At 42.0% G+C, this 138,227-nt stretch overlaps 1 protein-coding gene across 2 annotated transcripts; it reads right to left on the bottom strand.

Moving 5' to 3' along the window:
- Nucleotides 1-28,640: 28,640 nt before the first annotated feature.
- CDH5 (cadherin 5) lies at nt 28,641-79,651 on the bottom strand. 2 transcript variants are annotated; one of them, XM_034788365.1, is made up of 12 exons: nt 79,451-79,651; nt 52,023-52,224; nt 45,540-45,828; nt 45,333-45,449; nt 41,729-41,896; nt 41,062-41,249; nt 37,172-37,425; nt 36,251-36,393; nt 34,443-34,567; nt 33,004-33,112; nt 32,471-32,716; nt 28,641-31,334 (listed from the first exon to the last, which is right to left on the bottom strand). In XM_034788365.1, the coding sequence occupies exons 2-12, from the start codon at nt 52,209-52,211 to the stop codon at nt 30,841-30,843; spliced, it is 2,322 nt and encodes a 773-aa protein (XP_034644256.1). In that variant the 5' UTR covers nt 52,212-52,224; nt 79,451-79,651; the 3' UTR covers nt 28,641-30,840. The 2 variants fall into 2 exon arrangements, with proteins under 2 accessions (XP_034644256.1, XP_034644257.1); XM_034788366.1 differs by lacking the exon at nt 79,451-79,651 and adding an exon at nt 63,540-63,646.
- Between the last annotated feature and the right edge of the window lie 58,576 nt (nt 79,652-138,227).

Raw genomic sequence — 138,227 nt, 5'->3', positions numbered from 1 at the left:
CAGCCGGGCGATTAGAAGAGACCAGCGGGAAGCGCTGTGCATCCGGGAGGCTTTGAAAGCAAAGTTCCTGAGTGAGCAGGGTAACCTGTGACTTTCTAATTTTGTGTACAGAGAAGCCTTCACCCCACTTCCAACACACGTTTCAAAATAAAAATAGTTCTACTTTGTTAAAGCACACCGTTTTCTTTAATACTGTTTTCGCGGGAATTTTTTAAAACTGGGACGCAGACTGTGGTGCGGAGCGGGTGTAGTGTAGTCGCGCGAATGCAGCTTCTAAACTCAAGGACTGACAGGCTCCGCTGCGGTGGGATGGTTCTTTCAACGGAGCCTGTCACCCCTCCTGATACGGACTGTGTGTATGGGGGGTCTATGTGAGTTTGTGGCAGGGGTGGGACGGTTACAGATCCCCTGCTGTGTGGCTCTGTGATCCTGCCTAAGGACCGCCGCTTAAGATCTCTAACTGCCCTCCCCTGACACAAAGTCACAGAGCAACCCACCCCCCACCACATAACATGAAAAGAACCTCCCAGACTAACCAGGGTAAGTAGTCACTGCATCACTGCACTATGTATGTGCCCTGCTGCTGTGCCTGCCCCCTACTATGTACCCTGCCAAAGGTGACTGTCCTGTCCAATTACCAACCCCCTTTCCCCCCCCTCCTCCAAAAGAACATGATGGAAACAGTAGTTAACAGAAACATATTTTTTATTATCAACTACACATGGGACTGGGAAGTGAAACTTGGACGGGGGCTTGTGTCAGGCGGGAAGGAAAGAACTTGTCAAACTTTGGGGAATGAGAGCCTTCTGCTGCTCGAGCTCTCTGCAGGGGTGGAGTGAGAGTTAGCAGGGACTCTGCCGCCTCTCCTTCTGTGCACTTTGGGTGAAGGGAGTATGGGACTTGGTGGCGGGGGAGGGCGGTTAGAGATGGACTGCAGCGGGGCTCTGTCCTCCTGCCTCCGTTCCTGCAGAACATCCACAAGGCGCCGGAGCGTGTCCGTTTGCTCCCTCAGTAGTCCAAGCAGGGTTTGAGTCGCCTGCTGGTCTTCCTGACGCCACCTCTCCTCCCGATCCATGTTGGCTTGGTGCATTTGGGACAAGTTCTCCCGCCACTGGGTCTGCTGTGCTGCCTGGGCTCGGGAGCAGGCTATAAGCTCTGAGAACATGTCCTCCCGTGTCCTCTTCTTCTTATGCCTAATCCTCCCTAGCCTCTGGGAGTGTGATGACAGGCTAGGTTGTGAGACAGTCGCAGATGGGGCTGTGGGAATGGGAAAAAGGGAGTGAATTCCTCAGAAAGATAAATGTAGTTGTGAACAAAGAACATAGTCTTTCTCTGTGAACAGGACCATGCACAGCACCTATCACATGCGCACTCAGCACAAGGTCGAATTCTCGGCCTTCGCATTCAGTGTCTGGGGTTTTGCAGAGCACTTTTGAGAACCCTGTCAGGACAACGGAATTGCTCTTGCACGCAGACATGGTAAGCCGTAGATTCGTGGCAGCTTAAAACTTTAATATTAGCAATGGCCTCATTTCACATTGAAATCAATGTCGGTCCCTGCTGCCAGCAATCCGGCAAGCAGGAAGTCTGCTCCTGTCCCACACCCTCGCGGCTGTCCCCGGGAACGATCCCTTTCGGCTGACCCTCTCCCGCCTCCACCGCGTGGCTGCAAACCAGCGGTTACAGTTCTGTAAAGGAACGGTAAAGCAGTCCCAACACTAACATTCCCCTACCTCATTCAAAGCAGGTCATCATGAGCGACATCACCCTCATGAGGATCTCTGAGAGCGACAGACAGAGAATGCTCCGGGAAAGCCTTCAAAGACCAGGGCCGTATGCCGCCATGCTGTGCCAAGCAATGATTCCAGAGTACTTGCTAGTCTCGTGGCGCGGCAACGTGTCCTACTACGGAGGACCCAATAAGGCCGCTCTCCCCAAGAACCTAATGCAGCGGATTTCAAATTACCTGCAGGAGAGCTTCCTTGAGATGTCCCAGGAGGATTTCTGCTCCATCCCCGGACATATAGACCGCATCTTACTGTAGCTGCAGTAGCAGGGACTAAACAGTAGAGCGGCTTGGGCAGGACAATCATGCAAAACCGGACATTGCTAGATTTTTTTCAAATAGTTGCACTGCCCATGACTGAACCGTTAAGTTAATCAAACTAATCATGAGAAACCCATTTTTTAAATTGTTAATAATCATGTTCTGTTACAAATAAATGTTTAGATGTTTACAACACTTACTGGATGATCCTTCACCAGATTCTGTGTCTGGGGTAACGGCTGGGGAGGGTTGGTAGGGGATCTCTGTAAGGGTGATGAAGAGATCCTGGCTGTCGGGGAAATCAGCGTTGTGAGCGCTGTCGACTGCCTCGTCCTCCTCATCTCCTTCCTCATCTTCCCCGTCCGCTAACATGTCCGAGGATCCGGCCGTGGACACTATCCCATCCTCAGAGTCCACAGTCAGTGGTGGGGTAGTGGTGGCGGCCGCACCGAGGATGGAATGCAGTGCCTCGTAGAAACGGGATGTCTGGGGATGGGATCCGGAGCGTCCGTTTGCCTCTTTGGTCTTCTGGTAGCCTTGCCTCAGCTCCTTGATTTTCACGCGGCACTGCGTTACATCCCGGCTGTATCCTCTCTCTGCCATGTCTTTAGAGATCTTCTCATAGATCTTTGCATTCCGTCTTTTGGATCGCAGCTCGGAAAGCACGGACTCATCGCCCCACACAGCGATGAGATCCAAGACTTCCCGATCAGTCCATGCTGGGGCCCTCTTTCTATTCTGAGATTGCACTGCCATCAGTGCTGGAGAGCTCTGCATCGTTGCCAGTGCTGCTGAGCTCGCCACGATGTCCAGACAGGAAATGAGATTCAAACTGGCCAGACAGGAAAAGGAATTCAAATTCAAATTTTCCCGGGGCTTTTCCTGTGTGGCAGTTCAGAACATCCGAGCTCTTACTGCTGTCCAGAGCGTCAACAGAGTGGTGCACTGTGGGATAGCTCCTGGAGCTATTAGCGTCGATTTCCATCCACACCTAGCCTAATTCGACATGGCCATGTCGAATTTAGCGCTACTCCCCTCGTCGGGGAGGAGTACAGAAGTCGAATTAAAGAGACCTCTATGTCGAACTAAATACCTTCGCGGTGTGGACGGGTGCAGGGTTAATTCGATGTAACGGCGCTAACTTCGACATAAACGCCTAGTGTAGACCAGGCCTTAAAGATGATCTGCAGAGGATAATCACTGAATTTGTGATTATTTTTAAAGCTCCAACAAGCATCTCAGTTGAATTAAACCTGCAAAGAACAGGTACGCTGCTGCAAGAAACCTGAGGTTAGCAGGGCTGGACTTACACCCTAGGCACAGCATCTTCAGTGCCCCCTTTGCCTACAGCTGACCTTCGTGTTTTCCATAAAAAATGAAACTTTTAACATGTAGGTGCCCCTAGAATGCTGGTGCCCCTAGACATGTGCCTAGTATGCCTAACTGGAAATCCGGCCCTGGAGGTTAGGGGGAAGGACCTGGGTTATGTATTTGTTTTGTGGTGAATTGTTTTGATTTGGAGAAATAAAACTTAACCCTGAGGTGGAAGGACTGAAATGTTGCTGCTGCTGGGAGTGTGAATTGTTCCTCGGGCTGGTGAGCTGACCTGGCATAAAGTGCTTTATTGTACACAAATCAATGTAAATAAATTAGATAAGAATAAAATCTCACCATATGGAATTTACATGTAGATCACCTCAGTCAGTGTTCATAGATTCATAGACTTTACGGTCAGAAGGGACCACTATGATCAAATAGTCTGACCTCCTGCACATTGCAGATCACAAACTGTCACCCACCCACTCCTGACCCTTCACCTCTAGTTCATAGAATATCAGGGTTGGAAGGGACCTCAGGAGGTCATCTAGTCCAACTCCCTGCTCAAAGCAGGACCAATCCCCAACTAAATCAAGATTATCTTGATTACATTTCAGTGCCTCTTGTTAAGTTGTTATGGGTCCCACACAAGTTGACCCGTCTGTCAGTGTCACAAATTCCCAAATTTTGAAGCTCTCTAGTTTACAATTTGGGTTAAGATCAGGATTATTTACAAAGGAGAAACCCATACTTTTGCCAGTGGGTTTCACAAATATTTCACAGAGGAATGGTGAGACTCAGAAATCTTGGGTTCCTGCCCAGGTTCCATAGGAGAGTTTTTTCTAACAAGCACAGACTCTACTGCTCGTTCCCCTGACCCTTGATCTCCTACTGTGTCATCCACTGGACTCTCCCTGTCCAGTGCCTGCCCCTTCCCCTCCAGCTCCCCAGCTCTTTTTCCCAGTCCCATTTTCCTTACCTAGCCCGTCTCAATTGCCACTCCTTGGGCTTCTCATTCCAGTCCCAGTCTCCTTGCCTAGCCAGTCTTAGTCTCCTTCTCCAGGCTCACTGTCTGAGTCCCAGTCTCCCCCCAAATCACTGTGTGTCTCCCCCTCCTCCAACCACTCCCCATCTCCTTGCCCACCCAGCCCCAATTTCTCCCCCTCCCAGTTCCTCATCCGATCTGTCCGCTCCCACCATATTGTTTCCCAGTCACTTTCACAAGGTTCCTCATCCAATCTCAGTCACTCCCACACACCTTCCGTGCCTCCTTGTAATTGATGGTACGCAAGGCTGAATGGCATCTCCCTCACTTTTCCATCACTTTAGGGGCTCTGCAGTGATTACCCAAGATGCAAAGTGAATTAAAAAAAAAAAACCTGCCCAATTTTGAACCTTAGACTATCACAAATGTCAAGTCCTAACTTCGTTTTTGCTGGAGGACTTGGATGGCTGAGGTCACTCAAGGCAATTGCCATTGTGGGTGTTCAGTACTTCTGAAAATCAGTTCCTAACTGTCTCAAGTTATGCACCCAAAAATTATGCACCCAAAATGATGAATTCTTTTTTTTATTATTATTATTATTATTTTAAATTAGGTTCCAGAAGTTTAGCTGTTTGTTTGTGTACACAAATCAAGTATTTGGATGTCTACGTTGTCATTCCTGCCCAAGTTGTCTGTTTGTAAATTGAAAGTCTGGGTTATGCCCCATTCGCATCTGGCTTGTAGTGTGTTGTGTTTTTATAAAGAAATATTTCTAGAGCTCTCTGCCACTATTTGCAATGTAATCTGTCACTTAACAGGCAAGGTTCCTTCCAGTCAGTGCGGGGGGGCGGGCACAGGTTTGTATTGCGATTCTGTTGCCACTGCCATCTGCTGTTTTCCAGTTGTAACTTCTGCAACACAGTTTAAAGGATCACATTCAGCCCTGGCTTAAATGAATAACTCCCGTTGAAGTCCGTAGCATTGTAGTCACTTATGCCAGGGCTGAATTTGGCCCCAAATAAGTCAGAAAAAGGCCTAGAATGGCATTTTCCTATGCAACATATTGCTGCCTTTTTAAATTGTCTGACTGGCAATAGCCAAGATTTTTATTACTTTTAGTACAAGGGAAGGTCCATATTGAGACCCAGATAACCTTGAAGTTTGTTGTTGGTTCCAAAATGAAGCTTTGTAGATTGGGCATTGCAGAGCCCCTACAGCCAGGGGAAAGCGAGGGAGATGCCATTCAGCCTTGTGTGCCATCAACACTGACGACAGATGATCTACCTGTAGATGGTGAGATTTTATTCATATCTATTTATTCTGAATTGTATACAGGTGAGGTAGTGAATACTGGTGGGCCAGTTCACTGGCCAGGGCATCAAACCACACTGCCACAAGCAGCAGGATTTCAGTTCCTTCTCCTCAGGGTTGAGATTTATTTCTCCAAATCAAAACGGTGCAGTGTAAGCCAACTGGATAAATCAGGTCCCTTCCCCCAGCTTGGGGTCTTCTGAAGCTCTTATCCTGAAATGGCTCCTTGTTGGCCTTTTATCTAAGGACCAGTTGGCTTGCATGCTATCACCTGATCTGTGGCCTCACTCATCTCCTGGGAGGTAGCTAATTTCATCACAGGTGCAGCTATGTCCACCTCACCCTGTGGTTCCAGCCCACCCTGTGACGGGCACCTATCTTGTGCTCTAGCTACTGTTTTAGTTTTGGATGATTCTGTTTTCAATGAGTGGATCCCACAACAATCTCTCAAAGAGCAACAAAACCCCCTGTGACCCTACATCCCATATTCTTCATAGAGATATTACAATATGATTATGGCATAACTATGATGTATTTTATGCAAGATGGGTCATGTGAGATATCATTGAAAAGGTTATGATTTACTGAATATGATTATCCTATTTATACGCATGTATCATTTTGGTATTTGAAGTTAGGAATATTGTCTATGCATCTATTACAAATGTGTTTACACCTGGGGAATGCCCTCTAGGCAGAATGCATTCAGTCTAGATGGCTGGCTGGGAAGGGCCATTAGGGAGAACAATAGGTCTTAGAAGAAGCTAATCTCCTGCCGGGGAGCCTTCCTGAGGACACTACAAATAGTCTCCGAGTCATGGCTGCTGTGACCTTACAGGAACATGTAACCAAGTCACCTGGTACTGGACTCCATCATGGAATATCAGTGTTTTTCCACTGGCTGGGCATGGAACCAAGCTGGGAGACAAAGAGTTCCTACCATATGCAAAAGCAGTGTTTCTCAAACTGGGATCGCTGCTTGTGTAGGGAAAGCCCCTGGCGGGCCGGGCCAGTTTGTTTACCTGCCCCGTCCGCAGGTCCGGCCAATGGCAGCTCCTACTTGCTGCGGTTCGCTGCTCCGGGCCAATGGGAGCTGCTGGAAGTGGCGCGGGCCGAGGGACTTACTACTCACCGCTTCCAGCAGCTCCCATTGGCCTGCAGTGGCGAACCATGGCCAGTGGGAGCCGCGATCAACCGGACCTGTGGATAGGGCAGGTAAACAAACCGGCCTGGCCCACCAGGGGCTTTTCCTACACAAGCGGCGACCCCAGTTTGAGAAACACTGTGCAAAAGCTATTTAAGGCAGGGGAGTGACATCATCGTGGTTCTTCGCTGACTCCCCGCCCAAAGGAGACTCTTGGAAACACCTGAAGAAGAAGGACTGGACTGGGGGAGAAGGGTTGGACCCAGGGATTCTAGAGAGATTTCTAGCCTGTGAAAGGAATACCTGGGGTTTTTAAGCTGCAAGCAAGGGCAGCTGGCCCCTTAAGAATCCCTGCAAGCAGCTTAAATAATCATTTAGAGTGAGAATTTGCTACTTAAATCCAATCTCTTTAGTATATTAAGCTTAGATTGTGCTTTTGTTTGTTTGCTAGGTAACCTGCTTTGATCTGTTTGCTATCCCTTATAATCACTTAAAATCCATCATTGGTAGTTAATAAATTTGTTTTTGCTTCATCACAAACCAGTGTGTGGAAATCATAACTGGGGGCAGAAAGTGTGTATATTCCCCTCCACATTGAGGGAGGGGGTGAATTTCACGAGCTTACGCTGTACAGTTCTCTGTGCAGCACAAGACGGTATAATTTTGGGTTTATCCTCCAGAGGGGGTGTGTTCATTTGAATACTGGGTAGTTCCTTAGCTGAAGCCTTCCCATGCAGAGCTGATCACGGCATCTGTATGTTTTTGCAGCTGCAAGTGTCCCTACCTCTATGTGTGCTGGTGAAGGTTCAGACTGGAGCCTGGGAGTGGGCTTGGCAGGCTGGTCACAGCAGTACAGCATAAAAGGAATCTAGGCTGGTGGGTCAGGTGGGCTCAGTGGTACCCCAGTTCCAGGGGACAACCCGGGGGGAACGCATCACACCCCCATAGCTACCTCTCCCCCACTCCCCTCCTCAAAGACCCAAATCTTTCAAGCACTTCAGCCCTCCCCCAAGACACCAAGAACTTAATGGGCCTGAAAGGCCCCAACTTTAGGCTATTTCAGATCAAGTGTGATAGTGAGTTCCAGTGCTGAAGTGTCTTAACAAAAAATGCCCTATCAATCGCCCCCCTTATTTTTCAATTAGACAGGGCTAGCTCTTCCACTGACTGCAGCTACTGCAGTATCAGGGGGGTTTCCTGTAGGAGGGGTGTTGCGGGCCATTTAGGGATTTATAGGTCAGAATCAAAACTCCACTTAGAAGCCAATAGACTCATTATGTACACTGCTTACTATTTGTAGACCAGGACCCTATTATTAGGTGCTGTACAAACACAGGATACTCAGCAAACAGACTGCAGCATTCGCTGGGAGCATCAGTTTATAAACCCATGGGTGGCATCTATATGGGAAAATTTCCGCTCCATCATTAATAGCACTGGTGGAAGCAGAGCTCAGAAGTTTTTTAGCATTATATTGTCTAACTGTGCTTACAGCCATGGGGAGCTGTGACAGTGGTGAATTAGGGCTACTAATTTTCCTAGTGTCAACAAGGCCATTTATAGTGCATTGCAGTAGTCTAATATTGAGGTAATCAAGGCATGGATCATAGGATCAAGTTCTATAGCCAAAAGAAATAGTCATAACTCATGACTGATTTAAGAGGCAGATAGAACACAGGTGGATTTCTAGCTTCCAGGTTTGTATTTGCTGTGCTGCCAAGGAGAATAAAATGTTACTTGTCTTGTAAACACAGCAGACTTGATTTCTAAATCACTGAGAGGATAAAGCGGGAGACTTACAATGTCATTTTGACTTAGTCAGTTTCCTGACTACAACTACCCTTTCAAGTGGAAGGACAACATGGCTCTGATCTGTCATGATGTGACATATTACCTTGAGACACACCAACAAGACATTTTCATGATAATGGTCCAGAGAAAAGCCAGCATCACCCTTTGAAGGGGTGTGTTTTTATTTATTTATTTATTTATTTAAACTCTTGTGTTGGTAGAATAGGACAAAGTGAACATTTGCAGCTGTCAAAGCCAACTGATGATCATGTGCATCTGGTCTGGAAAGCTTTGATACGAAGATTGCTGACATATGAACCATCACATTTATGTCTATGGAAGAAGTGTTGCTGAGAAAGCAGCAAGGTTTGAAGGGAGGTGGAGGGTTGGGGAAACATGAGAAACATGCAGTCCTTGTTGTATCTGCATATGAAGGGACAGGATTCCTCTGTGGAGGGAAAGAAAGTTTTGCCAATAACCATGTCAGCAAGGTAACCACAGCTAGTGTTTATCTGTTCTTCAGTCCAAAAGAAGCATTTGTGCCAGGTTCTGACCTTTTCGTAGTAAGATGTGGAACTAGAAAAGTAGGACACAAACAATCCACACATATCCATCTTTTTACTGTGCATGTATACGGTGGGCTGCTAGAGCCTGAGTGTAGAGGCAGTCCACAGCTGCAGTACTTCAGGGGAAGTTCCAGGAGGCCTTCATGAACTGCTTGGTGTGGTGGGGGAGCTTACCCATTACTTTTATTCTTTTACAGAGTGCAGCATCCCTCTCCCCATGCATGCCAGTCCTGTTTTTGGGGCCCACTACACCATGTGCCCTAATGGAGTATTGAGGGTGCTTGGAACATATAATGTTTCTGCAGGACATACATACATATGTGTGCAGGTACATACGACCTCACTGCAGTCCTAGACAACTTATACATCTATATTTATCACTGAAGTTACTAATGTTTATTCTCAAAATACAATCCTTTAAGAGACTAAATTAACATTTTTCCCCAATAAAAACAGCTATAGAACATACATTATTTAACACATGGCCTTTGATGGTGTTTAGTTTGGAGATCTACCCATCTTTGGTTGTAATTGCATATTTGCTTTACCAGTGGGAGCCTCATAAATGGATTTCGAAGCCTTGCTGAGGACAGTGTTATTGCACTGTGTCTGTATTACTTTCAAAATCACTTTGTTTCAGGCAATGTGAACTGACAACAAAATGAAAATGTGTCCCACCCTATTAGGGTATTTTGTACATTATCTTTCTTTCTTCAACTGCAGCTTGATTACAGAAGTATATCACATGATTGGCCCTGTGCAGAGGCTGCCCTTAATAGAAATCAATTGCCGTGTGTATTCAAATTATTACAGATGTAAGCCCTATGGCCAGAAGCTCCAGAGAGAAAGAACTCCCTACTTCCCCTATTGATGAATAGGGAAAAGTGCTGCTATAGAGAGCTTCATTTGCATAGATCTACCCACAATTCCATAGTGACACCTGGGAGGTCACCATAACTTGTCATGAAATTGGATTTTGGGCATAGTGGCTCCTAGAAAGGCTTAAGAGAAGAAAAGAGGTATTACTTTGTAGCAAAGAGCTTGTTTTCAAGTAGCTTGGCTCTATCAATGGAGCTAAGTGCTCTTGACTCCCTTCCTATGGGGACTTCACTGTAGAAAAGGATGCAGAGAACAGCAGTGGAGCAGATTCTGGTGTGGCTCCTCCTTACCTTGCATCTTAATAAAGTTGAATCACTAAATGGAGAGACGGACGATGATGTCTCCCTTAAGGTAGGAGACAGACCTGCAAAGAAATCCTTGAACTATTGCTACTTGCTGATCCTTGCTGTGAGTGGGGTTTGGCGCATGGGTGAGGTGATGTGGTCAAGGGACTACTATCTGCAGGACATTTTCACTGTCAGGTGGGAAGGCAGAGGAGTGTTTTACTTTTTATTTGTAGACGTTCTGTTGTTGTGTTTCCCAAGTTTGACCATTCCCTTTCCCCTAATAATGACTTCTTGTTTGTGGACAGTTTCAGAGTGTTGATGAGTGGGTGTTTAATTTTCCCAGGTTCCTGGGGGTGGGTTTGAGACACTTTAGTTACTTCTCAAGAGGGACCCTAGATATATTGAATCATTTTTCTGCTATTAACCACCTGGCAGAAGGGTTGTACAGTACAAGGAAAGCACATAGAGAAACCTTATAGGGTCTGGTTTCAGGAAGAAACTCTCCTTGGGTACGCACTTGTAAGATGAAACACCTAAGCAAAGACATACTAATTTAGATTGAATGGCAAGCCTCTGTGTCTAGGCTGGAAGTCAAATATCCACAAACAGAAGAAAAGGTCAATGGGATTGTGCTATCTGCGTGGGTGTTAGCTGGAACAGTAGAAAAAAGGCATTAGAATGAGTGCAGTGGAGGGAATGGGACCAGGTGCTGCAGTATTTTCCAGGTAGCAGGCCTTGCCTGGTAGCTGTGCAGTGAGACTGTCCCTATTACAGCGAGAACTATTATAGACTGGGTTTAATGTCTTGCCTAGCAGAGCAGCTTACAGTAGTATCACTATAATTAAGCTTGCATCAACATTTCCATCATAAATGTAGCTTTAGGGATTTATAACACTCTTTAACTATTCCCTCTGGGCTATAACGTGCCATGCAGTGACTTCACCTAAGTGCAAAGAGTCTAACACCCAAACTGGGCTCTCACTTACTCTGGTGGGGCCCCATTAAAATCAGAGGGGTTGAACAGATGTAACTGAGCAAAATTTGGTCCAAAGGATTTTGGACTCTGCTGAAATTGGCAACCCACCATGTGGTATGCAGCCGCACCACCCTGGGGCAGACTGAATCACAATTCATGGGGAGGGACTACCTTATTTCACCCCTTCTCATGGAACAAATGGGGATGGAGTGGAGCCAGGGCTCCTCCCTTTCTGTCTCCTCCCCTACTCACTCTCCTCTCCATGGCAAGACTTAGCTTGAGCAGCTATGAGCCCTTATTCCTCTCTCTGGCTAATTGCTGTGCTGCCTAAGGAACAGGGCAGAAGCAGATTGTGACTGTGAGTCACAGAGTCTGGTTCCTGCTTTCCTCCTCCCCGCCTTTGCTCCAGGAGGGATGTTATCTCTTCCAGCCCCTTTGCTGATGCAGATTACTTCCCCCATGGCATAGGCTCACTTGTGGTAGCCAGCACCTTGGGGGTGGGTAGAAACAAGGCTACATCCAATTCCTGCTCACCTGCACAGGAGGGGGGGGCCGCAGTGGGCAGGTAGGGCCAGAGGAGGGCAGAACTTTGGTTCTGTGACCCCCGCTCCGCACCAGCTAGCAAAGGGGCTGTAGCAAATTACTCCCTCATAGGAGCAAACGAAGAAGTAGACTCTACAACCACAATTCTCCCCAATTTCTTCATACGCAGGGTATTGAACAAAGATTCAGTCAAACCCTTAATGAACACAGGGCTTTCTGTTTGGGCTGTGAGGAGACCTCAGGACGATGAGTTTCCCCTAATATCTCTGTCTCTCTAAGGTATCACATTAGTTGCAGGTGAAACTCTTTTACACAGTTTAGAAATGCAAGGAAGCCTTCCTGGGCTGTGAAGATATTTAATGTTCCGTGTTATTTCTGAGGGGCAGTGAGATGCACAGCTCAGGGTTTGAATTTCCCTTCAGGAACACTGTCTGAATGTGTCTGGAGATAGACATTCTCCTCTCTTGGTATGAGTTAATACATATATTTTAGAAGAAAATACAATATTCACTCAGGATCCTTATCTGGCAGAAGCCTGGAGACTTAAACTGAAGAGGACAGCAGTTAGGGAACTGGGAGCTATTGATGAGCTGGCTTTAAGAGTGTTAATATGTAGAACTCCCTCTTTTCCTGAGGCATCGGATCACATCTCTCTAAATCCTGCCTTAAAACCCTTCTTTTCTGTTCAGCTTATGACTGACTCTCTGTATTGTGATATTGTGTATTAAGGACATGTCATAGTAATTCCATTACCAGCCCACACAGTTATAACATACAGAAAACTCCCATTGACTTCAGGGAGGACTACAAGGTCAAGTTCTGTTGCTAGTGAGGATTTCACTGGGCACCTATGGCACAGTATTGAAATAAAAAGCATTGCGTGATCGTGTTGTAATGTAACCCACTGGTGAGTGGGCACAAAGGGAGAGCAGTACCTCGCAATCTGCACAGGATATGTCTGTTACCGCCCCAGCTGGAGAGCTTTGGCTCAAGCTGGAACAGCTCATGCTTTTAACTCTTGAAGTCCCTGCCTCAAGCCAGAGTGTGTTGTCCAACATGTAAACTGTCACAAAGATGAGAGCTTGTGGGGTTCAAACTGCTGTGGGCCTCTGACTCTCATGGCAAGCTTCCTTTTGATCAGAGGAAGTACATAAACCGTGGGTGGGAGGGAGGGTGTGTGTGTGTTTTTTACAGCCTCCTTCTAGGCTGATTCAGGGAGGATATAAGTGTTCTAAACACACACACATTAAAAATGAATCTTTAAAGGTTGATGACTGACGATATGAGGCTGGTACCTTTTAAAACCACTAAAGGAATAACAACAAGAGAGTTGACATAGGTAACAGATTATTTGGAAAAGGAGAAATTACAGTGAGGCCAAACTAATACTGTTGATCTTATGGGTATGCAATGCAGGCACTGAATTTCCGTCACTGCTCATAGCTTAAATTGATGTGAAATGGGTAATTGCCAGGTTTAAAGTTGAAGTTTGAATGAGCACATTCTCTAGAGGTAGAATAAAAAAAGCAATGAACAACAAAACCCAAGTTTACATTAAGCTGAATATGGGTCTCTTTGTAGTTTTCTTGGCGAAGGGAAGCCATTGCACCACCTGTCATGTGACTGCTACGGGTCTGTCCATAAAACTAGAATACCCAATGATTGCCCTGCTCATAGAATGAAATGTATGAGTTAGTCTGTTCTGCGCAGGAACCCTAACCCAGTTTTGTTCATGTAACATTGTATGTGCATGCCCTACTTTATCTTTCTTAAATAACTAACAGGTTAGCTTTAATTTTCAGAAGCACCAAGATGTTCCCTTGCTGAATAATCATGTGATCACTATGCTCCAATCCTTGCCTATGCCTTTTCTACGTGGGAGGGATAGCTCAGTGGTTTGAGCATTGGACTGCTAAACCCAGGGTTGTAAATTCAATCCTTGAGGGATTTTAGGGACCTGGGGCAAAAATCTGTCTGGGGATTTGTCCTGCTTTAAGCAGGGGGTTGGACTAGATGATCTCCTGAGGTACCTTCCAACCCTGAGAGTCTATGATTCTACTTTATCGTCCTCCTTTATAGTGTCACATATATAACATGGGGCCTGACCATCACTTACAATCAGTGTAGTGCTTACTAACACGGCTAGTCCCTTTGACCTCAGTGTGCCTACTCAGGCATGAAGCATTACAGTGGGCTGTAGGTGTTTGCAGGATAGGGTCTTTAGATTGTAAACTCTTTGCAGCTTTCTGTGAAGCCTCTAGTGCGCTATAAAATGTGTTACAAACATTTATTAACCCTCACAATGCTGGTGGGAGATAAGAAAGTATGGTTACCATACATTAGCCTAAAGGTGGCCTCTAATTTAGAGCACCTCCAGTTTTGGTAGCAAAAATTTGCTACTGCTTTTTGAAATGGGGGCCTAAATGACTCACCTGAGGTTGAAGGGGATCAGAGCCAGAGCCAGGATAGGAGCTTGTGAGTGCCAGTCTCCTATTCCTGCATATGGACTGTTCTTCTCTATGTACATACAGTTTATAATGTCACAAACTTTTTTCAAATGATTCCTTCTGCAAATAGGAAATGGAAAACGTGGAGAGCTTTTTATAGGCCCGTTTGATGACTAATCAATGCCATGTCAGGTACCCTTCTGCAAGAGGCTAAATCAGCAGGCAAGTTAGCATCTGCCTGCAGCAGCAGGCGCAGTATATTGTGGGTAAAATGGAAGGAAGTATAAAGAGGAAAATTTTTCCATATGGTCTTTGCTATGGATTGTCTCTTTAACTGATTCCCCTCAGAACACACAGTAAGTAATAAATAAGCAGATGGGATAAATTTTCTGGCTGGATCAGAAGTAGGGCATGTAAAAATGGGTGTATTGGGGACACCTGGCTGCTGATTGTGAACTGTTCTTGCTTTTTGTATGGATCACACATTTGTGACAATGAAATGCTCACCTGCTAATGCTTATTGTGATGATATCTAATTAGATTCTGACCATGCAAATCATTGTTGCTACCACTGTTACATAATTGCAACTAATCTTATACAAAGTGTGATGCATGGCCAGAAAGGGTCAAGTATCCTGCAGGCTAAATAACCCAGAATCAACCTGTAGAGACATGTTAGAAAAGTATGTGAATGGTAATTAGGGCCATTCCATGGTAGATAGGCTAAAACTTTGAAGTGCAAACCTGTATTGTTAGAGAATAGGAGGTGATACTAATTGTATGTTGTACTTATATCTTGTTTGATGTTAGCCATGTAAACAGACAGCTCCTGTCTGTCACTAGAGCTATAACCTATGAACTAATTCTGAAAGAACTCTTTGCAACTACAAAGCTCACCATCTCTACTATGAATCTGAATCTCAAGAATTGTACTCATGTCTATATGTATACTGATCTTTTAACCAATAGACTCTCTCTTTTCTTTTTTAATAAAGTTTAGTTACTAAGAATTGGCTGTAAGCGTGTATTTGGGTAAAATCTAGAATATTCATTAGCCTGGGATTGGTAGAATTTTTTTATATGATGAATAAGATTTTCAGTAATCCTCATCATATTTGAATTGGGTGTCTGGGTGGAGGCCTGAGGCTGGGTTGCTTTAAGTGAACTGTGGTGTTGGCTTCTGGATAACCGGTGAGGTATTATAGAAGCTGTTTTGTGCTGGCTTGATAAATCTGAGTATTGGAATATCCACCAGCTTTAGGGATTGTCTGCCCCATTCTTTGCAGTACATCCTAATTGAGTGACCTCAGTTGGCTTTCCTGGGACTCTGGACACACTTATATTCATAGTAATTATATTAATTATAGAATATTAAATTCATAATATTTATATTCATAGTAATTCCTCCAGAACTTGTCCAATGCTTTTGACCCCTGATCTTAGGTTTTGGATATTCTGTCATTTCTCCATAGGAGGGAATTTGTGACGATAGCTTTGCTAAGATAAGAGACCTCTTTAATGAAGTAAAAACTGTGGAATTATGGGAGATTTTAATTTCCCAGATATAAATTGGAGGATAAGTGCTATTAATAATAGTAGGGCTCAGATTTTCCTGGATGTGATAGCTGACAGATTTCTTCACCAAATAGTTGCACCTCTTGTAGGTTATGAACCTACAAGAGGTGATACCATTTTAGATTTAGTATTGGTGAGTAGTGAGGACCTCACAGAAGAACTGGTTTTAGGGACATCTTTGGTTCAAGTGATCATGAGCTAATTCAGTTTAAACTAAACGGAAGGATAAACAAAAGTAGATCTGCAACTAGGGTTCTTGGTTTAAAAAAGGCAAACTTTAAAATATTAAGGGAATTAGTTAAGCTGAAGAACTCAACGTTCTGAACATGGAGGAGGCTTGGAGTTACTTTAAGCAAAAGTTGCAGAAACTATCTGTAGCCTGCATGCCAAGCAAAGGGAAACAATTCATAGGGAAGGGTTGCAGTCCAAGCTCGATGAGCAAGTATCTCAAACAAATGATTAAGAGAAAGCAGAAAGCCTACAAGGAATGGAAGATGGGATGGATCAGCAAGGAAAGCGACCTCTTGCAGGTCAAAATGTATAAGGGGAAAAAGTGAGAATTAGCAAAAGGCGAGCAGAGCTGGACCTTGCAAGGGAATTAAAACCAATAGTAAAAGGTTATATAGCCATATAAATAAAAAGAAAACAAGGAAAGAGAAAGTTGGACTGCTAAGTATTGAGGATGAGGTGCAGATTAAAGGTAATCTAGGGCATGGCCCAACACCTAACCAAATACTTTGCCTCCCTTTTTAATAAGGGTAGGGTAGTGGCATGGTGACTAATGGATATGAGGATATGGAAGTAGCAACTACTACATTTGAGGTGTAAATCAAACTCAAAAAACTTTATGGGACTAAATTGGGAGGCCTGGATAATCTCCATCCAAGAATATTAAAGGAACCGGCACATGAAATTACAAGACCATTAGCCAGGATTTTTAATGACTTTATAAACTTGGAGGACTGCTAATATAGTACCTATTTTTAAGAAAGGGGAAAAAGGAAACTACAGGCCTGTTTGTTTAACCACAATTGTATGCAATGTCTTGGGCCAAATTTAGAAAAAGAAAGTAGTTAAGGTCATAGAGGTACATAGTAATTGGGATAAAATACAACATGGTTTTACAAAAGGTAGATTGTGCCAGACCAACCTGATCTCCTTCTTTGAGAAGACAACTGATTTTTTAGACAAGGGAAATGCAGTAGATCTAATCTACCTGGATTTCAGTAAGGCATTTTGATACAGTTCCACACGGAAATTATTAGTTACATTGGAGAAGATGGGGATTCATATGAGAATTGAAAGGTGGATAAGGAACTGGTTAAAGGGGAGACTACTATGTGTCGTACTGAAAAGTGAACTGTCAGACTGGAGGGAGGTTACTAATGGAGTTCCTCAGGGATTGTTCTTGGGACCAGTCTTATTTAACATTTTTATTACTGACCTTGGCACAAAAAGTGAGAGTGTGCTAATAAAATTTGCAGATCATAGAATCATAGAATCATAGAATATCAGAGTTGGAAGGGACCTCAAAAGGTCATCTAGTCCAACCCCCTGCTCAAAGCAGGACCAATTCCCAGCTAAATCATCCCAGCCAGGGCTTTGTCAAGCCGGGCCTTAAAAACCTCCAAGGAAGGAGACTCCACCACCTCCCTAGGTAACGCATTCCAGTGTTTCACCACCCTCCTAGTGAAATAGTTTTTCCTGATATCCAACCTGGACCTCCCCCACTGCAACTTGAGACCATTGCTCCTTGTTCTGTCATCTGCCACCACTGAGAACAGCCGAGCTCCATCCTCTTTGGAACCCCCCTTCAGGTAGTTGAAGGCTGCTATCAAATCCCCCCTCATTCTTCTCTTCTGGAGACTAAACAATCCCAGTTCTCTCAGCCTCTCCTCATAAGTCATGTGCTCCAGACCCCTAATCATTTTTGTTGCCCTCCGCTGGACTCTTTCCAATTTTTCCACATCCTTCTTGTAGTGTGGGGCCCAAAACTGGACACAGTATTCCAGATGAGGCCTCACCAATGTCGAATAAAGGGGAACGATCACGTTCCTCGATCTGCTGGCAGATGACAAAAGGTTGGGAGGTATTGCCAATATAGAAGAGGATGGGAATATCATACAAGAAAATCTGGATGACCTTGAAAACTGGAGTAATAGAAATGGAATGAAATTTAATAGTGCAAATTCATGCATTTAAGGACTAACAAAAAGAATTTTTGCTATATGCTGGGGGCGTATGAGTTGGAAGTGACAGAGGAGGAGAAAGACCTGAGTGTATTGGTTGATCACAGGATGACTATGAGCTGCCAATGTGATGCTGACATGAAAAAGGCTAATGTGATCCTAGGATGCATCAGGCAATGTACTTCCAGTAGAGAGAAGGAAGAATTAGTACCATTGTACAAGGCACTGGCAAGACCTTGTTTGGAATACTATGTGCAGTTTTGGTCTCCAATGTTTAAGAAAGATGAATTCAAACTGGAACAGGTGCAGAGAAGGGCTACTAGGATAATCAGAGGATTGGAAAACCTGTCTTATGAGAGGAGACTCAAAGAGCTTGGCTTGTTTAGCCTAACCAAAAGAAGGATGAGAGGAGATACGATTGCTGTCTAAATACATCAGAGGGATAAATACCAGGGAGGGAAAGTGTTATTTAAGTTAAGCATAAAAGTTTAGGTTTAAAATTAGAGGAAGGTTTCTAACCATTAAGAGGAGTGAAGTTCTGGAACAGCCTTCCAAGGGGAGTAGTGGGGGCAAAAAAACCTAACTGGCTTCAAGACTGAGCTTGATAAGTTTACAGAGGGTATAGTATGATGAGACTGCTACCATAGGCGCTGACTCTGGGGGTGCTCCGAGGCTGGAGTACCCAGGGGATAAAATTAGTGGGTGCTCTGCACTCACCGACAGCCAAGCTCCCCCCTCCTCGCCTCCTTCTCCCCCACCCCTGCCCCGAGCGCACTGCATCCCCGCTCCTCCCACTCCCTCCCAGTGCTTCCCAGCCCCCTGCCACCTAACAGCTGTTTGGTGGCACTTAGGACTTTCTGGGAGGGAGGGAGAGGAGCGGGGATGTGGCGTGCTCAGGAGAGGAGGTGGAGAAGAGGCAGGGCAGGGGTGGGGATTTGGGTGGAATTGGAGCAGGAAGGGGACAGGGCTGGGGTGGGAAAAGGCGGGGTGGGGCGAGGCGAGGGTAGTGCAGGGGCAGGAAGAGGCGGGGCCAGGGGTGGGCGAGCACCCACCGGGCAGAGGGGAAGTTGGTGCCTATGCTGCCTACAGTGGCATATAGCTGATCTGTGACTGCTAGTAGCAAATATCCCCAATGGCGGGTGATGGGACACTATATGGGGAGGACAGAGAATTCTTTCCAAGGTGTCTGGCTGGTGAGTCTTGCCCACATACTCTGTGTCTAACTGACCACCATATTTGGGTTTGGGAAGGAATTTTCCCCGGGTCAGATTGGCAGAGATCCTGGGTTGTTTTTTTTATCTTCCTCTGCGACATGGGGCAATGGGTCACTTGCAAGCTAGTGTAAATGGTGGATTCTCTGTAACTTGAATCTTTTAAATCATGATTTGCGGATTTCAGTAACTTAGCCAAAGGTTATGAGTCTGTTATAGGAGTGGGAGGGTGAGGTTCTGTGGCCTACAGTGTGCAGGAGGTCAGACTAGAGGATCATGATGGTCCCTTCTGGCCTTAAAGTCTGAGATGGGCACAGGTAAAATGACTGGACAAGAGCTCTTAGGCACCTCACGGCTCTTTCAGTGGAGGAGGAAATGGAGGCAAGTTCCGCTGTTACACTGGTGGTATTGCTCTTCGGTCAGGGTTTAATTCTCCTCACTGGTGCGAAGCCTATATAAAATAGTAGGTGAGCCCTCACTCAGGCTCTCAGCAGCTGCTGCTACTGCCCTCAGTACAGGTTGGGCCTGCCACCCTTCACTATAATTTGCAGACCTATTGGCTGCAACTTGCATATTGTGTTTCTGCAGAACGAGTTGTCAGGGAGCACTGCGCTGTGACACACGAAAGGACAGAGACCTCCTGTGTGCTATTGATGTGTCCTAGCTCCTCCTCCCACCCCAGATATCAGCACAGTCACAACATTCTAGGTGCAGGGGAGCCTGTTGGAGATCGTGCCATTAGAGCTGGTCAGGTTATTTTTGCAAATTGTGAATTTAGCCTTCTGCTCTGTTTGTGGATTATGCAAAGAGGCTTTGATTTTTTTTATTAAGTAATTTCCTGTTTGTAATTGGGTGGAAAAAACAGTTTAGGCAAACACATTCAGCCTGTGGGTTGTTAGGGAAGGGTTCACTGGGAGTAGTTGCTCTTCATTTTTCACAGTGTTTGATTATGTACATCACACGGGGTTGTTTCTGCTCTCTGTTTGGATGACTTGACGCTTTGAAAATGAGTAACAAATGATGGCTAGTGAGTAGTGCATGCTCCTATTCATGTACAAATACGCTTGTTCGTGTTCAGAGAATAGCCATTCCATAAAATGCATTGGAACAAAAACTGATTGGTGGTTGAGGAAAATAACTAGAAGGCGCATTCTGGATGCACTAGAAAGGAGCACTGTGGGTAGCAGGAAGGTAGGGTGACCAGACAGCAAGTGTGAAAAATCGGGACAGGGGGTGGGAGGGTAATAGGCGCCTATATAAGAAAAAGACCCCAAAATTGGGACTGTCCCTATAAAATTGGGACATCTGGTCACCCTACAGGAAGGCTAGAGACAAGAATTGTGCAGGACTCTTGGAAAGAGATAAGTAGGACATAGACAATTACTGTGGACAAAAAAGGAAAGGGTAGGTTTTCAAGATTTTGTGGAGCCAAACTGGCAAGACTTAGTAGTATATGGACTGTTGTGGTGGGGAGTGAAAGATGACTCAAAAGTTGTGATCCTGAAAGACAGGGAAGGATGACGATTGTTTGATGTTGGGGGGGAGGGGGAAGGAGGGGAAAAGAAAAATAAGCAGTTCAGTTTTTACCATGTAAACCTGGGGTTGGCGATGATCTTGTGCCTTTGGTTTGTTTTTGTTTTTTGGTTAAGGTTTAAATTTAAAAAGGGCCCCTGTGGTGCACTCAAACTTTCCCTCAGACAGTTTTCAATGAATGTGGATAAGAAATATGAAAAACAAAATACCATGATCACAGGAGTTTCCCCACTGCCAGTATCTGGGAAGCTATCGCTAAAAAACACCACCACCCAATTGGGATCAAATGCCGGTTCAGTTTAAAAAGAATAAAAATGTAATGTATTGATTTCAGTGGGATCAAAATTTGATCCTTAATGGTGGGTAGTATTTGATTTGTATTCTCCTTTTCTCCTCCCACTAACCCTGTCTGGAGTTCACATCCCTCCACTCCCTTTCTTCTCCCCCACAGGTATTTTAAAATCTGTTTGGTTTGAGATCATGATTTAGGTTCCTTTTCTGAATCTAACACTTCATTTAATCATTTCAGCTGCCTCCACAAGCCTCGGGTAATACACTCGAGCATGACATAAAAAGTGAGCCTAGCAGGCTATAACAGCATGATGTTTGCTAGCTTGGAAGAGTCTGTGTTCTTCTGAGTTCACTGTCAGGGTATGAAACAGACTGCAGTGTTAACCATTATCTAAATAAAATATCATGTGAGCTATAGTAACAAAACTGCAAAGAGCAGGTGCCCTATGCTGCTGTAGCATGGCCCAATAGCTAGGAGAAAGAGCAGATTTCTGATTGCTTTGTTCTGCACAACATATTTTGAAATGTAATTATGTTTTTCTCCCATGGTATTGCTGGAATTGAGTGCCACCAGGTGTTCATTGATGAGTATGACACAAAAATGCTGATTACATTTAGTGGCCTGTACTGTAACTCCACCAGCTTCATTGGCATTAGATCAAGGTGAATTTGGCTCACTGCCTCATCTTGCTTAACATCTGTAGCATGGAACATATTGCTAGTATTGTGGAGGAGGAGTGGTAGCCACACCATAGTTAAAAATAAAGATCGCTTACCATTATAGCCCCGTTTACAATCCCACAGCCCACCCAACCTCCTTTAAAAAGAAATCAGTCCTGAAATTTTGCATGCTATATCTCATCTTAGGGGTGACTCCCTTGCTGGGAAGTTTTCAGGGAAAAAACAGAATAGGAGATTTAAAGCGATGGGGTCAGACTCATGGCATGATCCCACTCTGGCTTCTTTAGGCCACTCCAGTAGTACAAAGGGAACACTCCGGTTATACCCTCAGTTATACCCTCAGTGTAAGGAGGGTGTCATAAGAGCAGCTGGAATGGTTACATGCTGCCCCCACTTGAAACCTTTAGCGCAGAGGGCGTCAGTGATGTAGGGGACATTGTAGGTCATGGCCAGACCATTCTGGCAGCCAAGAATAGCCAAAAGGGTGAGCCAATTAGTTCATTTTATCATTTAATTGTGTTGTTAATTCACATGTTATTTCATATGTAATCAATGAGTGATGAATAGCTAAGTAGAATAGGATTATAGCAGTAGAAGACTGACAAGTATTTAGGAATGACAAGTGTGTATTAAGGATATAAGTAAGGTAAAGCTGTAATGCAAGGCCTACAGGGGGAGGTCTGTAAGACTTTTTTTGTAGCTACACTAGGCCACAGGCTTACGGGGACTTGATATGGGTGGGTAACCTAACACTGACCCTCTGCCAATAACATAGGGTGACCAGACAGCAAGTGTGAAAAATTGGGGGAAAAGGGTGGGGGGTAATAGAAACCTATATAAGAAAAAGCTCCAAATATTGGGACTGTCCCTATAAAATCAGGACATCTGGTCACCTACAATAAGATCACAAAATTACTGTAAAAGATGTACCAAAAGGTGATACTTCAGAAAAATAGACTGCATGATACCTGATTGTAACATCATGGGAAGTTCTGTTCTGACCCTCTGGAAACAGGTTGACATAAATATTAATAAGATACTAATAAGGAAAAGGGAGAACGAAGAGAACAACCTATGGCAAGTAGGGCACCCCAACATTTATGGGGTGTGGAAGTACAGATAAGGAAAAAGAGCTTGGAACCCTCATGCATAGGAATAAGGTGTTTAGGCATGGTCAGAACAACAATATAATAGAGGTTCCCTGGTTGGGTAAAAATGGGAAGACCCCAGCAGGAACCACCTGACTATTGGTGACCATCTGTTGAGAGATCCACCAGACTCTAATATCTTTAGGGATGTGAGTATGAATACAGCATTGACTATGCCTTGGGTTCTGTCAGGTTGGGTAGATGTGTATGTGAGTATGACGTATAACTTATAATACAAACAAGACTGTTTACTTGTAACTGTGTTCGTAGTCACTGTATTCAGTCTTCATGTGCTCCTAAGAGTCTCCCAGTCTAAGAATAAAGGGTAACTTTTGATTTGGAAACTGTAGCAACAGGAGCCGAGCCCATTGTAGGTTAACACAGAATGATGAATTCAATTCAAATAAAGAGGCTACAAGGGTCCCCGGGGGAGCTGCTGTAGCGCGTCTCTCATGACTTTTTGAAACCTGTCCAATTTATCTTGCTTATTTGCTTCCCTCTCCCTCTTTCTGCTTTGCTTCTCCCTCCCTGCTAAACCCAGGGTTGTGAGTTCAATCCTTAAGGGGGCCACTTAGGGGGATCTGGGGCAAAATCAGTACTTGGTCCTGCTAGTGAAGACAGGGGGCTGGACTCAATGATCTTTTGAGGTCCCTTCCAGTTCTATGAGATAGGTTTATCTTCATATATTATATTATTATTTCTGACACAAACCAAAGCTATTCCTTTGTTTCTTCAATATGGTCCAAATAATGAGCAAAGTCCCAGTCTTTGTTTTCTGTATGTTGGATCATAAACTGGTCGTTGAATAAAGAAAACATAATGGAGCTGATGCTGTAGCCCTATTTATAACACCACCAAATTCTGTTCACATTTACTTTGATGTAGATCCAGAGTAATTCCCTTGATGTTAGCATAGTTGCTCTGGATTTATGCATGTGTAACTGAGAACAGCATTTGAAATGAAATCTGTAAAGCACCTTGAGGTACTTCCGGATAAAAGGTACTGTATAAATTGAGGGGTTATCATCACTAGCAGGTGCTCTTCTTGGGAAGGAAGGTTTTCTTAGGCTTTTCTTCTTGGCAAGGCAGGATCATAACAAAAGCTTTAGATCTCTGAAATTTGACAGTGAATTCGCCTGTCCATGTGTCTATGATTCAACACAAGATCAATGCTGTGTGCGCTCTCTGACTTGAAGCTGTAACTCTATGCATCATGAACACACAAGAAGAGACTATAACACAAGTTATTGTTAGCACCTCAAAGCCTGGTCCTGACAAAGTGGCCTATAATATTTTTTTGTTTTGCTTTGTGCATGGCAGATGTTAGATGGGGCAGTTTTATTTGTCCCTCTAAAAAGATTCAACTAAGGCATTAAAAAGTCAGAAGCAATCCAGTTAGCCCTTTTCTCTCTCAGACTTCAGATCTCCTCCTATACGCTGGGTTTAAATTGCTGTTTGGGTTATTTTTAGAGCTAAATTTAAATAGGCTGACGCAGGTTGGTCATACATTCATACGTTCTACTTGTTGAACTACAGCATGCATTGTTTGGATGTTGATTTATAAATAGTACATAATTGCAAGTGTAACCCACATCTGGTCTTGCCCTCTTGTAGTGGCTGGGCCATGTACAGAGATCAAGAAGCCCGTTACAGTGTTGGATGACAGAGCTAGGTCTTCTAGCTCAGGCAGTAGAGGATTGTGCTTTAAGACCCAGAAGTCCTGGTTTGATCCCTGTTGCCAATGATCTACCCAGAGACTTGTACTACAGCATTAGAATGATGAAAGCTGGAGTTTGTTTTTGTCAATATCTTGTTTCATTTACATAGCACTCTTGTTGAGCATGATGCTTTGCAGGGGAAGGAGAAGGCAAAGTCCTTGGTCTAAGGAGCTTACAGTCTAAATAGGACAGACATGAACAGCACAAAAGATGACAACAGGCAAGTGAAATGCAGGGGGTAGGAGCAACAGAAAATGGTTGGAGGAAACTGTTCTTAGAAAAATCTTATTTATACAGAATAAATAGAATGACACCATGGCCTAATGGATAAGATATGGATCTAGTGGGCAGGATAGATGGGTTAGGAGGGATAATACATTCCTTTTTTGACATGTCTAATCTGAAGTGGTACAACATTCAGGAAGAGGTTCCTGATTGGCAGGTGGAAATGTGGGATTTTGCGGCAGGGCAAAGATTCAGCACAGATGCAGATTTGATTGTTACAATTTCATCAGTGTCGGATATTAATGCCTGACCCTGAAAGAGATCTGATTGCTTCAGAATGCAGTGACTTGCCTGCTCCCCAACACAAGCTGCAAGTGTCCATCTCCACAGTCCTTTGCTTGCTGCACTGGCTCCCCACACAGAGATCAAAGCTTCCACTTTTTACATTCAAAGTCTTCTGTGGGATTGGCCTGAGCCATTTCAGAGGCTATCTTGATCTCCCACCACGGCGATGATTCACCAGAACAACAACACCCTGTCTTGAGCACGGCAGACAGCTGGCCCATCCTTGGCAGCTGGCCCATCAGTGTGAAACTTCTGAGATGAGAATGAGCCCTGGTGCATTCAGAACAAACTGTAAAACTCACATCTTTGGCCTAAGCCAAAGAAGACAATTCTATTCCACTGGGATGAGGTGGAAAGGAACATAAGGGCCCTGACTTCCCAGTGCCTTGCACCATCATCTACTTCTGCACATTGGGAGTAAAATGCTGTAAAACAAATGGCAGCTTTTTATACTCACTTTGCATAGGTGTAAATAATGTGAATGAAGTGAGGCAGATTTTGGTCTAAAATCTTTTGAAAATATAATCTTGTAAGTCACTCAAATACCATTGATATGCATAACATACATGTGTGGATAGACTGAGGATAGATTTGTGAGCCTTGAAACATCTGTGTGTGTACTGCTAGCCATTCACCAATAGACAGCATTACATAGCATGTGCAAGATGTAAGTGTCAGAAGGGGAAAATATGAGATGGCTTTAGGGAGGGTTCTTGGATCAAAGCACTAAACTCCAAAGGAGACCCTGTTGCTCTTCATGACTCAGGCATCACAACTAGGGCTGACCAGAAAACAACAACCCGTTTGATATAAAATTTCAAGTTTTTGAAATTTGTTTTGGTTGCAATGTGTGGGTGCTCTCCCCCCTCCCCCTCTCTCTAGGTATTCCGTCATGAATCCACAAAACCTTCCAGATGCATTTTTCATTGAGATTGATACATTTCCATTAAACATTTTGGTTTTGATGAAATGACATTTCAGCTCTAATAACAATGTTGACTGGACCCCTTCTAGAATTAATTTGTATTGCTGCCGGGGAGGTAAGAAGAGAATCCATTAACAAGGGGGGAAAAAAAACCAACCCAAGAACAGTTAAATGCTTTTTTTCCTTCTCATTTCTCGTTTTATGTCCTCTTTCCTAGCTTTTATGTGCTTTTATATTTCTCCCTCAGGTTACAATAGCTGTGCTGAATGCTAATAACATAATACTTGATGCGACTACAGGGTTCATTTTTGAATTATTCTTTCCCTTGAATAATGAAAACTCATCTGAACTATTTGGAGTAGTAGCTGGGTCAATTCACCGGATTATTTTGGCATTCAGAGGGGTTCAATAAATGCTGTTATTTGAACAGGTATTCCTTGCTAATTTGTTTAGTAAGGATTTCAAGCATAAATGACTATTTCAAAAAGGATCCCTAATGGGCGGCCATATAAAAATCTTTATTAAATGCATTAGTCCCCTGGCATGACCTATTATTACATAAAAATAATACAATAAAAATTCATGATAGACTAAGAATAAAAGTCAAATGTATGTTTTAATTAAATGAATAACACTTAAAATATTGGGTAAAAGCAAAATTATTGCAGATAGATATTTAATTGATCTTTCTTTGGAAAAATACATTTCATTATAACTTAACTGACATGTATTGTGCTTTTAATGCAATGCATGCTAAATTTGTGTAATCTGAAACTTTTATATTATTCTGCTCCTGACAGCTCTGAAAGAACTGACAGTTTTCATTTGATTTATATTTGTGTAAATGTCAACAGACTGGGCAAGTCTCTTAAAAAAAAGTTTTGGCATGAACTTCCTTTGAGAGTGAACAAAGAAAAAAGATGATAAAGGACTGTTGTCTAAAACACTGAATTTAAGGTTCTTAGACTGTGAGACTTAAGTATTCACAGATGGTTAGTTGCAATTTATAGTGAAATTTAAAACAGTTACTATTAACTTCTGCAAACACAGCTTTCTCTCCCGAGTTGGTCCTTCCCTTTCTGCTATGACTGTCTACTTGTCTGTTGTGTGCTAACCCTTAAATCCAGGGTTAAGGGCAATGTGGGGAAATGACTATCTGTGTTGTTTTGTACAGTGCTATGCACCCCTGCTCAGTCCTTTGCTTCTGGTGTGGCAGGACTAGAAATATTAGGGAGACATCGGGCCATGCCATTGCTGAGGGGTGATGGGGAAGAGTGTTTTGCATTGCTTGAAGGGATGAAGATATTACTAGGGAGTAACGGTGTTCAGTGCAGAGGAAGTTGGGATAGGTGCATTCTGGCTGGCAGTTAAGTCATGCACACATGACATGGGGGATAGGAGTTGGGACTTTCATCTCCAAAATCAAAGCCCCCATCAACTGAAATAAAAATTTCTCCTCTAACTATTGTTAATGCCTCAAACAGTTATGCAAAATTCCCTGTAATCTCAATCAAATTCATATCCCCAGCTATCTGTTAATTACACTGAAAATGACCTCCATTTGGTCATCTAAAATGATCAGGGGACACACTGAACACATTTGATAACTGAGGATGGAACTGGTCTAGTGGTAGCTAATGGAGACTCCCCTTTAGTTCAAACAATAGAAGATTGTGTTTTGGGGTGGGAAGGTCCTGATTCCTGTGCTCCATCCTGCATGTGTGGGATCTGGCTGGTACTATAACCGTATTCTCTGTATATTTGTATCTCCCTCTAGAACCGCATAGATTCTGTAGGCAAACTTTCAAAAGATCTCCACACCCCCAATTGGGGGTGAGCTCTCTTGAAAATCTGGCCCCACGTGACAAGAAAACCGGTGTGTTGCACAGCTCTGATTTGCCTGGAAAAGGGTCTCCGTGAAATCAGATGTCTGAGAAGGGAAGATTCTGTGGGAAGAAGGTCTTAGAGCAGGGGTTCCCAAGCTTCATTGCACTGCGACTCCCTTCTGACAGCAAAAGTTACTATATGACCCCAGGAGGGAGGACTGAAGCCTGAACCTACCCCATCCCTGCCTCCCCGCATGGAGAGGCCAAAGCATCACTCCCCTGGGGGTGGGGGCAAAACCAAAGCCCAAGGGGCTGTAATCTCAGCCCCACTGCCCAAGGTGGAAGCCCTCAGGCTTTGGCCCCAGACAGTAGGGCTTGGGCTTTGGCACCTGGCCCCAGCAAGACTAAGCCAGCCCTGGCGACCCCATTAAAATGGGGTCATGACCCACAGTCTGAGAACCACTGTCTTAGAGTATAGCTTCCCGAGAGCGTGAAAAAAATCATTTTTACACAGAGCTCCTCCATGAACCTATGTCTACTATTCTCTGGGTTTGGTGACTTCCTATTCCCTTCGCTAACAGATTCCAGCATTCTGTTGACTGAATTCACTGCAGCAAGTTCACCCAAAAGCCTATTATTGTCTTATGCATGCAGCTTATTAATTCACAGAGAAATAACACTACATTTGAATTTGGCTTTTATGTAAGTAAAAACAAAACAAGTACAGCAATATTAAAATAAAATATCCAGTGCAAACATCTTTGATGTATAGTAGAGATCAGTACAATGTTCCTTAGAATAATGTTATAACGCAGACTTCAAAACCCCCCACAGTGATTATAGAAAATGTTATCTGGATGTTGTTTACAGAAGACTCTTTAGCTATGGCACTGAATAATTCTATAGCTAATGTTTCCTGTTGAATAGCAACACCTTATTACACGTGAAAATCTTAAAATATAAGTATTAGTAAGAATTCTTTATAACACAATCATCAGTGGAACCTCACTAACTTGCATTGAGGACTGGATTTGCAAATTAATGATTAAATGGACAAACACAATTTAAAAAAAAAAAGTACATTATTTATAAAGGGCCTGATCCAACCACCAATGGGAAGACTCCCAGTGGGCTTGGATCAGGCCCATATTTGGAAAGTGTACTAGAATTTGAATAATTGATGAAAGTGTCCTACTAAATGTTGTATAGTGTATCTTGAAAAAGTAGTGAAATATACTAATAATGAGACCACCCTGAAGATTTAATACCCTTGCTATTAAATATTTGCTGAAAAAGGATGCTATCAGTTATGGGTGGCTTAGTGAAATGCAAATCAGTGAAATTCCACTACACTGGTTTAGAAAAGACGACTTTAATATTTGGATTCGCGGCTATAATATAAAATCCAATCTTAAATCAAGAGATCAGCTAAACTAATTCCTACAGATCCTGCAAAACTGGGTATCTCATTGGCAGGACCCTGCTCCCATTAAAATCAATGGGAGTCTTACATCAGTGGGAGCAGGAGCCAGCCCATTGTCATCACTTGCCTAGATCCTGAAAAACATACATGTTTGTTTGACTTGATGCACTGTGTGCACTGGCATTCAGCTGAATGGGATGACTCCCCGCTGTGCGTGAAGTTAAGTATGTGCATGTGTCTTGCAGGATCAGGGATGTAGTGGAGGTGGCACCCAAAACCTTGCTTATGCTCATGCCTTGGTCTTTCAGACAGACAGTAGAGTACACAGATACAATAGTCTGGTCTGGAAGTCCCCAATACTTTCCTAGGTGGAAAATACCCATTTTACAGTACCTGTTTAAAAACAAAATTCACAGTAATGAGACCCTTCAATTTTTTTTCCTGAAATAGCTGAATACCTTCAACTATGTTAAAAAGAAAACTCCTAGAAAAACCCACACCAGCTTAGCCTGTAATGTTGCAATCCAGTGAGACCTACAGTTCTGGAGCCTTAATATTCCACCTGATCTGCAGGTTTCCTGCCCAGCAGGGTATATTCCATTGAATAGCACCAAGATCCTAGTTAAGAAAGGAAAATATTTTTTTCTGAGGATAAAGAGAGATTTTAATACTCCAGGACTGTGCCAGAAATCCCCACAGTCAAGCTTTTCAAAAATGACCAATTAAAACCACTCTGGTGGTCTTCTAAAAATTCCAAAGAGTTCTGCTATCTTCCTGCAGTAGCCCATTTTTTGGAGTGGAAAGGTAACTAGTGAATTGGGAAGAAGGGAGAAATCATGATTCTCTTTGAATATAATGGAATCATCTTTAATATTAAATGATGATCCTCCCCTTTGCTGCGGAAGCAAAGGCATGGATTATCCATGCAAGATGGTACAGGAGGCAAGGCAGACTTGAGGGGGAGGTGGCTACAGGTGCCTCCATAATATGTTCCTTCCCAGAGTCGCTAGACTCCTCTGTTCTTAATTTCACATTGATAAAAGGGTGTGACACCACATGGAATGGGGAAGAAATTGGGGGCATGCTGCTGTAGGCATCAGCATATATGTATATATGGAAAACTTTCACAGGTGCTGGGCAGTAATGTCTCAAAAGACATGCTCCGTGGAGCCCACCTGTGGGTCCTAGAGAACTAGTGTCAGTGGAGGAGCCAGTGTGCTAGCTGGGCTACCCATGCTGGGGGAATGGGACAAGAACAATGTCATTAATTTAAAAAAAAAAATGATTTCATTGTAATTTTTTCACCCAAAATGCTTTGAGTTTTTGATGTCTAGAATCATCGTTGCAACCTGCGCTGCTTGTGTAAAGATCTGTTGATCCTCCTTTTGCATACTGGTTGCATCTGGGCTTTACTATCTGTCTCTACGGGGAAAAAACTAAACACAATTGCTTTGAACTTAATACACAAAGTCTTCATTTGGCTCCAATCCGTAAAGCTCAGCTAACATTTTAAATCTGGGACCCCAGTCATTTAGAAAGTCATAGTCGATATCTGAATCAGAGGATCCTGACTCCAAAGAACTAAGAGATTCTGCAATGGACTCAGCACCTTCATAGCCATAAATGTGAAGAGTGTCATATGGCAGCAAATCCCCATCATTATCAGCTTCATCCTTCTTCACCTCAATCATAATTTCCATTTCCCCTGTGCCAGAATTTCCTTTTCCTGTTGGCTTCCGGACCTGTGCATACAGGCAGGGCCCAGGCTCCAGGTTCATGCCATTCTTGCGGACAGAGTTGAGCACAGACACATCGTAGCTGGTGGTGTCCATTTCACCACCACCTTCTTCATCATAGGTGACAAGCTGCTCGTGAATCTCTGCCACACTCTTCCTGAGTACAGTCAGCTCTTTCTTGTGCCTCTTTCTCAGAATGATCAGCAACGTGATTACTGCAGAGAAAACATATCCCAGCAATTGTAAATAAAGGCAAATATAGGGAATTGTAGTAAACCAAACTCAGTCTAGTTAAAATTGAACATAATCTGAAGTTCTTTCGCAGGAAAAATGCTATTAAATTCTTTTTTGAATGTTATCTAAAACATTCCTAATGTAGGACTGATGTGTTCACAAAAGGGGCCCGTTTTTGCATTCTATCAATCCGCTTTAATGTTGATTTCTTCATCTCCTTTGAACTTTATTTTTACAGCATCAGACTGTTAGTCCTGGAGCCTGAAGTCCTATATTCACGAACAGAGAACAGGCAACAGCATGCAAACTTTCCCTATGCTGCCCTACCAATATGCCTGAACCCTGCCCTGGAGGGTCTCTCTCTAGCAGAGAGACCATAGTTCATTCTCCATAATCAGCTGGCATTTGACCTCTTTTGCTGAGGCGGACTTATGGGTGTGGCGTTGTGATGTGGACTCTTGTCCACTAGGAACTGAGCTTGGACCATCCAATCATTTAACATCTAGGCTACCAAACAATACCCACTTTCACACTTACCAGTCCATGTTAAACTCAAACTGATGACCTAGAGGTGAACAGCTCCATCACCCAACCAATCCCCACATGTCAGCCAGTTCATGTTAAGTGCTATATTAATATTTTTTTAACATTATGTGTTCTTATGCCACCCAAGTTACAATCCTGGATACCAGCTTTCCATTCACAAAAGCTTCAATATCCATACATCAAGCTGCCTATTGTCACACCACTAATGTATTATGTAATATCATTTCTATTGGTGTCTTATTGCATTGTTACATGTTGTGCCCACATGAATTCAGCCTTTTGAGACAGGGGCCCTATTATTTCTCTGGCTCAGATCTCAGGTACAGTTATATTATGCCTAATGGTGCTAAATAATATTAATACTTGGTGAAATTACAACTGCTCCTTAGTTACAATAAGACAACTATTCTAATAGGCCAAAAAGAAAGTAAATGCAAGAGTTTACTGAATGTGACTGACTCTCTTTAAAATGTTCCTGTCGTCTTGATCCTGGATAAGCACAAAGCTTCAGGTACCTCAGTTAGAAAGAACATGTCAAGAGCGCAGTATGCTTGAAATATCCGATATTTACCAAGGATTGTGAGGATGCAGATAAAAATTGCCACCAGTGCCTGAATGCTAACTCCAACTTGCTTAGCTGCTTCTTCGCAAAAAGTGAATTCTCCTTTCTCATCACACTTGCAGACACTGATGGCAAGTGTGTTTGTGCTGCTTAGCTCTGGCGTGCCATTGTCTGAGATGATGACAGGTAGGTAGTGGATTTTCACCAGCTCACGATTAAACTGTCCATATTTGACGGTGACATTAGCTGTGTTATCTGGAAAAGGTAATGACATCTAATTAAGTGATGGTTCAACCTCTGACTTTCTTTATAGATTATTAATCATCTGACACAATCCCCTGAGGCTAACTGAGCCTTTAAGGAACCCCGCAAATAGTTGGATGGGCATGAACAACACTTTATTTGCTGAAAAAGCCTTAACTTGTTTATAAATTACAATAGCCCACTTGGATCCATCAGAGATTATCTCTGTAGCTTTCACCTTATGTTTCCTGGTGCCTCTCTTTTGCTATCTACTGAAATCTACTGAGGGGATACACTACCGTGATTGTCAACCAATGTGAAGTTGCTATCTTCCGTGGTCAGGGAATATTTGAAGTTAACGCCAGGCAACATTTCATCCTTGTCAGTAGCTGAAATCCTGATTATTACCTATAAAGATTCCAAAGTTCAAATTTCAGGTATGCAGTGCACAGTGGTAAAAACACTCATTATGTAATGCAATAGCTTTGTGCTGGGCCTTTCATGGACCATCTGCAGTAAGAGGTCGTGTGAAGCTGCATCGCTCCAGAGGGAGCCCCCAGAGAGGTGCAGTGCCTCCTATCCTTCTCAGTGCAATAGGAATAATTTGAAGTATAGCCCTCTTCAAAGGACTGCTTCCTTTCCCCATTGCATGACTAGTCAGATCCACTGGCTGGTGTGGAAGGAGAATCAGAAAGATGGGTGTGCCTATTCCCTGCTTACTTTCTATGGAGAGCAACTGGTGCAGAGCCTCTATACTCCCCCACAGTAGCAGGTGCTAAGAGCCAGGTAGCTTGAATCCTGCCACACAAAGAGGAAAGGGCTTCTCTCTCCTACTCCGCTGTGTCGCTGTGTCATGGCTTGTAATTCACCATAAAGAGAATAAACTAATGTTCATTGAAATATCTTAGGTGGAGTTTTTCTAAAGCGCCTAATGGATTTAAGAGCACTAATAACAGTGAATGTCTGACTTCTGCTCCTAAATTCCTTGCTTGCTTTTGAAAATCTCCCCCAAATACCCAAAACACACAATACAGCTACTGCATGTATGGCAGATGAATAATATATATGACATCAATAAATAATATACCAAAAGTATTTCAAAATCAAGTTAAAGGTCAAATACTACCCCTGGGTCTGTACACATAGCTCCCAGGTAGAATCTGTCTTGAAGACTGTAAATTAATGAATATAAATAAAAAAACTTACATGTAAAGGCTGCAGCTGAGGAACCCATGACACCTAAAAATACCAACTCTATTTGTTGGCACACAAATTGGGTGCTGATGAAATTTGCAATCTTAATATTTACTCATGTTTTCTCCTGCCTATTTTACATAGCTCAGGTTTTGCATGTATGAATATTAGGTAGATGAAAATGAATTGCTGGTGATAACTGCCACCTTGTAGGGTTAACTGAACTGTAATGTAATGGCTAATGTGCATACATTCTGCTGACCTTCTGCTTGATGGGAGGGAGAGGGACTGAGGAGAGCGATGCAATGTGTGTGTGTCAAGTGATAGAGGTCTGTATTGTAGCAGCAAAAAGACCGAAGCAGAAAAGTTCTGAGTGCTGACAGCTCGGCGGTCAATGCAGTCATGGAATAGTCACTGGAAGCACACGCAGATCAATATTTAGGATTAGCAAACATAACTCTTATCAAAAGAGTTGTGGTTTAACTTGTGGTTGAAGGTATATGGTTAAGTATAAATGGAAACAACCCTCTCATGTATTACCTACCTTTCCCGGTGCAGCATTTTCACACACTTTGGGCTCATAAGGATAAGCAAATTCTGGAGCGTTGTCATTTTCATCAAGAACATGGATATAAACTTGTGTATGTGATTCTATGTCAGACAGTCTATCTGAAACGATAAACATAAAATAATGGATGATTTATCATTCAATTGGCTACAGACTGAGCCCCATACAGAACTCTTGTCCTGTGCTTTGCGTCATTCATGGAACTTCTTCATAACGAGCATGAATAGTACAACATATCACACTTTGACAAATTTACGCTCATCCTACTTTTACTTATTAGATGTGAATTTAGGCCCAGATTTGTTCCTGCACAGAGATCTGCTAGACAGGGGGTGGAATGGGATGGGGGGGAGCTGGTTATGGCTCCAAGAGTCACTGTGCTGGATTCTGTGTAGGTTATAACAACCTAGGGGCTGCTCTAAACTGTGCCAGCTGTCTATAACCCCAAAGGAATGTATGTCAATTGAAGATTGCCAAAGTGTAACAAGCTTTGGCTATCCCTCCTTCCCACTTGCTCCTTGGCTCTTATGGCAGGACTTAGAGCTGTTGAAGGGTCTGGCCTAGGAAGTGGTTACGATGGCTCTACATACTTCACCTTTTAATGCTCACCAACCAGTGTTCTTGAGTATCATTAAAGTGCCATATTGACAGTTACATTTAGCAAATCCAGTAGGATGTAGGTAATGTGGAATTTTTCCTCTCCATCTCCTTCCCCCTTCAGTTTTACTAGTACTTTGAACTAAGAGGAAATTATTAGAGGTGAAATTGCCTCTGATGGAGGACTGGGACAAGGGCACTTTAGAGTGACGCTATGCAGGGTTGCTGCTGTCCCAGCAGTTGTGCAGTGGGATTCTGCCACCTTGCATGCTTTGGAGGGGGAGCTCTGTGCCCTTCCTGCAATAAGTAGGTGTGAATGACGATGATGTGGCAGGCTCTGGGGATGTCTCTGGGCAAATCCATTTGCCTTAACATCCTGGGGGAATAGTTGCTATTCCAGACTGCTTGTTGAGTGTTAGCCATGCACTGGCTCAAAGGTATATCTAGCTCAACGGTTCTCAAACTCTGGGTCGGGACCCCAAAGTGGGTCATAACCCCATTTTAATGGAGTCACCAGGGCTGGCGTTACCGGACTGAAGCCAAAGCCTGAGCCCCACCACCCAGGGCTGAAGCCGAAGCTCGAGGGCATCAGCCTTGGGCAGCAGGGCTCAAACTTCAGCCATGGGTGGCAGGGCTCAGGCTACAGGACCCCTGCCTGGGCTGAAGCTCTTGGGCTTTGACTTTGCCCCTCCCCCCACCTGGGGCAGGGGACTGGGGCTTTAGCTTTGGCCCCCCCAGCTGGGGTTGTAGGGCTTGGGCAAGCTCAGGCTTTGGTCCTCCCTCTTGGGGTCATGTAGTAATTTTTATTGTCAGAAGGGGGTCGCAATGCAATGAAGTTTGAGAACCCTTGATTAGCTTAAGAGGGAGAGAGAGAGAGAAACAAAATATATTCTGGTTAATGAGCTGAGTGAATTTGCATAATAGTAATAGGCCAAATTCCAAAAAAACGATACTCCGCTCACTTGCTGAAGTAGACATTTGTTGGATTTGAACATTTGGAATGCAAAATCATTCTAAGGCAAACATAGGCACTTTGATCAAAGGGGTGCATTAGCTTGTGTCAAATGTTGGCAGGTGGGTGTTTTGTTTTTTTGGGGCTTTTCTTTCTCTTTTAAATTACGATAATTCAGAAGAAACATACTGATTTTTTTCCCCCTCAATGAAACAGGTTTCTAGTTAACACTTACTGTCTGCCATGATTTCTTGGGCTGCCACGGTTAGGTTATGCCAGGCGCTGGCTTCTCTGTCCAGATGCTTTGAGATGAAGATATCTCCACTATTGGATACTTTGACATAGTCCCCACTAGGGCTGGATCTTCGGAGGGTATATCTGTGTTTTGTTTAAAAAGGATAATCCTCAACAAAACAAGAATAGTAATACAGTGTGTAGGATTTCAGTGATTCATAGCAGAAGGTCTGGAAGTTGTTCAAAGTTGTATGATAAACTGCAGATCTGATCATTTGCATTTACCAGGCGCTTTGGTAACTGTTCTCCTCTAGGACTAACATTTTTAAAAGCTTCAAACACATGGCAAAGAACTATTTTCTTCTCTTCCAGTCCTCCTCACCGGATAGAATTTCCCCCCAAAATTACCTGGGCTATTTATAGAGTAAATAGTCCAATGTAGCTTACGTCAGCTAGAGAACTTTCCCAAATTTGCTGTTATATAAATTTATTTATTTATTTATTACTCCTTTGCTGACTTTAAATTAGTTCACTTTTGTTTTAATTTTGGAGCCTATACATGCCAAGGCAGTAGTTGCAATATAAAAAATTGCAACAATAATTGTACATAAACATGAAGTAAGAGGTACAGAATTGTGCATTTTCACTTGTCTGCTAATCTGTGTAGGAATAATGTGCATGTGCTATCATAGTGACCGTATGTGGTAATTACACGTGCAAATGCCCAGATGCTTAACTTTTGTGCAGTTATTGCTCGTGTGTGTGTGTGTGTGTGTGTGTGTGTGCGTGTGACTGCACATGCAGATCATGCATTTTTGCATATACAGTTCTGAAAATTTGGCCAACTTCCTTATGTCCTTAAAATGTTGAGAGTTTAACAATGTTGTTTGCTAGAGCTAGTTTAGTATCCAGGCTCATTTACCTAATTTTCCGTTTTGCTGCATCAGGATCTACTGCCGAAACTGTGCCAATTGGGTTTTTTGTGAGGTAGTTTTCTTTTACTTCATAAACATAGGATGGTTTAGAGAAGATGGGAGGCTCGTCAACATCAACAACTTCAATGGTAACGGTCGCAATGCTCTTTTGCTCACCGGGCTTGAAGAAACGCATATTAACTGTTGGATCAGTTGCTTCAATGTCAAACTTGTACTCTTTTATTTTTTCATAGTCCAATGGCTAAATGAAAAGAGAAACATTCTCAGTCAGTAGTAAAAATGCTATATATGCAAACTAAAGCACTGTCCTGGAACGTGTGATTTGGAAATGCTAGTATGTTGTAACAGAACTACATTATCAGGGAATCATTTATTCAGTGAATTTCTCCCTTTTTCTGTGCATTTATTACTTGAGCAGCTTATGACTTTTTTCACAAATCTAGTCTTTATTCAAAATTCAGCACATAAACCTTAGTCTGTAATTTTATGTCTACAGTTCTGTGGCTGCAAGCTTCAGTCAGAGCCAGCTATCTCTGACCATAGGCAGGATAGCTAGCCTAGGGTGATCTGACCTAGCTCCTTTCTTTGAAGGTGGGACTGAAATCCACATCTCTGCCCTTGCCAACTACATTTCTCCACATTCATTGAGGGCAGGAGATGGGGCTTTCTTGCCTGAGAGCCAAGACCCTTAACTGTAAACTACAGCCAGCAATCCAGCCAATAGTAGCATGCCCAAGGTCTGTTGGTGCTCTGCCTACCAAACTCGCTGGGCCTCTCAGCCAAACTTCAGTGTATGCAGAGTAGATTGCAGGGTCAGTGATGTGTGAGAGCAATTGAACTCAGGAGAGATTTGGACATTTTGCCACAAGTTTGGTGTGGTGCAATATTATCAGTGCTTTAATGTAGCCAGAAATGCCTAGAAGTCAGCATGTCCAAGAGAAAACAATTTGATCTACAATGAAATAAGAATCTGGTATAGTTTGTTTTTTGCGGGGGGACAGAATTGCTTTTCTGTGTCCTATTAGTACTATACCTTCAAGTGCTGTTTTTTTTTTATTTTTGCTTTTTTAAAAGCTGCATATTTAGGGCAGTAGGAATGCTGCAAATTTCATCTCATGCCTTGCTGTAACTCAAACTCACTGAGGCTATAAAGTATGTATATTCAGGATTCCTACTGAAAAGCTGCTTCGGTTTGGAGGGACAGTTGAGAACCATACTGATAGTTTGAGTGATTAGATGTGGGCCTGAATCAAAAAAGTTTGGATCTGACTTGAACATCGGAGAGAGATTTCACAGCCTACCCAGGATTCAAGAAAATAAAACACCACCTCCAAACAGCTCTGAACGTTGAGATGCTCATAATCTGAGTTGGTATTCTGTCCCAAGCATTCAAAAGCCATGTAACAAGTCATCAGAATCATGAGATTTTGATAAGTAAAACATGTGGGTATATTTCTTTGTGTTCTTATTTTGTTTTTAGGGTTCACATTTTCTTTTTTTCCCTCTTCAACCATAAATGCTAGAAATCTATTTTTTTAATGAAATCTGAGATTCTCCGCAATTACATTACTCTAAGAGCTGGGGCTTTAAGGGAAACACCAACCATCCCTAATTTCACAGGTTGAGTCCATCTCCACCTTGTAGATAGTGTAGGTGTAGACCCAGAGGTGTGCAAACTACGGCCCGTGGGCTACATCCGGCCTACAGGACGGTCCTGCCCGGCCCCTGAGCTCCTGGTTGGGCAGCTAGCCCCCGACCCCTCCGCTGCTCTCCCCCCTCCCCCACACCCGTTCCACCAGCGCTCTGGGTGGTGGGGCTGCACGCTCATGCAGTGTGTTTGGCTCTGGCCAGGAAGTGCAGCTCCAGACATGCTGCTCTGAGTGGCATGGTAAGGGGGCCGGGGCCAGGGGGTTGGATATGGGGCAGGAGGTCCTAGGGGGCAGAGGGGCAGTTGGATGGGGCAGAGGTTGGGGGGGGATGGGGAACAGGGGGATTGGATAGGGGGCGGGGTCAGGGGGCGGGGGTGCGGATAGAGGTCGGGGCAGTCAGGGGACAGGGAGATGGGGGGGGGGTTGGATAGGGGGTTGGGTCCTGGGGGGGTTAGGGGCGGGAGTCCCGGGAGGGGGTGGTCAGGGGACAAGGAGTTGGATGGGTGGAGGGCTCTGAGGGGGGCAGTCAGAGGGCAGAAAGTGGGAGGGGTCGGATAGGGGTCGGGGGCCAGGCTGTTTGGGGGGCACAGCCTTCCCTACCTGGCCCGCCATACGGTTTCGCACCCCAATGTGGCCCTCGGGCCAAAAAGTTTGCCCACCCCTGGTGTAGACAGCAGTGCTTGAGATACCCCGTTATTCCTTATATAATACACTAATCTGAAACATGCTAATTAGATAGTGATAAAGGTGTTAAACTTATGACTGGACATAGTGGCAGAGACAATAGCCTTGAAACTGTTACATAAGCATTGACGTTTTGCCTTGGATGACAGTGCAAACTTATCTCTGAGACATAAACATGGGGACAAATTCATTCTTCTGGAAACTCCACCAATTCCAGTGAAATCGCACCATGGATGACTCTTGTCCATTATGTGCTTCAAACAATGAACTGAGCCTTTAAGTAGTTCAAGTCCTGACTCCTCTTTTCCCCCACCTTCTTGTAGATCATCTGCTAGAGCAGGTGAGAAAGAGCCATGCCTGCTTTGTAATAAGCAGCCTTTTCCCCACTATGGGAGAGGTCTGCAGGGAGTAGGAGATGCTGAGAGACCTGGGGAAGAGCAGCAGTTTGGTGGAGGTGTGCTGGGAATTGCAGTACTAGCGGCTGTGCCTTTAAGGGCATCTGGGTGGGGTATTATGAAGCTCGTGTTATGCTCAGCCAATTGGAAACAGACTCAGAATAAATCACAATAAATCTTGCAAGCACTTGCCACTTTCAGCACTGTGGGATCACTGAACACTACAGGAAGAGGCCATGGACGAGGCTTAGTGACAAGGCCAATGTCACCAGCTCTTATGATTTTTATGAAGTCTGTCTGTGTTTAAGCCCCTGATGCTGAAATAGAGGGATCTGAGAATCTAGGCTTCACTTAAAAATAAAAAAAAAAAAAAAAAAAAAAAGCTTCTAGTCCTGTTGATCACACAGAAAAGCTTGAAAACATGAAGCGAGTATACTCAAACAGCTCAGGAACCAGGAGGCCAATAAAAACTAAACCAAATTTATAATTTAAAGTAGTATCATGATTTGGGGGTGGTGGTGGTCTGAGTCATGATTCTTGGAGTTGGTAGTGTTGCAACTAATGAGGAAATGTCCCTGGGACCAGTGATGCTGGTTTGGGAGCTTGAAGGCAGGTAAGGTTATGGAGAAGGCCCAGGCTCCTGGAGGCCCTACCACAGTACCTGGAGGTAGTATGGAAACCTCCTGTTTGCAGGGGAAGGGATGGGAGAGGCAGTGAACGTTCAGGGAGGCTGTAAAACCTTAGAGAAGGGAGAAGTAAATAGATTAACTGGAAGATTTTGAATTTTTCATTTCATTTGGACTTTGACTCCAGAAGGGGGTCCGGAAAGTCAAAACATTAATATCACTGGCCCACCAAGCTATCCAAATACCTAAGGACAGGAGAAACTAAGACACCAAGCTGAGGGGCGTCTGAGGTGTGCAACCTGACATCTGATCAGGTAAATCTCAGTTATACACTGTGGGAAAATGAGGTTTTTATCCTAGTAATAATACTGAATCAATTCACTTAATATATATCTGTTACCTTGAAACTAAAAAAAAGAATAATTGGATTTTTCTGTTCCATACTGTTTTTAGAGTATAGCTAGCTTAGATATCAATTGTCAACACAACAAACAACACTTTTCTTTGTCACTAGGAATTGTACCTTCTTTGGCTTAATTATTCCTTCATTGGTGAATGCATTTGGTATAATTTCAAAGGTATCTCTATAGTCTCCTCTGACAAAATTGTACTTTGTGTTTCTGTTTTGTGGCTCATCAATGTCTTCTACTTTCAATCTGCCGACGTCACTTCCTACTCGAACGTTTTCAGGGACTTTAAAGTGGAATGATTCTGTTTAAAAAAACAAACACAGCCCCCCCAACACCACACATGAAAGTAAGAATTCTGTTAATTGTTCATCTCAATTTATGTTTAGTAACAAGAACATAATTTCACAGAGAATACTGAGATACTTTGTCTGCAGAGACAAATATTTTTTTTTTAATTTAAAAACAGCATTGATGCTCAAAAATGTCAAGATGCAGTACAGAATGAGCGAGATACCATAGAATGGATTTATTCTGCCCTAGCTGTGCATCATAGCTTCACTGCAAAATTCAGGGACTTTAATCAAACTTATATACAGTGCTGGGTGGGTGGAAGGGAATGAGGAACCGGGAAGGGAGGAAGTTCTGTTCAATTCAAGTGATATTTTAGCGATTTTTATAAAGCAATACATACATCTTGATTGGATAAACTCTGATGAAACCATTTGGTTTCAATCATACCCGTTCATGCCTTTCAAACAAAAAATCACTCTCACAACTTACGCTGTTTAAATCTTGGGAAGTTGTCATTGATGTCAGACAAAGTAATGATGACTGTAGCAGTGCTTGAATCCCCACCGTGAAGCCCTGGAGAATCTTTTGCTTTAACCACAATTTCATATGTAGACTGACTCTCTCTGTCTAAATCAGCTGTGGCTGTAGAAATCACTCCTTTAAAAAACACATTAAAAAGGATCAGTTTGTGACATTACGCTCCATATTTTTCATAGAAATATTATGAGATGAATATGGCATAACTAAGATATATTTTACGCAAGATGGGTCATGTGAGGTATATTGGAAAGGTTATGATTTACTGAATGTGATTATCCAATTTGTATGAATGTATCATTTCTGTATCTGAAGTTAGAAATACTGACTATGTAATAATTACAACTGTGTGTTCACCTGGGGAATGCCCACCAGACAGTATGCAAACAGCCTGGATGGGCCATTAGGAAGGACAATAAGACTTTCAAGATGCTAATCTAGCCTCCTTCCTGAGAAGTTTCCTGGGATGCTGTTTTAACACTGCAGGGTCAGGTGATCATGTCACCTGGTACTGGACATCATTTTGGACTTCTGCTATTTTTCCACTAGAAGGGGTGGGGATCAAACTGGGAAACAAAGAATTCCTGACATGTGTAAATCCTACTTAAGGCTGAGGAATAAGTTCATCTTGGCTCTTCTCCACTGCCTTCCTCCCCAAGAAGGAAGACTGCTGAAGAAATAAAGGAACTAAGCTGGGCAGGGGAGCCCAGGCAAGGAAAGTCAGCCTGTGAAGTGTATACCTGGAGATTTAAGCTGATAGCAGTGCAGTTTACCTTCAAGAAACTCTACAACTTGCATAAAACCTTTAAGGAGAGAAATTACTATTTGTAGCTAATTTCTTTAATGCATTAAGCCTAGTTTGCACATTTGTTTTATTTGCTCAGTAATCTGCTTTAATATGTTTTCTATCCCTTATAATCACTTAAAATCTACCTTTTGAAGTTGTTAAACTTATTTTTTGTTTATTCTAAAACCCAGTTTGTGTGATTCATAACTGGGGGTGGGGGACGCGGATTTCATGAGCTTACGCTGTATAGCTCTCCATACAGCACAAGACAATATCATTTTGAGTTTGGACTCCAGAAGGTGTGTGCACTAGAGTTCCCTGAGCTGAGTCTTTCCACACACAGCTGATTGCAGATTCTGTGTGAATCTACAGTGGGGTGTGTCCCTACATGTGTGTGCGCGCGCAGCTGCAGCAGGACAGGGTGAGGGAGCCTCGGCTGGTGGAACTGGTGGGCTCAGTGGGACCCCAATACATCAGGTGGCACCCTGAAGTGGGGGGGTCCAACCTGCCACACATTTATTCTAGCATATTTCCTTCACGGCAATCTTCTGTTAGATGTCCCTGTGTGTACTTTTGCTGTTGGCTTTAACTAGCATTTTGGCTATTGCTTCTAATGCTGTGGTTAGAAATCTGTTTTCTAGATGATGGAATATTTTGGATGTTTTGTATATCTCCATGCACTATTTGGAATTTTTGAATATTCTGATTATAAATCCACAAACACTGGCTAAATAGTTTATCCTATTATAAATATCCTTTATAGAGGTACTGCAGCTGGAAAAAGTAATGGATCCTTGCATAGTGTACTGCTGGCAATAATGTTACTGGTTTAAACATGTACATCTAATACCTATGTTTATTGTATGATGAATAAATCAGGAAACAAATGTAGAGGCCAGATGGTCAGGTATTTGGGATTAAGGGTAAAGCCCCTGAAAACGTGTACATGTACTCTGTAGAAGCAGTGTTTTATGTGCATCTGAATATAATCAAGCTCATGCACTTCCCCCTATTTCTACTTAGTATGGGAATAATCTGAAGTGTGGCTGGACACAGAGAAAGTTGGAGATCAAGCACATTCATGTGTAACAATAGCTCCCCAAAGATCCGAGAGGGCCTGCAGAGCAAGGTCTCCATTAATTTATTGGAGAAGTCAAGTTTAGTGCTATGTTGCATACGTGTACATCCAGCCAAACTATGGTGCCATGGCTTTGTACGTGAATGCATCTAATGTAACAATGGAAGTCATAAGGCAGTCAACAAATGATGCATCCTTTTTCTTTAGTGACGATCAGTTGACTGTGGGTGGTGAAAAAATGCACACTGTACACTATCTCAAAGGGTGTCCGGAAAAGCTGTCTCACTTCCTTTTAGTTAATCTATAGACAAAACCTCAGCTTGACGCTATTATTTTTATGCATAAATATTCTGGAAAATGGTAAAGTTCATTTACATAATTCAAATAATGTAGTTCTATAGGTTGAATATTTATAGGACCCCTTCTGCTGTACTATATCATCAAAAACGTGACAATTGCAAGAAAGAGAAGAAAACTTATTGGAAAGATTAGTGAATCTATGCCTTGTTATTGGTATGAAGATGTGGGAGATAACTCTTTGCCCCATATAGCAGACAGCATGATGGTAGTCATAAAATAGACAGAGGTAAATACAGTATTTATATATACAAAAAAATAGTTAACTACAATCCTGGGTGGTTTTACGATTCTCCAGGAAGGCAGATAATGACTAAATCAATTGCCAGTACTTAAGGGATGAACCAACTGCTGGAAGTCTACCTCTTATTTCCCCCCCCAGTGAGATGCATAAACTGGATTAGTTAGGTTCAGGGGTCCCAGGACAAAGACACTTTGACACATATAAAAGGATTGCCTCTCTATGAGCTCTGTGGGGGGGAGACGATGAAAGTCAGACTGAAATGGAGGCAGAGGCTGGAGAGGTGCAGACTGTCTCGTCCTGGGCCAAATTTGCACGTTTAGGCAAGTCAAGGTTTACGTGAGATAACAAAAGCCTATATGCATACTGTTTTAAGCTTTTCCCTCCCTGTTATGTTCCTATGAATAAATTATTAATACTTTTGTTTTGAAGAGGCTGTTCTGTGTCTCTGCATTTACCAGCTGATCACAGCTGCCAAAGGGAAGTCTGTAGCAGAGGACTCATGGGTAGTGAATAGGGATACTGTGACATGAGGACCCCATCTAAAAGTGGGGTTATTTTTGGGATTCCATCCTGGGAGAAATACAGGCATGGGCCTGTCACTTAGTGGTACCCATGGAGAGATTGAGTGAAGGGTCTAGGATACAGCCGCATCTTGTCTTATAACAGGTTTAAGAATTTCAGTGATGTACGATGTTTCTGTGCTATCTTGTTCTCATTCCTGGTCAGTGGTATGAATGATATGTCACTCGAAACTGAAGTTGTTGGCTAAATTCAGCTCAAACTCATTTGCAAATTATAGCCTTTAACTATTGTGCCTTCACTGCACCTGCCTTCACCAGGGGGAAATGCACTCCTTTACCCTCCCCCCTCCAGCATTTAGCACACAAATGCCTTTTGGTTTTTCAGTTCACTTTTACATTCCTAAATAATACAGACAGTGTCACCAGAACAAAACATTCTCTGTAAATACATTCTTGCTGATAACTAAATGTCCAACTCATTCTCCGGCATGGCTAGAACGATAAAGGCTTAAACGTGTGACATTTTGTAAAGTATATGGTAAAAGCTGAAAAGTGTGAGTCATGCCTACCAGATTGATCAACTGTGAAATAGCGCTCTCCTTGAATAACTTGGTATATGACTGTGGCATGACCTGCAACCGTTGGGTCATCAGCATCCACTGCTGTCACTTTGGTGACTGAAGTTCCTAGAGAAGGAATTATCAAATGATACATTTACTAAAAATCCCCTCTGTTAAACAGAAACATAAGGAGAAATAAGTAGTCAAAGAACTTGCCTACTGGTGACATTTCTGGGACAGAACCATTGAACACTTTTTGTACAAACACAGGAACATTATCATTAACATCATAGACTTTGATGATAAATCTGGATGGTGGCTCCAGTGATTTGTTGGTTGTTCTATCAATAAAGAGAGCTGTCAGCTCATACTCTGATTTCTTTTCTCGGTCCAGCCTCTCAAATGCATACACATCTCCGGTGTCTTCACGGACTTTAAAGATAGTGTTGGCATATTCCCCCTCAAGAACATATATGGCATTTTTATTCCTTGAACTTGATGTGATCTAGAAAGCATAATTGAGGGAGTTAAAAGTGAGTTTTAAAATCTGAAAACAGAACACTTTCTGAATGACTATGTACATAATATTCATACAGATAAATTCAACAACTAGCTAAAGCCATTACTTTAGTTCAGTGATTCCCATACTAGGGGCGCAACTTGTTCAGGGTAAGCCCTCGGCCTGCACCACTTCCTGCAGCTCCCATTGGCTGAGAACGGCCACTGGAAGCTGCGATTGGCTGAACCTGCGGACGCGGCAGGTAAACAAACCGGCCCGGACCGCCAGGGGCTTACCCTGAACAAGCCGTGCCCCTAGTTTGGGAATCACAGCTTTAGTTCATCTATAAATAATTTGCAATTGCTAGTTTGCACAAATCAAGTATAAATTAGGGAATTCCTGCCTCATTTCCCCTTTAAAGCATAGGCAGTTATCCAATTTGCTATCAGAACTGTGTGTATAAAATCTCACCTAAGTGCACCACCAAACTTTACAGTTGGGTTTTTGAGGCTATTTGATGCCTATATCACCTTTCCACTATCACCTCTTCCTAGCTACTCTTTTCATAAATTCAATCCAACTATTAGCAATATACATTGTCCCACTGAAGATGGCCTAAATTTTCAGACCTAAATCCTGAGACTGGAAACACTCACTAATTTTGTTGTTCCAATAACGTTGTCTTATCCCAAGACTTTCAAAAGTGACTAATAACTTTCTGATTTCCAGAAAGTGCCTAGCCCCTACCCTCTGAAAGTTTGGCTCTCTCTAATACGGTTTCCTAAGCTATTATCTGAAATTACTAGTTAATTTTGAAGATCTGGGTTTAAGTTTCTTGGTTTTAATGCCATTTTTGTAAGCCTTACCCAAATGTCACCTACTTGCTCTGTATCAAAGGGGGAGCCGTGTTAGTCTGGATCTGCAAAAGCAGCCAAGAGTCCTGTGGCACCTTATAGACTAACAGACGTATTGGAGCATGAGCTCTCTTGGGGTGAATACCCACTTCGTCGGAAGCTCATGCTCCAATACGTCTGTTAGTCTATAAAGTGCCACAGGACTCTTTGCTGCTTCTACTTGCTCTGGTTCAACATTTCAACTGAATAAATAAATGGACTTGATGAAACGATTGAGGATTTTTATAATTTCTGTAATGGACATCTTATGCAAACACTTAATTTGGGATTGCTATGATCATCAGGTAAGTGTTCCACTTATCACAGATTTTGAATCATGGGGTCAAATCCTGACTCCAGTGAAGTCAATAGCAAAACGCCCAACAAGGTCAGGATTTCACTCATGGAATCCAGGGCCTCTTGGAGTGGTGGATCATCTGTCACACCCTGGTGGTGGTGGTATTTATTTTATTTTATTCCTTCCTTCCTTCTACTGCTGTTTGGGTTATAGTAGTAACCTCAATGTGCTAGGCACTTTCAAAGCATGTAATAAGATTCAGTAGTTTACAATTTAACAAGATGAATAACATAAGAAGGATGGGGGAAAAGGGATAAAATATACAATCAACTTTTAAAAATACTGAATCCACTCTCCCTACTGGTTCTGTACATTATTATTAACCTGGAGGTAACTTTGATTCTTCTATTTCGACATCTTATCTCCTGATTCCTGAAAGGAGTTTTAAACCACTTAAAATAACATTTATTGTATAAAGATATATGCACTCGATATATTAGCACTCTTATTCCATTTATTGTAGTTGGCTACTCATCAGCAGTCCCTATAATTACCCAACAATTTCCAGTCCTACATTTCTGATGTTATCAGAGGTTGCATTTGCTTTTGTGTTTAGCATTTCTGCTTTATCTTGCTGATGGTCAGGCTATTGCTGTTAAACAGTTTTTTGTTTATATCGTCCCTTTTTGTTGTATGTCATGGAATTCTTCTTCTTCCTTTAGTCCACGTTTTACGTCACGTTTTTTGTGGCTTCCTGATCCTGGGGCTGCTGAGGAGTGACTTAGAACTCCTGAGATGCAACTGAGGGCAGCTTGAATTGTGCTGGCTGACAGTGATCCCCAGAGGTCATTCTGGCAGCCAAGGCTTCTCAGGTTGTCAGGATGCCCCAGCACATCCCCTGCACCAGGGGCCATACTGGTGTGGCCCAGAGCCTTTATACCAGCTCTGCACCATCTATATATTTACTTACTGAAGAGAAATGCTTGTGATGACTTTAAAACTATTCCAATTTAAAAAAAAACCAAAAAAAAAAAAAAACCCCTTTAATAAGTAGATTCCATGCAGGTATTTGTATCTTTCAACACATTCCTTAGAAGTTAATTTTATGATTGGGTTTGTGGGAAGAAAGTTCTCTTCACTGAAGGGCTTAGGCCTAGGGTGCTATGATTTTGATATTAAAGCCTAGCTAAAGTGGGAGAGAGATTGTAAATTTTGGTGGTTCTAGCACTTTAACTTTTCATTAGCTGTTACTTTTCTCACTGGTAGAATCTGCCCAGATAGATCATGGTCTGATTAGTGGAAAAAGCTTGTTAGATTGGCTAATCCATCCCCACAGGAACTAATGCCGGATTGTTTCCGATAGCAGTCATATTTTAAATGCGTCAGAAAAATTAGGCTTTTTTCATATTGCTGTGGGTGTTTTCTAGCTCCCAGGCAGATGCCTGAATATTATTTCTTCATGGGATAAGTGCTTTTCCACTGAGGTTTTTTGCTTTGGATCCGCCCTTTCCCCTTGTAATGCTCCAAGGAAGTGCCCTCTCTTGATATGTTTGCAGGTGACTGATAAGACAGTCTCACAGGATTTTGGCTAGCATCCCATTGCTGGGTGCATTCCTACTACAACTGAGCTGCAAAGACTAGAAGATTCTCTGCTCTACTGTATGAATTCTTTTCTTCTTATACTTGGTGATGTAAATAATTTGCCTATTTCCCATCCCACTGTTGTCCTATTAGTACATGGAAAAAACTCCCACCACATATTAAAGATAGGAGCATAGGCTGTGTCTTCTCTCTCAATCTCTATTTTACTGATTCAATGTAAAGCACAGGGACTTCCAAAATTGCCTTTGTTAAAACTGTGGGGATGAACCTACAGACAAAGCATCCTGGGTCATAAAAAAAATAAAATAAAACTATATGAGCATATTCCTGCTGCTGTCACTCAATTCTACATGCCTGCTGCTGTGGCCTTTATTTAAAGACTTATCAAGTGTTCAATTCTGCCAATCCAATGCATTGCATGCAGACTTTGCAAAAGTAATCAAAAGCATTCCATTGCTGGAAGACTACAGAGCACCATCCAAAGTGAATTATTCTCTTATTTAGGACAGTACCAGGAATAGAAGTGTTCTCCTCAATCTCCTATTGAATTGGTCTGAAATGAAGCAGAAATGCCCTGTGTTAGCTGAGAATACCCTGTGGCCTCTTTCGTCTCTCGCTCTCTGCCAGTAAACAGCGCTGATCCACAAAAGTCTGTTTCATTTTACCAAAGCAGGTTGACAGATGCTGATTGTCGTACTTGGGAAGAAAACGTACAGCTGCATTTATCAGAAAAGTGTCAAACTTGTTCAGATTGAAAGACTACATTTGAAGAACTTTGCCAGGGTGATGTGCAGTTAATCACAGGATTTTATGAGCAATGCCCTATAGAAAATGAGTTTGCAAGTAGGTCAATGCTCATTTTTTTTTAAACAATTAATTTTTTACTAAATTGTGAAAAAAACTGAGGACTACAACATTTCCAAATACAGCCCCCCTGTTTCGGTCTAATCTGAGAACTACAGGCTTTCTTTTAAAAGAAACAGAACCAAACAAGTCAATACCATAACTGCATCTAAGGCGGTATCAACTCACTGAGTGCTGGTATAACTCTTCTGCCCTTTAAAGTCCATGGTAAACTTTTACATTAAGTCTAATGAGAGTTGGCAATGGCCTAAAATTCTACTCTTTGTGTATACCTAAAGGGAACGTTTCAAATGATGTTCACTCTTGCAGTATATAGCAGGTATGTCAGGTTTAGCTGCCAAATTTTCATGATTCTAGTTTGATGTCTCGATGAATAAAAGAATAAAACAAAACACAAAAATTGACAACCTGTTTGAGATTAGCCATGAACACAGCATGCCTGGAGAATGGCTGACAGGTTAGAATTGTATCCCTTTAGTATATTTAATTCATCTAGTGTTCATGAGACATTTTATATGTCATGGTGACTGATTTTTCTTATTACAGAAACTTGAAGTCAACACTGTTGTTTAATTAGAATATGCAAATTTGCCATGCACACAGAAGTAAGTTGATTGAGTGCTGATAATGACAGTAGTCTAAATACAGTATAACTTAGGCAGTCTGCAGATATAAGTGGTAGGACTTAAACTCTTCTGAGACTATTAGAAGCTGAAGATCTGATAATATATTTTTGGAAAGGTAGTTTTCCACTGGATTTGCAGTAAAGTTGTAGATCTGACCTGTGACTTTGAAATTAGGACCTATTAATGAAATCCATAAAGCAATAAGCAGAAAGAACTCTCTTCAGATTTGCTACAATTGTATTTTGGGCCCAATACAACACAGATTGAAATCAATGGAAAGACTCCTATTGATTTCACTGAGCTTTGAATCAGATGCTTGGGGAGGGTAAAATCTATTAATAAACTCATTAACTTCTGAATTCTGATTTATTTACACTAACTATATCCATTCCTTACCTATGTTGCTCTATTAGCTGTTTATAATTCATGTGTGCACAAATAACAAATCATCAAATTAAATAAGCACACAACACAAGAGTTTTGTTTTTGCATCAAATATACTCTGCGCATCTTGACTTTTGGCATAATTAAAAGAAAGATGTGCACAAATAAAGCATCTCATTCAAATTACTCTTCATTTTTTAATTTGCACAGATTGGTATCTACAGTTAATAATGAAATGCAGATGCATGAAGCTACAATTACACATATTAAGCATATCGGAGCTTTATTGTCAATTTAAAAATGAAGCACAAGTTCAGTAATGTCATATGTGATTTTTAGAGGACAACCGTGGAGTAATTAGAATATGCACTTCTGCTGCACAATGAACAGATTAAATCTATTTTCAGTAAAACTGGATTCTCAATATAGACATGTTGCTTGTTGGTGGATCAACTGTTGTCTCAAAATGCTCTGTAGGATAATTTGTTTCGTGACTGCCACATAAATCTATCAGACTTGCAGATTATAGGGTGTTTTAGCAGAATTGACTTCGGAGAGTCAGAGTAGGGGGTAAATAAGATTAGCATAGTTTGTTACTTAAATTTAAATGAGTGATTTTTGTGTGTGTGAGAAAGAGAGTGTGTGCGCGTGAGAGAGAGAATTTATTAAATAGTCTTGTAAAACTATCCATGCTTATGGCAGGCATTTTCAACTAACTCTACAATTCCCAAGGCAGGCTGTAAATTGGGTTCCTAACTCTCATTAAATAACCAGATACTAAGGTATAGTCACTGGGGGATGAGAAGTAGTAACGTATCCAGAGAGAGAGACTGACATGCTAAACTACCTAATCATTTCTCTATTGTCTATAGAATTATACAGTTTCTCTGGTAATCAAGTTTTGTCTCTGATACTGAACCACCCACAACCACTTCCTCATGCTCACTTTCCCTCTAAAAGGAGACCAGCAGTCAGAATTTATGAATATTGTAACAAAAGCACAAGTTCACTTCTCAATACATTTATTTAGAACCTAGAAACATGAGCTAGATCCAGCTGGAGTAAACTGGTGTAGCTGCACTGAAGTTAACAGAGCTGGGCCAATTTACACCAGCAGAAGATATGGCCCTTAAAAGACAGAATTCTGGCCTGTGCTTCAGGAAGAAGATAAACTGAGATGCGGGAAAATGGTAGTGTAATATTAGTGCAACTAATTTACCATTCATCCCATTACACCTGTATGCCACCAAAATACTCCCCAGTTGCACAGATGCCCAACCAATCTATAAAACCTATTTGTATTTCACAAATAAAGTAGATTTTCTTTTTGTAATATTATTCTTGGTTTGCTATAAGTCTTCAAATTGTTACCATTCCCCCTATCCTGTAGTTTGGGATTAAAACCGCATTACAATTCTTTCTTCGATCACACCTACAATGTCAAAAAGTAACGCTGTTCATCATGCTCTTGCATGGTATTAATTCACCCCTAGTTAGTAACTGCTGACTGATTGCTAATACATTGTTAATTACCTTCCCAACATGATGTGGTAATGGTGAATTAATCTCTTCCATGATATGCATTTGATTCCAGATCCATTCTCTCTTAAATCGTTTATGACTGTTATTGCTTGGTGAAATATTTAGTTTTGTCTTGATATCTTCTGTGTAAACAGAGGCTGGAGCCAAGATCAGGGAGAAAAGGAGAATAATCTTTTTCATCTTCTTTTGCAACCTAGAAAACATTGTAAAATATGAACAGTAGGGAATATAGAACAGAGATTTCTTCAACAATGGTAAATCGCTGCTAGAGAGGGCCAAACTCACGAAGGCTCAGAATTGGCTCTGGCTCAGCTCAGCACCCAAGCCAATAAACTACAGAGCCTACATTTGTTGCAACACCAATATAGGTCACAATTAACTCCACTGAAGTTACTGGATTTACCCTGCAGTATCAGGCCAATTAATTACAGTACAACTAAAGCTGATCAAAAAATGGAATTTCCATCGGTAGTATATATCTCCATAGCATTCATCACCATGTATTTTTGATAGGTTTCCACACCCCATTTAGGGCTTATATCCCATCCTCTGTCCCCGTTTCCATTGGCGTCAAAGTTTGGCGCTGATGGCCATTTTGATTTTTGTTGTTGTTGATTATTTTTTATGTTTGAATAGGGGGTATGTTGCGTGCTTGTGCTTAGATCCATTTGACTGTTTGTTTAGAGAAAAGGGTTGAAAGAATAGAGTGAGAGAGCATAAAGATTAAAAAAAAGAAAGAATTGGTAAGGTTTAGAAGAAAAAAGGAAAGAAAGGTTGTTTGGTGAGGTTGAGTAAGGAGAGATGAAGTGGGCCAAGGGAAGTGCTGGCTGCCACTTCCTGCAGCCCCCATTGGCCTGGAATGGCGAACCGTGGCCAGTGGGAGCTGCAATGGACCAAATCTGTGGATGCTGCAGGTAAACAAACCTGGCCCAGCCCACCAGCGGCTTTCCCTGACCCATTCACCTCTATGGGCTGTGCTTCCTTGCCAAACTACATCTCCTGTGATGCACAGAGCTTCCCCTTGTGTCTAAGCAGTTGCTCCCATGATGAACTGAGGCAGCTCACGTATATGCCGAGTAATATCAGCTGAACAAAACCAAATGGGAAGTTTTGATTCATGAATGTTGAAACGTTCTTATGAACAGTATCAAAACAATGTTCTAACAGAAATTTAACAAAAACAGCATCTGTGAGTTATTGGATCAGAGATTAGGCTGCTTCTTCGTCTGCTGTTCAACAAATACAAGTGAAAGTTGTATTAAGTTTTTTGTAAAGGAATAATCACTTGAAAAGGCAAACCTATATGAAGAAACAGCCCTTTATTTATCACTTTTGCATGTGTTGTAATAAAAAATGTATAATGTCTCTTCATGAGAGGCTTTACTGCAAGTTTTGGCCAGGGCCTTCTAGGTGCAGCCATATTTAATCATCAGACCTGTTTAAATAGAAGCTCCTCCTTACTTAGGGGAATATAAACTGGCTGTGGTTTTAAACCTGGGCTGTTTCTGCATACTCTATTTTATTGAAACACACCTATAAAAATGTTAAATGAAGGGATGTGTCTTCAGATAGGCTTGTCTTTTCAAGTGTTTATTCCTTTACAAGACTTAATATAACTTTCACCTCTATTTGTTAAAAAGTGGAGGAAGAAGAAATCTTCTTCTCTCTGATCCACTGGCTTTCAAAGGCTGAAAAAGCACACTGCTTCAAATCGTCTCATTAAAAAGTAACCAATGTTAGTCTAAAACATAGGGGAAAACTTTTAAAAATTGTTTGTTACTAGGGGCTTATGGTTTTTAAACAAGAGCAATCCCCCCCACCTTTAACTGCCTTATTCTTATCTAAAAACACAGACCCCCAAGCATTTTCCCCGCCATGTAGCACATTTACATAGGAGCTTTAATAAAAGTTAAAACCATAAGCCCCTAGTAACAAACAATTTTTAAAAGTTCCCCCCTATGTTTTAGACTAACGTTGGTTCAGGAAAATGAATTCTATGACACTGCTGTAGAACAATATCTGATTGGGCCAATCCAAAGGTGGTGATAACAAGCCTGAGGGGCTGTGAACCTGGGAAGTTGTCTCTTTCTGCAGAAATACTTAGAAGGGTAAGATCTCTCGCTCTGACTCAACCACGTGCTGTCTATATTTGCCCTTTGCAAAGGGGCTTTCTTTTCCCTTTTCTTGCCCTGTTCTCTCTTTTAACCTATCTTTATATGTTTCTCTTTTATTTAACTCTTATTAAATGCTCTTTTCTTAACCTATCCTTGTATTTAATAGTTTAAATGCTTTACTATTAACCTCCCTTTATACTTTTACCATGTGCTTACTAAACAGTCTCTGCTTTAGTAAATGCCCTTTTTTTTTTTGCCATGTGTGTTCTTTTTAAATCTATTTTTCAATCTTATTTAATATTTTTAAATGCCTTTTTCTTAACCTACTCTTATATTTAATAGTTTAAATCAGGTATTGGCACCTTTAGCATGCGGTCCATCAGGGAAAGCTGCTGGCGGGCCGGGCTGGTTTGTTTACCTGCAGCATCCACAGGTTCGGCCGATCACAACTCCCAATTGCCACGGATTGCCGTTCCAGGCCAATGGGCCTCCCTTGGCCCGCACCGCTTCCCACAGCCCTCATTGGTCTGGAACTGCGAACCGTGACCAGTGGGAGCTGCGATTGGCCGAACCTGCGAACGCTGCAGGTAAACAAACTGGCCTGGCCCGCCAGCTGCTTTCCCTGACGGGCCGCGTACCAAAGGTTGCTGATCCCTGGTTTAAATGTTTCTTTCTTAACCTGCCTTTATATTTTTTTACCATGTGCTTACTAAACAGTCTCTGCTTTAGTAAATGTCCTTTTTTCGCCATGTGTGTTCTTTTTAAACCTATTTTTCAATATTTTCATTTCAATTTTAATGTTTTTAAATGCTCTTTTCTTAACCTACCGTTATATTTAACATTTTAAATGTTTCTTTCTTAACCAACCTTTATACTTTTTACCATGCACTTACTAAACAGTTTCCTTTATATGTTTCTCTTTTATTTAACTCTTTTTAAATGCTCCTTTCTTAACCAACCCTGATATTTAATACACCTTTTACATTTATCTCAATTTTTTTTACTCTTTAATAACATACCAAACTAGTCCTTTAAAATCATCTCTCCTTACTAAACCTCACCAAAAATCTCTTTTCTTTAATAACTCGCCTCTATTCTTTCAAATTAACCCCAACAAATTTTTAAAGTTCTCTCTTTGTAGTCTTTAATAAAATGCCAAACTAGGCCTTTACTCACACTCACCAAACAACCTTTCTTTCTTCCTTTTTTCCTCTAAACCTTACCAAAGCTTGCTTTTTTAAAAATTTTTATGCTCTCTCACTCTATTTCAACCTTTCTCTAAACAAACAAGAAAATGTATCAAATCACAAGCACGCAACATACCCCCTATTCAAACATTTTAAAAAAAAATCTTTTTTTTTTTTTTTTTTTAAAAGGCCGACGGCGCCAAACTTTGACGCCAATGGAAACGGGGACAGAGGGTGGGATATAAGCCCTAAATGGGGCATGGAAACCTGTCAAAAAATACATGATGATGAATGCTATCTACGTATATAGTACTTTCATCCCATGGGAAATGCTGAAATTTTGACGTTCATTTTCATCCGAATCAGAAAAATATATGAAATATCAAAACTTTTCATGAAAGAAAAAAATGTCTGTTATGAACAGTATCAAAACAATGTACTAAAAACTTCTCAACATTTATGAATCAAAACTTCCCATTTGGTTTTGTTCAGCTGATATTACTCTGCATCCACCTGAGCTGCCTCAGTTCATCATGGGAGCAACTGCTTAGACACAAGGGGAAGCTCTGTGCATTACAGGCGATGTAGTCTGGCAAGGAAGCACAGCCCATAGGAGTGAATGGGGGTTTGAGGCAATACGACAGTTCAGGCAGATGTAAAGATTAACGTCAACCCAACCTGAAACAAAATGTTCTGACTCGATGAAATGAAATGTTTTGATTTTCCCGACAGTAAATTCTGCTGAAATCAGTATTTTCACTTGGAAAATATTGACTTAGACAAAACCCCATCTTTTGAATGAAAAAATGTTTCACGTGAAATGTTTCAACCAGCTCTGAGTACAACACAGGAACAAATGAGCCAGCTCAGAGAAATCTTTAGGTATTGCTTCAGTTCCCTGTATTTGGAAAAGTTTAAAACCAAACACTCAGTCCCTATTGTCTTTTTATTCTTAAATTGTACAAAGTATAGAGTTGATGTTTCTGAAGCTGTTCTCTAGAAAAATATTTAAATCATGTTATTACTAGCTAACTTTAGACCTGACTTTCATATCAGATTGAAAAGTTTATATCATGTAGCAAAGCTGCCAAATTTTCCTTCTGATTTTTCACTTCTACAATACAAAGGACTGTCAGGGAAAGTTAACATTCAAATAGTTGGAGAACTTGAAATTACATGTAAATTGCTTCCCATTACCTGTTATCAACTGTCAGTAGGTATATCAAAAGAAAAGCAATTATTAGTGATAGAAAAGTAGACACCACACAATTAGCTGAATGTTCTATTAAGCCAATATTTTGGGAGGTAAGGTAGCTAGACGTATTCCAAAGTTACTCTTCAGTATTAGGCAGTTACTGTTGTTCTATAGTGCTGTAGCATGGTTGGAACGACGTGTTTTAGGACCTTTATGTCATAGTGATATGTTTGTTTTTCCCTGTTCCTTTATTCTGCATCTTTGTACATGAGCTACACACACTGCATTCCTCATCCTATGTGAATGTGTAGGAAACTGCTGGGCAAAACGATTGTAGCTTCTCTAACATCAAATGCTCATTGCTAAACAATGTTTAAAGATGCACATCTAGGAAGTAATTGATTTTGTTTGCAATTGAGAAACCTTACACTGCAAAATGTAAAGGATCCTGGGGGGATTTTGATTCTCAAAGTCATGGTGACCACTTAACCCTATCTGTCAACCCTTAATCTGAACTATGATGGTCATTCTGAAAACACCTTGTTAATGTCAGTTAGGATTGACTGTAGCTTTGGGAAATACTTGTGAAAAAGACCCCTCCACCCCCATCCTCAGGAAAGAGAACAACAGTCTGAAATCTATCCTTGCACCAGCCTGTTTTCTCCCTAGGAATGAAGGGAATGGTGCTTTTCATCATTCTGTTCCAGCCCTAGTACAGTAATTATCTTGTTGTTCATTGCCGTATTGTAATGGCTAGTTGAGAAGACTGAAACACTACACTGCAAGCTTAAATTGCTATTAACTTCACTAGAACTGACATATTTACAAAGATGCTCTCAGAAAGTGTTATCTTAAGTGGCCAGCATCTTCATTAGAGTACAAGGAGAGGAGAGAAGCTTGTCTTTCACATTATTCCTATCTTACCTAAAGGAGAAGAATTCACTCCTGTTAGTTTGTATTGCTTTTTACAGGAGAATATCCACAGGCAAGAGAGATGCCTCTGAACCAAAACCACCTGTCCAATGTCAGCCACTGGGAAATTCAGATATGGATCCAAACTTTGAGGCTCTGCCCTGTATGTACCAGAGAACACCTTGCTAAGGATACCTTTCCTTTCAATTAACCTTAGAAATATGCTGTCCAGAGCGGCATAGGTGCTGGAACTAAGGGTGCTGTGGGGGCTGCTGCACCCCCTGGCTTGAAGTGGTTTCTATTATATACATGGTTTACAGCAGGGGTAGGCAACCTATGGCACGCATGCCAAAGGTGGCACGCATGCCAAAGGCGGCACACAAGCTGATTTTCAGTGGCGCTCACACTGCCCGGTTCCTGGCCGCTGGTCCGGGGCTCTGCATTTTAATTTAATTTTAAATGAAGCTTCTTAAACATTTTAAAAACCTTATTTACTTTACCTACAACAATAGTTTAGTTATATATTATATACTTATAGAAAGAGACCTTCTAAAAATGTTAAAATGTATTACTGGTGTCTGCTCTGCTTCCACACTAGCATGCGAAACCTTAAATTAGAGGGAATCAATGAATACTCAGCACACCACTTCTGAAAGGTTGCCGACCCCTGATTTACAGTTTGGTTCCATGGCTCTCAGTACCCTTACTGTACCAATTGTTCCAACAACCCTGCAGAGTGGTGGTCTGTTTTCTGAACATCCTAGTCTTTAAAGAGCAGTTGCTAGAGAGAGAATAATTTACAGATAATCAGTACCTTGGCTATGTCAATGTTGTGGTGATTTGTGGGCATGGAAATTGAAGACCTGCATCCAGAGAAGTCTGAGTGGATGGGTTTATCTATTGTATGAGCTCTGGGCCTGCTTCACTGTCCTGATCCTTCTAAAGATTTATCAAGCTGGCACAGAGCTCCCTGCGAGGAAATATGGGGCTTTCACCATTTGGGCCTCATACAATATGTCAATCATTAACACAGAACACATACAAGAAGAAAAAGCAAGGAACATCCCTGGGCCAGAGGGAGTGGGGATATTGCTGTAGTTTACAGTAATAACCCCAAACATAGTGCAGAGCACAGTAATATTTTTAATAAGTGGTGAATATCCCAAAGCACTGCATTTGATTTAGGGGCCTCTGTCACCTACGTGTCAGACTGAACCTCTTAAACGGATATACACAGTTTGGTTATAATACAAAATGTTTCACTTCACTCAGCAGATCCCTCTTTCCATGTTCTCCCAAGTTTAAAATGATTTCACTTCTGCTGGCTAACAGACTCTATGTCCCCAAATGAAATAGTTTTGCTGTCTCTTGACTTGCTTCAGAACTGCAGCTTCGGCTCCTTCCTCTGTAAAACAATTTCTCCAGTTAAGCTAGTATCCGCCCTTTGGTGTATCTTTCAAGTCAAACATATAGTGAAAACAAAACCCCGGGACTCCTTGCAAAAATACTTCCTCTTTTCTCCTTGGCAGCTTTCATCATTTCAATCAGAAGTGTCACTGTCTACTCTGCAGTTCCTTTGTATGGTATAGTTATGAGCGATGCTTGGCGCCATAGCACAGCTGGAGTCTGCAAAGAGATACTCATTCCTGGCTAGTCTGTGAACATCTCCTTCAGCAAAAAATCCTCCCCTTCTGGTGAACCAGTCCCATGGAACTCCTTTCCCTGAAGTTGGGGATGGAACCACTCATGTTCAAGTATAACAGCCCTCGCCTCTGTCCTAGCTTTAGAGGTCCTTCAGAAGTAACTGGGTAAGGGCATGAGGATCAAGTTCTGCAGATGTTGGGCTCCTGAAGAAAGGCTCGGTAGTGCACTATTTCATTCAACAAATCCCAGAGATAGTAGCAGGAGGGAGGAGTTGTTGAAGCTGAGCAAGGGAAAGTACGCCCCATGCAGCATGGTACAGCATGTTGGAGTGGCCAGAAGCAAGCAGCTAAAAATGCAGGGCTAGATTATACTCCTGTAAGTAGGGGAGTAAGCCTCCGCAGATGCCCTCTTGCTCAGCCTATCTGTATCTTTAGTGTGGCTCAGGGGTGGAGTGCACTCTGCTCTCCAGATACTTGCTGTGTCAGCAAGAGGGGCAGTGCATAGGGCAGAGGAGTCCATCCAATCCGTCCCCATCCACTGCCAGGAGTCGTTGGCCTGGCTTTGGGGCCTGATGGGGCCAGGAGAAGCAGGAGTAAGCTGCATCCATGTAAATGTTGCAGTAAATTACTCCCTCCTATCATCCTTCCAGAACAAGAGAATAATAAAGGATGAGCTATGACGAGACAGTTCCTACCTAAGCTGTTCCTTTCATCAGATCTGAGACTACAGGCTCAGGCTAGCTTTTGTCTGACTACTTGTACCAATATCTTAAACTGCATTTATTTTAAGCAAGGACCTTTAAATATGCCCTGAAGAGAGCAGGGGAAAAAATTCACAATTAGTTTATTCAATTAACCGAGCTTCTCTCTCTGCTCATAAATCTTCTTTAAGCAGATCATGATTTTCTCAAATGTATTCATTATTTGAAATTGTGCTGGATAATTTCAGCAAATAATTCTCAGCCTGCAAAGTATAAGTGGAGAGTGATACCAGACACCTCTGTGTTCTTGGGGAACCAGGGTGCAGTATTCAGCCTGACTCATGAAAGACACCCCCTCTCCCCCCAGCTTCTGCTTAAACCAAAACCCATCAGAGGAAAAAACTTACAGAGAGCAGTGAAGGGTGTTGGGAGACACACCTAGACCCCTCCAGACAAGGGTGACAAGATTAAGACATCTCCATTAGCATACAGAATGGAGAGCAGAGACAACTCCCCTAGCCTCATCTGCATGAAAGATGGGACAGGAAGACATCTCAATTTACATACAGAATGGAGAACAGAGAACCACACTGAATTCTGGGACCAGAAAAAGCAGGGAAGCACTGCATCATGGGAATCTCTGCTCCAGAAGCTAATGAACCTATGTCTGCGCACACCCAGCTCAGCAATTATCAGACCAATTCTAGTAATGAATCCTTAATTGATATCTAAATACTGAAGCAGCCTAGTTGCATTGTGAGCTCCCTGGAAGAAAACACCACCCATAGCCAAGAGTGATCAGCTCCTATTGTCTAGTCTAAAGAAAACCCTTGAGTCATCATCTTACCTATAAACAAATCTAGTGTTCTCCCTTGAACAATTGTATTTTCTCTACAAAAATCCCTATTCACCCTCTAGTCAGGGTTCTGATGCTTAGATCCAAACTAGGCATCAGTTCCCCTGGGACTTCATCTTCTCCTGACTGATTGTGCTGGGGGCTCTGCCTGTCTCCAGCATTCAGGAGCCTGAGCTACCACCATCACCTGGGAACACCAACCAGTTCAAGCCTCATGAAGTGGGTGAGACCCCCCCCCCCACGCCCTCACTCTGTGTTTTCCTTTCTATCTTAGGTATTACCTTTAATAATGTATGTTATGTTGGTTTAGCCCTCCTTGTGTGTTATCACTAGTATTCAATAAATAACTGTTATCGTTAACTTGGTTGCTTCTCTCTCTCTTGCTGAACTTTACTCTTTTGTGTTTCCCCCATTAACTCTACAGCAACGCTTCTTTTACCTAAGCTAAAGATCCCTGCAGCTCCCAAAATACTGTGGGGTTTGCTCATCAAGTAGGTTACTGCCAGTACAATTGTGATGTGATGTGAGAGTGGGGATAGGGACGAGCTGAATCTGGGACGCATAAGGGTAACAGCTTGAAAGTGCTGCTTGACCCAGTCCATGGAGCCCAGGGGCATATAAGGAGAGTCAGCTTGAAAGTGCTGCTTCATCCAGCCCAGTGAGTCCAGAGACATATAAGGGGTCAGCTTGACAGTGCTGATTGACCCGGTCCGCTCAGACTTGCTCTATTAATGTATGTGTGGGTGTGGGTGTGTTCATCCAGTTTTGGGGCTGGAGAAACCCAGCCCTAGGAACCCTAGGTCCTGCAGGATAGCTCCATTGGGAGGGGACTTGCAGAAGGGAGAAGTAGAGCTCCATATGAAAACACAAGTGACACAAGCAGTACATTGATAGAATTACAGAATCCCCTTCCCCAGAAGAGTAACCCGAATAAATAAGCATACCCCAAAGTAATGGGCAAATCATGTAACAAGAGTTCACGGAAAGATTTTGATATTCAAGCTGCTTTTGAGATACATGTCACATGGTATGGTTTCTTTTCCTAATTGGAAGAGTATAATTCTTTAGAATCAAGTTTTTGGTGCAAATGCAGGTAAATACTGTACTAATTAGAAATTTGCTTTCTGCAAGTAGTTCTGCAATATTGGCTTTAAAATGTCCTGTTTCAGTGATGGTTGCTTCAGAAAATTTTTGCAGTCCCTGTCCAGCTCGCATCTGTTTTCCTCCCATTCTTTAAAGTTAATATAATCCTAACGTGAAGTTAGTTTAGTCAAAAATAAAAGATGCACATCTAGGCTCTCAAGTGCACTGTTCTATAGCTCTGTCCTGGTTAAACCAGTAAGCCAAATCTAATGTATGGTTGATTAAATAAATGACTAAGCAGTCACAGTTGGTACAATTTTTATTGTCCTGGCCAGGGAGGCCGAAATATCTCACTATGATCTTATGCAGAGAATCATTTTGATTTTTTTTTAGAATGAAGATTCCTTTAAAACAATATCTCTAGCCCAACTGGAAAATAATGATAAATATTCCATGAAAGAAATTTGACTAAAAACAACAGACATGAATCAGACTCGCAACAGAAATTTTCTGATCAGCTCTAACAGCTCTTAAAAAAGATCTTGTCAATACAAAATTTAAATTGAAGACAACTTTTTTGGGGTCTTTTTTTCCTCAGTGGTTTTTGTGGAATTTTCTGGGTTATTGTTGATAAACCGGAAACCAATTTTTTTTTTTTTGGTTGTTGACAACCTAAAAATGGTAGGTTCCCCCCCGCCCCCAGTTTTTTAATGAGAACCTGAAAGATATTTATAAAAATGGCTGTTTTTTTCCAAAAATTTAGAATTTTAGGTATAAAAACCACAATCAAATATATACCTAAGACTACTTCACCCAGTTTGAGCTCTTGTATGATGAACTGCAGAAAAATTAAACCTTCCCATCACACAAAATATTACTATAAGTTACTGAAGGTGGTAATAGAAATGTTTGCCAGCATTGTAGTAAGAATACTTGAACTGCATTGGAACTACCAGATACGTATAGTGCAGGCATTTCATTGATGTAGTGCCCAAGCCCCCGCTCACTGATCTCAATGGAAGGACTCCCATTGACTTGGCATTGGACCTGTAACTATATAGTGGTCAATACATGTAAACTGAAATGTTGCTCAAAAATACTGGACCCGATTTTGCTCTGTTACACCAATGTAAATCCAGAGTAACTACTGAACTCGGTTAAATTATTGGATTTATACCCATGTAACTGAGAGCTGATTCTGACCCGATATCTATCTGTACAGTAATCGTATGTATTTCCATATAGAATCTGCACTAAAAAGTTCTCACTTTGTCATCTAATATTATATCTCTGAACTTTGAAGGGTAACAGCTCATGAATAGAATAGCTGGCAATAAATAATACAGCAAGGTAACCACTAAACAACATAAGGTGAATAAATTATCTTTTCCTTTCTAAGGTGAGTGCACATCCTATTTATGTAATGAAGAGACCTTAACTGCAGCACTTAAAGGGATAAAACCCTAGTAAATGAAAACAATCCTAGTAATACTTTGCACTTTGAAAACACCTTTCATTCAGGGACCCCAAAGCACTTTGCAGAAATGAACTAATAAAGCCCCCTCGTGCTCCTGAGCAGTACAGTAGATACATCATGCATTATGTACCTCTTACAGATTGGGGGATCAAAGCACTTCCAGGTTCAATGACTTGGCAACGTTCTCACAACGGATCAGTATCAGAACTAGCCATAGAATAACAGGCTCTGGTCTCCTAGTCCCTTGATCTAATCATTAGACAACATTTCCTGGTGAAAGACTAACAAATCTAATTAAAAAGAGAGGCAGCACAGTACTATAATAAAAGAGCATTGTTACCTTTACTGTAGCTTCTGTTAGAGAACTATATCTAAAACCGTAAAAATGAGCTACTTCATTTCCTTGGGCTTAACATGTAGCAATAGCTGAAGCAGTACATTTAGTTCAGTGCAAAATGCTAACTGGGTAGTTTTTTAAACTCTAATAACACTTTTTTTTGGTAGGGATCCATGATATCTTATGTGACATGAGAGTCTTGGGACATTCATAACTTTACAAAACCATCATTTTCTGATATTCCAAATGGGATAAACCATTGTTTTTTATATAAAAAATATTAAAACACTTAACAAATGTTCTAAGCAATATACAGAAGTTAAAGCATTTGTAGGAAGTGACCTGTTTTGGCCTTTCTTTTATGACAATGGTCTGTCACTTTGTGCTTATTAGATTAACGTGCTGATCTCAACGGTGACATGGTGCTTTCCTTCATTGTATCATTTTTATTTTGGAATGTCATTTTCACCTCCTGGTTTACAGATCACAGCAAGCATTGTGGAATGTTTGTGACTATCTAAAAACTACACCTCTACCCCGATATAACGCAACCCGATATAACATGAATTCGGATATAACGCGATAAAGCAGCGCTCCGGGGGCGAGGGGGGGCGGGGCTGTGCACTCTGGCGGATCAAAGAAAGTTCGATATAACGCTGTTTCACCTATAACGCAGTAAGATTTTTTGGCTCCCGAGGACAGCGTTATATCGGGGTAGAAGTGTATTGTAGCATCACAGATTCTCAGACATCCTAAACAAGCATGTCTTTACTTGGATCTTTATAAGAAAGATAGTGCTACAGTGGTATACATCGGTACCTAAATATCCTAACCATAATTCCTCTAAAAATCTGGTCACACAACATTGCTGCTTTTGCAGTGTCCTCTGCATCATATTCACTTAATTCTGGGTCCCAACAAGCAAGGGCCATGTATAATTATGGTTGAGGAGGCAATACACTGGTGCTTGTATAATTTTTCAGAAGAAATTTATGGGCTGAAATTTTCCAGGCCTGTTTTATCCCTTAGATGATTACTGGGAACTTCAAAAAAATTATTATATTTCTGAATTAATGGAACAGAACACTGTTTTTGTACATTCAAATATTATTTAGAAATGTCTTTCTACTTAGAACTCAAACAATTGCATTTAAAACTTCAGGCTTTCCATGGACTGAGTCTTCAGTCAGGACTGGTGTTTTTTCACATCTGAAGAAATTTGGTTAAGAAGGAGCTGTAAGCGTTTGCAATCATGTGCTGTGCATGGTGAAGATTTATTGCTTATCAGATATAGTCACAGGCTTTATGTTCATAAAATCAGACCACAAGAAGGATATTTGCTTTCTTATCCCAGGACACGCAAAACATATATAGGCCTGCTGGAAAGTAGATCAAACAAACAGAAGTAGGACATCTGGTCTTCCTACAACTATTGTCTAAAATATAGAGCTGATAGGGGAATAGGGGAGGGGAAGTGTTGACTATTGGGTTTTTCATCAACGTTTCAATTTTTGTCGGTTTTCCAGCTGGCTCTAATGAAATGTCAAAAAAAGCAACAAGCAACTGGACAGATAAAAAATACTAAAGATAGGTTGGTAGCAGCAGCCAGAACTACAGGAAAAATCCAAATAACAGTACAGAACGGGAGTCCTCTGTGTGCATTCTGGACCTGATTTGCTGAGTCTTGGACTAAAGAACTGGAGAAAACACTGAGGGGGCAAAACAAAACAAGGTAGAATGAGCCATCCACACCAATGTGGAATGAATTTAGCAAAGCCCAATGAAAGAGTTCTCAAGGTCTGTATGTAAATGAATAATTTCAGAATAAGGGAGATAAGCCGGGGGGGGGGGGGGGGGGGGGGGGGGACTCTTACAAGAGGCTCATAAAGGTCTCTTTTCTTCCTCTCTCCTGGGAATTTTTTTTAATGAAATTGGATTAATATTTTGTGTGATCCTTTTCACACAGGAAAAAAAATGTTCTTCAGAAGTAGCCCCATTACTGTAGGTATAAACTAGGGGTCGGCAATGTTTGGCACGTGGCTTGCCAGGATAAGCACCCTAGCGGGCCGGGCCAGTTTATTTACCTGCTGATGCGGCAGGCTCGGCCGATCGCGGTCCCCACTGGCCGCGGTTCGCTGTCCCGGGCCAATGGGCGCGGCGGGAAGCGGCACGGGCGAGAGATGTGCTGGCTGCGGCTTCTCGCCGCCCCCATTGGCCCGGGACTGCAAACTGTGGCCAGTGGGGGCTGCGATCGGCCGAACCTGCCACGTCAGCAGGTAAATAAACTGTCCCGGCCCGCCAGGGTGCTTACCCTGGCGAGCCGCGTGCCAAACATTGTCAACCCCTGCTGTAAGGGGTAGTTTTGCAGTATCATATGGGGATAAACTCCATGAGAGACAAGGAGGTTATTTTATTCCTTCAACCTTCCTGAGCAAACTATTAAAAAGAGACCAAGGGCCATATTGGAGACAACTGGTGCTAAAGAACAGCAGGGATTTTGTATGGTATATAGGAGTTAATTCTGAACTGATTCATACCCTGTGCAACCCACCTTGATCTCAATTCTCATCTGGCCTGCAAAAACTCCTCAGGGCTAAGTATTTACTTTGTTGTTGAGAGAGTTCAAACTAGTGCTTCGTCTATGGGGACAGCTATACGCCAACTGCTTCTTCATTGTCTCTAGATTTATAATGAATAGTGCATGTGGTCTTGCCTTTTTTGAAAACCTCTAATATCTGAAGGGCATGTTTGGAGTTGAGTACTATTTGTAGAACTGTGGTGTTTTGGATGTGATGGAGAAGGCCTATTGTTAGAAAACCGGTTAATATGTTTTTGCTGGCATACACTCTTAGGCTTAGCTTCATGCTCACAAAAATGTGTTTGGTTGGCTTATGTTTTGATTAATTTATCCACCTCACACTTGCATGTATGCCTATGGCTATGGGACAAGGTTTTTACAAACTGTGAACCCTAGGAGGAACATGATAGTTCAAGTCTGACACAGCCATGAAATTCTTTGTGGAAGCAAAAACCAAAGCATGTGATAGTTCAGTGAATTCTTCAGACTAGGAGACTGCATCGATTTCCTCCTTTCTAGATATAGAGGGCAAAATTCACCTCTGCCTTAACTCCATTAATTTCAGTGCAGCTGCACCAGCTCTGAGTGTGGCCTGTGTTAGAATAAAATGCAATCACCACTTGCCAATTACTTTATTTTAAAGTTATTATTGGAAAGCTTGAAAGAGATGAAGACACACATGGTCCCTTGGGAGCCTGTCAGAACATTTCAGAGGAGATTTGTGTTTACTCAGGGGATTTGTTTTGTGCATGCTGGGTCTACCAGAAGCAGAACTCCTTTTTTTCTTTTAAATGCTTTTATTTGCCTATACTTATGAACATGGGCAGTTACCAAAGTAGGATTAGGATGTCGTATAGGGCGTATCAAATAGCCTTGCATAGGGAAGTTTCAAACAAAGCTGTGTAGATTTATTCAGAAATCTACATGCACAAACAACATCTAATTAAACAATTATTATAGAGAATCAGGGTGTTTTTTTTTTTTTTTTTTAAACAGTACTTCCTTATCTGAAAAGGTTGCTATAGAGTAATAGAGATTAGGCCAGAAGGCACCACTAGATCATCTAGTCTGATCTGCTATATATCACAGTCCACCAGCACCCACACATTATGCCCCTGAACATGAGCGTAATAGAAGGAAATGGAATGGTGTATGTTTTATTCATTGAACTAGGCTCTTTTTCTAGACTTTGCAGAAGCACACGACCTAGAGACTAGGTAAACTAACATTTTTGGGAATAATTTCAATGGTTTAAAGGGGGTTAATGCTGTCACAGAGAAGTGAGGCATTGTTTACTATGGTAAGAGTGACACATGTATCATGCAGGCAATGAAAGAATTTCAAATCACAAAAATGAACAGTATTGGCATTAACCAGTCTCGCCCATTTCTCCCCACATCAGTTATGCAATGTAGTTGTCATTAAAATGGACGACTATTTTCATTTTATATGGGAACCTCAGCATGACTAGCAAGCAATTCACCAGATTTTATGAGACTGCTGGCTTTCCATCTGTCCCAAGAGACGGACACACACAAAAGGCTATTAGTGCACCGCTGCATAATGAGGTGAGTTTGAGGAATCTCACATCATTTCACTCTCTCAGTATGCAGATCATGTATCATTCCAGGTGCAGAATCAATAATGTCCTTGCCCAGTTTCCAGGATAATGTTCTTTGTCATCATAAAGACTAGGGAGACACTTGGGAACTGGTGGAAACCCATTTGGAGCTGAACAGGTATAGTGCCTGCTGTATTCTATGTACATTTGTTTCGGCACTGACTAAGAGTTCTTATTCCCTATAAGCTCTTGAATGATATATCATAATGCCTTATCCCAGAAGTGATCTGCAAATCGGATTAGAACACTCTAAAGGGTGGAGCAAGCGTTATTATTCAAAACAGTGCAGGGTTTCCCTGTGCATACAGAGCTTAACTTCACATGCAAATCTATTAGCACAAAGGATGCTGCATGAGTATACTGAAGAAAGATACTGAAGGCTCCTGAAGGGGAGTACTGGCTAGGAAAAGGGAGTAAAGCAGAGAGAAAAATCTATCTGTTTTGGAAGGAGAGCAGAGAAGGGGATGGTGGGGGTCGCAGGGAGGGAGAAGAGGGACCTAAGAAGGTTAGGCTCTGCTTCATGTGCTGGGACTGAACTCACCTGCTGAATGTTTTGAAGTTCACTACTTAGCATAACACCAGCCCAAAGTGATCATTATTGTATATTTGTGACATCATCCTTCATTTTGTAGTACTGAATGTAATGTCACAAACAGAGGATTTTGACCACTTGCACGGAGTTAGTGGCATGACCAAGGGATCACTAACAAATTCTACTCTCTGATCTGCATCCACGGCTTCCAAGAATGGGCTGCAAACATCTGAGAGTAGAAAGGACTCTGGAGAAAGTAACAGAATACTTTGCTAATGCACATATAATTAAACAGATCAGCAGAACTTTTGTTTCTGATACAGAATACTTTCACTTAGTGCTCTATATTATTCATACTGTCACATAGCGCTTTGTATTTTGTTGATTCAGAGGATTCCATTTTTAAAATCATCAAGTGCAAGGGACCTGTGACTAATGTGATTTCTTGGCTTGGAAAATATTGTAGGAAAAAAGTAGCAAGCAACACAAGATTTACATTTTGACCACAAGCGTTTTGATGACAGTGGCCAAATGCCATCAAACTCCAGGCTGTGTTTTCACGGTCAGATTACTCTGCACCTCCACCCGTCTTATTAGATCACTCTGGAACAAAAGAGCTGTATTCAATGCACACTAAAAACAGAAAGTAAGCAATGTTCTCCTGATTAATCCTTCGTCAGAAGTGATAAGGTAAGGAAAAGATATTGTTAGGCAAAATGCTAGGAACTTATTGGACAAGGACAGATGTAGAAAAATATGATAGTGACCTAATGAGAGGGAGCAAAATTGCAAGGGATATGTTATCCTCTATATGCTCAAAACAGAAAAGGTAGTTAAGGATGATGATTTGGCAATTTAGGTTCACTGATCCATGAAGAAGACCTCACCTCATTTGGAGAGAGTCGCTTTGGTTTAAATGTATTTCCTGAAGGCTGGTACTTAGTAGAAATTCTGAAACAATTAGAGCCTTTTCCTTTCCTTCTTCCTAACACTAGCCCTTGCTTCTAAATATGCCCTGCTTAATCATGGCATTGGACTACAAGCTGACTTCCTGCATAACCCCTCTATCAAGATCTCCAGCTGCTTACGACCAAGGCCTCTTGCGTCTCTAAATGCAGTGACTTGGGAATCCTTTAAAAATCTTTCAGTTTTGGGGAGAGCATTTATGTGGGGCCTAGTGGGTCTCTGTTCTATCAGCTGGGTGCAGGTTTTGCCCGGATAATCTTACTGATCCAGCAATCCCTGGGGCTTGTTGATTAATTAGGAAGGTGTATGCTGACATATCTAAACCTTTACAAAGGTTCTAGTTCATTAAGAATGGGAGATGGATTGAGATTCTGTCCAGTAGAATCTCTAAACATTGACCATCTTTATTTTCCTTTACACAGCCTTCCTGCCAAAAGCCTCATTGTCAATACAACAGCCATGTAATTTAACTCTGAGACCACTGTAATCATGAGGGATGACTTTTTCCACAATGTGGCAGAAGAATTTTAGTAAAGCTTGTGTTATAAATAATAAAGATCTATATCTATATGCCTCGCTTGGCTAGGCTGCTATTAATAAGGACCCCAGCCAAAATATTGCAAACCATTTTCTGTTCTTGCTGCAATGAATTGTGTGTGTGTTTTAGAAATGATCTAAGTTTTGTGCCTTCCCCTGGTTAATTCTGCTGGGTACAGAGGTTAAGTATTAGCTAGAGTTGTTGCTGAATGTTGAGACCTTGTATAAGCCAAAGCAGAATAAGGTCCACTCTGCACAATTTTAATAATGTATAAGAACCTATATAGAGTACAACAGAATAAAATGTATTGCAAAGCTTTTATTGCTCCTCCGGTTTCTGAATGGAGACAGTCTTGAGTGGTGCAGAGGCTTCCCAGCACAGTTTAGTGTGGAACGCGAGCTATGTTCTTGAGCAAGGAAAAAATCTCATCATCCCAAGACCTGTGTACAATAATTATCGTATATATTTAAAAATAAACCCTACAGCAGATAAAATTGTAACTCATTCATTCAACAAAGGCTTAGTGAACTGAAACATAGTATCTCTCCAGTGCAAATACAGTGTATGATCCACAATAACTGATATTTATTACACAAAATATCACAATAACCGATATTTATTACACAAAAGCGCTGAAGTTTTGTTTTCTCAGATTGCAGTTAAAACTGCATCAGCTTGTGATGGGATGCATACATGCCACACTGGCAGCAAAAAGGTTAATGGGAGCCTGAAGGCTCAGTTAGCCCACCTGAGGGAATATTAGGTACAATTCCTTAGCAGACCTAGCTAGGCCTTCTTCGTATAGGTAGCAACTCAGCGCAGTGGTGGAAAATATATAGTGCCAATCTATAAAAAGAGAAATAAGGACAACCTAGAGAATTACAGACCAGTCAGCTTAACTTCGGTACCCAGAAAGATTATGGAACAAATAATTAAGCAATCAGTTTTCAAACACCTAGAAGATAATAAGGTGATAAAGTAACAGTCAGGATGGATTTGTCAAGAACAAATCATGTCAAACCAACTTAATAGCTTTTTTGACAGGGTAACAAGCCTTGTGGATAGGGAGGAAGCAGAAGATGTGATGTATCTTGACTTTAGTAAGGCTTTTGATACTGTCTTGCATGACTGTCTCATAAACAAACTAGAGCAGGGGTCGGCAACCTCTGGCACACAGCTCGCCAGGGTAAGCACCCTGGTGGGCCGGGCCAGTTTGTTTACCTGCCACATCGGCAGGTTCGGCCAATTGCGGCTCCCACTGGCTGCGATTCGCCGTCCCAGGCCAATGGGGGTGGCGGGAAGCCGCGGCCAGCACATCCCTTGACCCGCGCTGCTTCCCGCAGCCCCCATTGGCCTGGGATGGCAAACCACAGCCAGTGGGAGCCGCAATCGGCCAAACCTGTGGACGCGGCAGGTAAACAAACTGGCCCGGCCTGCCAGGGTGCTTACCCTGGAGAGCCGCGTGCCAGAGGTTGCCGACCCCTGAATTAGAGAAATACAGCCTAGATGGAGCTACTATAAGGTGAGTGCATAACTGGTTGGAAAACCATTCCCAGAGAGTAGTTGTCAGTGATTCACAGGCAAGCTGGAAGGGCATATTGAGTGGGGTCCCGCAGCAATCAGTTCTGGGTCTGGTTCTGTTCAATATCTTCAACAATTTAGATATGGCATAGAGAGTACACTTATGAAGTTTGTGGACAATACCAAGCTGGGAGGGGTTGCAAGTGCTTTGGAGGATAGGATTAGTATTAAATATGATCTGGACAAACTGGAGAAATGGTCTCAAGTAAATAGCATGAAATTCAATATGGATAAATGAAAGTACTCCACTTAGGAAGGAACAATCAGTTGCATACATATGAAATGGGAAATGACTGCCTAGGAAGGAGTATTGCAGAAAGGGATCTGGGGGTCTTAATGGATCACAAGTTAAACATGAGTCAACAGTGTATCATTGTTGCAAAAATAGCAAACATCATTCTGGGATGTATTAGCAAGAGTGTTGTAAGCAAGACACGAGAAGTAATTTTTCCACTCTACTCTGTGCTGATTAGGCCTCAACTGGAGCATTGTGTCCAGTTCTGGGTGCCACATTTCAGGAAAGATGTGGACAAATTGGAGAATGTCCAGAGAAGAGCAACACAAATGATTAAAGGTCTAGAAAACATGACCTATGAGGGAAGATTGGAAAAAAATTGGGTTTATTTAGTCTGGAAAAGAGAAGACTGAGAGGGGACAAGATACCAGTTTTCAAGAACATGAAAGGTTGTTACAAAGAGGAGGGAGAAAAATTGTTCTCCTTAACCTCTGAGGATAGGACAAGAAGCAATTGGCTTAAATTGCAGCAAGAGAGGTTTAGGTTGGATATTAGGAAAAACTTCCTGTCAGGGTGGTTAAGTGCCTAGGGAGGTTGTGAGAACTCCATCATTGGAGATTTTTAAGAGCAGGTTAGACAAACACCTGTCAGGGATGGTCCTAGATTATACTTAGTCCTGCCATGAGTGCAGGGGACTGTACTAGATGACCTCTTGAGGTCCCTTCCAGTCCTATGATTCTAAGACACCTCGGATACAGGAGGCCCAGGGAGAGAATAGGCCTTGGGAACCTCTCCCAACAAGGGAGCTCTGGCAAAGGGCCAAAGTTGGGAGAGGCACTGAAAAGCTTCTGGAGTGGACTGAGTTCCTGTGGTGGGCACTGATAAAGGGAAAAGGCCACAGGCAGGCAGTCCTGTGGGGTGGTGCTCCAGAAGAGGTGCGGGGAGCTGGGGAAAACCCAGAGGGACTGCAAGCTGAGGCCCGGGATGGGCAGAGTGGCTGAAGTGCTGTCTGGTTCCGTTTCAGGTTTGAGTTTTGCTGGGAAGGAGTCTGGGAGCCCCTTACTCTGAAAGAAGAGTGGGCTTGAAGAGGAGCCCTAGAGGGGCAAAACGTCATATTGATAACTAGTGTCGTGGGATACTGACGTGGGACATTGATACCCTGTAAAGGAACTATGGCGTGACTTGGCTGGAGGACAAGTCACCACACCAGACCACAGGAGCCCTGAGGCTGAGAGGAGGCAGAAGTATTGCAATATTGGGTCTCAAGATGAGGGATGCTCTGGGACGGTGAGTCTGTCGTGCAGCTCTATTAGACCCCCTGTTTATGTTGATACTTATGGATAACTAAATTTATTATGTTATACTTTGAAAAGGAAATATTAAAGACTTCTGATTGCACATACATAAATATCTTTTGAGGAAGGGGCTACAATGTATGGAGAATATGGATCCACAGTGTATTTTGTTGAGTACATAACCACTCTGTAATCTTTTCCCTTTTAAACATTCAACTCAAATTTCCATCTCTTCTCTACTTCCTGGAGATAGTCAACCAGTTCCCCAGATCATGCCTATTTAATTCTTCAGACCTTCCTGGTCCCCCACTTATATTTACCACCTTATCCAGTACCATTTCTATTGTGACCACTGTACATTGTGAAATAATGTTATGAATTACACATCAGTGAAATGTTAGCAGTTTTGCAACTCTTGTGCTTTTATTTGAGTCTTGTCATTTTTTCTTTCTTAAAGCCCCATCTCCTGGAGTCAAGTTGTTCTGTGAGAATCTCTTTTGCCTTCTCCCTGCCCGCACCCCCCCAAAAAGTGTTTTCATCCTCATGGTAGTGGAGAAAAGCTTGAAAATGAGAAGCCTAAAGGCTCAAGAGCCAGGAGGCAAAAAGTAATTTTCTAAAAAATGTTTTGTGACTTCGCTTTCAAGTCAGTTTCATTCTTTTTTGTTGCCGGACTAATTTTTGAATGGTTGGATATGGCGATACCATGTTACATTGTACTGCAGTTCAAGTGGCCGTATATTGGTTGCTAGGGAATGGGGTGGGCTTCAGAGCCCAAGCTCCAGCCCAAGCATCTACACAGCTATTTTTAGTGCTGTAGGGCAAGACCCATGAGCCTAAATCTGTAGACCTGGACTCTGAGACTCTCTTCTGCAGATCCTGCTTGTGGTGTAGATGTACCCAAAGAGCCTGTGCCCACTCTGGGAAACAGGACTGAGGTCTCCCGCCTTTTCCACAGCTGGAACACCAGCCACTGCTGATGTGCCACTTCCACAGCTTGAGACCTCAAACAACCCCAGCATTTGTAATGTTCTTATTCAGATCTAGACCCAAATCCAAGCTTTGTGGCTTGATTCTGTTCAGAAGGTGGGTTTGCTCTCTGACTCTGATTGCTAGCTGTATTTCTTATGATTAGGAGGTAATTGTTACTACCTTTGATTAATATGAGAATATGTGGTTAGTGTTTATGCCCTAGCCCGGTCTTTTAGTTATAAATTTCGTATGTGACTGAAGCATTTGTCTTCATTTAGAAAAATCAAAACTGAGACCATATAGGGAAAGTGGAACAACTCACAACCTCTCTGAGTTAGGTCAGCACAAGGGAAATGAGACAGCATGTTACGACAGGAAACTTACTCAATTCCTCCTCCTAGAGATTTTAGTCATCTTTAGTAGTGTTACTGGAAGATGGACCTAATCCGAAGATACTAGCAAACTCTAGTGGCAATTCTGGCCACAAATGTACAGAGCTACTGTATTCGTTAAACAGAATACTTTGTTCCGTGCAACATCGTAATGGTTTAGTCGTCTTCCCAAAGGGAAACTACATAAGATTTACTCCCCTTCTACTCATTTCCATATTGGACGAGTCTTTGTTTCGTGATGTTTAGAAGCATATTAACCCTATTCTGGCTGCCCGTATAGGCAGTGGCATTTGTTGACCTTTCATAAGGAAGATAAAATACCAGAAGAACTAGTGAACGTATATCTATTCATTGCAGGTTTGGGCCCCTAGATACCACAGTAATATAAAACTGAGAACACATCAGTTGCTCATAGTTTCAATTTTGACAGTACTGCCATATAAAAACTGTTTTTCCTAAAACCAGATAGAAATGAAGTGAATCTCAAATCTTCTTAGTAATAAAAATGGAGTACTTCAGGCTAACCCCAAAATGTTTTTTAAGTAAATTGGCATTTTCAGATAAAATTTCATTTACTTTGAGTGGATTTTAAAACAAATCTTATGAATCTGGGAGATGACCATGACCAAGATGCTAATTTACCATAGGGGATGTCCTCCTTTGAATGCAGGCTGAGTTCTAAGGGGGAGTGGGAGTGTTCCACAAATAGAATGGCATGATTAATTCTGAATCTCTGTCCCTGAGGAGATTAATCTTTGTATGAAGGCTGTCCATTCATACAGGGCCCGCTCCTGGCAATTAATGGCAAACTCCCCATTGTCTTCACTGAGAGCATGATCAGGCCAACAACCTATCTGAACAGAAATCACAGGCCCACACGTAGATTAGAGGGTGTCCTTTGTGCTCTTAGAACATTTTCAAAGCACGTGCTGAAAGTGGGTAGCATGGTGCAAGGCAGAAGAGAGCGATGGCAGTTGAAAGGTGAAATCAAGCGCCTCCTCCAAATACCATGTGGAACAGGAATGCTCTTCCCCAGCCTTACTGGAGCAGAGACAAAGAGCCAATGGTTGCTGTGCAGACACCATGTCTTTATAGTCTGGTGAGCTTCCTGTGACATCAGGAGCTTCTATTCTAAACTCTGCATGTGCAAAGGGGATGGAGATTTTTTCAGTGGGAGGGGCTGATCTCAGGAGGAAGGTGTGGGGAGGATGCAAGGAGCTTGTCTGGGCTCACTGTGTTGAGGGAAGGCCAAGAGTTATTTTGTGGGGGAGAGACTGGAGGGTGATGGGTCAAAGAATAGATTGTTTTGATTTTTAGCAATTATGGGTTTAAAGGTTTAGGTTTTGGATCTGGTGTGGAACCAAAACCGTATAGGAGGGTTTAGATAGCAACTCCTACCTGAAATTCAAATGGGATCAGATTCTTCTTTTGGCCCATCTCTAACTGGAGTGAGGATTTGCAACCGTCCTTCCCACTTGAGACCCTGGTGCTAGTGCAGCACGACACTCTTGGTCTCTACTGGCCTGGGAAAGAGCTGACTTTATATGGCGTCTGAAGTGCATCTCAGGTGACCATGCTTTTCCCTCCCTCTCAAATAGCAGGCTTTTCACTGCAAGCTCAGTGTTTCCATACCTCCAAATGTAATATTTAGTAATACTTTTACCTGATAGTCCTAACCTTTGAGAGCATTTGCTTACTTGGCCACACGAATATATCTGTGCTGAGAAAAAGACTGCTCAAATGTTTGGGCTGGCAATATTGCTTTGCTAGAAAGGTTAATTGCCAGATGACGGAATGACTGTAGTTTTACACTATCACAGACAGACAGGTAGAAAAAATAGAAAGCCAGAAAAAAACTATACCTCAGGGAAATTATATCCTTGATCTGTATGTTCCTTTGTTCCTTAGTGCAGCTACTGTTTTCAAGAGTTATGAAACTCAGATGTGAATTGAAGTGACTCAACAGCCTGATTGCTAAAAGTTGACTTTTTTCTCCAAATTATTTTTCATATAAATTATAGTAAGTCCCATATATACCAGGGCATACTAAGTTCAGGCAGTGCCTGAAATAGGCATGAAATAACAGCTACTGCTTTCAGCAGAAACAGCCAAGGACAAAACATGGTGTGTGTGTGTGTGTGTGTGTGTGTGTGTATGTATGTATATATTTATATATAAAATGTCTTTCTAGCTCACTGACTTCCATGGAATTTGGACTTACACAGGGTCTGGTTCTGTAAAGTGTTGAATATTTCCTATGGATGTTAATGGGAATTAAGGATGCTCAACGCTTCAGAGGGTCAGGCCCCAAGTACTATCTCTGCCTGCCATATTGATATTTCATGCAGTACAATGAGCTCCCGGAGGTAGTAATATATTCTTGAGAAGTATGTTGTAGTGAGAGCTGTGCAAAATGTGTGCAACAAAACCACACATCTCTCAATTTGCCGGGATTTATGTTTTGTTACAAACTTGAAATTCAGAGCAAGTTCACTAAAAGGTATATTTAAAGCTCACATTCTTTTTGAGTAAACATAAGATCAGTGAATGGGCCAATTTATGTTTTTGCAATGAAGTTGTAGCCTTTAATGGAAAACTTGGCAATTTTGTTGGAGTTTGTTTGGGGGTTTGAACAAACCCCAAACTCAAAGCAGAACTTGGGTTATGGGTAGTTGTGGACTTGAGAGAGGCTGAAACCAAAGAAAATGTTAATGGAACCCCTGATAAGGGAATTATGTTGAGTTTTACGCAGCCCGAAACATGGAAAGGAATGATGCCATGGTTACCAATTTCCCAGCAGTATTTCTGAGAATGGATCCAGAGCTATGGAGCTGCCCACAGGAGGTGACATGGTGGCTTCAGATCACCATGTTTGCTTGTGACTGGCAGTATGTTGGCTCCTGGTGTTTTTGGTGTTGCAGTAGTCATGACACTAAATCAATTCCCCAGACCTGATCGCTCCAAAATGTTGTAGGTGTTTGAAATCTAAATCCAGAGTTGAGTTTAGCAAACAGCTGCTATCTTTGTAGTGGGCTATACCCATATCCCTGGATCTGAGTGTAGCCAAGGTCTGTTGGGAATCCAGATATAAATTCAAATTCTTGGGAGGATTTTCAAAGGCACAAGTAGGAGATAAGCATCCAGCTCCCAATGAAAGTCAATGTGGCTTGAGTGTCTGTCTGCCTTTTGTGCCTTGCAAATTCCCACCCCCACCCCAACCCTCCATGTCTCCAGTTTGCACAAATAATCACTCTGACACACAACAGTGCAAGAAGGAAACTAATCCTTCCAACACGTGTGCTGAGCAGTTGGGGCTCATCTCATTTTAAACATACTGGAATGAAGAATGGAAAGTACTTTGTATACCTTTAAAATGTTTTTCTCTGTCACAAAATATTCCCATTTCACACATCTCATGAAATAAGTGGGAAAGACTTTTTCCCCACTTGCCATTAGAGTTTGGACCTGTCTAAATTAAACTCCAAAGTGATCTGGAATGTGGATACTCATACATCAGAAACCACAATGAAGTACAAATGGATTAAAAAAATTATAGATTAAACCTTTTTAAAAACCTAACCATCCTTTTCCCCAGATAGAAAGCACTAATTGCTTTAAAGCCAGACAAGAAATAGGATTCTTTTTTCTATTTTTCACTGGAAAAAGGAAGAATTTTTCTTTGAAATATTATTTTATATTTTTACAGCCTCGCTCAGCAAAAGTGATCATCCTATGAACTTCTAAGGCAGAAATTATACAAGTCCCTTTACCTATATCCTGTTTTCAATTACTCTATTCTACTTCAACAAAAGCAGGATATGAGGCAAACATATTCTTTTGGCAAATATCTTCAAACTGTTAACTGTTTAAGTGAATCTCTTTCTGCTTAAACATCTTCAGTACTGAGCCCTGCACCTGATCCTATAACAAATACCACAATTTGAATACTCTTAATGACTGAAAACTGTTCAGGCTTCCTCACAAAACTATTCCATAATTTTTCTTGCATTTCACATTCTTTCCTTTTCTTTATTACAGCATGGCACGCCACACAGTAAGATATTGTCCACCCCACAATCCCACCACGACAGAATATATAATTCCAACAAACAAAGATGCATTGACTCCTCTCTTATTCATAAACGTTTGTGTCTTTGAAAGTTGTATGGAAAACTTGTTAGTTGAGGGACCTGCTACATGAAACATTATAGTTATAACAACATAAAAGCCCTGTTAGCAGATTTCTTGTTTCAAGGCTCTCTCCGTGAAGTAACTTACCAAAAAATAGGTAAGTTTGGACAGCTGAGAGCCAGAGATGTCTACTTCCAGACCAACAGACAGTTGTAAGGTCTAAGTACTGTTAAATGGAACTTGGAAGATCAAGGGTAAAATTTTCAAAAGCATCTGAGTCCCATTTTCGAGAGTGGCCCAGGCACTCAGGGCCCAAAATCTCATTAAAAGTCAATGGGGACTTAGATTCCCTTAGTGCCTGAGTCACTTTTGAAAATGGGGCTGATGCTTTAAATCACTTACATGCTTTTGAAAATGTTACCCCTAGTCTTTACACAAATGTAGCTCCAGCTATGTGAGATCTGCATAGTGGCTGCCTTTGAATATGAGAACTCTAACCCTTTGGTACTTAGTCCAGTAGCACTAAAATTCCTTTAATAATTTTAAGTAAGAAAAAAACACCAAGGGCCTCTGCAACCTTGATCCGATGTATTTATGTATAAAGGAAGCGAGAGATAACATAGCGTACATTTTTTTAATGGCAAAATAGTAAGCCTGTTACTGTCTGCACTGCAGCTGAAAGGTCTCCAGGTACATTTTATAGTATTGATCCTGTTATGTCTCATTGTAAAAGGCCAGTGACCGCATACCCTGGTATCTCAGTTTGCATTGTGAACCAGAGGTACAAAAAAGATCCATTTCTTAATGTCAAAGTACTCTTTACAGTACGGGAGCATTTTGCTGTAGCCTCAGAGAGCCTGATTTTCTTCTCACACCAATGTAAATTATGATGTCAATAGAATTATGCACAAGTGACAGCAGTATCAGATCAGAGGATGCTGCGAAGATGTCTAATGCACAGAATATTAAGTAAATAACCCATCTGAAAACTTTAAACAAAAATCAAAGCAATTAAATAGGGAATAAAGCCCTTGAAATTAACCGGCAAAGAGCAACACCACCCCATTGTCCCTTACCTGATTCACATGAGTCAATGAAGCTTCAGTTTTATCCCAAGTTAGGCAAACTAAATCAACAGTATCCAGAAATCTACACAGCACTACCCAGAGTGAAGAACAATAACAAAAAATCAGTTTTCATTTCATTAAGCAATACTGGGAGTGTTCAGCTTTCCAGTCTCCAAGGTTCCCCAGCTGGGAGTCAGCCTTTTCCCATCCTGCATCCCTGCATCCTGTTATTGTTCCAAGCCTTACTAATGCCAGTGAGAGAAAGGAGTGGAGGAAACCAGATAAACTTAGACTTATTATTACTGTGCTTACCTTTTCAGAGGGAGCTGAATAAAGGGAAATGGACTCTAACAGAAATACAAAGCCGGTGCTGGAGCTTAAGACGTCGAGTATTAACCAGTTAAAAAAAATTAGGTTATTATTTGAATGTTTGATCACTATGGTCAGTACAGTTTATTTTCAAATGGTTTGTGTTCAGGCGGAACAGGATTTTTCAGCATTCTGGTGAGTCCTAGCCACCAAAGGATGTCAGTAGAATTGGCGGGAGGATGTTAACTGCGGTTCAGTGGAAAACAGTTATCTGCTGAGGATGCAGCGATAGGTTCTGGTACTCAGAGCACACAACAATCCTAGATATTGTTTACTTTTGTAAATAACTCTAAACATCAGAAAGAACAAAGACTGAAGCTCACATCCGTCATATGGGAGTTCCCATAAAGTTCCACTACTTCCCAAAATCGATGAGTCAACCTTTGCTAGTGGCATGAAAAAATATGTAGTAGATTGAAGCATATTGAAATTGTGGGAAAGAAACATGGGCCAAATTCTGGTCTTGGTAACAGTGGTGTAGAATTTAAGTAACTGGATTCAGGGCCGGCTCTAGGCACCAGCAAAACAAGCAGGTGCTTGGGGCAGCACATTTGCAGGGGGCGGCATTCTGGCCATCCTCTTTTTTTTTTTTTTTTTAAACTCACTTCCTCCCCTCTCGCAACGCTGCAGAAGCGGAAAACCCGTGGGACCCTGAGAGGTGTAGTTCCTTGCCTAGCTCCCTGCCTATAGAGCCAGCCCTGGAGCAGGGAAAGAACTACATTTCCCAGCAATCACTTGGCAGCTATCAACAGGAAAGGGAGGGAGATGGAGTGAGGTAGTTGAGCCATGCTGTAGCTTGCTGTGAATGGAGAGCTGGCTGCTAGAACAGGGTGGCACTGTGAGTGGGGGGACAAGTGTGCCCAGCCCAAGGAGTAGAAGGCTTTGCCCCAGATATCCCCTTCAGAAGACTTCCCCAGACTGGATTAGGGATACTGGTGTGACCTCACCTTGCAGCCCCCAAAGAAGGAATTGGGTGGACAAAAGGGACAGTGCACCTCTCTATCTGAAGCCTAGCAAGGGAAGTACGTGGATCCCACTAGACTTTAAAATGAAAAGTAAGGGAGGGGAGGCTCTGCTACAGGACCTGGGCAGCTTTAGATACAGTACCAGGCACGTAGGAGGATTTCCACTTCTGAGCCATGGAAGCAGAAATTGACTTTTCCTTTCCAGATATAGCTAATATTCAGAAAGGGAATCTAGCACCTGCCTTCCAGATTTGAACACCCTCAAAATTCAGGAGTGCTCAAGCTCAGTTTGGGCAGCTGTTACTTCATTTCTCCCAAATCAAATCTACTGATCCACTGTAACTTGCTGTAGAAAAAGTAGGATAAAATTGAGCAAGCAATGCTTCCCAGTGATTTTTAGGACTGGAATTGCTATTTTCAACAGCCATTGCTTTTAGTTTTTAGTTTTATTTGTTTAAAAGGAAGACAGTGATTGCATTGGCAAATTCCCTATAGAAACAAAGAGTGGAACAAAAGAATAATAAAGGCACCTCAACTTTTCCTCATTTATGTGGGACAGTCTTATAATATGCATCCAGATATCCTCCAATCACACAAGCTGAAAATTGTTCCACTTTACTGCAGTTCTGTAACCATATGGGAACCAATCCTGTCTGTGTTCTGTGCACATCCAAAATTCCTGCTGAATGACCCGCCCTGGGAGCGAGTTACCAGTGACCCAGGGCTGGGACAGCAGGAGGGTGCAGGTTGGGGGGGGAGAGCCCAGGGCTGGGGTGCGGGGCAGCCAAAATGTTTTTTGTTTGGGGCGGCAAAAAACCCAGAGCCGGCTCTGACTGGATTCACACCAGTACAACTGAGAGCAGAATTTGGTTACGTGTCTCCAATTTAGGGCCTGATTCTCCTCTGCACTTTGTATATTCATTTCCACCTGTACAAGAAGGGTGCAAAAATGCTGCCATTCTGATTTAGCTGCAAGGCAATAAAGAGTCAGGCCAGAAAAAAACTCTAAAGGGAAAACTGTTGAATTAAATTGTTGCCCGAGTTGCATTAGAATTTTTAAATCAGAGGAATATTTAGGGGAGAGGGAAGGGGAAAAGTTAAACGTTCCAAATGAGTGGTTTTGAATTACGCTAGTCGACCTGATTTGTTCCTCTGTTGCAGCCCAATGGGAGTTTCCCAGATTCAGGCTACAGTGACTTTAATGGGCATTGCACCCATGAAACTTAAGGTAGTTCAATGTGATGAGTAGATGGGCCCTCCTAGAGCTCATGTAGAATCTTGGTGCTCGGTTCTGGGACAGCAACATATACTTAAATTTCTCCTCCGACCCTATCCACAAAGAAAAAAATGTAGACCCACTATTCCTTATACCCTACAAGCCAGAGAGAAATTACTTTATTAAATAATTCAGGAGAAACTCTGAGAAGCATGAGATTAAAAAAGAGACCAATTTTTGAGGTCTTACAGGTATGTTATAATAAATGTAGCCAAATGTGCAACATATTTTATAGAAGACTTTAAATAATAACATCCTGCAGTGAAATACGCTCTCACCCCTATTCTTCATCACAATTTAGCAAAGGTAATGGGATTGATTTTTCCAGTTTTCTAGAAGACTGGGCTTTGGTTACATTATTTCACATTTTTATGACATGCAGCGGCAAAGACGAATAGCTCTTTTAAAAATTTGATACATTAATTATTCAGGAAGGTTAAGCAGCTAATGAGGGGACATTTTTCAAAGTCATCTTTAAGGAGACTGATTACAATTAGGTTTCCTCATAAGAAAATAAGCAGTTTCTATTTCATTGCTGAGAGAAGAGGAGAAGGGGGTGGGGGGAGGATGTTAACTGCGGTTCACTGGAAAACGGTTATCTGCTGAGGATGCAGCTTAAGCGATAGGTTCTGGTACTCAGAGCACATAACAATCCTAGATATTGTTTACTTTTGTAAATAACTCTAAATTTGTTTGACTGACAGAATCATCTTTGTTGCCATCAGTCTAACGAAGGGATGGGGGATAAGATAGTCCTTCATGCCCCTTGCTTTCAAAAATGCTCATGTCTTCTTTACAGGTCATTTCTAGTCCAGGTCTCGCCAAATCCACACAATCATCATCTACTTCTATCCCTTTAAGGATCAGTCATATAAGGCCTGATCCACAGACTCTAGAAGTCAATAGGAATCTTTCCATGGCCTTTAGTGCAGTGGTTTTCAAACTTTTTGTATTGGTAACCCCTTTCGCACAGCAAGCCTCTGAGTGTGATTTTTCCTCTCCCCCCCCCATAAATTAAAAATGGGGAGGGATTTAATTTAATGGGGCTCTGAGATGTCAGCCCCATGGAGCTGACGGCTTGTGACCCTCATGTAACCACTTGATACCTCCTGAGGGGTCACAACCCCCAGTTTGAGAACCCCTGCTTTAGTGGGCATTGGAGGAGTCCCATAGTGACAATTTGGCTAGGTCTTGGAGAACTTGTTTCCTTTGCCTTTTCTTCCTGTGTGTGTCTTGGGACAACAGACCAATCTTTTCCTTTGGATCCTATAGAACTTAATGGAGAATTGTCTGCTTCAGAGTCCTGAAGCATAGTGTATAGGGGAAAACAAAACCAAGAAATACTATTTTTCTATTGGTTTTTAAAGTATTAGAACCTTATTAAATTTCCATAGACCTTTTTCTCACTCTATAAATGTCACTTCTGCTGAATCCCATAGGATTTAAGAGATTATTATGAGGTAATGTGAGCTTGCATATTTTAGGATAAACAACCCATCTTGGATACTTATCCAAATAGAAACAAATCTCCTAACCTTTCAGGCATACTCTTCACCAATTTGAACCCAGGCTTTCTTACTGTTGTGCTTTCTGGACAACATAGTTCAGATTTGCAATAGAGGCACCTAAATAAAAGTGGTCTGGTTTTCAAAGGTGCTGAACACTTTCAGCTCATGCTGACAGTAATGTAAACTCAAAATCAGATCGCTGTTCCCAGACCTGCTGGCATGATGTTTTTCCCTTAGACTGTTTTTTTCCAGCTCTTCTATAGGCCTGCAGGGTAAATCTACTAGTCTATGGGAAAGTGCCCTGCTGACTGGCTGCTTACAAATTAATGTAATTGTATGCAAATCTAAAAGGTACTGTGTTTTGTCCGAAGATGTTGGTAGAATCATAGAACCATAGGACTAGAAGGGACCACAAGGGTCATCTAGTCTAATTCCCTTTCAAGATCAGGATTTGTTGTGTCTAAACCATCCAAGGCAGATGGCTATCCAGTCTCATTTTGAAAACCTCCAGTGAAGGAGCTTCCATAACTTTGCTAAGCAGTCTGTTCCATTTTCCTACTGTTCTTACAGTTAGGAAGTTTTTCCTGAGATTTAATCTAAATCTGCTATGCTGTAGTTTGAACCCATTGCCTCTTGTCCTGCCCTCTGTGGCAAGAGCGAACAATTTTTCTCCATCTTTTTTATGACAGCCTTTCAAGTATTTGAAGACCACTATCATGTTCCTCCCCGCTCTTTTCCAAACTAAACATACCCAGTTCTTTCAGCTTTTGCTCATATGGCTTGCATTCCATCTCTTTGATCATCTTTGTCGCTCACCTCTGGATTCTTTCCAGTTTCTCTACATCCTTTCCATGCAGCTGGACACAGTACTCCAGCTGACGCCTAACCAGCACTGAGCAGAGCTGTCCTATCATCTCTTGTGATTTGCATTATATGCCTCTATTAATACAAACCAAAATTGCATTTGGTAGGTATGTTTTTATTTAGGTGCCTAACTTTAGGCACACAAGTTTAAAAATTTAGACCTCTGTGTTTAAATAGAAAAGCTTCTAGAAGTGGATGGGAATGTGCAGACAATGCATGGAATCCTCAGCGAGTTAATGAGCTCCATGCAGAGTGGAGGAGAATTAATGTTCCTTAGGAAATGGAAGGACTCAGAGGATGCAGACTTTGTGCCAGCAAAAGATGCTGAACTATTCACACAGGACCCATGGTAGTTGCCTGTCTGCATCTGTAAATGTCTTCTACCTCAAGGAGCATTCAGCCTTTTCCACTGATGACATATCTCTTCAGCATTTATTCCACAACACATTTTTCAGTTAACTGTAGCCAGCTATTTCACCCTGACAGCTTTGCTCCCTTCCTAGTCTTTGCCCCTTAGATGTTCAGCAGCTGCTCTGCATGCTGTTTTTGTGTAGCACAGTCAGTTTAGTGCCATCTGGTTCAGAGCAGCACCTCTTTCTATCACAAGCTAAGGTTTCAGAATCATCCTTATGTTAGAGATGTTGAAGTATCCGCAGATGAGCTGAACTATTTACTCTTGTAAAGTTCAGTTTTTAAACAGTCTTTTTGACTGGACTGGATAAAATGCTAGCTGTATTGTTGAGAGCTGTCTGTCTCCTCCAGCACTGTTTAAACTTGACATTTACATACATCCTAATAAGTATATATGGGTTTTCTTTTATTAATGAGAATAACACATTGTCGTGGCCTGTAATTGACCTTCTATTTAATATGGTAAATACAGTCAATCTGCTTCTGCACTCACGTCCATAGATGTAAATCAGGTGTAACTTCATCAAAATCAATGGAGTTACACCAGTGTAAAATCAATATGAAATCAGAATCAGTGTGTCTTTTTTTTTTTTTTTAAATTTGCAAGATTATATTTTATGTTTAAAGTACCGGGCAGGTTGTTGAGTTTATTGTTAATCACGTTTATCGTGATCGTGCCTAAAGGCCGACTCGTATTGGGGCCTCACTAGACACCGTACAAACACAGGCTCTGTTTATGGTTGGAGCTGGGGGTGGGATTCCTAGCTGGTGCAGATATGTTCTCACCTCATTCTCATCAAGCTAGCACGCTAAAAATAGTAGTGTAGTCATGGTAGCATGGACAGCAGCAAGCAGTGGGACAGCCTAATGACTCCAAATACAAACCTGCCCGGACCTTATGGGTACGTACTTGGGGTGGCTATTCCCTGCTGACACTTGGTGCTGCCTGTGCTACCGTGACCACACTGCTATTTTTAGCATGCTAGCTCAATAAGAGCTAGTGCCAGTATGTCTACTTGAGCTGGGAATCCCACCCCTAGTACCAATGTAGACATAGCCACAGTGTAGTACCGACTCCCTGCCCTGAAGAGCTGGTAACTTGAAACTCTAAGTCCTCATTTTTGTAGCCAGCACAGTGGTGTGAAATTCACTGTACAGCACAATATATTATACCAGGTTCTAACTCCTGATAGTACTGTTGCCTCAGTCTTTGCTATTCCAGTCTCCATCAACACTGATAGCCACATTACTTCACGTGCTTCTATACAGAGAGCCCCATTCTCTCTGTTACACTAGTGTACATTCAGAGTAACTCCATAACTGAGCACAATTTTGCCCATAATGTTCATACTTTTAAAGTCGCTCTTCTTATTGTTACCCTTGACAAATGGGGCATTTAATCTCAGTAAATGACTTTTTGTGCTTTAGTGGAGGGACTGTCTCTTATCCAGTGGCCTGACATGGCAGTTAAAAACTGACGGGGAAGCTTGTACTGTTGGTCCCTGGGGTAGAAAGCCCTCCCCTTTGGAGACTTCTCCTGTTGGTGGTCACCAAAGCACTGGGGGATGGTGGTATTCAGGACACGTTATAAACAAAGAACTAGACATTTTACGCTTTCTTAATAGTTAAATAAATGGTTTTGGTGATATCTTGTTTTGTTTTTAATTTTCATTTTAGTTCTTGATTTGGGTTGCTTTCTATCTCATCTGACTTGTCTCTTAAATTTTGCTGGTAACATTCCTGAGAACTGTAGTTTTAGGGCCAAATTCGCTGCTAGGAGAAATTCTGCTGATGCCAATGGAATCAAGTCTGCTGTTTGCTAAGAGGGAGTTTGGTTCTTCATGTTGATGCCCCCACGTATTATGAGTGTCTTATTTAATTTATGCAATTTATTTTTTTTGTAATGAAACCATTTACATGACAGCTATTGGAATTATAGAAACCAATATTATAGCAATTGCGGATTCATTAATCATAAACACTTGCTGTAATAATTTGACTCCCGTTGGACTGGGGCTTTACATTTGTGCAGTATACCCATAATTTGTTCCCACTGTATGCCTTGTAACATAACACGAAGACCAGGGCCAGTACACTGTCCTCATAAAACTTACCCACAAGGTACAGTGCAAGTGAAGCTGTGCCAGGAGTTGACATTTAATCACAGCTGTGATATTTGTGTCAGTATTTTTAAGACTAGCTAAGAATTATGGAGAGACAGCTTTGCACCAGTTATAAAAATAATCCCTAAACTGCTAATTTGAAGATCTTGCATAATCATTGTAAAATTTCTCACATTTTAAATGGGGAACAATTGTATGTGACAGCTGTCTGAGTCCTCTCCGACAGCAACATAATTTATGGTTAAAAATAACAATTAACGTGCAATGTGGCAGGTTTAATCTTGGTAAAAAGTTTTGTTGTTTCTGGGATTTTTAATCAGGGCTCTGCAGTGCTATCAGTCATTTCCATTTACTAGCTGTTTCCCTCTGTCGCCGATTGAAGTTTATATCCTGGAGCAGGTCTGACTTCAGCTTCCTATAGTTAGATTTGTTAAACAGAGGAATGTAACGCTGGACGTATTTGTAATGTAAAGTTTGTAGAAAATGTGAAGAAATGTCAGCTGAGCAGGCTAATGGAAGCCGACATCTGTATGTGTAAAATAATTGTCTCAGTAATGTCTTCGGTTTGGGCTACTACAGCTGTGACATCTGCATTTGATTAACTAGATCCCAAATTAAGGGCCAAATCCTATACTCATTAATCAGGCAAGCTTGCCACTGATTTATTGATATCTGAGAGTTCTGGCTGCATACAGACTAAGGACTGCAGAATTTGACACTAAAAAATTCACTGTGGCAGATTCCTACCTGGCAAACTGTCCTATTTCCTTGTTTATAAGTGACAGGAACAAATAGTTTTTTTGTTAGAAAAGTGGATTCATATTCCATTCTTACTCCTAGTAGCAGTGTCAGAATGAGCTATAAAAGGAAACTCTACTTTACTGCTAAGTGACCATAAGAATCTAGCAAGCATGCAAGATGAACATGTTTGATTTGGTTATTAAAATGACAAACAATGATTGTAACTGGAAGCTAAGCCGGGCCCTTTGATCCCTAATATGCAATATTCATTTGTGAGAGGCAGCTGTACTTTAATGAAGTAGGACTGGTCAGAAATTTTCTATCAAAATTTTTTTTTAATGGTAAATTGTTTTTTTGCAGAAAGTAACTGTTTTTCTTGGCATTTTTTGGCTTTCTGGTGGAAAAATGAGTTATTTGAAAAATCTCTCCCCCTTCTATCCCCCCATAACAAATCAAAAAATTGCATGAAAAACTTGAACAAAAATGAAAAATGTTTAGCTTTTGTTTTGTGGACTCTCTTGTACCATTTCTCTGATTTGAGGAGAAAATATGCAGTCAGGAGAGCTGCACTCTTTTCTCAGCAACTGATACTGATTTGGTGTGTGACATAACTTCTCTGCCTCAGTTTTCCCATCTATGAAATGAGGAGGATAATGCTCAGCCACTTTTTAAAGTCCTTTAAGATCTTTGGTTTAGAAATCACTATGCAAATACAAAGTATTATGAATATTATTCATAAAAAACACTCTCATATCAGTGGATAATTGTGACAGACTGTACCCCTATGTCCACCACTTTTATAAGACTATAATAAATATACAAAGTATGCCTTGTGAGATATCATTTGAAAAAAAACATAATTTGCTGATTATTGTTGTCTTGGTAAAATATGTGTGGCAACATTGAACATAAAGTTATAAGATTCTACTGTCTGATGTTACTAAGGCATATTCCAAATCCGGGAAAGCAGCCCAAACCAGTTCCTGAGAGACAAAATGCAAACTGATGCCTCAGCTAGGTGTTAACAAAATCAAATGGACTGTCACCTGGTTAAGCGGCCATTCTTTGGCAGGAAGAAGGGTGTGAATGAGAAATTTACATCTTGGCAGTGGGAACAGTTGTTCCCATGTAAACAAACTGGCTGTCACCCGAACCCCATCTGGAGATGATCCTCAAAGAGGAGGAAAATATATAAAAATGAGGAACAGAGGCTCAGAATCACCTCTCTCCCCTCATCTCTATTCATGGCATCAACAATATTTGAAAGACGAAAAAAAAAAAAGCAGCATACAACTGTGGGAGGGGTCCTGGCTGAAGGATCCCAGCCAGACTGCGGTAAGCATATGGTGAGAAACCTTTTTGCTTTGCATTCACTTAGCTTGATAAATCAGGTATTAATTTACGTTTTACCTTTTATTTCTTTGTAACCGAATCTGACTTTTATGCCTCATTGCTTGTAATCACTTAAAGTCTTTCTTTCTCTCTTTAATATACTTGTTTTATTGTTTTATCTAAACCAGTGTGTGTTTGGATTGAAGTATTTGGGATAACAAGATTTGGGCATATTTTCTATTAATGAAATGACGGACTTTTTATGAGCTTGTATTGTCCAGAAGGAAAGAGCTGGGCAGTGCAAGATGCACATCTCTGGGAACAAGTCTGGGACTGGGAATTTGCTGGTGTCACTCTGCAATATAATTTGAGAGTGGCTGGCCAGGAGCACTCCTATAACTTAGGAATTCACATGCTAGAGGCTGTGTGTGAGCAGGCCAGAATAGTTGTTCTCACAGCAAAGCAGTGTAAAAGGCACTCCAGGTTAGAGAATTGAGGGGACATAGCAAGTTGAGATTGTACCCTGGGGAATGTCACAATGATGGAGAAGAAAAGGGAACCAGTACTTGTTAAGATATGTAGTTCTCCACATTAATGGGCCAAACTATGCCCTCTGCGATGTACATTCAGCTCTAAAGGTGGGGTTTAGCTGGACATTTGTAGTAATCTGGTTCCCTGTAGTCCAGTGGCTGCATCCAGCAATTCAAACTCCATTCAAAGCTAAATATACTTCAGGGTACTCCAAAATGAAAAGAAACTTAAGCAAAGGTTTAAAAGAACTCTCAGAAGGTGCTTACTTTGTTTTCCTTTTATTTAAAAGGTTGCAGGGTAAACCAAAATCTGACATTTCTGCATCTCATTGTTTTCTGAGAGAGGCCAAGAGGGATAAATGTCAGATTTTCTGTTTTTGTCCACAACCCACTAAACACAAAATAAATAAAAAAAACTATCGAAGGATCTGGGTTCTATTTCCAGATCTCGCCCTGACCTGCTGGGTGATCCTGCGTTAGAGCTGGTTGGAGACTTTCTAATAGAACAAGGTTTAGTCAGAAAAGGCCAGTTTGTTGAATGCTGCCTGCTGGACAGGGTTTCGTCTGAAACCTACCTGGTTTCCTGCCAGCTTGCCTGGGCTTTCAGAGTCCATCAGGCAGACTGCCCAGGGCTGGGAGCTCCAGCTCTAACTCATGCTTGGCTCCTGGCTCCTCAACTTGAGGCTGGGACTCTCAGGGCTTTCAGGTATCCTACTACTTAGCAGGGAGCCTAGGAACTCCAAGGCTCAGCCAGGGCTTCTGGCTACCTGTGAGTCCATTGGGAGTGGAAATTCCAGCTTTCGACTAGCTCTACATTGGACAAGTCATTTTGCCCCAAGCTTTGTCTGTCTTGTCTATTTAGATTGTAAGCTCTCAAAAGCAGGGACTGCCTCTCACCAGGGGTTTGTGCAGTGCTTGCTGTGTCTTGCTAATTCTTGCACCAAAATATGCACCTGCAAATTTTGCAGAAAACATGGGCCAACGTTTTAAAAATACAAATGACTCACAGAAGGGAGGAGGGACTTCTGAAAATGGAGGGTAGGACTTTGTACTACACATGGACCTGAGCAGCAAAATTGAGGTGAGCCATATTTTGAAAGCTTCCCCTCCTCTCCCGCCCAAATTTCCAAGCTTTATGTTGTCCTATTAGCGCGATAAGGACAAGATGGATTCGGATCTTAAAGCACAACCACCACCACCCTCTTCCCAAAGCTCAGGATTTCAGAGCTGGTTTTCTTGTGCCCATATCTAACACAGTCAGGGCCGGCTCCAGGCACCAGCTTAACAAGCAGGTGCTTGGGGCAGCCAAGGGAGAGGGGCGGCACCTGCGACAACTTGGGGGCGGCAGGTCCCTCACTCCCTCTAGGAGCGAAGGACTCCCCCCTAGCCCCCCCAATTGCCACCGCCAGTCGCGATTGCGATCACGGCTTTTTTTTTTTTTTGCTTGGGGCGGCAGAAATGCTGGAGCCGGCCCTGAACACAGTACACAGAAAAGAGAGGCAGATACATGTGCCCTGTATAAAAGCTCTTCATGAATACGTCCACCTGGTTGTTTGCGTCACTGTGTTTGGGTGTAGCAAAAGGGCGTGGAGAGAGTTATTCTGAAAGATTTTGCTTATGAAAGTTTTGGGGGCAATGCACTAATGGTTTAAAGATTGCCTCAATGACTTTTTCTCATTTATATGCATTCTCTTTATTATACCTCAAGACCTATGCTGCTTTATTTTTGGTACTGCTGCGAACATAGTGCAAATGCAGATGATTTAAGTGTATGACTGACATTCCCCATGTACTGTTCCTGTTCTGTATTCTGCTTTGTGCCTCCTTTGAGCCAGTGAGCGTATGCATCAGAACTCTTAACGGTTTGGAAACCTCAGTCAGTGTAGATATATTTTTCCCAATAGACACTGATCCATATGATTGGAGGTAGTTAGGGGTTATTTTAGTTGCACATCTGAGGCCAGTTTTAGCTCTGGTATCAGCAGGCATAACTCCACTGATGTCACTGAAGCTGCACCCATTTTCACCTAGGCTGAATTTGGCCTTTGGCCTCTAATATAGAATGAATGGGGAATTTGCTATAAATAGGGTTTAACTTTGCCCCTGGGACTGATGGAAATAGCATAATTGATGTAATGTTTGATGGAAGACTATATCTATTTGCAAAAATAATTCTTGACTAGTGTCCAACAGCATAGGCGGAGCTCAAATCTTCTGGAAACCTTAGGAGTGACCTTGCATTTATTTTTCCATTTAAACTAATTGATGCCTTGAGGGAGGGGCGGGGTGTGTGAGAGAGAGATACTGGTATATATATTGAAGGACACCGCCTATAAGATTTAATTCCAGGGTGTTATTGTTCTTTGTCACTGTGGGGAAACATCAAAAGCTGGCAAAATGAGTCAAGTCCTAGAGCATACGAGTCAGTTGGCTGAACTCAGTTTCTTCATTTTTGCCCCCATAGACTCCAGTGCCAACCCTTCTGCCATCTCTAGAGCTATCTGAATTTTTTCTCCTTATTGTATAATTTGCTTCTTCCTCCTTCCACCTCTACTAGTTTCATCCAGCTGTTGTTTCCTCATATCTCAGATTGTTAAACTTCAAGGCAGGGACTGTGGTTTCTATTGCTTGTCTGTACCGTGCCTAGAATAATGGTGCTTGAGTGGTGCCCTTAGATGCTATCCCAATACAAACAAATACCTTATAATTGTGAATAATATTCATTGCAAATGGAGCCCCTTTTCTCCCTGGGGATCACTTGCAAACTGATCCTGACCTCTGTAAATGCGTTTGCTTCTTGTAGGTATTCACTAAATTCCACTTCTAGTGTGGAAGAGAGATTTTTAGCATGCAGTTTGGCTGTGAAGTGCTCACTTTGACTCTTTGTGCTATGATGTTTGACTGTTCTCAATCACATGGTATTATTTCTGCTCCCTAACTGTATTATTGCAACTCTTTTAACCTAGAGAATAATGAAGGATGAATAATGCATAGTGGATAACAAACAAGACTCTTCTGGTTTCAATTTTTAGAAAATAATCGTTCATGCTGAATTGTGTCCCTGCGTGGCTTTCTTTTGCTGATACGCTCTGTATGTCTAAAATGTTATCCATTGCCTCCCCCTCCCACACTCTTCCCCAGTCCACTTTAACCTGGCTTTTCAAAAACAGAAGCCTAACATTATACTCTTAAATTCGTACTTAGCTAATACCACCTAAATAAGCGGGCAGCTTAAAAGTACTGGATAACCAGCCATGGTATTTCTGGGTGCTTAGAACTTCTGAAAATCTATCCATTTAGTAAAGTGCCCAAGCCTGGATTTAGGAGTAGAACTGAATGAATAATGATTTTTTTTTTGATTCAGTGGCTGAAATGAAAACATTACTTTTGGGTTGTATGAAACATTCAATCAACACAAACTGACTTTTTTATGTTTTTCATTTCATTTTCAGATGTCTACCCTTTTTTAGTTATTCAAATAAATTGAACTAAATTTTGAAACAAATTGTCTTTCAGAAATGAAAAGTCAAAATATTCATTTAAAAATGTCAAAACGAACCATTTCAACTCTTCAAAAAAAAAAAAAAAAGTTCATTTTTTCCAGCAGAAACTACTTGCCAATTTTGACCTGAAATTGCAAATAGTCAAATAGTTTCTACATTTTTTGGTGAATTAACTATTCATCTGAAAAACTTTACTAGAAGTTTTAGGAGTTTAATTTTAGGATCCTATTTTAAAAAAAAAATTGGCTGTTTATCAGTACAAATTTATCTTTTATACTTTGATGAAATCCAGCTAAATGACATGAACTATATCCTCCTATCCTACCCATTGAATACTACACTCAAAAATTCAAACACACTGTTCTTGCATGTTTGAATCCATTATGATTTTTTCTTACTAAATATTTTCTGGCAGCAGAAATGTCTCAGCAACAGCGTGGTGGGTGCCTTCCCTTTGCTTGTCCCTAAATAAAATAGTAAAAATGTTTTACAAGCATATGAGTTGGGATATAAATTATGTAAAAACAAGCCATTTTTCTCTGTCTCCCCTTCACTTTCTCGTACTGGGACAAATTTTCAGATGCAGAATTCAATATCCAATTTTGGGTAGCTGGGCACCCTACGTTATTTACATATGCAAGTGTTGATGCACTGTCATTCAGGTTTGTGCAAGCCAACAGTAATACGTTTTTGTGGATGTTAACATTTTTTTTTTTTTGAGGCTGACTTGATGCAATCTGAAAATTTTGCTTTTTAGGCCATGCTTTTCTCAGGGAGGCAACAACTTTCAATCTTACATATTTGGGCTACGGTTAAGACCTTCTGCCTGAGTCTACTCTGCCATTAACTCCTATTTCTTTTGAGGGATTATTGATGTTATGAATCTAACTGTTCATTCACACTAAGTATTTGTCAGTGCTGGACATGTGGAGTTATGCACATTGTGCCAATTATTGTTATGAGAGGTTTTGCACATAATCAAATATATGTGCACTTCAAATGTACCTGATGATAATATATTACTATTTTACATCTATATATAGCTCTCTGCTTTCCTATGAGATCTGAAAGTGCTTTACAAACCGTATAAAAGTACTGTATGTTGAGTTGACATAAAATGCTGCACTGAGACAGCCATATGCAATGAACAAGAAGCTTATTGGTCCTACAAAACCCTGGAACTATGCTAAACATTCTTAAGTGCCACCTACTGGCACCTTATCTAGCAATTATTTACATATCTACCCATCGCTCTTGTAACACAATCTTTACCAACCACTGAAATGCAGCCACTTATTGGGTGCAATAAGCTGTGTATAACAACTCACAGCAACACCACAACAGTTTAGGACAGAAAATGGATCAAATTCTCTTCTCAAATTAAAATTACAAAATAAATGTAGACAGGCATGCTGTCCTTACATCATCTGGGATTTCCCTAAACTGAAAGAATCCCATGCCAGTTTTGAACTGATTTTGTGCCAGTGGACCATAGCAAAGCAGTTGCAATCTCTATGGGGGACCAGGATCTGGCACATGGAGACCACATTTGATTGAGATAAATGACAAGATTTTAAGATGCTCGCCCAGTGCTTATTGGAGCTATCGTAGAGCTCTCAGGTTCCAAAGCTGGGCTGAAAACCTTATAGGAAGTGACTTCTGACATTCCGAGTATTTCCTGCTTCCAGTCCGGATGGTAAAACAGCAAGAACAGCCTTTCTTGAAGAAGTTTGTTGTTCCTATTCCTGGCGCTGACTGGGGCCTGCAGGTGCAGGAGTAGCACAACAATAGAAAGGGTTTCCTTTAAACCTTCAGAGTTTTGATTTGGGCTTGGATCAAATGTGGGGCATATGGATGGCTCCACCTATTCCTAATTGTTTCGGTGCAGCATTTTCAGGTACTATAATTAGGGCCACTGTATAGGAAATCGGTGTAAAGTGCTACGGGAAAGTTTGCATTAAAATATAAGCTTTTACATTCTGAACGATTCTTTAAAATCTGGTTCCTAAGAAAGCAAAAATGCCTCTGTGCAGATGCCTGTAATATTGAATCAATGAACTGGAATATTCTCTTTAAGTCTGAGCTGCTGGTGCCTGGCGGTTGATTGCTCTGATGGTGGCCTCCATCTGCAGTGTGTGTGGGTGTGGGTGTTTTATGATTAATAAGGAAAGAAAAGATTAGCTATCCAGTGTGTTTGCACTTTGACTTATCAAAGAGATAACCTAACCAAATATAATACCTTCCTACTCAGTGAGATTGATTGATTTGCACCTGTCAAGACCGAATTGTGAGTTACCATGCAGTGCTGTGCCACGGGTGTTCTGGACCCTCCTTCCCCCACTGCAAAAAACTACACAATCACTACTAAATACTCTTACTAAGGGAGCTTCCTAGCCTTCTCTGAAGTAGACTGGGATCAACTAATTAACAAGACTATCTGCATTGCTTCCAAGTTCTCTGGGGAAATAACAGTCAGATTGCTTAACCTTTCCTGTCCCATGGATGTTTGTAGATAGGTCTTGATTAATTTTAGCTTGCTGAAACGCCTTTCATTAGCAACCATGGTTATAAAAAGACAGCAAAAAACGCACAGTGCTATTTCTGAATTAGGGAAACTCTTCTCTATATACCTTTTGTGAACATAGCTAGCGAGATCAACGGGCACCTTGATTTCCAAGTCATCCTTAAACTCAGTTTTTGCAGGTGAATTTTTAAGTCCTCAAGATGGCTGCTTGCTAAATTTCGAGTATGCCTTGTTAGGACTTCACTGCAGAGACTTTTCAGTTTCTTACCTGTCAAAAAAGCAAACGTTTCTCCAATTCCATTGTACTCACACATCCTATTGTCCAATTGTGTTAATATTATGCTTAAAACAGGGCTGAAAACCTCACATTCAGAAACATTTTTAGGATCTGATGTAATTTTGCTTGGCATTGCTTTCCTCCTTTGAGATCATTTCTTCTTAAACTGCTTGGGTGGATATTCTAATGTTTCGGCTTGTGAACCAACAGCTTCCGTACATGCAACAAACCCAGAAGACCATAATTCTGATAAAGCATCTGATAAACTAGGACCCCTCTGAATGTCAAGATCTGGACTGAGCAATTTTTTGCTTGCAATGTTAATTTTTGATAAGATAGTATACCACATCTTGGCTAAAACAAGAAATGAAAACTCAGACATGTTTGTTTTGTGAGGTGGTATCTTCCGACTTAAGTTCTGGCATAAAACTGTGTGAAATCTTGATCTCATCATTAGCATCAAGGACACCCTCAACCTGATTTCATAGAGGATAGATTGCCTCTTCCTTTGCCGATCATTTTATCATGCTTTACAATTTGCATGTAATGCTAATACGTTTTTTTTTCATCACATCCAAATGACTAATAGAAGCAGGAAACAGGGTATACAATCTTGAACAATCCAAAAAACAGAACAGATGCAATGGTTGCTCCTCAAGATTCAGTGAATGGGCAGCACACGGGCAGAAAGACCAGTACTGATTTACCTGCTGAATTCAATTCTGAACACCTTTGCATGCTGCAGCCATGTTAGCTACATTGTGGTAGCTTTGTTTTCTGCAATCAGCCATATCTAAATAAAAATTTTAAGCTTCTTTAAAATAACATCTGTAATACCCTCTCTTGTTTTGATTTGGATATCAATGAAATCTACAAAGCATGAAACGGGGCCCTGAATACAACTTTTGAGGCACTAAGTGGACAAGATTCATTCCCCACCATGGAAGAACACAAACCACCACCAACAAACCACAGAGCCCTTAGCAGGCCTCTGACTGTCCCAGGCTCTGTTCTACTGGAATTAATTGAATGTCCCTTCTTGTGGCCCTGTTACCACGTGTGACACAGATCTAAACTGAGAGAGATACATAAAATGATTAATGCTGGAAACCTAGAATGTTGTGGGATTCCTTCCATTAGCGTCATGATTTTTTTTAAAACTTGTAAATAATTTTAAACAATAAAAATGAGAGAACACAATCTGTGTGGAGCATGAGTGACTTAAAGATTAAAATGAGGGATGTTTGAGAGACCTGAGTAGATAGTAGGTTTCCTCCTCTGCCCCCCATCTTTTGTGCAATCTGAAATGTTGCAAATATACCTGTGACCTTTATAATAGGAGAGGTGGTGTTTTATATAGCATGGATAAAAATAGATATATTGGGCCAAATTCTGATCTTGGTTAGGTAGGCTAGTGTAAACCCAGAATAACTCCACTGAAGTCATACCATAATTTAAGCTTTCCAGAAGGCTGTGATCATATCTAAATCACATTGTTTCTTTATCTTGAAGTGATTTTAGCTAGTTTGAATGCGCTAGGGTTTTAAACTACTCCCGTCTGCCCCACTCCCCACACTTTATTTTCATATAACAATCTGGTAAGAAAGGAGAAACTACAGAGAGCAACACAGTCATGGAGTTTAATCACTGATTAAGAAAGTTTTCAGCATCACAAATAAGGAGAATAACAATTCCTGGGTCTGGCTTTGCTTTCCAGAGTGAGACATAAAGTATAATATAGGCACCGACACTGTAGTACAATATATAAATAAGAAAATATGTACCATAGAGTGATATAAACTTCAGAAGGCCTCTGTAGCCCATATAATTTAGTGCCAGAATATTCTTATTAGCCATGAGGTTTCTGTGCCTTGTTCTCTCTATTATAACAAGAAGATTTCCCACTTTGTTCCTTCTGTATGCTGAGCGTACACCCAATGAGTGAGGGGAGCATACGAAGCTGCCATCTGTGATAAGTGTAAGCAGCAACCTGGGGGACCAGAGAGATTTCTCTGCCTTGAGCAAATTTGGTGGAGGAGCTCATAGGGTCAACGCCCCTTCCCGCAGTTGCATGCCTCCTCTGCCTTTCTCTCTGGGTCTGCAGTCCCTTTCTCGCTCCATGAGCTGCTACTGCCTCTCTGTGACTCCAGCCAGGTCACTATATGCATGTTCCCCTTCTGGGGTATCAAGGTCTTTCCTCACCAGCAGTCGTAGACAGTCTTCCCATTCACTTCCTCAGTGGCTGGCAGGGGAATCTGGGCCTGCCCTTTACTCTGGGTTCTGGCTCAGGCACCCTCTAAGACAGGAGTTCCCAAACTGTGAGTCACAGCTCCAAGGTGGGCCGCAACACAGTCCTGGGTGGTCTGCCAGCGCCACTGCATTCTCTAGTCGAGCTCTTAGTAAATCTTTAACTCCACGTGACTCGTGTCATCTAATTAAAAGCTATATAAGTGTAATGTTTTGAACTGTATATTTTGGACACAGTATAGAAAAATCTCTATTTATTTTAAAAAACCCAAGCTGCAATATGTCAAGTTTAATTCTTGCGAGTACAACGGTGTGTTTCATTGCACGGTAACCTAGCAACGTAGACCTAGTCCGCCATTTACAACTGTAAAAAACGGCAAGCAGTATTTCAGTCTGACATGGATCGATTTTCTTTTTTGACAACAAGAAGGGTGCACAGGTGGAGAAGATAATGAAAGTCCCGGACCATCTACAGATACGTGAAATGAGCCAGCCAAAAAAATAAAGAAAGCAGTAAGAAAATATGATGACACATACTTGAAGTTTGGATTCTACTTTTACCAGATAAGTACTCGTTGCCTCAGTATGTAATAAAGGAAACGTACGTTTCTTATTTACAGTGTTATAGTTTATATGTTTATAATAAATAAAATTAGTAATATTCCTCAAGAGGTGTTAATAGTGGGCTGCAGTGCCCATTGAAGCTGCACAGGTGGGCAGGGAAAAAAAAATTGGAAACCTGCTCTCAGCCAGCAGTCAAGGTCTGTTCCCTTCCAGACCTTGCTGTATTTCCTGGAGCCCTTTCCTGATCTTCTGGCTCTTCCTTGCTTCTCTGGGTCTGCCAGTTTCACTGCTCCCTTCTCCCAGGGAGCAACTACAGCCTCCAGACAGACATCCCTTTTCCCAAGGAGTGATTGCAGCCATTCCCAGCAGCCCCCTCTGCTTCCAATTTCCTGTCTCTATTGTCCCAGCCCAGCTCCTTCTTCCTCAGCTGGGCTCCCTCACTCAGTCAGGAGATTACTTGGCCACCTGACTCCTCTCAGCTGTGGCTTGCTGGGTTAACCCTTTCCAGGCAAGTGTAGGGTAAGCACCCCATCCCCTAGAGCAGGGGTCGGCAACGTTCGGCACACTGCTCGCCAGGATAAGCACCCTAGTGGGCCAGGCCAGTTTATTTACCTGCTGACGCGGCAGGTTCGGCCGATCGCGGCCCCCACTGGCCGCGGTTCGCCGTCCCGGGCCAATGGGGGCGGCGGGAAGCCGCGGCCAGCACATCCCTCGTTGCCGACCCCTGACCTAGGGGATGTGTAGAGTGTAGAGGCAGGGTTATGGAGCCTGGGGGAGGACGAAGATACAGGTGCATGGGGGGGGGGGGGCAGCAAATTACAGAAAAGGCCCGGCAATCCCAGCTGCTTTGTTTCTTACCTTCTAGTTATTTGTTAACCTGCCCCCCCCTCAATTTCCTTCCCACCTGATCCCAGAAGTTCACACCGCTCCTAAGCTCTAGTTGGAATTGCTCCCCCACATCCCCTTTCCCAGAGTCAATATTTGCAGAGGTTTAACTGAGAAACCCAGGGTTCCTTATAAACAGTCCCTGCTCCTCTCCCCTGTTTCCCTCTCTTCATCTCCCCCCCCCCCCATCCCTTCTGGGTCCCTGCAAAGTACAGCAGCAAATCAAGTGGAGGCACTGGGGAGCAGAACAAGAGTCCTGATTCCCAACGACTAGAACTCATTCCTCACTTACAGCTTGATTGTTTCAAGTGCTGAGGGCTCCCAACTCCCACAGACTTCAGTGGGAGTTGAGGATGCTCAGCACATTGCAAGACTGAGCCCTGATCCAAAGCCCATTAAATCAATGGGAATCTTTCCACTGATTTCAGGGCTTTGAATCGGACCAGTGGCTCTCAAACTTTTTGCAGCATCGGTGACTTCTCTGAGTGCAACCCCCCCTTATAAATTAAAAACACATTTTTTGTAATTAACACTATTTTAAGTGCTAAATTTATAACCCTATTGTTTAAAATGAAATTACCTTTTCTCACTGCTTTTCAATTAAGATTAACACACATTTTAATTAAAATATCGATAAGCAGAAATGCTTTTTTTTTTTTTTTTTTTTTTAAGTTACTGTTTAATACTGGGAAGGCACGAAGAGACTTTGTCAATATCACTTTTCACAGCAGACTCAGTGCCCCATTGCCACCCTTACTTCTGTGCTGCCTTCAGAGCCGGGTGGTCGGAGAGTGGTGACGGCTGGCCAGGCGCCCAGCTCTGAAGGGCAGAACTGCTGCCAGCAACAGTGCATAACTGTAGAAGGGTGGTAATGCCATACCATGCCACCCTTCCTTCTGCATAATGTTTGACCTTTGCACTGGGAGGGGTGGCTATAGAGGGTGGGGCTAAGGCAAGTTTTAGGGTGGCTATAAACCCTGCAACCCCACCCCACCAGCGCTGCCCTTGCCTGGGTCTGACTGTTTAAAATATAAATTACTTTTTTTTGCTGCTCTCAGTGTTCTGATTGGTCTGCTGTTTAATGCAGCTGAACAATCAAGCCCTCTAATGTTGCCGCAGTCCCACCCTTTTACTCTCTCAAGACAACAAATCTGTGCGCACGATACGAAGATCCCCAGAGTCCAGTTTCCTTAAAGTAGTGGTAATACAAATATATATTTCGTTTAGGAACAATGATCACTGCATTATATGTTTACAATGTTTTTTGAAGTAAATGCACTTCAGTGGAGAGGTGTGTGTAATTTTCTAAAACACTAGATTTAAATTGATATATTTTGCTCTCTGTTTCGTGCATGTACTCACGACCCTCCGGGTAACAGCATTGCGACCCTCAGTTTGAGAATCCCTGAGTCAGACCAATGAAACTGAGGTTTAGCTAGGGTAACATATTTACTGATTTACCCCACTCTAGCTTAATTAACATTAAAAGTGGGCTTGCTTTACCTTTATGACTCAATATGCACTTAACTTCTGAAATAGAAATTTGTTTGCTGCAAATGTATTACTCAAATGTCCTATTGATTGTTTACACTCCTTGCAGAACATATTGCTTTAAGAAAGGCATAGATTGTTCACTGTCTGTTCTGATCGGTACACTGTAATTTTATAATACATTGTTAATCCTACTCACTTCACTCATTAGAGAATCCCCATTGTCTTTAATAGAACTGCTTGTATGAGTAAAGTAAACTGAATTTTGTCCCTGTAAGTTGGCACTTTGCAATGTATCTTTTTTTTCTTTAATCACTCTGTTTATGGTTGTTACGGGATTTGCTTTGGCACATTGCAGAAGGAAAAGAGAGAAATTAAAATACTGTTGTAAGACACAAAGCATTGTTTAATGACTATTATTACCCTGTAAAATCAAATATTGTGTGTATTTTCTTGAAAGTAGAAGTTGATGTTATTTCATTTTTATTCAGATATGGGTGATATTCCCATTCACTTTGTTACATGCATCCTGTAATGCAGCAGAGCTGCTTCTCTGATTATATCAACCATTCAAATGCTCACAAAGCTCTCCATCTCATTTGCAAAAAAGTAGAACTGGTGATGCTGCAAAAATGTCAAGCAGGGAAAGGGAGGGTTCGTATTCTGCTGCGTTATGCGGAGGTAGCTAGATGTTCGAGTACCTCTTGATTTACAAGATCAGACTCTGGCCATTAGCACTGGTGAACTGGAGAGGGCTCTGGAAGCTTCTTGTTAAAATTCCACTAGTAAGTGAAGGGGCCATTGAGGTGGTCTCCCCCTCACCCATTCTCTGCATCCTGCTAACTATTCCTTGCCAGACAATCCCTGGGGCTAATAAAAACACGTCTGAAAGAGCAAATTGGGATGCACCAGATGGTGCCAAGTGTCAGATATGTTGAGAAACGTTTCCTGGCTAAAGATAACCCTCCCAGATTTTCTTACAGAGTCTTCACCCCCCACCCCTGCCACTCCCAAGGTGATGATTGTGCTGGTACTATCAATATACTCTATAGTTCACAGGAACAAAGGATCATTTCCAGCTAAGTGCACTTCATGTGCATATTTACTAAGTGCTGTTGCTTCCCTCCTTGGTTGTATGAGAGGCTGGGAAAACAACTGACTAACTCTCCAGCCTCTCACCCCTCTCAGTGGGCGCATGCTCTTCTTGTACCCAGGGAATTGATCCACAGGATAAGGGGGGATGTTATTGGGTGAGCCCCTTGTTAAAACACCTCACTGTGGTACAATAAACGCAGGAAAGTCCAGCCCTCCCCATCACCTGTTGTAGAAGATCCCCTGGCAAAGGAAAGGGTCTGGTTGTGCTGTGTAAGGGGTAGAGGGCTGCTCAAGGGGTAACAAGTAATTGAAATATTTTGTGTTTAATAGAGATGCAGAATTGTGGAATTGGAGTACGTGGGCCCTGTCATGCGCCTCTCCCCTGGTCTGAAGGAGCCATTGTTAACGTTGAGAGATTCTCTTGAGGCACATCCAGAGACCATGGGTCAGTCCCTGTAGCTGAGCTTGGAGCTGGAAGGTGATGTAGTTGCAGTCCCTTACTCCTGCTCTCCATTGGGTACCATGTAAGACAGGAGGATCCCTGCACAGCAAATTGTGTGATCTCTTACTCCGTGTGCAGTCCCTGCGAAGCTGACCTCTGTGCCAAGCAGCGGTGTACCTTTTCCCATATGGCATCTGCCAATCATTCCACAGGGGCAGGAGATCTACACTAGTTCTGCAGCCAAGGGACTATCCATTGGTGGGAAAGTGGGGAAGAATTTGCTCTTCTATGGCCTTGAAAGGATTGAATTTCTAACCTTATAAGTCTTGCTGTCTCCTCTCAGATGGGAAGGAGTATTTGGAACCTTCTAATCCAGAATTGGACCATTTTAAAAAAGCTTGCAAGTTGTTTGTTTTATTTTAAAGAGGTTTTCAGAAACATGCAATCTCTGGGTAGGACGTCAAAGCTCTCCATTAATACATTCACCTCTGGTTTGTGGATTGCACTAGACTCAATGTTGTTACTCAGATGATGGGGTAAAATAACTTAAAGAATACACTCCAAAATACTTGACTATTTATTTTGCTTTGCATTTGTCTGGTAAACTAAATGACACATACAGTTATGGGAAGAATCTCCCTTTCCAAAATTCCCTTCCCCCTGATTTCCTAGCAGATGAATCTTTTAAGGTATTGCTTTCCTTTTCCTTTCAATCCCCAGTTCTAAAGAGTTATATTTCAGTTGGATGCTACAGTAGATTTGCTAGCGCTTTCCTGAAATGCTTTGAAAAAAGGAACTTCTTGTTTCCTTTGCTGAGCGTGTAGTTTAGCTTGTGTTGACCCATCTGGGTTTCTATCTAAAGGATTTCCTTTGTATAACAAAGCTCGGGATGGGGTATAAATGACAGGAAGCACATTGTATTTGCACTCTAGCTGAAAATGCTGTAGGCTGCTGTAAGATTAATGCATATTAAATCCTTGATACTGAAAAGTAGGTTTTCTTTTTTTGAATTGTTTCTTTCCACTTTAGAAAGAGGCTGTTGGGAGAACAAAAGTAAAAGAAGAAATACAGGAGGCTAACTTCTTGCTCTCAATGTCTGAGTAATGTTTATACACTAACAGAGATGGAAGAGCTTTGGAAAGCGAAAAGTGTTCCTGCTTCAAACATAAAAAAATATAAAATCTCTAGCTTGGTTATGTTATTGCATTTACTAGGCTATGAGGAATCCACTGTATTTTTAGCAAATCACTTACCCAGTACATTTTTCCTTTTAAAATTTATCCCAGAGCAGATGTTGATTGTTACAATTTTGTTTGTGGCTCAAAATTGTTTGAGGACGTTTTATATGCATACACTTCAATCTATGGATTGTCTGTGACCTGGTCACTTTGGCTGTATCCTTCAGGTATTTGCTACTTGTTCACTAAGAGATGTAGTTAGGTCTTGTTAATCTACTCTCCTTAGAGGTAGAAAGTTTTTCATAATATCTAACCTAAATCTCCCTTACTGCAAACTAAACAGGTTACTTCTAGTCCTACCCTTGACTGATCACTGTCCTATTTATAACAGCCTTTAACATATTTGAAGACTTTTATTGTTTTCCGCCTCAGTCTTCAATAAAACCAAACATGCCCAAGTCTTTTAATCTTTCCTCATAAGCACTGATTTTTATTTTTGCCCAGGGGTCCTGCACCCTGGCCACCTCCCCTGAGGCCCGGCCCACTCCTCTGAAGCCCCTGCCCACCGCTCGCAGCTCTCCACCCTCCCCATAGCAGCCCCCCCCCCCAGCCTCCAGCTGATAGGAGGCCCTGCCGAACAGCTGTGGCTGGTGGGTGCTAGGGTGCCCAGATAGCAAGTATGAAAAATAGGGACAGAGCATGGAGGGTAATAGGCACCTATATAAGAAAGAGCCCCAAATATCGGGACTGTCCCTAGTGGGTGCTGAGTACTCACTATTTTTTTTTCCGTGGGTGCTCCAGCACTCTGATACCTCAGTGCCAGTAACAGCAGAACAACCACCTCCCATGTCTGCAATACCTCACTTCTGTTAATACAGCTCGGAAATGACATTTGTCTTTTTTTTTTTTTTTTTTTGCTACATCATCACATACCACGTAGCCAGTTACTCCCCCTCTTGTATTTGTGCTTTTGACTTTTCCTTCTTAAGGACAGTGCATATGAGATAAGGAGGTGAATGGAGATATTTTGAGGTAGAAAATAATGATGTAAAAGAAGTCTCGTCAGATGCAAAAGGTTTGCAGAAAGGGTCTGTCTCTAAAGTCAGGAACAAATTTGTATTGGGGCCAACATAGCATCAATCTAGACTGTTTATAGCACAATTCATTTTCCTGATGGTTTTTCCCTGACTAGGGTCTCAAAGCAAGGAGAAAATTTGGAGTTTGTGTATGAAATTCTGTGTTAATTTCATTGTTTTAATGAGATACTAACTAGAGAGCTGGTTGAGATTACAGAATTTTCAACTGGACATATAGAAAGAATGGCTTGAAGTGCTGTGATTGTGTATGATTGGAAAGATTTTCTGCACTCTTCATGACCCTTCCTAAATCCTGCCCTTGAGCGGCTTTCACCACAGTTTTATCTTCTTCATGCTGTTTTTGTACACAATGTGCAGGCCAGCCCTCATTCCAACACTGAAAAAATGTACCCCACCTTTTGTGAGTGAATCAACTTTTAAGTTCAGAAGGAAAAACACATTGTAACAATCATGGTGAAGAATCCCTTGGGAAGCTGAAAGTTCAGGGAAGCCTTAAGAAAGTAAAATGAAAACCAGACTGTGTTAAACACAGTTTTTAACCGTCAATGGATAACATTTTAGGTAATTTAGTGGATAGTTATCTGTGGCCAGAGGCTATCGCATACCTCAGCAGACTGCAGTGGACATGCAATTCATTATTGGGAGAAGTCATTACTAAAGATAGAACAATGGTCTCCAGTTTCCAGAGCAAAAGCTCTTTTACTGAACATAGAGCAGCTAGTTTTAAGCCAGCATGTTTCTGATGCATATCAAGAAGTCTTCAGATGTCATAGTGTGGAAGGGCTGAATGGAGATGTGCAATAGCTACAGAGCCTTTCACTAGTTCTAGTATGTGACTGGTGAATAGTAAATGACTGTTCAATGCCTTAGGAAAAACGACTTCATGGCTTCAAAGTTGTTCCTAGGGAGAGGGCAACGTCTCGGCAGCAAAGCTAAGAAGTGAATGAGCATTATGGAACGTAACTTACCATCTCCTTAAAACTGGAGCAATGCATGGGATATTCGAAATGCTGTCCCCTAACCAAAAAAAAAAGGGCTTCGGGCTGGCAATTCAAACCATTCATGAGTTCCAGTTAAATGGAGTTAATTTTTTTAACATCAAGTTGGTTCACATAACTAAAATGCCAACTCTTCCCTATCTATATCAAGCACTGAGACTGTTCTGGAACCTGGGGGATCTGCAGGTGTTAGTTACTGATAGCAGATTCAGTGCCATTCTGTGGAGAAACAAATTTGCACCTTTTACCAGTGTTAAATTCACTTAATGAGAGAAGAGGAAACTGCTAAAAAGTTTTCTCAGCAAAGATGCCAACTGGTTTCCAGGTTTTAAAACAACTGATTTAATTAGTCTCCTCATGTCCTGTGAACGTGTCAGAAGGTCTGAATCTTCTCCCAGAATTACTGAACTGCTGATGAAACAAATAGTGTTTTTTCCCTTGCCTTATAGCTTCTGATTACATCAGTGACGTGTTACATGAAATCACAAATTCTGGACTTCAGAGAAGCAGACCTTGAATCCCTCAGGGAACTGGACAGCTGGCTGTATTTTAAAGAAGCCTTATTGAGGGCGCAGGAACAAACCATCCCAATGTGCAGAAAGAATAGCAAATATGGCAGGTGACCAGCTTGGCTTAACAGAGAAATCATTGGTAGCTTAAACACAGAAAGGAAGCTTACAAGAAGTGGAAACTTGGACAGATGAGTAGGGACGAGTATAAAAATATTGCTCAAGCACATAGGCGCCGACTCCGTGGGTGCTCCAGGGCTGAAGTACACATGGAAAAATTAGTGGGTGCTCTGCACCCACCAGCAGCCAAGCTCCCCTCCTCCCCGCCCCACCTCCTCCTCCACTTCCCCTGAGTGCACCACGTCCCAGCTCCTCCACCTATCTCCCAGCACTTCCTGCCTTGCCGCCGCCAAACAGCTGTTTGGCGGCATGCTGGGACGGAGTGGGAGGAGCAGGGGAAGAGGTGGGTCTGGGATGGGGATTTGGGGAAGGAGTTGGAATAGGGGCAGGGAGGGGGTGGAGTTGGGGTGGTGATTTTGGGGAAGGGATTGGAATGGGGGCAGGGCGGGGCAGGGCAGGGGTGGAGTTGGGGCAGGTCCGGGGACAGAATGGGGGTCAAGCACCCACTGGCAGGAGCAGAACTCGGCACCTGTGCTTGAGCATGCAAGGGTGTAATCAGGAAGGCCAAAGCACAACTGGAGTTGCAGCTAGCAAGGGATGTGAAAGGTAACAAGAAGGGTTTCTACAGGTATGATACCAACAAGAAGAACATCAGGGAAAGTGTGGGACCCTTACTGAATGGGTGAGGCAACTTAGTGACAGATGATGTAGAAAAATCTGAAGTACTTGATGCTTTTTTTGCCTTGGTCTTCACAGACAAGGTCAGCTCCCAGACTGTTGCACTGGGCAGCACAGTATGGGGAGGAGGTGAGTAGCCCTCAGTGGTGAAAGAACAGGTTAAGGACTATTTAGAAAAGTTGGACATGCACAAGTCCATGGGGCCAGATGCAATGCATCTGAGGGTGCTGAGGGAGTTGGGATCGGGGGAGCTCCCAGGCAATTGGAAAAAGGCAAATATAGTGCCCATCTTCAAAAAAGGGAAAAAGGAGCATCTGGGGAACTACAGACTGGTCAGCCTCACCTCACTCCCCAGAAAAATCATGGAGCAAGTCCTCAAGGAATCCATTTTGAAGCACTTGGAGGAGAGGAAGATCATCAGGAACAGTCAACATGGATTCACCAAAAGCAAGTGATGCCTGACCAAACCGATAGCCTTCTATGATGAGATAATTGGCTCTGTGGATATGGGGAAAGTGATGGATGTGATATACCTTGACTTTAGCAAAGCTTTTGATATGGTCTCCCGCAGTATTCTTGCCAGCAAGTTAAAGTAGTATGGATTAGATGAATGGATTATAAGGTGGATAGAAAGCTGGCTAGATCGTTGGGCTCAATGGGTAGTGATCAATGGCTCGTTGTCTAGTTGGCAGCCAGTATCAAGCGGAGTGCCCCGGGGGTTAGTCCTGGGGCTGGTTTTGTTCAACATCTTCATTAATGGATGACGGTATGGATTGCACCTTCAGCAAGTTTGCAGATGACACTAAACTGTGGGGCGAGGTAGGTGCGCTGGAGGGTAGGGATAGGGTCCAGAGTGACCTAGACAAATTGGAGGATTGGGCCAAAAGAAATCTGATGAGGTTCAACAAGAGCAAGTGCAGAGTCCTGCACTTAGGACGGAAGAATCCCATGCACTGCTACAGGCTGGGGACCGACTGGCTAAGCGGCAGTTCTGCAGAAAAGGAGCTGGGGATTACAGTGGACGAGAAGCTGGATATGAGTCAACAGCGTGCCCCTGTTGTCAAGAAGGCTAACGGCATATTGTGCTGCATTAGTAGGAGCATTGCCAGCAGATCAAGGGAAGTGATTATTCCCCCCTATTCGGCACTGGTGAGGCCACATCTGGAGTAATTATGTCCAGTTTTGGGCCCCCCACTACAGAAAGGATGTGGACAAATTGGAGAGAGTCCAGCGGAAGGCAATGAAAATAATTAGGAGGCTGGGGCACATGACTTATGAGGAGAGGCTTAGGGAAAGGGGCTTATTTAGTCTGCAGAAGAGAAGAGTGAGGGGGGATGTAATAGCAGCCTTCAACTACCTGAAGGGGGGGGGGGGTTCCAAAGAGGATGGCGCTCAGCTGTTCTCAGTGGTGGCAGATGACAGAACAAGGAGCAATGGTCTCAAGTTGCAGTGCGGGAGGCCTAGGTTGGATATTAGAAAAACTATTTAACTAGGAAGGTGGTGAAGCACTGGAATGGGTTACCTAGGGAGGTGGTGGAATCTCCATCCTTACAGGTTTTCAAGGCCCGTCTTGACAAAGCCCTGTCTGGGATGATTTACTTGGGGTTGGTCCTGCTTTGAGCAGGGGGTTGGACTAGATGACCTCCTGAGGTCTCTTCCAATCTAATCTTCTATGATTCTATGTACTAGGCCAAATAGAGGGATAGCAAACAAAACCACTCAGCTTTCTGACCCTTTTTGAGCCTTAGTAGAAATGGCTACAGCACCATTTTTTTTGCTTATAGGCTCCATGTTCCTTTGTGAAAGTTCTCTCATTGGCATGCTCATGACATTTGCGCTACAGTTTAGAATTATTTCATAGATTACACTTTCATTTCTAGACAGCTGAATGCACCCCAGCTAGGTCTGTTGCTAAACAGCTTCAAAGCAGCTCCGTTGTGAGAAAAATAAATCAAGGCAAGATAATGATTTCTTTGTGTGGAAGATCATGCATCACTAAGCATGATTCATGACAAGACGTATAGTGCTGGCAAATGAAGTACGTTTTCGTTACCCCTTTTTGCAGAGATGAACTTATTCGTTAACCTTTATGTTAGCTTGCTAAAGAGATAAGCGTTTACTTATTTTGTCTTTGTTCTTTCTTTTGCTGCTTGTTGGCTTATATCCCCCATTTAACATTTCCAGACTTTGCTTCCTTTTAAAATATACAGTGAGTAAATACATAGGCCAAGTTGAAGTAGCATTGATAAAACCTAGTAAAAGATAGATGATCTTAAACACATGAAGGAAATGCGCAGACAAGATAATCAGTTTGAGTCATGGCTCAGCTATAAAGTTGATTGCAGCAGGACAGACATCCACATATCTATCCATACCCCGCTTTCTCTGATGGTCTGATAAAATTCTTCCTCAGCTTCAGTTTACACATAGAACATTTTAGCAAAGAAATCTCAATCCCATACTTAACTGTTGTTGTTGGCAGGTGGAGTCCAGGGATTTCCTGTTGACAGTAAACATTCCTGTTGACAGCAAAACTGCAGTGTTGCTGGCATGTAGGTGTTAATTATGTGAAGCCCATCCTGTTCCCTCTCATTGGTTATGTTTTCTTTGTGATCTCTTACACAGTATTCCCATCCTCTGGGGGTGGGGGATGATAGGGTTCATATAACAGTATTTGTAAGGGTAGGTAAAACAAATAACTTAAGCGCCAATGTACAAGTGAGCTGGCAGAGCACCGCTGAAAACAGTATGCACCTCTGAGAATGAAGGCTGGAGATGGTGTAAAGATTTTGGGGTTATCTGAAAAAGTGTCACCTTTAGCCATTGCTGCTATTCTTCTAGCACAATCAGCAGATCACTTCGGCGGTTGAGTAAGTGTTCCATCAGTGACTTCTCCGAAAAGTGATTTGAATGACATGCAAAGGGCAGTATCGTTGCCTAACTAGGTTTGTAATGGTTTGTACTGTTGCATCTGTGCCTGGAAGATATAATCACAATAATACTGTTTTGTGCTTAACTAGGAACATATTCTGATACCCTTATGTTGGGTAGCATCTTACTCCATGATTAGGTCCACTGATGTCATTGGGTATATTTGTGCAGTTAAGTAATATTCATTGTGCGTAAGGGGATCTTTTCATTTGAGTTACTCAAAGCGCTCCAAAAATACTGTGCTGGATCCTTAGTTGGTAGGTCAGTGTAGCTCTATTGACTTTGCTGATGGATCTACCATCAATATGCCAATTAAGTGGTCCATTAAATATTATATCCATCATTCTCTCCTTTTAAAAATATAGTCTAGCTCAGTGGTTCCCAAACTTTAATGGTCATGTACCACCTTCTTAAAAAATTGGTATTTGAAGTACTGCATGCACATTTCTTTTTTTTGTGGACATTTAAGTCCAAAATAGGCATTTCTGGACTCATAGTAAAATAAACACTCAAGGAAGCCTATAATGTAGTTTAGAATATCCTTTTTTAAACATCTCAGGTTTTTAGATAGTGCATTCTTTTTTTGCATTACTCAGATTACAGGAAACAATTAAATGTCAAATGATGTCTTGGTGTTTTGTTTTTTTTTGGTATGCTGCTGGACTAAATCAAGAGTTTGACTTTTCTAATTTAAAATTAAAGTTCCTCCTAATTCTTATCTGGATTTTGTTGAACATGAGCCAAAATTCACTTTGCTTATTTTTTTACAAAAGTTAAATCAAGAAAAATACAAAACGTTTTGAGTAGCTTTCAGACAAAATCAAAAAGTGCTAGAGTGTACTTGCTTCACAGAACATAGTTGCTTTGTCAGGTGAAGGGCTGGTTCTGCATTGAAGTTTGTCCTCTCTCCCCCCTTCTCAACCAAAAGTCAATGAGCTGCACTTTATTGAACTCAATCTTGAGCCCACCGTTATATGTAAAGCAACTCTTTCGATTCCTTGGCCGAGACCCCCTCTGGCAGGGTGTCTTCTACAGAAAATGGGTCTCTGATCCTAACCTGGCCACTGGGCAACTTTCTCATCAGTTCTCCCTTGTTCTAATGCTTTAGATTCCTGGTTGCCCTCCAGCTCACTCTGAGCTGGGGAGCTCTGCAAGTCCCACTTCAACCCCTGGCCTCTCTGAATAACCTTCTCCACAGATTTCTTCCTGCCCTGGTCTTGGATCTGCAACTTCTTACCCCTTAAGAGATTCTAAATACCTCCTTCATGGGGCTGTGCTGCAATTCAAGAAGGCTTCTCCATCCCACCTGTTCCCATGTTCTTGGACTCTCTCCCGTTGGTTTTTAGACCCAACAACCCTCCTTCTTGGGGCTGTGCTGTGATTCAGGCAGGCTTCCCCAGCCCACCAGTCTCCCTTATGGTTTGGTTCCCATCCAAGGGAAATTCACTCGTGACTCAATGCTTCCCTGAAGTTCTCCCTTCCAGACTGTCTGTCCTCTCTCATCTTGGAAGTCACCTAGCAGCTGGGCTTCATCGTGTTAAGGTGGTATTAATACTTGGCCCCATTCTTCAAAGAGTCTGCTGCTCCATCAAACACCTGTTTGCTTAAAGAGGCCAGGCCATGGAACAGGAGTTGGCTGGCCCCAGGCCTCACTACCTCTTAAAGGGGACAGACCACCCTGTTACAGCATACCGCTTCCAACAGGCTCACATATGACCATGGTACATGTGCTGTAGTTTGGGAACCCCTGGTCTAGTTTATTTGATCAAATATGCCTGTAATTATACTTATGAAACCCCATTAAATCTGTACAACCAACTCCATTGCAAATGTACAGCTGGAACTAAATTTTACGTGGTGTCACAGGTATGTAACACACAAAACAGATATTTAATCAGTTGCCAACTTTAACTCTTTTTTGTTCTGAAATATTTATACCTGCAAAAGATTCTTTAGAAAATCTGCAAACAAGGTATGACACTTAACATGAAACTTCTTAAAAGTGTGAGAGGTGCGCAAAGCTGTGAACAGATTGTTTTGTTTTTCAGAAACCAAATGAGGCTAGCAGCACCATCATGCGTAGAAATAATGCAACAATGGAACGTGCATTTTGTGCATCATGTTTTGCTTTTACCTTAACAGATGTAATGCTGAGAACACCTTGCACTGACAGCATTTATGCATGTTGCTTGAATTTTATTGGAAAACGAATATAAGGCTTTTGGGGCAACTGGTATAGTTACGATGAGAAATATTATACTGTGCTTAGGAACATGTAGCAGCTAGTAAATATGACTGTGAAAGAGATATGAAATGAGTCCTATATAGTTATAGTCTACTAATACCTTGCACTTCTGTAGTGCCTATCATCAGGGGAGCTCAAATTATACACTAATTAATTAATATATTATGCCTCATAACAGGAGGTGGGTAAGTAGTAGTAATTTTCAAGTCTTTAATGGGCACAGAACAAGTCAGCATTAATGTACTCTCAAAATACAATGCCCTGGAAAGTGACTTGATTCAAAAATTGCTGAATAGCTGCTGTCCTCTTTAAAAATAAGTAGAAGCCTTTGAGCAGGCAATTCCAAACTTTTCATGAGTTCCGGTTAGATGGTTTTAATTTTTTAACATTAAATTGGTTCAGATAACTAAAATGCCAAATCTTCCCCACATATATCAAGCACTGAGAGTCTTTCCTGGAGCTTTTGGGGTATGTACATTCCCCCAAAGATCTAGGTTTTTTTTTTTTTTTTTTTGGCTGTGACAAAAGACCAAATTTTCCCAAGAGCAAAAATATTCAGAAAGTGAAATGAGTAAGTGAAAATAGATTGTTATAATGGAAATCATTTTCCATACTTCTTAAAATTATGTGTAGTACTTATTTGTGCTAATAAGGGTCTGTATACATTTTTGGTGAAACTATATATTGGGCAAATCATTTACTTCATTTTAAGGTCAGGCTGCTTTTAAATCACCTATTACTATAACTCAATGTGGAAAGTAGTCATAAATTGCATTGTGTAACATTAAGCATAAAAATGTTAATGGATTCCCAAAGGATTATAAATAGTGGTGGTTGGAAGACCTTCAAAAGTTTGTGGCTTTGCCATGCTTGAATTATGGGCATGATCTTTCACTAGAGGGATGCATATAAACATCTATAATCATTTTGAATACAGTTATGTATCCTCCATTATGCCTGTAATGTACTTAGCAGTGAAAACATGGGAATATAAATGAGAGCACAGTTCAGCAAAAAATACATTTGACATTTTTGCTGCAGTGGTTTGTGCAAGAACAGGAAACCTGGCAATAGCAGCTTGCTCCTTTCTGGGTTCACTGATATGACAAGTACTATGGGCATAGTCCAGGGATCGGCAACCTTTGGCACGCGGCTCGCCAGGGTAAGCACCCTGGCGGGCCGGGCCGGTTTGTTTACTTGCCGCATCCACAGGTTCGGCCGATCGCAGCTCCCAATGGCTGCAGTTCGCCGCTCCAGGACAATGGGGGCCGCAGGAAGCAGCACGGACTGAGGGACGTGCTGGCCGCTTCTTCCCACCGCCCCTATTGGTCTGGAGCGGCGAACCGCGGCCAGTGGGAGCCACGATCAGCCGAACCTGCTGACGTGGCAGGTAAACAAACCGGCCAGGCCCGCCAGGGTGCTTACCTTGGTGAACCGCGTGCCAAAGGTTGCTGATCCTTGGCATAGTCAAATCTGTTGCATATCAGTAAATTAAAAACGAATGATGCTGTTGATGGCTGATCAATATTAATCAGCCATCAACAGCATTATCTGTTTTTAATGTACTGGTTTCATAATTTCAGCTCTTGTCATACTGATGTTTAGGTATGTTGTCCAGGGTACCAAAGCCTGTCCACCCTCTTGGCTTCAGCACTTAAAATTTCATTCCTTTGATGTGGTAAACAACGGAACAGTTACAAACTTTAACAAAAGATAAATAAACAGAGACTTCTTTGGCAATACAGTGATTTTGTTCCTAGTCTGAAGAGTGGAAAATTGTCTGTGTAGTCATAAAATCTATAATGTTCAGCTGCCCATCATAGTTACAGGACATTCTTTGAGTTGAATAAGTTCATATTCAAGCTCAATCTCTTTGCTTCAATATGCACTAAACCAGAGCTGGTTAAACCTTCATGCTGGCTTTGTGGTGAAACTAAGGCCTTGGCTACACTTACCAGCTAGTTCGACGGCTGGAAATCGAAGTTCTGGGTTCGACTTATCGCGTCTAGTCTGGACGCGATAAGTCGAACCCGGAAGTGCTTGCCGTCGACTGCGGTACTCCAGCTCGGCGAGAGGAGTACCGCGGAGTCGACGGGGGAGCCTGCCTGCCGCGTGTGGACCAAGGTAAGTTCGAACTAAGGTACTTCGACTTCAGCTACGTTATTCACGTAGCTGAAGTTGCGTACCTTAGTTCGAATTGGGGGGGGGTAGTGTAGACCAAGCCTAAGGACTGATGTAACATTTCACTGAAAACAGAGAAACTGAACTATGTAACTCATTGTGATGCTTGTCAGCATGATATGAAATGTCACTCAATATAATTCAAACAAAGCACTTTCACTGTAGCTAGCAATACTAACTAAGAGCACTGAAGAGTGCAATTCAGGGACTTCAATACCAAATACTTTTAAGATACATCTCATTGATCCTCTTATAAGATCTTTCAGGAAAAGTATACTCACCATTCTTCAGTAAGTGTGTGCAGCATATGTTTGTGCATAGTATATTCTGTATGGACATATATCTGCATGCTAGGCATATAGCTAGTTATGATTAATCTATTTGACATTTGTCATATTTTTTTATTTTTTTGTATGTGTATCTTAAAAACATCAGCCCTGCACCTAAATTATTTCACTTGGAAAGAGACTTTGAATTGGGGTGGGGTGGGGGACAATGAGGGCAAATTATCTTTACTTATGCATAAATAGCGTCTTCAAAGAACTGTATCACAGCTAACAGCACAGTATTTCTGCCAGGGCTAGTTAAGTACTGCAAGTATGATTATCTGTAACAGCACCATCCATGACGGCAATCATGCTTGTAATATTTGCAAAACTCCTAATGCTAAAAATCTTTATACCACACCACATCATAATGAACTCATTTTCTCTGTTTCACTTAGTGATGCTGCACCAGGCACATCAAGTAGCTCCCAATGCAGCGCTGTGCCTAAATTACTCTGTTGCCCTTTCTCTTCAGATTCTGTCTCACAGGGAAGCCCTTTTTACCACAGAAGAGGAAGGGGAGGAGGGGACAGGTGTGGGTAAGCCAGAACAGTTCTTCTACTAGTAATCATTTCAGTAACAGGAAGAGATGCAGGAAACTGTTTGCTGCCATAGACTGTGCTTAATTTTTGCTGTGGTTTTGCTCGTTGCTGTTGAGGAAGCTGGGTTTCCTTTTAATGACTCATTTAGTTACAACTACCCAAAAAACTCCTCTCCTTCACATGAAAAAGTTTTGATTTCTAGCCCCCCCGCCCCCAGCTGGCAGGCACCTCTGAATACTTAGAAGCTTGCAGTTCATTTCTTCTGCTCTTGTTAATGAGCTTCCCTTTTTACAGTTGCACATAACTGCAACTTTTTTGTTATGCCAGTGAGACCTGGATGAAATGATGCAGGAGACTGAAATTATTCTTGAGGTTGTATTCCCAGTCCTCTTGTGATTCCCTCCCAATTTGAAACTTTGTAATGAATTTGCTTGCAAGTAGAAGAAAAACAATTTTCACTTACAAGTGCCATAGAATAAAATATTGCAACATGGACCCCACTCTTTGGCAAATTTATAAAAGCACGAACAGAAAAATACTGTCACAAGAGGCATTAACATGTTGTTTTCAAATTTCTGTTAAATCTCCAGTGTCTGAGGATTTGTTTTAATGTAGTTACCTGAGGAGTTATTTAAATGCACTTCCTCCTGTAATGCCATCAAAAGATGTCTGTAATACTCTACTTAATTATTTCAAAGAATGAAAATGAACTTTAATACCTCCTTCTGCACTAAATATGTCCCCTGCAGTAGAAAGGATGGTGCACATTATAATTTTCATACACTGAATGATGGTTTCATGCCAGGCCTAATGCAATCTTGACTTACAGTATATCAGCACATTAAGGCAGATCAGTTGCTGCAGTAATTTGGACTATGTTTCTTTCTTAGTTCCTGTTGTGAATACTCTCAGCTGTTTTCTCATATAGCAATATGACTTTTTCAGCTAAAAAGGCTGAAGCATGAACTACTGCTGTCTACAATGTGCTTATTCTCTAGATTTGAGGGAAGAGACAGTTTTGTGCCATGATTCAGCCCTCACTTTGCAATAATCTAAAGAAATGCACTACTGGAATTTTTATTTTAATGAGAAACATTTTTTACAAAGAGAAGACAGTGTTTTAGAAGAAAATGCAGAGAAGTTCACTTTATAATCTACACCTAAATTTTGCTGTCGCCCAGCTCAGTGCATATTCCATGGAACTCACTCTAAGAAAAGAGCCATGTTGCTGTTACAATTGTGGTTTTCAACTAATAAGAATGCTTGTATTTCCTAACTGCTGCTCCCACAGATCTTGCTATGCAATGGCTTCACCTATAGAAGAATACAGTGTCTGAATCAGAGGGGTAGCCGTGTTAGTCTGAATCTGTAAAAAGCAACAGAGGGTCCTGTGGCACCTTTGAGACTAACAGAAGTATTGGGAGCAAAAGCTTTCGTGGATAAGAACCTCACTTCTTCTGTTAGTCTCAAAGGTGCCACAGGACCCTCTGTTGCTTTTTACACTGTCTGAATAAATACCAGCAAGCTCTGTTAAGATCAAACGTGTTTCTCTAAGATGGTGAATAAGCACTTGGTAAGCGATACAGCAGTGCAAATCTTGAGGCCAATAGTCAGTGACCAATTGAGGCTATTTTTTAAAAATTGCCCTTTAAAATGGTGCCTGGAGTTTTGCATGAACAAAAGGCAACATCAGGGCTGGTGCAAGGATATTTTGCGCCCTAGGCGAAACTTCCACCTTGTGTCCCCCGGAGCATCGCTTATTAAAAACTTTCAAAAATGAATACTGCATAATGTGGCATTGTTCATTAGAATTAATACACGTTCGGCTTGAAAATTTATTAATTTCATTATTTAGTCTACATATTTAATGAAAATAAATACACTCTTTTTAGTCACGTATATTTCCTTCCTTCATTCTTTCATATCAAAATCTACTACATTTTATTCTACCTTTAGAATATCCAATTACTGTTATTAATAAAATTTATAAAATTAGAATGGCGGCTACTCTGTCCTACAACAACAACAACTGACGATGACAATATGACAAATTTCAACAACCTACATACGCATATTCACACATGATAAACATATCCACTCAAATACTTAACATACACAATTGACACAAAGTATTAGCGAAATGATGCAGCAGCAATTGCCAGAGTCTTAGATCTGAAACAACTCAACAAAAATAGTCTCAGTCAACAACCTCCGAAAACTAGTAAACTCGCATTATAAACGGCCTGTCAGAATGGGTAACGGCCGCGCGTGACGAGAAAAATGACGTCATTGCCACTTTGTACCGTAGTGAAGCAGTTCGCTTGGGCCCGCAACGCAGCGCTGGCATAGGCTATAGCTGTAATGTACGAGAGAAGAACAACAAGTTAAAATGCAAGTTCAACAACGTTTCTCTTTGCTTTATTCATTTGTTTTCCAGCAATAGTGTAAAAAAGATTTGGCGTCCCCAAATCTTGGCGCCCTAAGCGGCCGCCTAGTTCACCTAATGGTTACACCGGCCCTGGGCAACATGCATCCAATCTGTGTTTGCACCTGCTAAGCATGTAGCTGGGTACTTAACTGGCCCATTTCTGCACCAGATCCTAAGCTAGCGTGCAGCACCATTGTAATCAATGGATTTATGCCTATTATTGACATTAGCTTGGGATCTGACCCTCTGTGTGTAAATGTGAGGTTAACATGGGGGTAAGCAATTGGAGGTTTAATTTTAGGCACAGAAGTTTAGAGGCTGTGTCGGAGAAATTGGTCCAAGTAAGATAAATAGTACTCATGGGTGACGCGTGAACTCCACCTTTGGGGAGGCCAGTCCCCTGGCCCCGCCCCTACCCCACCCCTTCTGCCCCCTCACCCACCGGAGCCCAGAGTCTCCCCGCCCCGTGGCTGGAGGAACCCTGGCCGAATCGCCCTGAGCACCGGCCTGCCTGCCCAAGATGCACTGGGCCGTCTGCCCCAGCCGCTTTGAGCACCGGGCTGATGGCTGGCCCTGAGCACCGGGCTGACGGCTGGCCCTGAGCACCAGCCTGGGCCACTGGTTGGCTGAGCCCAGAGCTCCAGCCTGCCAGCCCGAGCTGAGCCCCTGCCAGCTTTGGGGGAGGGGGAGTGAGGGTGGAGCCTTGGGGCAGAACGTGGGCAGGACCATGGCCTCCCCTGGCCTATTATACCCACCGCCCATGCTAGTACTCCATGCAGTTGTTAACAATGAAATGGATGGGTAGATGACAGCATGTAATCAGAGCATACAATCTGTCAATAGCTGTCTGTTTTTATACTGCACTCATCACCAATATTGTCACAAAACCTGTATTTGTTAAGTAAATTGGGAGGAATATAAATATAGGCTCCTTGTCCCAGTCTACTTCCCCCATCCCTAACTCTTGTCCCTCCTGCATTCAAATCAGGCAGTTTCCTTCTCCATATTGTCTGGTCCTAGTGGTGTGTGTGACTGAGAACACAGGAGTGACAGGCTCCTTGCTCTCCATTCCAGTGCCTAGCTCTGGCAGGACTGCAGCAACTCTGAAGTGCACAGCAGCAGAGGAAGTCATGCTCTGAGCATGTCCGGTGTGGACAGAATCTTTGAGAAATTTTGTTTCAAAGATCTAGCACATGCCCGGTAGAGACTTGCAAATTGATTTTCCCCCCCAAAGGCTTAAACTGGGCCCAATTTGGGTGGATTTTCACAGGTACTGCAAAGGGTGCATTGCTGACGCAAAGCCCATCCTTATCAAAATTCAAGAACATGCTCTAAAGCATGGGGTTGTTAGAACATTTCAAAGGAAAGGTCACCAGAATCTTTTAAAGATGTGTAAAACAATAGATGTTTGCCTAGTTTCGTTCTCAGAAACAGCTGAACCATTTGGGTTGAATTTTTCACAAACATTCAGCCGGAGGTAGACCTGGCATGGAAAATTTCAGTCTGAACAGATGAAAGTTTGGTAACGTTATAAGAGTCTCATAATGGGAACTGCTGGACAACCTTAATAAGAGGCTACCAGTCCCTCTTATCATAATCTACAAAGGGTTATGACTTTCCTATATCTCCATATATACCCTGGCTTTCCTGAGCTGCTTGATTGTGTTGCAAGCCTTCAAGTCATATTCTTTATAGTAGCCAAGCTACTACATGTTTTGTACTGTATATTTAAATCCAATGGGATCAAGAATGGTAAAACATTTATTTAATAGATTTGCAATTTTTTAATATTATGGTGTCTCTAGCAGAACAGCTATAATGCTTTCTTAGGGAATCAGGACAAAATATCTCTGTAACCATTGGTGTATTGCACATGCAATGTACATAACGAAATCCAGTAGGAAGAAGCTCTCTGCAAGTTATGAAGGGCAAACAAAGGAGGAATAGCCTTGATTAGTGAATCTAGTTTCTATTACAGAGGCATCAAAGGGGACAAAGCACTGTTTGTAAAATAAAGATGCCAATTACAGAAGGTAGTGCAGCAGCTGGGGCTCTCTGACCGTTTAAAAGGAGAATCAGAACAGTGATTTTTGTTGCATTGTTATTAATTCTTGCTTGAAGTATGCAAGCTCAGGCATTATGTACTTGATTTTTGAAAAGGCTAGTGTGGGACTAGAGATGAAAGGCTCAAATGTGACTAGGCCCAGATTTTGAAAGATATTTAGGCATTGTTGTGCTCAGTGTTGCAAATTCTACCTGATTTAGGAGCCTAAACATCATTTTCACAAGTGATTTTGGCACGTAACTCTAAATCCTATTGACAGTTGATGGCTCCTAAATGCCTAAATCAGTTCTGAAAATATTTAGGCTCCTAAATCAGGTAGACATGGCAATGTTGTGCACAGCAATGCCTAAATACCTTTCAAAAATCTGGGCCTTAGACACTTAGGAACTTAAGTCTCTTTGAAAGTCAATGGGATTTAGGCTTCTAAGGGCCAGATTTTCTAAGGTATGTAGGCACCTAGTGATTTAAGCTCCTATTTTACTTAGGTTCTTTAAAATTTCTACTCTGCTGAATAGCTTGTCATACCTAAATGTTGCCTGCTTTATTGGCTAATATTGGCTAACTTTAAAGTACTTAAAATATGTTGAATTAGTCTTAATTATTCTACATTTTAGGATTCTTTGATATAATGTATACTTTTAGAGCCTTACATGGTTATAATTGAAATACAAAGCAGTCATACTCCCTCTGTGCGGCTAGGATATTTATACACCAGACCCCATTTCTGGCCGCTTGTTAATATTACTGCAACTAACGCTGAATAATAAGTTGGCACTTCTATAGCATCTTTTATCCAAAGATTTCATAGCACTTTACGAACACAAGTTAACTGTATTTCACAACACCCTGAAGTTATATACCTATTACTGTGTGTACCCATTTAACAGGTAGGGAAACTGAAGGTAAAACAAGTTTATAGCTAGATTGCTACTTGGACTACATACCTGAGCAGGGAATAAGGGAGAATAAGAATCTCCTTCTATTTCTGCATGGGCTTCCCAGACCTTGACTCTGGGTGTTCAGGAATGAGCCCATGTGCCCGGAGAGATGGTAGGGAATGGTCAGAGCACCCCAGTGCACCAGCGGGGGAATGTGGTGGTGGATGGAGAACTAGTAATTTCTTGCTGCTGTAGACTAACTGCAAATTACTCTCCCTCCTTGAGCCAGGGGAAAGCCAGGAGGGAATAGTGCCTCGATGGGTTACGTCTGAGGCACAATGGGTTATTCCTAGGGAGGTGCAGCTTATATTCATCACTGTGCCTAAAGACAAATATTGCCCATGTTCATACAGGTGTTTTACACCAAACCCGATTGAAATCAATAGAGAGACTGGCTGACAGTTTGTTCCTCCTTGCACCAACAGGATTGAGTCTGTTACGAATGTGTAAGTTGTGCCACTCAAAGATGGGAAGACTGTAGGCAATTCATGTGCAAACTAAACTTGCAGCATAAGTTGTGGCGTACTGTTTGCGCCACTGTGCATGCAGGGAGCTGAACTGCAGTCGGCTGTCCAAGTGTCCTACTGATTGCTGATGTGAGACTGTGTACTGCTGACAGACCTCAAGTTGTTAATTTCTGTGCATAGCAACGTATTCTAACAACGTGTCACATGCACTGTTAATACTATGACAAAAGCTTGTGAGGATGCTGTATACTACATGGAAAACAGCTTTCTAAAACGTTACTGCATGGTACTATGCCAGCCTAGCAGAACGTGCTTACTTTTTGTTTGAGAAATACCTTTATTAGTTGGTTGTTATATGGTAGCACATTGGGCCATGCTGAAATTGCTTTTGGCCTGATGTTGTGTAAATGCTTTGCAGCTCCTTACGCTCACCTTAAAAGACCCTGTATGTTACACCAGGGGTCGGCAACATTCGGCACACGGCTCGCGGGGTAAGCACCCTAGCGGGCCGGGCCAGTTTATTTACCTGCTGACGCGGCAGGTTCAGCCGATCGCGGCCCCCACTGGCCGCGGTTCACCGTCCCGGGCCAATGGGGGTGGCAGGAAGCCGCGGCCAGCACATCCCTCGGCCCGTGCCACTTCCGGGACGGCGAACTGCGGTGAGTGGGGGCTGCGATCGGCCGAACCTGCCACGTCAGCAGGTAAATAAACTGGCCCGGCCTGCTAGGGTGCTTACCCTGGTGAGTCGCGTGCCGAACGTTGCCAACCCCAGTGTTACACTATTGCGATTGCATAGTCTACTTGCACCAGCATTTATTGTACCTGTGCTGGCCATGTTCCAGTCACATCCCCATTCTGTGAAGCCACCCTTTACAGCTGCTAGATTCACTTCAGCCCTAGTATAAATCATCTCTCACTTTTCTAGTTCTTATGCCACTTTTGAGAGAGACCTTCAGCTGGTGTGAATCAGTGGCTCAGCAGATGATTTGGCCCAATGTTTATCAGTTACATAATTCACGCTGCTGTTTAACTATAACATTTTGTGAACAGTTACAAGCTCTACAGTAATAAGACAAAAACAGTGTCTGGAAAATATATTTTGATGCACTAGATTTCAGTCATATAGAATTAATCAGTTTATGCTTGGCAAGAGTAATAGGATATGAAGTTAAATCTGGGGGACAAGTTAAAAACAATAAATTGCATCAGTATATTGAAAAACAGGAGCTCACAGACTACAAGCATTATTCACAGCAGCAACACAATCTGTTAGTATTTGAGCTGTGTGCCTCATGAAGGTTGATGATATAAATGATTAACCCTTTCTTCTGCTCTGCCATACGCTTCACTGGGAAAATCGGCAAATACATCTAGGGTCTGTATTCTGTTGCTATTGAGTTCATTAGCAGTGAGATTAGGTTCCTGGGCCTGATCTGCTCAGTGAAATAGCCTGATTGCATATTTGCCAGAGATTTAGTGAGAACATACTGAGAGCATCTTTCCCCCCACCAGCCGCACTAGAGGACGATGTGCACTTAGGCACATGCTGGCTAACAGCAACATTGATGTGTGCTTCCAAATTCCATAGAACACTTGTTTTCATTTGTTTTCCTGTGAAAAATCTGGAGAAGTTACCAGATGCTTTGTTATTGTTCTGCAAAACCGGTTTCATTGGGACTGAATGCTACCCATATATTTTCCCCTGTGGTATAGTTTAAATCCTGAGAAACACTGGTGTTTGCTTGAAATACGCATTAAACAGCATAAATAAGTATATTAGAGGAGGTTGAAAATGGAGAGGAAATGGGAGAATTCAGCCTTGTCCCTATCAACGCCATTCAGTATGGAACATGGGAAGGCTCCATAATACTATATTATTGTTGATTATTAAAAATTAATACAATTAAAATATAAAAATACCATGAGCCCTTTTCCACCAATTTTTTCTAGAAAATATATAGCATTATTAGTGTATGTATGGTATTGCAGATTTAATTCTGAGCCCCTTGAAATCAACAGGAGAATTCAGCCCTGTAACTCTATTATTATAATTATTAATATTTATGACAGTAGTGCCTAAGGGGCAGTCAACCCCATTGTGCTAGCCACTGTACAAACACAGAGTAGTAGATGGTGGAAGGTTGGAGCAAACAACCAATCAGCACAAGGCCAGAAATTCCAGCCGCAACTGTAGAAAGTTCTCTGAATGTCCAAAGGGCCCTGCTTTGGCTGCTTCTGCTGGAGTCTCTGGCTGTCTCCTCTCTGAAAGTTTTATCCCAAAGCTACATGTGGAGAAGGAGGAGAGGAACCACCTGGTTCCTAGTGCCCCCAAAGCGTGTGTGTGTGTGTGTCTCCCTTGCAGAGTTCTGTGTCCAGCCAGGTGCTGTGGGGAAGTGAGGGGTAGCCCCACATATGCCCCATTTCACCCCACTCCCCAGCAAAGCTGTATTTGCTTTGGCTGCCTCTGCCCCTACCAGCTGGAGTCTCTGCCTGGCTCTTCTCTGCAGTTTCCGCTCAAGGTCACAGTAACTGCAGTGTTGCAGTTCTGATATCAGGGAAGCCAGTCCTAGTTTAAATTTGCTGTAAAAGTGGCTTCCATCTCAAATTTTAATTACAAATCTTTGTTTTATACTCTGGCTCTTTATAGATGCTCCATTAAAGGCATAAAACTGCATCTATATAAACATCTTGTAAAAGTGTGATTCCCGAAACAAATGCTCCCAGGTAGATAGTATGTATTTATGTAATGGGTATTCAGGTGGGGTTTAGGTCTGCACTGAAAATCAAAGATACGAATGAAGCCTCATTATATATATAAAAAATATTAAATATATGCACTGCGGTAAGCACTTGTCAGACACTAAAGGACAGATTTTGATAAGTTTACTCACATAGGATAACCCCACTGAAACTAATGGGATGGCTTGCAGAATAAGGTACTACTCAATGTTAATAAAGATGGCAGAATCTAGCCAAAACTGGCAAATTTTTACCTTTTTTATTTGTTAATTTTTCAGCAGTTCTCTTGCCTCTTCGTGAAACTTTTCCTACCTCTACATTCTAACTTAATGCACAGATCTAAAGGTTTGCCTAGCAACCAATAGATGCAATAGCTAGCATGGAAAAGCTTATTAACATCAGTTATTGGCACTCAACATCACACATTATTCTGTCAGAGTTCACATGTCACTGAGTGACAAATATAGTTGGTTTGGATATTCACTGCATAATTTCCTCTGGGTCACGTCAGTGTGGAATTATTCCTGTTTGTTTATTTGCGGGCTAAATTGTGGAATTTGCCACAAGCCCTGAGTAAGGAACCAAGAGGACACCAGGGGCCATATTACAACATCTCCCTACTGGCCTGTTGCTCTTTGGGAGAATGGTCAAGGCAGCCTGGAGTTTTTTTTAAAAAAGCTGATGATGTCAGAGCTCTGTGGGCGCTGTCCCACTGCCAGGGCTGGCTCCAGACACCAGCACAGCAAGCAGGTGCTTGGGGTGGCCAATGGAAAGAGAGGCGGCACGTCTGGCTATTCGGCGGCGGGTCCCTCAGTCCCTCTCGGAGGGAAGGACCTGCTGCCTAATTGCTGCTGATTGCGGCTTTTCCATCCCCCCCAGCCGCTTGGGGTGGCAAAAACACTGGAGCCAGCCCTGCCCACTGCTACAGCTCCATGTGATGGGGGGGATGAAGGGCTTTTCACCTTGGGCTTGGTTCCTTGGAGTGGCTACTGCTGGTCCAACTGAGGCGGTGGGAAAGATGAGCAGGCTAGTTGCTCCATTGGGGCTGGGAGGCTCTGTATTCACCACCCCAGACTCTGCTGCTGGTCTGACTCATGCAGCTGTGTTTAGGAATGACAATGCCATGTTTTACAGCGTATCAGAGTACTTTCTGAATGATGTTCTGTGACTTTGGCTGCAGCCCATCTCTCTTATTTTAGTGCAAATAAGCATTGTAGCATCTTTATATTATATCATCTGCAAACCAATAAATAATGGTGACTAATGTATAAAGTCAAACGTTAGCAGATTGTGTACATGAATTCCTTTAGCATTTCTCTAGTTTAAGGATATGTGGTGGTATCTTAGCTATCACTGTATGGTAACAATCCATTTTATAGTGATGATGGGTGTAGTTACCAGAACAAATCTCTTACCTATGACCGTGCCTAACACAATGGAACCCCAAGCCCAGTTTGGGACTTGAAGGGCTACTGTGATACAAACAATGATGCTAATATGCGAATTAGGAGTAACATTTTGGTTTTGAGTTACCCTAGAAATTGCAGCCAGGAGGTGAACAGCAGGGCACAACTATTGACTCTCCCACCTGAGTGCTCTGCATGAGACATGCTGGAGGTTCTCTGCACTTTGGGTGCAGTAAAGTTGATACGATCCTTACTGTTGACTAAAGTGGGCTCTGGATCAGGCCCTCTGTGCTTCAGGAGATTGTTGCAATTTTGGGCCAGTTACACACACTGTGTTTTACCATGGAATCTGCTCACTCACCAGAGGCTACTCTGTACCTTCCCCTACTTGTATTTGGATGACTTGGACTCCTGGCATGAGTAACCTATGTGAACAGCTATGAGCTGGCTGGCAGAACAGAGATGGGAAAATGACTGCTTTTGCCCAGCCTGGAGAGGTGAAGGTAAAGAGAATCAGAATTTGGCTTTTGTATTCTTCAGTTGACCTGGCGTGTGCTGGGCAAGTCATTTCACTGCTCTATGCCTGTTTGCTCTATCTGTAGAATGGGAATAATGGTACCTTCCTTTGTAAAGCACTGTTAGATCTCTAGATGAAAACTGTTATATGTGTGTTGATATTTAAAACAATGTATGTAGCACCAGTACTGTGCCCATCAGTGGAGGAAATGGCAGATATACCAAGGCAATGCACATACGGCAATCAATATTTGTGCTGCATATAAAATAAGCTATTTAGTTAGAAATTAATATAGTTTATAAGCAAATGTTGATTTAGATACACTGTAATTTCCATGGAAATGATGCCTATGCCTCAAGATACGATGCATATAAACAAAAATGTATTTACTTTATTTCATTCCTAATTTGTGTTTTAAGGAAATAAATGCCATAGACAAGCTATTGTGTTTTATTAAGAAATAAACATGTTGGAAATGCAAGCTAATCTGTTATGCAGAGGAATCATGCCTGGGTATAAATGCGATATGTAATATGCACAATTCTTAGTGGCTTTTTTACTTTACTGTTTAGAACCTCAAACAATATAGCCTCCATTAGCTACTTAGCTAGTAAATAAGTAGAGAAGAAGCCTATTTGAAACTGCTGTATGGTTGTCTTTTGAGCTGAACTGTTGAAACTGGAAAAATGGGGGCAACATGGAATTTAGGGGGGGACACTTATTAAAAAAGAATCACAAATGCATAACTAGTATGCAAATCAGCAAATTTAACTGAAGCAGGAAAATACTGTAAGGTGCTAATAATCAAATGAATATACAGGAAAATAGATTATTTATATATCCTATCATCCAACTGATTAGTGTGTATGCAAATAAAAGGTACAATGAAATACCATTTCCTCTTACTCATTATATCATAGCTTGTTAAGAATTTTGAAGCTTTACAATAAATACACAAACTCCCCATCTCCTTAATAAAAATGAGCAATATTGTTTGCAGTGTTGTAGCTGTGTTGCTCCCAGGATATTAGAGAGACAAGGTGGGTGAAGTAATATTTTTTTTTACTGGACCAACTTCTGTTGGCAAGAAACAAGCTTCTGAGCTTACACAGTGTCTGAACTTTCTGTAAACTTAAAAGCTTGTCTCTTTCACCAATGAAGTTGGCCCAATAAAATATATTATCTCACCCACCTGGTCTCTCTAAATATGCAATAGTCTGTTAAGCCTGTAGTCTAGGTTTCAAATTCCATTACAGCTCATCTGTATGATACTGTGATATAGTACTTCAGGCCCCATCTTATATATAGGTTAGTATTTAAAAATATTTGTAGCCTTAGAAAATGGAATAGAACACAGGCTAGATTGTGTTTAAGTGGAATAAATTAGGCTCACAAGATTTAGAGTAGTAATATATTCAGCTGTTTTCCTTTATTTAAAATGACTGGCAAACAGCCAAAGTAATTCAGACTACGGGGTGCTGTATGCTTTCAAAGCAGTGAGCAGGATTTTAGCTGCATGACTTCCATCGACTTGAAGTGCTAACTGAAAATGGATCCACAACTCCAGCCATGAATGAATTAATAATACCTACATCTCTACTTATTTAATACTGCAAGAGCTCTTTGGAAGTACAAAGTGTTGGCTTGATCTGATCTGCAAAATTTTGCAAGATAGACGCAGGGGTGATAAAAAGAAAAGAAGTCAGCAGGCTGACATTTTACTCAAAAGGAATGATAAACTGGGCTGGATAAACACAAGTAGAAGCCGCCTAAAAGGAGAGACTATCGTCAATTGTTACAATTGTATATACCTTTAAAGCTTAAAAATAGCCCCTTAAGAATGGCAATTTAAACTAATTTAGCTATTTAGAAAGTTGTAATCTCATTGTAACAGATAATGACTTCAGCTTTTTTCGTAGTTAAGGAAACAACAGCACATATTTAAGAGGAACATTGCCTTGTTTATAGATAGAAAGATTTCCCATTTTACATTTGCTAGATAATTTCAGATTCATTTCTACATTACACTGTAAATCTGAATTTCCTCTATAATTTGAAGTAAATTGAATAGAGATTTGAAGGGGAAATGATCTTTTAAACTGTATTTACCAGAGACCTAGGGAGTGGGAAAAGAAGCTTATGCTGGCCAATGTGCTGTTGCCCAAATTATTGCAAGGTATTGAAATGTACAAGGGTATGTTGCAGCTGTCCATATTATTCAGAAGAACATGACAGCATTCTGAAGAGATTCTATGGTTCATTTACACTGGATCTCATTTGGTAAGTCAGCATTTACTGTGCCTACTCAACTGCCTCCATATCACCCCAGACATCATCTCTGCTCTCTGGGTATGATCTAAAATGCACTGAAGTCAAGCCATCCTGTTTAACATCCATATGAAGTGACTAGGGAAAATGTGAGACACCCATGGTCTCAAGTACCAGCAATATGCAATTGGTTCCCAGGATTGCATCTGTTTCCTCCAATACAAATATCATTATTGCCCATCAGTCCTTCTGGCTGGCTGATTTGAGCAGCTTGTTGAAACTGAACCGGGCTATTAGTGCAAGTGACAGAATCAGGAACGTTATCTGAAAGGTGCCGTATCCAAGTCTTCAGCAGTAATCAGCTCAGTTTGGGTCCACAGATTTAGGATGAAGACAATTGAGCTAGAAACGTGAAGATAGGAGAAGTTGTTACTCCTTAACATGAGCCTTGGCATTGCCTTTAAAAAGACAGGTGTAATAATAGTCTGTGCTTTATTCTTATGTAAGATGCAAAGAATCCCAAATATGAATGGAAAATGGATTTTTCAAAGCATGGTCACAACCAGTATGCTTGAAGAAAAAATGCTGTCACTGGAAACAGAAGATATGCAAGCTGTTATTTAAAGAAATCATGGTTTTACCCAGTGCATTAGAGAAATTGTTCAAGAGAAGTTCATCCAGCTGAAAATACAATCCCAGTAATGTTGCCAAGGTCAATGAGGCACTGTAACCTGCTAGGAAAATGCTAGCTATGCGAGTTAAAGCTGCCTGAGGGAGCATTAACGTCTGCACTCAATTTTCAAAGATTCAAAAAATGAGAGAGAGACTAGAATGAGTAAGTTGCTTTTGTGGGTTAGTTCCTCTTTTTATTTTTTTTTTGGTCTCCTCCATTGTTGAAATACTATACGTGCTTTCCAGACACAACTGGGAAGTTTCCCAAAAAGCCAGGAGTGTAAAAATACTGACTGAATACTATGAACTAAAGAGCGAACTTCAGTGTCCACCATTTGGTTATGATTAGATGAAAACCCAAGATACAGAGAGTGGTGGATCAGACTGAGTTAGAACCAATATTTGAGTTGATACAGTATGGTACATGCTAATCCTCTGCTTGTCTCTGCTAATAAGAAAATATTTTAATGTTCTTAAAATATTTAAGGTCAGAAAAAAATCAAATAGCATGATCTCCCATCCTCCAATTTGTTCATATGCACAGATCTATGAAAGCTTGGGTGCACTATCATCTATGTGCGCGGGGGGCGGTCTGCCGGTTGCTGTGAGGGCGGCAGTGAGGCGGCCTTCGGTGGCATGCCTGCGGGAGGTCCGCCAGTCCCGTGGTTTCGGCGGCAATTTGGCAGCGGGTATGCGGAAGGCGCTGGACCGGCAGATCACCTGCAGAAATGCCGCCAAATCCACGTGACCGCGGACCACCTGCAGGCATGCCACCAAAGGCCACCTGACTTCCATGCTTGGTGCGGCAAAAAACATAGAGCCTCCCCTGCATGTAATCAAAGTTAATTCTTATTGAAGAGACTCCTTCACTTATGCATATATAGGCTAGTCCACCACACATGTACACACAATGCATGTGCCAAATTACACCTGCGTAGATGGCTGCTCTGTTAAAGCCCCACTGAAAATCAAGCGCCTAAACCAGGGGTCGGCAACGTTTGGCACACGGCTTGCCAGGGTAAGCACCCTGGCGGGCCGGGCTGGTTTATTTACCTGCTGACGTGGCAGGTTCGGCCAATCGCGGCCCCCACTCGCCGCGGTTCGCTGTCCCGGGCCAATGGGGGCGGCGGAAGCGGCGCAGGCAAGGGATGTGCTGGCCGCGGCTTCCCACCACCCCCATTGGCCCGGGACAGTGAACTGCGGCCAGTAGGGGCCGCAATCGGCCGAACCTGCCGCGTCAGCAGGTAAATAAATGGGCCTTACCCTGGCGAGCTGCGTGCCAAACGTTGCTGACCCCTGTCCTAAACTCTGAAACAGGAATATCTGAACCAGCAAATGCTTTATTTCTACATAGACATCTCGTTCTTAGGACTGAACAGAGGACATGATTGACAAAGAATTCTAAGGTTCAAGGTCTTCCTTTGTATACATACATGGCTCCCATAACTTCAATGGCAGCCATCCACATGAAGCTGAGGGCAGAATTTGTATCTAAGTAAACACACAGGGTCTGATTCACTACTGCATTAATCCAGTTGGCTTCAAGGAACTTACGATGAAGTAAAACCGAACTCTCACAGTAGCAAATCAGGCCCATCCAATGGCAGAGCCCATAAACTGTAAGAATCATTTGGGACTATACAATGTGTAGTATTGAGAGCCTATCCTTTGAAGTGGTGCTGAGCAGGGCCCAAAGAGTTCACAACATTTCAGAAGATTACAGTTCTCGAGTTGAGAAAGTCGGGCTTTTTTGTTGCTAATGGAAGAAGGAATTCATGCTGACCAAATGGATATTTTTTATGTTAACCAATTGATACAGGGGAAGAAAGCATTTGAGCAAAGTCTTAGGTTTGAAAAGAAAATAGAAAAAGAAAATACAATCTAAACAAATTAGGATCAGAACGTGTTGGGAAAATCTGTTTTATGGAAAAGGAAAACAAATGTACTGAATACATATTGCTATTTAGGGGCTGTGGTAGCAATAAATATATCAGCATATCTGACAGAAGGCCAGATGATCAATTTCCAAAATACAGTGAGGATGGAGGAAAAAAAACATGTTAAGGAAAGAAGAACAGAAAAAAGGGGAGCCAAAGTAAATCGACATGAAGTTTTTTCTGTTCCTTCATCAAATGTATCCATATCTTTGACCTATGCACACTGATGTCATTCCTAAAATTAAAGGGCCAAATTCTGCATTGACTTATGTCCTGGGTGTAAGTCAACCATGAGTTTCCTTCACTATCTTTTGAAGGCAGTACAGCTAGGAATAGCTTCGCAAAACATTTCTTCAGTTAAGAGTTTTCTGCAGTGAAGTTGAGATGCAAGTTTCATATGTGGCCTCTCTACTCACAGGTCTGTGGGCACTTTTCTTTGTAGGGATACCTAGGAGAGCTATGCTAAATGTGCTGGTTTGTGCAATTAATTTTTTTCCCTGTTTGCAGCTCATCTAGTTTCATAGACTCTGAAGTTCCACTTTAAGATTTGAGATAATTCAAAGAGAGAGATTAAACTTCCGTTTACTATCTCACAGTCAGCACTGAAAATGAAACCAAAGAGTTTTCTAAAACTTGCCATGTGTGTGAGGGCGTCATCTTTGGAGTTATTTCTAAGCAGACCTACCATGGGGCCAATAGTTAAGTTTCATAATATTATCAAAATGAAGACTTGAAAGGTTCATTTTTAGGTTCCACAGACAGCAAGAAGTTTGACTTTGGGTTTCAGTGAAGGTTCTAAAGACCCGTTAAAATTGTGCCCAACATTTGGTTAGTTCAATTCCACCTTCAAGCATCTGGAAGCTACATAATTTCAGGGTTTCACAGGTCTAAGAAAGTGGTAAATGGGTTTTCCGTGGTCTTTAATGAGATTATGTTGTTGTAGGACTTAATTTTTGAAAACTGGCCACCTATCGTTAATTGTGGTTGAAAATGTGGCACAAAATAATGTTGGGGCAGGTTGATATCACCAAGTGATGCTGTTACACATTAGTCTTCCAAGTATTTTTTTCAGTGAGTGGGCAAATGTTCAGTCTTGGGAAAACATGTTGTGTTTTTTTTTTTTTAGTTATGTTATGAATGGTTCTGGGAAGAGAATTGTACGATCAGAGGAATTTTTTCTCTGCCTTGTTCTCTGTTTGGAGCACATTCCTAAGACAGGGTTGTTCCCTGGGAGCTGAGGACTGGTGTTGGGCTGCGATTCCAGAGAAAAGAAATTGCCTACATGCTGTTTGTGACCACCTCACTTCCAGGACTGTCTCTGTGTGTAAAATAAAACAAGTTACACTCAGAATATTCCTGGACTTTCTGGCTTCCTGGTGAAGGAAGTATCAGTGACAATCTTCAGGGCCCCAAACATCTGCTACTACATGGCAGAGGGGCCACAATAAGATTACTTCACTGTTCTATAAAGCAGTTTTCATCCAGACATCTCAATGTGCTTTTCAAAGTAAGCTAAATAGTATTATCACTGCTTTACCAATGGTGAAACTAGAATAAAGAGAAGTGAATTCAAGTTGTTGCATTTAGCACTGCAGCTGTCACTGAGATACAAAGCAAGATAATTTGTATTGGAAATATGCTGTCTAATGGATTTTAAGCCCCTTTGCTGGACTTTGCTTTCCTGAGAGCCATGCAGATGATTAAAGATGACACTTGCTAAATGTTTAAATGTGTGCTTTATCATAAGCATTCAGGTGTATGGCTTTGTAGCTAAGCGTACCCACTCTGGTGACTTAACCAGAAGAGAAGTGCTGAAGAAGGGCTTTGTGGCATGAACAGCACTGGAAAAGGCAGTGCGTTAGTTGTAAATGGTGAAAATTGATAATTGAGTAGGTCAGAATGTGTCTTGTTCTTTCTAGACCATATGATCAGTTCCATACAATTATAACTGTCAGGGCTATTTTCGTTGTCCTTAGAGATTAACATTCACTTGAGGTTAAGCTGAGGTAAGAGCCATATGAGGACAATATGTCTGACAAAGATAAATTGTGTCATTCCTCCTTTCCATTCTGCATTTCATAGAACTAATGCAGCTCACATATTTCTACAGTGTGGCTTATGGCCACCTTCATTTTTAATACTGAGGTGCAGCTTGCAGAAGCTGTGGGCTCCAGCATGCGATACCGCCTATCTTGACAATGATGAACTGCCAATAATTTAAGGAGATGCTCCTGCAGAAATCTACTCCACCAAGCCTGTGAAAAACTCAGTCTGTTTAGGGGTTGTTCCCATAGAATGTATTTATTTGTTCCTTATTTAAGCTAAATGCTCTCTCCTATAAGCCAGGAGGAAGGCAACACAACTTGGCAAACAAACATATTGAGCACACTTTGAAGGAAATATTTTTATTGTACTTTGTTCTAGAAACACATTTTCGATATAGCACAGAGTACAGCTCAAGTCATTTAAAGTATGTGTGACAAAGAGAGTGAGAGGACTTGGGGTGTGGTTCATGGGGGGGGGGTATGCTCTGATTGGGACTGTTGAGTAGCTGAGACCTGGCACCAGCTGACGTGTCAAAGAAATTATTTGCTCTTCAGAAGCATTTTTGTGTGTTGCAGAGAAGATACGTTTAGTAGGGGGGAGAGGGGTGATGAACTCCTCTATGGGGGCAGAGGAGAAATCACTCTAGCCTTCTCTGCAATATGGGAATATATACAATATGGGGATAGAATATTAGCATATGGCTCCTGCAAGAACTGCCTCCTAGAACATCTCTGTAACATTAATTTAAAAGTCTTCATTTGGATCAACATGCTGGTCCTTGGCGTCTCCTATTTACAGAGGGGAGTGGCAATCTGTTACACGACTCTCAAAACTTCTGGAAATGGCCTAGTATGGCCCTTGCTTGATCAGTTTGAGAACCTTCCAGAATAATCACGAGAAAGCACAGTGAAGATGTAAAACAGAGGAAACTTTTTTTTTTTTTTTTTTTTTAAACTATGGCTACATGTGTAAATGTGGAATAAACTTGAGAAAGTTTTAAGGTAATGGCTAGAATCAATTACTGCAGCAACTGAGAATTCAGGTGTAGCAAAATGACTGCAGCAGGACACGGGGAGCAGGTTGCTACCAGGGATAAGTTTATAGTCCTGAAAATATTTCAAAATATTTACTTACTTACCGGGCAGCCCCCACGTAGAACAATAGTGAATGAAAATGTGACATGCCATTGTCAATGTTTTAGGCCTCACATTTCAGGTACATTAAAGTTGTTATAAGTTATGTTCTAACACAGGGGTCGGCAACGTTTGGCACGCGGCTCGCCAGGGTAAGCACCCTGGTGGGCAGGGCCAGTTTTATTTACCTGTTGACGTGGCAGGTTCAGCCGATCGCAGCCCCCACTGGCCGCGGTTCGCCGTCCCGGGCCAATGGGGGCGGTGGGAAGCGGCGCGGGCGAGCGATGTGCTGGCCACGGCTTCTCGCCGCTCCCATTGGCCCGGGATGGCGAACCATGGCCAGCGGGGGCCACAATCGGCCGAATCTGCCGCGTCAGCAGGTAAATAAAACTGGCACGGCCCGCCAGGGTGCTTACCCTGGCGAGCCGTGTGCCAAACGTTGCCGACCCCTGTTCTAAGATAATCTGGTGTTGAGAATCCAGACAATGTGTTCTGCTAAGGTCTCTGGAGCAGCGTTAAGGGGTCTGTATAACTAACTGAGCTAATCCTCCAAGAACCTCCCTGGTGGAGCACTCCCTAAGCGGTGCACAGCTGCCAGAAGAGCTCCATGTCCCCTCCTGCAGCACCCAGTGTAAGGGACATGCCAAAAGTGTGTAAAGTGGGTATGTCTGGAGCCCCCTGCTTTCCATTCATTTTTTGGCCAATGTAGCAGCTCCTAGGGGTCAGTTAAAAGCAGACAACACATAGAGCAGCCCTGGTGCTGCTCTAAATTGCTCCAGGGCTAAATTGGCCTCTGAAGATTCCAAAATATGGAGAGGCACAAAGACACCTTTGAAGCCTCTCCCCTACTCCATTCCTGTACTGAGTAGAGCTCTGGAAGGACAGAGAACTTGGCCCTAAATATCTAGTTGAAAGTGTGGCTATTTCATTACTTAATAGAAATAATAAGTGAAAATAAATCTGCTAGCCAATTGATAGTTTTTTTTAAAGGAAAACAATAAGTATTAGTTTTATACACCCCTTGGAAATGCCAAGTTTTGTACTCTGCCTGCTAGTTCTACCGCAGCAGTTAATTAACAAACACAATTCCCAGAGCTGTGTTGACATTAATTGTTGATGCTGGTGCACAAACAAAGATGTTTTGGCATGAAAAGGTGCTTTGGTAGTTGAAATTGTTGCTGCTGTTAAACAAAACAACCTCATTAATTTGAGATTCATTCAAAACATAGGAAAAGAAATCAATGCTTCTAAATGGAAGAGAACAAAAGTGTAAGGGAAATGGATGTGTCGCTCAAAGTTCTTGCCATGAAATGTGAACAATGGTGAGCAAAATAATGAATAAGAGTACTTGGCATGAGGGCCAGCTCCAGGCACCAGCCCACCAAGCTTGTGCTTGGGGTGGCACCTGGAGGGGGGCGGCGTGGCGCGGCTCCAGCCGCCGGGGAGAGCGGAGCCGCAGTGGGCTCGCCGCCCTCCCCTGGCGCTCTGGCCGCCGGGGAGAGTGCAGCCCCGGCCGGGCTCGCTGCCCTCCCCTGCCGCGCTGGGGGGTGGGGGTGGGGGAGCGGCGGCAGGAGGCTTTTTTGCTTGGGGTGGCAAAAAAGCCAGAGCCAGCCCTGCTTGCAATAGATACTCAAGTATTACTTTTAATTGCACGCGTCAAAGAGAGAGGTCCTGATACTGCCAACATTTATATATGAGGAACTTCATGCATGTGAGTAGTTCCACTGAAGTACCTCACACGCTTTCATGTTTGCGTGATGTCCCCAGTTTGCTCTGAGCATAGAATTCCCATTGAAGTAATGGGTGGTTGGCATGGCTGAATCTCTCTCGCTCTGATCAGATTTGCTCAATTTGTATCTAAATTTTTTTCCCCTCTAGCTGTTAGGGCTGCTGTTAGACTGGGCTCCAGAAGCTAAAGCTGGGCTCTTTGCCTTTCCTATCCATTATCACCCATAATAATGATTCTGCAGGCTAGATTCTGCCCTGACTGAGTTGCACAGATATGACTGAGAGGATAAATGGAAGCCACCGCGTAGAACGTACCATGTACGGAAGCTATTTCTGACTCTATTCATTCCTATCCCTTAAACGTCTTTTCTGAACTTCAACTGCATGTTATGCCTGTGGACGGGATGAGAGAGGGGAGCATGCCATGGGCTCACCCCTCTCTCTCTATTTGAGCTTGGGAGGGTGATCAGGGAAAACAGGATCTATGCTATAGAAACCCTTTGGTGGAGTAAGAAAAATGTGGATGGGGGAGGGGAGACAAAATATTTTAAGAGAATCTCTTAGGATGGAAAAAATAAGACAAACATTAATCAGTAATCAAACTTCATCTACTAAGAAGCTGAAGGTGGTTCTCATGTTGCCTCTATATAAATCCATGGTACGCCCACATCTTGAATACTGTGTGCAGATGTGGTCGTCCCATCTCAAAAAAGATGTATTGGAATTGGAAAAGGTTCAGAAAAGGGCAACAAAAATGATTAGGGGTATGGAACAGCTTCCGTATGAGGAGAGATTGATAAGACTGGGACTTTTCAGCTTGGAAAAGAGACGGCTAAGGGGAGATATGATTGAGGTCTATAAAATCATGACTGGTGTAGAGAAAGTAGATAAGGAAGTGTTGTTTACTACTTCTCATAACACAAGAACTAGGGGTCAACAAATGAAATTAATAGGCAGCAGGTTTAAAACAAATAAAAGGAAGTATTTCTTTACACAACACACAGTCAACCTGTGGGACTCCTTGCCAGAGGATGTTCTGAAGACCAAGACCATAAGAGGGTTCAAAGAAGAACTAGATAAATTCATGGAGGATAGGTCCATCAATGGCTATTAGCTAAGATGGGCAGGAATGGTGTCCCTAGCCTCTGTTTGCCAGAAGCTGGGAATGAGCGACAGGGGATGGATCACTTGATGATTACCTGTTCTGTTCATTCCCTCTGGGGCACCTGGCATTGGCCACTGTCAGAAGAAAGGATACTGGGCTAGATGGACCTTTGGTCTGACCCAGTAGGGCCATTCTTATGTTCTCTCTCTCTCTCTCACTCTCTTTTTTAAAAGAAATATACATTCACAGTATGAAATTCACAAACCAGATTTCCCTGGCTGTAGTTCATTTGCATGCTGGATTTGTGTGTGCAGTCACAGTAATTGTAGCCACAAATGTTCACCTAACTGGTAATTTGTGCATGTATTTACAATGAATATCTGACAAATCATGGTAATTGCACATGCAGATGCATTTACGTGTTTACATTTTGGAAATTTGGGCCAGTACATACTAGTTTTGTCTAAAATTTCTTTTCTCTTAGTTTGGTAAAAATTCTGAAGCAGCCACCCATTCCATTGAAAGGCAGATCTTCAGCACTGACATTATTCTCATTGTTTGGCTGAAACCTTGCTATGTTCATTAGGTAGTGGTGGATAGTTAGGGGAAGGATGCTGCTCTTCAAGTCCTGTCTCCACTAAATTTATAACCAAATGTAAAGCTGCCAGATACCATCCTCCTCATTTGAAGATCCTTTGTCAGACTTATTGGTACTGTTCCAATGAATAGTGCCTGTATTCCTAGCTTCCGCTGTAGAGGCGTCTTCCTCAGGTTTCTATTTTCTCAGGTTGCGCTGCATGTATTTACAGAAGCTAATCTGAAACATCATGGTTTGTGCACATATTGTACGTACATCTTTGCTGTAGTCCCCAATTCTGGAATGTTAATGAAAAGTCATGCTTTAAACACAAGGGAAGGAAAGATGCAACATGCAGGGTTGCAGTAGTCATAAGTACATAATGACAGTCGTGTTAGATCTCTGCTTGCAATTTTTCAGTGTTGCCATGACAGAGCAAAGTTCATCTTACTTTCCTGGACTGCAGTCTGTTACAAGATACACTCTAAAGAGGTGTCTTGTGTTTTACTCTAAAGAGGAGTCTTGTGTTTTACTGTGTCAATGTAGAGGGAGCAGAAAGGTCCAGTAGAGGGCAGTAGAATTCTAGGGTTCATGTGTTGCTTCACATTAGCTGAAAGTGTCATAGCGAAGTCTTTGACTCCTTTCCTAAATCTATCAGCACCAGAATTTTCAAATGTATGACAATGTCAAGCTGTAGCATTTTATAAATGTGAACAAAATACATTTGAACAATCTGATTTCACCCCATCTCCAAACTGCTTGCAGACATTTTTCCTTGACAAAATGTCTGTTGAATCAGAATTCACTT

This window comes from Trachemys scripta, chromosome 13 (genome assembly GCF_013100865.1).
Source record: "Trachemys scripta elegans isolate TJP31775 chromosome 13, CAS_Tse_1.0, whole genome shotgun sequence".
Taxonomy (NCBI): domain Eukaryota; kingdom Metazoa; phylum Chordata; order Testudines; family Emydidae; genus Trachemys; species Trachemys scripta.
The sequence above is the reverse complement of the archived record's forward strand: the minus strand, read 5'-3'. Positions and strand labels throughout refer to the sequence as shown.

What these genes read in the sequence shown, in the direction of transcription:
- CDH5 (XM_034788365.1), bottom strand. Translation starts at nt 52,211, where the DNA reads ATGAAAAAGATTATTCTCCTTTTCTCCCTGATCTTGGCTCCAGCCTCT. An exon ending in GAATAATTAAGCCAAAGAAG is followed by an intron (nt 37,426 to 41,061) that starts GTACAATTCCTA and finishes CTTTTCATTTAG; the next exon opens with CCATTGGACTATGAAAAAAT. An exon ending in AAAATGCTGCACCGGGAAAG is followed by an intron (nt 33,113 to 34,442) that starts GTAGGTAATACA and finishes GAATCTTTATAG; the next exon opens with GTAATAATCAGGATTTCAGC.